The sequence below is a fragment of the Oratosquilla oratoria genome, chromosome 2 (genome assembly GCF_046742065.1).
Source record: "Oratosquilla oratoria isolate Oo_2021 chromosome 2, ASM4674206v1, whole genome shotgun sequence".
Classification (NCBI taxonomy): Eukaryota; Metazoa; Arthropoda; class Malacostraca; order Stomatopoda; family Squillidae; genus Oratosquilla; species Oratosquilla oratoria.
In genome coordinates this window covers 37,987,280-38,131,458 of record NC_134778.1, presented here as the reverse complement: position 1 = coordinate 38,131,458, position 144,179 = coordinate 37,987,280, and the positions used below count along the sequence as shown (strand labels likewise).

At 39.3% G+C, this 144,179-nt stretch overlaps 1 protein-coding gene across 1 annotated transcript; it reads left to right on the top strand.

Moving 5' to 3' along the window:
• The first annotated feature begins 113,446 nt into the window (after positions 1 to 113,446).
• Positions 113,447 to 114,157, top strand: LOC143035550 (general transcription factor II-I repeat domain-containing protein 2A-like). The gene has a single exon (XM_076202419.1). It carries the CDS (start codon positions 113,447 to 113,449, stop codon positions 114,155 to 114,157), a length of 711 nt encoding a protein of 236 aa, XP_076058534.1.
• Positions 114,158 to 144,179: the final 30,022 nt, after the last annotated feature.

Here is a 144,179-nt window from a genome sequence, read left to right as displayed (position 1 = left end):
TGCTCTTAAACTCATGCAGCAATGGGTTTAAACTGAACAAATTTAGATTTAAGAAGGAAATAGGCAAGAATTGGTTTACTAATAGGGTGGTCAACAAACGGAATAGACTTAGTATCCATGTAATGAGCGCTGAAACTATCAGTTGTTTTAAGAAACGGTTAGACAACTTTATGGATGGGGATGACAGGTGGTGATGGATATGGAGCTGCCTAGTGTAAGCCTTATGGTCTCTTGCAGTCTCCTTCATTCTGTTCTTATGTTCTCTTTTTCTGCATGAGGGGACGGATAGAGGGGGGCCTCCGATCAAATAAAGCAGCCTTGCTGTAGATGTGCTGTATCTTGCGACATTGCTTCTGACCCAGGGCAGTGGACAGAATGCAAGGATGACCCGTCATCCAGGAGGAGCCAAGATGAAAGAGAGGGAGGGGGGTAAATGGTAGTGGAATGTGTGGGGATGAATGGGTGGGAGTGGATTTTATGCCTTTGTTTTTGGCTAACTCCCTTGTAAGTGGGGAAAAGCCGTTAGTATAAGTGTGTATTATAACTATTGTTATATCATACACACACACATGCATACACACACACGTACATATATATATATATATATGTGTGTGTGTGTGTGTGTGTGTGTGTGTGTGTGTGTGTGTGTGTGTGTGTGTGTGTGTGTCATTTTGACAAATGGAAATAAGCTCCACCGCAAGGACTCGAACCTTTACCGTAGCGACTGCTTATTCTGATTTTTTTTTTTTTTTTTTTTTTTGAGAGAGAGAGAGAGAAAAGAAGGGGAGCCACACAGATGTTGAAAATTCATGAAGGTAGGAGTGAAAAAGGCTGAGAACCACTGGGTTCATTGTAATGATGTGCTCTAAAAAATTTATCCTAACACTTAGATATCTTATTCAAAATGAGGGAATATCAATACCGCGGTGTCGCAGCTATATTCTTCCAATACAGAAACCTCTCCAAAGGTGGTCATAGTGCCTCCGATGAACGTTACTGAATATAACCGAGACGACCACACATTCTTGAATGCTTTGTCTTTACCCATAGGTCAGATGGCGAGGTGAAAGAGGCTGATCGAGGGCTCTGCAAGGACAGGAATAGGGATATAAGCGTCGGCCACGGTGGCGGGCGGTTGATTACATGGGGGCGACTGCTGGGACTGTTCGTGGTTTTGGCTCTGGCCACTCGGTTCTATTGTATCGAGAAACCCTACAATGTTGTGTAAGTATCATAAACATTAATTTATCTCTCTTACAAAACGCATGTTACTATCATCATCAGTAGTAGTAGAACTTCTATAATATATTTTTCCCTTTTCATCCTCAGCAATCTTCTCATCACTGATGGGTTAGGATGCCCCCAGAGACTGAAGGAGTAGGGTGATTAAGACTAACTTCTTCACCACTTGTATAGTTAGGCCAAATATAAACACTTTTCTTCCCTCACCTGTCTTAGTATACATCTCTTTTAGAATTTCCTCACTGTGTCTCTCCTTTGTTTTCTCCACCCATTGGCAAGTTCTTTTCCATCCCCTCTTCCTGTACATCAGTATGTCTGCTTCTTCCATTGCTTTTCCCTTCTTCTACAAGCAAAATTCCCTTTGTTTTAATCTCTTTTTACTGTCTCTCACTCTTGACTTGTATACTACATTTGTTTAACAAACTTGTCCCCACCATTCTTTTTACATGCTTATACTGTCTGAACTGCGTCTTCATATTTTTTCACATTCATCTTCTCCTAACACAAACTTCATTTGTCCCTTGCTGGTATTCTGTCTACTCACCTAACATTACACATACCATGGTTTTCACCTTAATCTTGGTATATCTTTCTAACATCCTGTAGTCTGTACATAATTTCCTGCTCCCTTTCTCCTTTCTCTGCCACATCCATACTTATGTGATTTCAGGAGCCTTTCCCAACCAATTTTATTCCAGCCTGATTTTAAAGGCTTCATTGTTAATTCCCCCCTTTCCGAAAACCAACATAATCATTGATATTTAATGTCCTCAATTTGCATATCCTTCTAAGAGTGAATGTCAGTATATGTAGCTCCTACCTTCGTCTCTTTGAATGTAGCTAATAGTAAAATGATGCAACATTGACATGATAGGGTACAATCTTTATAAGAATGTGGGCGAAACTAATGTTGCAAAAGAAAATACCCACATAAGTAATAACTTATATTAATTTCCCTTCTTTCCACCGCAGATGGGATGAAGCTCATTTTGGCAAGATGCTGAGTTGGTATATAAACCGTACTCTCTTCTTCGACGTCCATCCTGTAGGCGGCAAGGTAGAGTAGTCCTGGGTGGAGTGCAATACAATTTTATTTTCTCTCTCTTTTTTTTTTTTTTTTATATAACTGATTTCATTCAAGGTGAAATTTGTATGAATTAGTCCGTTACTCTCCAACTATGTCTAATTTTTTGTGGCTTCTCTCACTAAGCATTATTTTTGCACAGAATTAAATATGGTCAAGAACTAGTCTAATTTTTTTTTTCTAGGAATGGGGTTAGATTATATCCTATAACACATTCTTCTAGTTCTGATTTTTTTTTTTAATGGGGAGCGACAGTGATGGAGATGAAAGAGTGCACGGAGAGCAATGGAGAAATCAATGCTGGGAATAGCACTGAAAGACAGGTTATACACGGCAATAAACAAAACACATGCCTGGCTAGACATATAAACAAGCACAAGTAAACATAACAGCTTAGCACACAACTAAACATAACAGCTAAGCACACAACTAAACATAACAGCTAAGGACACAACTAAACATAACAGCTAAGCACACAACTAAACATAACAGCTAAGCACACAACTAAACATAACAGCTAAGCACACAATTAAAAAGTTAAAGACATCTAAATAGCTTGACCAGACTTTTTACGGGTTAATAACACAAAAAGCAAAATCTACAATTGATACTGACCTAATCAGTAGGGCTGGGCGGGATCCGAATACTGGACTCGAATCCCACGGATTCGAGAACTGACGAATCCGATTACCGACGCTGGTACTCGAATCCAATGACGAATCCACTCTCTGAGACGAATACTCATACGATTACTCGGGATTTCCCCCCTTTAACTTCGATATTCAATATGAACGCTATTTGTACTGAGCATCATGTTCATAACGAACTCGATTTTACCATTGATGAGTAAAAAACAGTTTTAGTTATACGTATGAAAAATATCTTGGCTAGCGACGTATAGCAGAAATTTAGTGTTGCCATGTGCGTGTCTTTTTTACGAACGCTGATTGGCTGGGTATGTGTGACGTCGGAGCCTATGCAGGGCCCCGATATGGGTAAGTGCCGCCCCGGGCGCACTCACGTCAACCATGAGGCAAACCCGTGTGCGTTTCTCGCTGTGTACGTATTACTGCCAGTCAACAGTTGCCAGATGTCGCTAGCCATTTATAGAATCGTCCTGTTTTCAAAAAAGGATGTGTTTGTTGGATAATCATTTCACTTTGTGTTAAATTAATAATTAACAATTAGACTCTATAGGTAACGTTTATTCTAGTTCTAGTTAGGCGTATCTTATTTGTCAGACATTACGTACACAACCACACACAGAAAGAAATATACACAGAGGCACATTGCTCCTTATTATAGTATATATTAAATACCTCGGCTTCCAACTAAGTGTCCACAAGGGCCTACATTATCTAGCTTCATGCAATGCATCGTACCAACCTTCCAGCACGTGACTATATGTTTGCAGATACACGTACTTCTATTTGCAAATTCCTGCACAGCGCTATATTATGGCATCATTATCATATTTGAAATTATATACCTAACTAGAACTAGAATAAACGTTACCTATAGAGTCTAATTGTTAATTATTAATTTAACACAAAGTGAAATGATTATCCAACAAACACATCCTTTTTTGAAAACAGGACGATTCTATAAATGGCTAGCGACATCTGGCAACTGTTGACTGGCAGTAATACGTACACAGCGAGAAACGCACACGGGTTTGCCTCATGTTTGACGTGAGTGCGCCCCGGGGCGAGTCGAAAAGTGCCGCCCCCCACAGTACGATTCACATGTAACATTCATCCACAAAACAACGTTTATACACATCATCATTCATACACACAACTCATGATAAAGAAATCATGCATTACAAGTACATTTACATTAGGGTGAATTTGCTTTACCTTATTTTCACCAAAAGTGCCGCCCCTCCAAAACGAGCCGCCCCGGGGCATTGCCCCCCCTACCCCTCCCCTTGTCGGGGCCCTGAGCCTATTTGTTATCATTATATTTCACAAATTTATCTTTGTTATGTTTTGAATGATGAATATTAAATTATTAGTTGTGATATTCTAGGTACACTTTGTTTAGAGTATGCAATGCACATTATTCGTGTTGTTATAGGACGAAATATATGTGTGGGTATCAGGAATTATAATTGAAAAATTTTAACAATTTTTTAACTGACAGTTACACGAGAAAAATATTAGGTTAGAGGAAATCCTTCAATGTATTGGAAACAGAAAAATGTTGATTACTAGCTGGGATTCTATTATCGCCGGGACACGAGTACCGGCAGGGATCCGCGGGCGGGCTGGGATTCGATTACCGCCGGGATCCGACTACTGGCAGGATTCGTGAGCGGGATGGGATTTTCTAACAACCGGGGTCCTACCGTCCGAGTACCGCGCGGTAATCTCCCCGGCACCCGCGCGCTGCAGGTACTCGGATCCGGATCCGAATTCCACGGACCCAGTAAGCTCAAGTACTCGGATCCACGAATCCTAAAATGTCGGTTCTTGCCTAGCACTACCAATCAGTCAAGTGAGCTCAACATGTAAACAATCATTGAGAGGGATCATTGATATAAAGAGACACGTCACTTATTGACAGAATAAAAACACATTAGATGAGAGACCAGGCTGATGTAGAAATAGATGCAACAAAAGCGCGGAAATGGAATTGTGCAGGAAAATTAGCCAGAAATCAAGATTGCAGCTGGAAGATAGTAAGTATGGAAGAGAGAGACAAAGCAGATGGTGGTAAGATGGGAGAGAGAAGTATGCAGACATAATATTCAATGTACTGTTTCGGTGCAGATCATGGACATCGAATTGGATGAGGAGGCAGGATGCATGGGTCGTTGACGTTGGTGGATTGCGGCGAGGGGCTATAGTGACATCGATATAAATCCATGACCTAGTCAGTGTGGCGAGAAGAATTGTTCTAGTCTTATGTAGCCGAAGGTGAGGTTATCTTTTCCGCAGATTCATGAAGAGAAGTAAAGTCACGTGTAGACTAAGGAAAATGTGAGTAGAAAGGGTGAGTGAAGCTATAACGGCTCGTAGTGAGGACATGGAACAATTTAATAGTGTATAAGTGACAGAAAGAGTTGGATGATTTAAGGCGACGAATTGTTCCATGAAGGGTCTCTACCAAGAACGAATGGACATAACTGCTGTGAAAGAAATGTGTAATTGTGAAAATAGTAAGGATCTCTTCTCTTGATAGCTGTCTTGGTTTGTGGGAAACGGCATATAATGATATATGTTGAAAAAATGTAAACCGCTGTCTCTAGTTTCATTTACTGGAACATCATAATCATAGTCCCACTGTAACTAGCAAGTCTTCGCTCCCTCGCCTCTCCCCCATAGATGTCTCTTGGAAGAAATTTTGAACTGTGTTGAATTTGTTTTTATGTTACTGCCTAGCAGCAAGAAATATGTATGGATAAGAAATGTTAAGAGACCTCAGTGTGGGGATTTAATGCCCACCTCATGGGGCTTCATCTGCAGATAGATGTGGTGATGGTAGGTTTTGAAGATTGGGAGTAGAGACTAGACATTTCCAAATTTCACCTTGCAGGGCCAACATTGGGAAGTACCCATTGTTAATTTCTTGTAATGATAATACTACAGCAGTGGTAATGATTGTAATGATATAGTATTAATAGTAATGATAATGATTACAGTAGTAATAGTTATATATGATGATTTTTATATTGGAAATAAATACAATTGTAATAAGAACATGAACAAAATGGTAATATCAATAATGATCATGATAATTGGTCTTCAGCTACTCCTGTCCCTGTTTGGGTATCTGGGGGGCTACAATGGCACCTACTCCTTCCATGAACCTAGCATGTCATATGACAACACCTCGGGCATCATGCCCATCCGAATGGTAAGTAGTCTTCAGTTAATACTAACTTTTATCTTTATATATGCTCACTAAGGTTACAGTCAGAAAATCTTTTTCATTTGAGGAAATCATCAAGTTTCAGATATCACTGCGATTGTCACCCTTATATCACATCTTCTGTTGGGTGATTTAATTCAGATTAAGGAAATTCCCTGATAGCAGTTAAATGGCACATCAGTTAGTCACACTGGTGATTTGTACATGGTCTTGCCTCTCTTAAAATCAGATAATTGCCCTTCTTGTGCTTTCATACTAACATCTGTCCCAACACCAATGCAATATACACATTAATTCCAAAAAGTAAATTTGATAATTTTGTTGTGACTATAAACAAAATAAATAATATGGTTAATTACAAGTATTATTTATTTGTCTAACTCTATCAGCAATTAACTACATTATATGGTTATTTTTTCAGTCGTACTAGATATACTTTCCCTAGTTTCCATTTTTTTACATGGCAAAAAAAAAAAAAAAAAGTCAATTGTTAATTCCAAATTCCCTGGAGAATCTGAAAAATGTCAGTGTCAATGACATACCTCTCTTTTTGACAGGGATGTGCATTATTAGGAACGGCACTGGTACCTCTGTCCTTCGTGACGGTCTGGCATCTTACCTATTCCCTCTCAGCAGCTTCCATGGCTGCAGCTCTATTCACATTTGGTAAGACCTTTTCTATAGATAGAATGTATATGCTAAAATATGAGTACAGTATATATATATATATATATACAGGTAGTCGTCGACTTACGACCTATGCGACTTACGACTGATCGACTTTACGACCACGAGATAGTGCAATAATATTTAACATTTAATAGAGTAATAGAATTGCAATGTTATGTCTGGCAGCGCAGAACAATTACTCCGCACGCCGCGAGACGCTAGTACGATAGTTTTGGCAGGCTGCCGACAGCGTCAGCATCCCAGCCAGCTAAATATTCTTTCAATTTTTTGTTTGAAGTAAAATCTTTCCTAATTTTGCATTGCATTTTGTATTTTTGTATTTCTATATGTTTTGCAATTAATAAAATGTAACAATATTTTTTTATGCCTAGGCTAGTTTGTTGATAACAGTATGTTCGGTACAGTACGTAAACGGAAAGAATGTGTTTTGAAAAAAAAAATCCTAATTTTGCCTTGCATTTTGTATTTTTATATGTTTTGCAATTAATAAAATGTAACAGTAAAACTTTTTTATGCCTAGTCTGTTGTCGATAACAATTTGTCCGGTACAGCATTTTGTATTTTTGTTTTGCGATTAATAAAATGTAACAGTAAACTTCGTTTATGCCTAGTCTGTTGTCGATAACAATATTTTCGGTACAGTACGTAAATGAAAAGAATGTGTTTTGAAATAATTGTTTTTCCTAATTTCGCCTTGCAATGATTTTAATGTAACCAACAAAAAAGTATTTGTAGGTCAAAGATGACTACTTTATTCAGTATGCGTAGGCATACGCTACATTTTCTAACGAAAATGATAAAAAAGTTAATGAATATTAAACAACGTAGCTCAAAGATAATAAGATTTTATTCAGTATGCATATGTTTCTTAAAGAAAGTCTGATGGTAAAATAATAAAAAGGTTAGAAAATACTCGTACAGTATTAGATATCATAGGTTAAAGATGATAGGATTTTATTCAGTATGCTTATGCCTAGGCTACGTTTCCCAAAGAAAATCAGATAAAATTATAAAAAGGTTAAGAAATACTATACAACATTGTTCAAAGATGCTAAGATTATTTCAGTATGCTAAATATAATATACAATATATATATACAGTAACAAAAATATTTAAAGGGTAATATATACTGTATATATATATAAAGACCGACTTGCGTCCAGATCGACTTACGACCTGTCTGTCGGAACCGAACTCGGTCGTAAGTCGACGACTACCTGTATATATGCATGATTTCAAGAAGTCTATAGCGACAATGGCGTTATTGAGTTTATATTGAAGCTATCCACAGCACTCCATTGAAACCATCATCAAAAACAAGATGAACTCCTTTACCGCCCAACCAACAACCACAAACACCAATATAACAACAGTGGATCTGTACTACAAAGGACATATGAACACCAGCTACAAAGAAGACGAAAGAACACTCTGCCATATCATCACACGTAACATTTGACCCACCAACCCAGACACTAAGATACGCCTAATCATATACTACAAAACCTCTAAAACACACACCCTGGTAATGAAGAACAACAGCCAGCCCCCCACCCCTCCTCTACAAGAAGTCAACGTCGTGTATAAGTTTGATTGCCCTGTCAGTGATTGTCAGCACTGCACCTCTGCATACATGGGCATGACCTCTATGACCCTCTCCAAAAGACTCACATACCACCTCCAGAATGGCGCCATCAAGAGACACATGATAAACAAACACAAAACCACCATCACCAGACAAACACTAAACGAAAACACTAAAATCATCTACAAATCTCACGACCCCCTTCGCCTTAAGATGGCCAAAGCAGTGAACATTTACATCGGAAAACCCTTCATTAACATACAACTCATGCCCACAACCACACTCCCAAGCAGTAGACACACATAACACAAACAATAACACCCCTTTCCACAATCCACAAGAAAGTTGCTACTTCCACGTACACAATGCTACAGATCACGGCTGTATGAAATTGACCTCTCCCAATGTTCAGCCTGTATATAAACCAATGTATTCAGCAACCATTGTAACTCCCTCCCTGAGGATGACTGAGTAAGGTCAAAATATCTATTGGAGAATTAAAAAAGAGAAAACCATACAAAATGTCTTTTGGACACCTCAGCTATTTGGAACCAGCACAGAAACTTGTTGCACAAGAGAAACTAAAGCTTCAATATAAACTCAACAATGCCATTGTCGCTGTAGACTTCTTGAAATCATGTATACAACATGGCCTCCTACCAAAATATATATATATATGTATATATGTATGTATACATATATATATATATAAATATATATATTGTACTGCATTGATCATGTATTTTCATCCATAGTTATATGTAGTAGGTGTACAGGGTCATCCCCTAGATTTAAAAAAAAAAAATTAACTTCCACATTTTCTGGTAACTTCCCCACCCATTTGGTGGTGCAGTCACAAATGTGAGGTTTTACATCTTCCAGGTTGTGAACAAGGAGAAGGGAAATAGGTAATGAATGTAGTTCAATTGGGGAAAACTAAAATGGCAAGGGAATGTGAAAGAAAAATTAGAGTGAAGTTGGATTGAATGAAAATGTACAGGAAAGGGAGAGGTAATTAAAAGTGATAATGTAAGAGGTGGCTTAGGGTGATTTGTACAGTTTGAGAGGGGCAGTAGGGAAAGGAAATGAACTTGTGGGAGGAGTGAGGAATGAGACCAAATGTAGCACAATGCATAAGTGAGTGATGAAAGAGAAGCAGAGGATATCTGAGAATTTCAAGTAGGTAGAATAAAGAACTTTTCTGGAAGCAGAAGAATGAAGTTAGAAAGCCGGAGTAGGAGACAGAGAACATGAATGAATGGGAAGACAGTTATTAGGGGGAGTCAAAGAGAGAGGTGAGAAGAGTACTTTGAAGAATTGCTATATGCAAGGAAATGGAAGATGAAATATTGATACTGGGGAGAGGTGGAATGAAAAGCAGTGGGAGAGTTGAGTAGGGGCAAAAAGGGGTGGAAGATGTGTTGAAAATGGAATATGACTGAACAAGTGGAACTGGATGATATGGGTGCGGATGTTGTTAATAAGCCAAGTAAGGCAGTAAGAAAGTGATAAGTAAGGTTCGTTTCACATGTAATGACTTTTTGCTGTGTACTGTCCACGACACAACTTCGTGGTTTCACAAAACTATGGGTGTCTATAGACTTTTTCCCATATGGTCATGGTTCTGACGTGTGAAAGCATCCATAGACAATCATGGTTATTTGAGAGCATGACATCATGTCGTGGATGGCATAAGGTGAAAAGCCGATATGTGTGAAACAGGCCTAAGGGTGTCTCGTGCATGTGCTGTAGAAGAAAAGTGCCTGAGGACTGAAAGAAAACATGCATAGTACCAATGTATAAGAAAAGAGATTGCACTCTCAGATGTAAGAACTGCATAGGTATTAGAGGCAGTGTCGCAAGACACAGCACATCCACAGCAAGGCCGCTTCATTAAATTGGCGACCCCCTCCCGCTCCGTCCCTCATGCAGAAAAAGAGAAGACTGGGAGAAATCCTTTCGGGCTGCATCAAATTTTTCTCACACATACTACCTCACCTCCCATCCCCTCACCCATTCCACCCCATGCATCACAACATCATCCATATGCAACCATTCTCCATTCACCCCTGTCTTCTGTCCTCTCCTGTCCTTCCTCAACAGACATTCCCCTCTTCCCCAAAGCTCCTTTCACTCCATCCATCCATCTCATCCTAGGTCGGCCCCTCATGTTCACTCCTTCCACATCTGCCTTCCATACCTCTTTTACTAGTCTTTCTTCACTCATTCTTTCCATGTGTCCAAACCATCCCAATACTCTTTCATCCACCCTATCTCCCAACTCCCTTACCACCCCTGTTCTCCTCCTCACCTCCTCATTTCTCACTCTATCTAGCCTAGTAACCCCCATCATACTTCTCAGGCACCTCATCTCAAACACATTCAAACTCCTTCTCTCTTCCTCTCTTATGTTCCATGTTTCTGCCCCATACAATGCTGTTGGTACAATAACTCCTTCATACAGTCTCCTCTTAGCATCCATTCCCAAATGTCTATTCCTCATTACACTCTTTAATCCACCAAGCCATTTACTCGCTTCTCTTAATCTACATTCTACCTCCACCTTCACTCCACCTTTTTCTGCCACATCTGCACCCAAGTATCTAAAACTGTCCACTTCCTCCAGTCGCTTTCCCTTAATGCTCACTTCCAGTCTACTGCCACTTTCACCCCTTGTACATCTCATCACCTTACTTTTACCCACATTTATCTTTAGCTTTCTTCTATCACATACTCTCCCAAACTCTGCCACCAACTTCCTCAATCTCTCCTCTGATCCTGCGACAAGCGCAGTGTTGTCTGCAAACAACAGCTAGCTCACCTTCCACTTTTCTCCATTTTCTTTAACCATCTCCAATCCTTGACCCACTACCCTTGCATTTACCTCTCACACCACCCCATCCATGTACTAGTTGAACAGCCAGGGCAACATAACACATCCTTGATGAAGTCCCACCTTTACCTCGAACCACTCACTCTCTCCATTTCTAATCCTAACACATGCTCTACTACTCTCGTAAAAACTCTTGACAGCTCCGAGAAGCTTTCATCCTATCCCATATATCTGCAAAACCTCCCACAGTGCCTTCCTGTCTATCGTGTTGTAAGCCTTTTCCAGATCCATAAAAGCCCAAAAAAACACCCTTACTTTTTCCCATAGCTTTCTCACATATCTGTCTTACCACAAAAATCTGATCTACGCAACCTTTACCTGTCCTAAACCCACACTGTTCCTCACCAATTACTCCCTCTGTTCCTCTCCTAATCCTCTCAATCAAGACCCATCTATAAGCCTTCCCAAATACACTTGATAAACTAATCCCTCTGAAATTACTACACTCACACTTGTCACCCTTTCCCTTCTAAAGTGGAACTATAAAGGCACTCCTCCAGTCCTTCGGGACTCTACCTTCTCTTAAGCAAACATTAAATAGCCTCACCAGCCAGTCCACCATCAATATATCTCCTTTTTTCAGACATTCTGCATGACATCCATCCAGACCAGGTGCCTTACCTGCTCTCATCATTTTAATAACTGCCTTCACTTCATCCTTCTTTATTTCTCCTCCATTTTCCTCACTCATCACTCTAATTTTCTTAGTACTTCCCACTGCAACTGTCTTTCCCTCCCTATCCTCCTTCACATTTAGCAACTCCCTAAAATACTCTGCCCATCTTCTCCTTACTGCCTTCTCTTCCATTATTGTCTCTCCACATGCACCTTTTACCTTTTCTTTTCTACTTGATTCGCCTCCTCTTCCTCTCTTAATTTCTTTCCAAAACATCTTTTTATTACTTTCAAAATTTTCTGTCAAACTCTTACCCCATTTCAAATCTGCTCTCCTCTTTGCCTCCTTTACCTTTTGCTTTACTTCTCTTTTCTTTTCTTTGTACCTCTCATATGACTCCCTTGTCCTATTTTGTAACTAATCTGTGAAAGCGCGCTTCTTCTCCACAACCGTCTTTGTTTCCACATTCCACCATTCACTACCCTTCCTTCTGTTTCCTCCTGTCCTTCTTGTTCCACACACCATCTTTGCACACCTTATGACTCCCTCCTTGAACCATCCCCATTCCTCCTCCACTCCTAGCTCTACTCTATCCTTCACTCCCTCCCACTCCTCTCTCAGCTTCTTCTTGTACTCCTCCTTTTCCTTTTCATTTAAACAGTTCACTTTAAGCACCTCCCTATCTTCTGTCCTTTTCCTCATTCTCCACCTATTCTCCACTCCCAACTTACTTTCCACCAAAAAATGATCTGATATTCCCCCCACTCTCTCCCCTTAGAACATATACATCCTTAACTCTTCTTATTATACTCCTATCTACCACCATATAGTCCATTAACGCTCTATCTACCACCCTTCTATCCACCACCCTCTCCCATGTATATTTAAGCTTGACTTTTTTCCAAAACACTGTATTTGCTATCATCAACTCTCTTTCTAGACAGATCTCCACCATCGACTCTCCACTGTGATTCTTCCCTGGAACTCCACATTTCCCAACCACTCCGTGTATTGTTTCATTTCCTACCCTAGCATTAAGGTGTCCCAATACTGCTACATTGATGTTCCTCCCTAATCCCTCTATGCATTCATTTAAATCTATCTAAAAAGCCTCCCTTTCTTCTACACTCTTCTCACTACCAGTCCCATATGCACTTACAAAAACCCACATCTCCTTTCCCAGTTTCACCTTCATCCACATTATCCTTGAAGAAACCTCCTTCCACTCCACTCCACCTATCTCTTCACTTACTAGTATAGCCACCCCTTCTCCTCCTCGCCATCTCTTCACTCCTGAGAACCTCCCAACTACACTCCCAAACTCACATTTGCCCTTCCCTCTCAACTTAGTTAACATGTACATTCCCCCCCCAATCATCCCCCACAGTTCCAAACACCTTCAGGCTTCAATTTAGCCAACTAGCCTCAATCCCCAACCTGATCATGGGTGGTGACTTCAATGCCAAGTCGTCTGCCTGGTATGTCGACAACCCTGACACAGACAGAGGGCTTGATATACGGACTCAGTTTGACTCATTGACTATCATGAACAACACACATAATCATACACATATCCCACACCAAGCCCTCTACACTCCCTCCTCTCCTGATATCACCATCTGCTCCCCCTGCCTAACCCCAACATCATGGAGAGTGGTCGGAACCCTTGGTTCTGACCACCTTCCAATCATCATCACCACCAAAACAAGATGCACCCCAGTTGGCCACAGACACACATACACCAATTACAAGAGAGCTAACTGGGAAGCTTTTACTGAAGAGACAGAACAACATTAGAGACAGAACAACATTTTGAAACACTTAACAGTACCCCAATCACAAACATAAACAATGCTGTGCACACTTTTAATACAATCATACAAAACGCAGACAAGAGATACATCCCTAGAGGCAACAGAAAATCACACAACCCCAACTTCACACCAGAAATCCAAGGCCTCATCAGACAACGAGACACACTTAAACACAATACCCCCACACCTATCCCTCAAAACATAGCAGACCAAATACAAACACTAAACACTGTGATTGCCAGTAAAATACACAAACAAAAAACACAAAATTGGCAAAACTTATCAACACACTTGATCACAAAACAAACACCAGCAAATTGTACAAAACACTCAACAGCATTACACAATCCAACAGTAACACAACACGCTCTCACGCAGCAATAATCACAACAACAGACAATCTACCCTCAAACAGACAACAAGCAAACACACTCATAAATCATTTTGCACAGACAAGCCATCTCACTTCTCACCCTGACGACTGACGCACTATTTGACGTAAAAAAGACTTTCCCACAGACTCAGACTATACACCCTTCATAGACAGTCAGACAAAACACATAATACATAATCTCATGAACTCATCTGCCTGTGGCCCTGATAACATAAGCAACACCCACCTAAAACACATTGGACCACAAGGTATACACTCACTCACAAACATTGCAAACTACAGCTATTCACACAACACTATACCCGACATCTGGAAGCATGGTAAAATAATCACCATTCCAAAACCGAACAAAGACCCAACAATCCCAACATCGCACCGCCCAATCACACTTCTCTGCATCCCCTCTAAAGTCATTGAACGCCTAATACTTCAACTTGTCACACCACATATTCCCCTTGCTGACTCACAACACGGTTTTAGGCCACTACACTCCACAAACACTCTTCTGATAAACCTCACACAAAGAATTTTAGATGGCATCAATTCAGATAGGCCCCACCACAGAACACTTCTTATAACATTAGACATTAGTAAAGCTTTTGATGCTATCCCCCGCCACAACCTAACAAATAAAATATATAACACAGACATGCACAATAACACCAAAAGATGGCTGGCCAATTATCTGGCAGGTAGGAATGCTTACGTGTCATATAATGGCCAATCATCGCACATCAGAAACATTAAGAATGGAGTACCACAGGGCTCAGTTCTATCCCCCACGCTCTTTAATTTATACATGCATGACTTACCCACACCAGACACCTCAGAAATACAAATCTTTTCCTACGCAGACGACATAATCACATGCACACATCGTAACACAGACAAAGCTGCAGAAATAATCCAGCCATACCTTGATACACTCAACACATGGTTCATCACAAACAGACTCAAAATAGCTCCAACCAAATCTACAGCAACACTTCTCACCAACTGGACAAAAGAACACAAATACATACCTCATCTCTACATCAACAACACTAATACCACACACAAACACACCGAAAATTCTTGGTGTAACATACGATACATCCATGTCTTTCAAACAACACATCACAAACATAAAAAACAAATGCACACCTAGACTTAACGCACTTAAGTCAATCACTGGAACAACATTTGGACAAAACAAAGAAACTAATATAACAATATACAAACAATGTATATGCTCAGTGATGAATTATGCGAGTCCTGCATGGGCTCCTAATCTCAGTGAGACACACCACAACACCCTTCAAATCATACAAAACAAAGCCCTAAAAACAATTACAGGCTGCACAAATACAACACCTACAGACCATTTACACCATGAAACAAAAGTCCTCAAAGTCAAGGACCACCTCGACATGAGAGGCACACAAACACTTGCCACAGCCACCACAAACACATCACACCTGCTACACTACATAGCAGAACACCCACACACACCAAGAAACATTAAAACAACACCCAAAGACCTTTATCACACACAGATACTCTCTTCTCTTCCTCCACAACCACCAAATACCAGCCTCCGGAAACAGATTCATAATCATATCACCCACCGCTCCATTAACACACTGAAAGACAATACACTGCTGCATGCCAGACCCCCTGATATCCACCCTTCTGAGTCCTCTCTCCCACGAAAGGACAGAGTCCACCTGGCCAGACTGCGGTGCGGCCACCACCCAGCACTTCTAAGCTACCAGAAGAGACTGGATGACCGCATTGTGAACAGCTTCCCAGGATGTAACACTTCACCCCATACCATACAACACATAATGGAAGACTGCATTATACACAATCATGCACGCAAACAACACAACATACATTCTATAAAGGATTTGTGGGAAAACCCAGTTTCGGCTGTGGCATTCCTTGGGGAGACGGGACTGCTCGGACAGACAGTCTAGGGAACGACAACAACAACAACAACTTAGTTTCACTCAAAGCCAACACATCCATCTTTCTTCTCACAAACATACTACCTATCTCTTCCCTTTTACTCTCATCTGTACCACATCCACACACATTAAAAGACCCTAACCTTAGGGTGCTGGTTGGAAAACTCCTAGACCCTCTTATGCCTTTACATTTTTCAGGAATGTCCCTGTGGGGGTACAGGGAGAAGGATGCCTGGTCCCAATCCCTGTCCCGTTTTTCTCGCTTCTTATGATCCAAGTGGGAATACTTGGTGGCAGCATTCTTTTCCCCACCACAGGGTAGGCAAAACGAGGAAATGAAATTCAGAGAAATGGTACAGTACAGCAACATGGGGTTGGGGGGCAGCATAACGGAGGGACAGTACCAGTATAATAAAAGTTTCATCATTTCTCTGTGAGCAGAGTCCTTCTCTATCACAAACAAAATGATGTGTGGCTCTGGTCCATAGGGGTGGCCCATATAGACCATAAAGTATTAACTGCATGCTACTTTGCCATAACAACATGCAGCCAATACCCCAGATGGGGAAAGTGAGGTACTTGACGTAAATGTTGGCTTGAAGTAGGGGTTTATAATGTCACCACAGCTCTTGACAGTGTCCTTCCAAATTTCTCTTGTTCAGAGATTGGAACAATCACCCTTACCAAGTTCATCCTACTGGATCCACCACTCTTCATGTTTATTATGGCATCTTTCCATGGGTTCGTCCTCTTCCACAATCAACAAATACGGTCAGTGGCATGATGTAGGTGATAAGTATCCAGTATATGTGCTCATGGTACTCACATACTGTATTTTATGGCTAACAAGACGCAGTTTTTTTTTTCCTAAAAAATACCCTGAAAAATACTAGTGCATCTTCCAAGACGAATCTTATATTGTAAGGCAACACCCAGGCTTAAGTGAGCTTGGACACTTGACTGATAGCGACCTGGATTTGTATGTTGAATCATTACACTATGATGTTAGCTTAAGTACTATTTGATACTGAAGTTGTTGTAAAGTCTTTCAAAAAGTGTGGTATAAGTAATGCCATGGATGGTAGTGAGGATCATTTATTGTACATGACTGAAAGTAGTGATAACTCTGCAGATGAGAGTTCAGAACTATTACACGAATCCAGTGGTGACGAGTTCTTGGGATTTGAGGATGAATATATTTCTTTCAAGTTTTATATTTCTACATGCATATTTTTTAAATTTTTAGTTTATTTTTATGAAAATAAAACCACCCTTGGACAATAAAAAATGTATAGTATATTTATTAATCACCAACTAGTATCATCGCCATACAAACAAAATCGGACAAGTGATTTCGTAATGTAAACAATATGTCCAATACGTGTCATCGCCCGCCACTAAAACAAAAAGAAGATATGGACTGCTTAACTGTGTATACGTATTTACCTATGGTATTTTTATTTACATAGTTGTAAATTTGTGGTGAGTGCTCCAGCAAATTTGTAATGAGTGCTGAGACAATAGTGTCTTGTAGACTCCTTGCTTCTTATGTTTTTGTGTTCAGTGGTCGGGTATATGGTGAATGTGTTCTTGTATGAGAATGACTTTTTTTTTTCTTAGAAATTTCTTTCACATATTAGGGTGCATCTTCCAAGATGCAGCGTCTTGCAAGCTGTAAAATACGGTACTCACTTTCCCATTAATGTAATGGGTAGCAATAAAAGAACCACATATAATTGAAATATGTATTACACTAGAAAAATATAAGGGTGCATTTACATGTTGACGGTTGATACAAGACTGGGTCCAAGCCATGCCACCAAACTCAAACTTGGCGGGAAAATTCACAGAAGCGCGCTTAGGCTGAATGCTTGGTTCTCACATTTAATAATACATTGGACATACAGTATAAATACATTATAATCAATTAATAATACAATGAAAAATTCAATTAATGGGGAAAATGTACAAGTCCCAAATGAGCAATACATTAATACAGGAATACCTCATTATACAACTGAGTTGTATTCCCAGCTGAGTAGTCACAATGCAAAAATTTGTATATCAAGGTGGGTTTTACATGTAAATAGGGGGTTGTGTTAATGGACCCTGTCAACCCCTTCCTCAATTTTTGTCTGGGGCTTTCACATACACCCAACATTTGTTTTACCTACTTTATAGCACTTGGTCATATAGTGAGGTATTCCTGTATGCATATGTAAATATGCAGACATAGTACACAATACCTTACCATCACATTGCTTGGCTACCACCACTTGGTGACCCCACCAAGCAAACAGGGGAAAATGAATGACTGAGGGAAGACAAAAATGTACATACATATACCAAGGCTTTTTCCCCCTTACAAGGGAGGTAGCCAAAAAGGAAAAGGTATAAAATCATTTCCATCCATTCCATCCCTGAATACACTCCACACCCCTCCACCCTCCCTCTCATCTTAGTACCTCCTGGATGACGGGTCATCCCTGCACCATGTCCACTGCCCTGAGTCAGAAGCAGTGTCGCAAGACACAGCACATCCATAGCAAGGCTGCTTCATTAAATCGGTGACCCCCCCCCTCCGTCCCCCCATTGCATAAAAGGAGAAGACGGGGAGAAATCCCTTTGGGCTGCGTCAAATTTTGCTCACACATACTACCTCACTCCCCATCCCCCCCACCCATTCCACCTCATGCAATCACAACATCATCCATATACAACCATTCTCCATTTACCCCTGTCTTCTGTCCTCTCCCGTCCTTCCTCAACAGATATTCCCCTCTTCCCCAAAGCGCCCTTCACTCCATCCATCCACCTCATCCTAGGACGTCCCCTCATGTTCACTTCCTCCACATCTGCTTTCCATACCTCTGTTACTAGTCTTTCTTCACTCATTCTTTCCATGTGTCCAAACCATCCTAATATTCTTTCATCAACCCTATCTCCCAGCTCCCTTTCCACCCTGTTCTCCTCCTCACCTCCTCATTTCTCACTCTATCTAGCCTAGTAACCCCCATCATACTTCTCAGACACCTCATCTCAAACACATTCAAACTCCTTCTCTCTTCCTCTCTTATGTTCCACGTTTCTGCCCCATACAGTGCTGTTGGCACAATCACTCCTTCATACAGTCTCCTCTTAGCATCCATTCCCAAATGTATTCCTCATTACACTCTTTAATCCACCAAGCCATTTACTCACTTCTCTCAATCTACATTCTACCTCCACTTTCACTCCACCTTTTCCTGCCACATTTGCACCCAAGTATCTAAACCTATCCACTTCCTCCAGTTGCTCTCCCTTAATGCTCACTTTCAGTCTACTGCCACTTTCACCCCTTGTACATCTCATCACCTTACTTTTACCCACATTTATCTTTAGCTTTCTTCTATCACATACTCTCCCAAACTCTGCCATCAACTTCCTCAATCCCTCCTCCGATCCTGCCACAAGTGCAGTGTCGTCAGCAAACAACAGCTGGCTCACCTCCCACTTTTCTCCATTTTCTTTAACCATCTCCAATCCCTGACCCACTACTCTTGCATTTACCTCTCGCACCACCCCATCCATGTATAAGTTGAACAGCCAGGGCAACATAACGCATCCATGATGAAGTCCCACCTTTACCTCGAACCACTCACTCTCTCCATTCCTAATCCTGACACAAGCTCTACTACTCTCATAAAAACTCTTGACAGCTCCCAGAAGCTTTCCTCCTATCCCGTATATCTGCATAACCTCCCACAGTGCCTTTCTGTCTACCCTATCATAAGCCTTTTCCAGATCCATAAAAGCCCAAAAAACATCCTTCCCCTTTCCTATAGCTTTCTCACATATCTGTCTTACCACAAATATCTGATCTACACAACCTCTACCCATCCTAAATCCACACTGTTCCTCACCAATTACTCCTTCTGTTCCTCTCCTAATCCTCTCAATCAAGATCCTCCCATAAGCCTTCCCAACTACACTTAACAAGCTAATCCCTCTGAAACTACTGCATTCACACTTGTCCCCTTTTCCCTTGTAAAGAGGAACCATACAGGCACTCCTCCAGTCCTCAGGCACTCTATCCTCTCTCCAGCAAACATTAAATAACCTCACCAGCCAGTCCACCATCACTGTACCTCCCTTTTTCAGACATTCTGCATGGCATCCATCCAGACCAGGTGCCTTATCTGCTTTCATCATCTTAACAACTGCCTTCACCTCATCCTTCCTTATTTCTCCTCCATTCTCCTCACTCATCACTCTCATTTTCTTCGCATTTCTCAATGCAGCTATCTTTCCCTCCCTATCCTCCTTCACATTTAGCAACTCCCTAAAATATTCTGCCCAACTTCCCCTTACTGCCTTCTCTTCCATTATCATCTCTCCATCTGCACATTTTACCTTTTCTTCTCTACTTGATTCGCCTCCTCTTCCTCTCTTAATTTCTTTCCAAAACATCTTTTTATTACTTTCAAAATTTTCTGTCATACTCTTACCCCATTTCACATCTCTCCTCTTTGCCTCCTTTACCTTTTGCTTTACTTCTCTTTTCTTTTCTTTGTACCTCTCATATGACTCCCTTGTCCTATTTTGTAACCAATCTGTGAAAGCTCGCTTCTTCTCTTCTACAACCTTCTTTGTTTCCTCATCCCACCATTCACAAAAATGTAAACAAACATAACATACTCCACATACACCACATTATATATATTATGCATACAAAAATGTGGAAAAAATTTACATGAATGTACAGTATACAAGAGAGCAGATATAGTACTGAAGAGAACATATATATATATATATATATATATATATATATATATATGTATATATATATATGTATATATATATATATATATTATATATACAAAAGAATACAAGAATATATAAATATACATAAGTACTGCATACAATTACAAGGAACATACATAAGAAATGTACACATACATAAGGAATACAGAAAAGAACTGGGACCAATTTTCATGAGATAAAAAGACAGCAATTGCCAGACATCCAGGACATAACACTTAATAGCTAAACATTACAAAATACAACCCAAGACATCACACTTAATAGCTAAACATTGCAAAATACAATTCAAGACTACACTTACTAGCTTAACATTACAAAATATAATTCAAGACATTACACTTAATAACTAAACATTACAAAATACAATTCAAGACACCATGGATGACATCATAAGCAATGCCCACATACAGACACTAAGACATTGTATCCATTGAATGGAGATGATATTGGTGTCGAACAGGAGTAGATACAGAGAGCATAATTTGTACCGTGGGCCTTGGGGGAGGTTGGGCGAATGCAGGGACAGGCACTTTTGTTACCAGTTTATCTACGCGCGATGCTTCACTCAGTCCCTGGGAAGGATCAAAGACCCTGAACTAATTGGGATGCAAATTTTCAATCACCAAAAATGGGCCTGTAAATCTACAATTGCGTTTAGATTGGCGGTTAAGCATGCTTTTATATACATGACCACCCATACTGATATCAATAAGCTTAGCCCATAGATGCTGGTGGTGTTTCAACATCTTGACTTTGGAGGCATCAAGTTGATCTCTTACAGAATTATTAATATTATCAATTTATGATATTGGAGTTCACTATAGTCCTTAATATTGAAGAGGGGACAAGCAGGACTATCAAGCACATCATAAGGGAGTCGTTTTTCCACTCCATAGATAACATAATGAGGCGTCTTGGCTATAGAGACATTAATGATGCTGATAATACAAGCATTGACATGTGGAAGGCAATCCTCCCAAAATTCATGAAGGCTACTAGCAACATGAATGAGTATATCCAAAATCTTCCTATTTGTCCTCTTGACAAGACCATTGGACATGGTGGTAAGCAGTCACGAATGTTTGTGTGATGCCGTAACACTCAAATGCTCCCTAGAACCTCATTCGTAAATTTCGACCCAGTGTCACTAAGGAGCACCAAAGGAGTCGTGCATTGGCAAAAAACATGAGAAACTAAAGCATGGGCTACTACTGAAGCAGACTTGCTACCTAAGGGAGCCAATATTACAAAATGACTAAAGTGGTCCACACAAACACTAAGGACATGCACAGAACCTTGAGTACTACAAGGCAGTTGTAAAAGGTCTATAGCCATAGTCTGAAAAGGGCGAGAAGGAGTAGGGTACTATAAGATGGGAGCAGTGTGCATAGAATCTTTGTTTTGGGCGCAAGAGCTACACTGGACTACATGAGAGGTAATGTCCAGTCACATTTTTGGCCAATAATACTTCCTATGTGCCTTAGCCAGAGTTCTGTCACAACCTGGGTGACCAGCTTGAGGGGCATCATGAGCAAGGGACAGAAGAACAGGAACTAGGGACTCAGGGATCACTAGTTGTGCCACATCCTGCTCAAACACTTCCACATTACGAATGAGAACCTTGTCCTGCAAGGAAAATTGGAACAGGGGAACAGGTAAATCTAGTAAAGTGGTATCATCACCAGACTCCAAAGTATAACAGCAGACCATACAGGTTCCTCACACTGAGCTTTGGCCAAATCCTTCTGAGAAAAGTTGTCAATTACTGCAACAGCAGCAACAGGGGTATTACATGAAAGTGCATCAGCAACATTGTTTGCACGCCCTGGAACATGCTTAAGGGTTGGGCTAAATTCTTCAGTTGTGAGAAACCATCTGGCTACGCGACCTGTTAAATTCTTGCTTTGGAAAAGCTTAGTGACAGCAGTGTGGTCTGTGTAGACTAACAGGATATTGTATACGCCACCATATACATGATGAGTAATATCACCCGCTCACTCACTCCCTCACTCACTCACTCACTCAATGTCCGGCCCTTCACCATACATGGAGAGAAGTTGAGAAAGGTCAAACTGAACCTCGACCCAATCTCACCTCCCATCCACAACCCACCTATCACAGACACACACCAATCACCAAAACGCAAGTCTCATCCCATGACTCTGCGTCGACGCAATTAAACATGCACTCTAGCTCTCGCCCCTGAAGATGCAGGACGTCATGTATCTATCAGTGGAGGTTAAAATGGCCCATTTCCAATAAGAACTCTTTTCCACATATCTATCGAAACTTCTCTACTTCCTTCCATCCAATATAACCCTAGCGAGAGTCAGATAAACATATCCTTAGTCACTCAGACACTACCCCTTTTTCCACAGATGAAATCCCTACAACTCCTCCCTCTCATCGTCCACCTCGCCCTCTCCGTCCCAAGGCTTTTGCCCGGCGCCATAGTCCACAGACATGGCACCACAGCATGCGTCGAAGACTCCATCATGGTGAAACTCCGCATCTCACCCACATCCTTGCTAGAACCAATTTCTAAACTACAAAATGACCTACTACAAATAGAGAAAAATATAGGCAGGCAAGTACCAAATAACACTCACCAAAATTATGAGACCTCACAGATACTCTACCACAACGTCAACTCATTACAAAGTAAACTTGACAAGATAAAATACACAATATACCACCTCCCAGACCCAGACAACGACACTACCAAGACCAGAAGAACCAAAAGGGGTCTATTCGATTTCGTTGGCATTATTTCTAAATCCCTATTTGGAACTGCTACTGATCAAGACATCCACACAGTGGATACACACATAGGAAAAATAACAAGAGTACTCCAACAACAAGGGAAACTCATAGACTTAAATTCACAGAACATAGACCTCCTCGCTGATTCTGTAAATTCAGTCATAGACAAATACAATAACCTTGCACACTTCACAAACACCCAGTTGTCTCAAATCACAAATTCCCAAACGGCCCTTTTCTTCCTTTATCACCTAAATAACCTAGACAAAGAACTAGATAGCCTCAAAGACCACACCAATCTCATACAGAAAGACATTTGGAATGCCCACGCAGGTATAGTCGACTCCCAAATGATCACCCCAACCCAGCTTACCCAGACACTACGACGAGCTCACAGTACACTACAACTTACCCCCTTCTTTTCTAAACATGAAATACAACATTATTACCCCATCTTAGCATCAACTATCTTCCAACAATTTATTTTAATCAACATACCGATGGACCCTGTCAAGAGATTCTCCCTTTGGGAAATTTATCCCTTCCCATACCCTTACCAAAACCGCACAATGACCCTCAACCTACCAACCTCTACCATCTTAAAATCAACCGACGGTCAGTGGCTAACACTGACATCACCGGAGACCATAGCAACTTGCAAGACAGCACGACCCAACTTCCACATCTGTCCAGCCTATCCCTTCCATTTCCAACTAACTAAATCCCACCGCTGCCACCAGTGTATACCAGTGTAGGTATGGGGCGTGGGCGAACTGCTGCTGCCGCCAGTGTATACCGTTATGGTATGGTTGAGTAACCGTTAAATATGGTGTGGGTGAGAGCACCGCTGGACACCAGTGTATACCGTTATGGTATGGTTGAGTAACCGTTAAATATGGTGTGGGTGAGAGCACCGCTGGACACCAGTGTATACCGTTATGGTATGGTTGAGTAACCGTTAAATATGGTGTGGGTGAGAGCACCGCTGGACACCAGTGTATACCAGTGTGGTACGTAGTTGTGGCCACCGCGAGCCACCAGTGTTACAACCGGTGTAGGAGCACCGCTGGGCACCAGTGTAACCGTTATGGTAGGTTATATGGTTACATAGGGAAGTCTTAATGTGGCGAGATAGACTCCAAAGCGGGAGTTTTCTTTGTTTATTTAAACAAGAGATTCAGGTTAACTTACAAATCGGATGCCCCTTGGGGCTAAATACAATAAGTGCCAGGCCCTGACCTAGGGCACGATAGCTCTGACCTCCGGCCGGTAGGTTCGTGACCTACCCAGCCTCTGGCAGTAGGTTCTTCACCTACTCCAGCTCTCGCAACATTACATGGATGTCATAGAATATATAGGGTTAGAAGGGTTGCTGTAAGCAAAGGCGTTGGTCTCGTTAATCTATGGATTGGGGACGGTTTAGATATATAAGGGTTAGTTGTATAATTGGTGGATATTGTTAGGTATATTATATCTATGTTAGTTTATGCGTAATACACTAGGGCAGTTATAATATAAGGATTTATGATACGTTAGTCTGGTGACACTAGGCATCTATATCTTGTTTGTCTTCAAATGTGCTGGGTTAGGGGTGCATGTCGTGGGAAACGCAAGGTAAGCAAGAGGAAGTCTCGCTCTGTTGCAAGCATGTGGATCACGTGCGTGGTGGGTGATGGTTAGTAATGGTAATGGATACAATATCCAAACATGTATAAGGATATCCAAACATTATATCACGAAATTGCTTTAAAGCCTATAACACTGCCAGGGCCTCCAAATGAGTAACAGAGTAACAAGACTCAGTCTTGTTAAGAATGTGACTAGCATATGCAAGAACATGGTGTCTACATTCATCTACTTGCTGCATAAGTACAGCTCCAATACTTGTACCTGAAGCATCTGTACAAATAGTAAAGGGAAGGCTATAGTCTTGGAATACCAACACAGGCGCTTCAGTAAGTGCAAGCTTCAAGGAATCAAAAATTTCCTGATGAACATCACGCCACTGGAAAGAAGTGTCCTTCTTGAGGAGACGTGTTAGAGGGGAAGCAATTGAAGCAAAATTCCTAATAAATGCACGATAGTACCCTGTCAGACCAAGGAAGGAATATACATGCTCAGTTGACTTAGGTGTAGGGAAGTCCCTAACAGCCTTGACCTTTGACCTTATCGTCAGTAGTGTGAATACCATGTTTGTCAACAACATGACCTAGGAATTGGATGCTAAACTTAAGAAAAGAACACTTGGCAAATTGAGTTTCAATCCAGCATCAGCAAACCATTGCAAGACCATGGACAACTTAGTGAAGTGGCTCTTCACATCCTTGGAAACTAAGATTAAATTATTCAGGTAAACAAAAAGTCCATTGCCTACTAGGCCATGAAAAATGGAGTTAAGTGCTGCATTCCGCAATCCCATGGGGCAATGAAGCCATTCATAACGTCCACTGGAATTAGAGAAGGTTGTGACCTTACGAGACTTCTCCTCCAGGGTTGCTAAGAACCCGCTTTCAAGTCTAAGGTGGTGAACACCATATTACCAGTGCCAATGGACTGGAGAAGTTCACATAATATAGGCAAAGGGTAAGGGTCTGGAATAGTGACCTCATTAACTCATCTATAATCAATAACAGGACAAAAAGACCCATCCATCTTAGGCACCAGGATGAGTGGTAAGTTCCACTCTGAGTGAGACTCTTGTACAATGCCTTTACGTAACATGTCATCAACCAAGGAGTTTGCTATAAGCCGATGAGAGTGAGGCAACCTGTAAGAGGGAATGTAAATAGGACAAGCACTTGGCTGATGATCAATTCTATGAACCAAATGAAGTCCTAATGGATCACCAGGCAAAGCCAAAGCCTGACAGTGATTCATTAACAGTTCAATGAGACGAGGTATCTCATCAGGAAAATCAGTCTCACCTACAACTGTTGCAAATTTGGAGGCCAAGTGAGCTGTGTCACTTGCTTGTGGAAACTACCACAGAAGCTGGAATGATAGGAGGCAAATCCTGGAAAGCATCAACATCAACTACTTCAATGGAGCCTAAGTGACTGCCAGGAGAGAGAATGATAGGAGCACCTATGACATTGGTTACCATAGCTGTGGTAACATGATCCTTGTGAATAGTGGAGAGAGTCCCTTCCAAAGCACGGCGATGAACACAAACAGTCAGGCTGATATGAAACATCAAACCCAATTGGAGCACCTGAAATGTGCACCGGAACTCAAACTGCACTTGAATGTTCAATATGATGCTTTTCTACAACAACAACAGCACAAGAAAGAATAGGAGAGTTAAAGCAAGGAGGTCCCTTCAAAGGCAACAGAACGACCTGATCAGGCACAGGAGGGGAGTCAAAAATGGAAACTGGCCTATCTGTTGTAGGAATAACAAAATTACAGAAAGTCACTGCATGGCAACTAGGAGATATATCAATGCCATGTGCTTTAAGAGCATCAATACCCAAGAGGCAATAATACATAAGTGCAAGACCAAATATAACAACAAAAGTGACATGGAAAATTAGCATGTGAGGAAAGCCTTAAGGGAATGCGAACAGACCCAAGAATAGGGAAGGGGAAACCTTGTACAGAATGCAAACTATTACAAAAAGGAGATAAAGGAAGATTATACAAATCCCGGAGATCATAATAAGTTTTTCTACTTATGAGAATACATTCTGCACTAGTATTTGCAGTGACTGAAATAGGTGTATTCTCTTTAAGAAATTGTAAGTAACTGAGAAGATTCAGCAGCCACAAAGGGGATAATCTCTGACCTAACATTACCGGTCAAGCCTTTGGACTGTGAAACGGGCGCCTTTGAAAATGGGATGGAGATTGTCTAGGTTCATGAAAAGTCTCAGGTCTAAGTTTCAAAACCTTGAAACACTGATCTGTCGAGTGTTGACAGTGACCATGGATATGACAGTAGCTAAGTTTATCCTTCAGCTCTAGTCTAGAGAGGGCATGCGTCACATTAGGAGAAATATCCGATACATTCCTACGGACAGGGGACTGACTTGACTTGTGTACATGACGCTTACGACAAAAACAAAAATCACTCGAATGGCCTGACTTGTTGCAATAGGTACATGTGAGTACAGGAAGGGTAAATGTAGAGGAAAGGGAGCTGGGGTTAGGAACTGAAGACTGAGGGGGTGGAGGAGGAGAACTAGGAATATTGGCATGTTGCTGAACATTGCCAATATACAAGGAACCAGAAGGCACTACCCTAAGTTTACATGAAAACCTTGTTGCGAAAGATAGTAGATGTCCCATCTGTCTTGAGAGAAGAGGCAGCTCTCCTCTCAAAAGCTGCTAAGAAAATTATATATAAAAGAAACTCTAAAATAAGACGGAACCTATCTAAAGAGATAGTACCATGATCAACCCATTCTGAATGAGAGAGAGAATCTAAGACTTCAACTACCATTTGCTGGCCTGGGCCTGAGCACACCTATAATCGAGAGTGCCCAATCTGGATGTGAGAACACCAACCAGCTTAATACACCATTGGAAGGAATTGCTTACAAGGTTATCAGAAAAATCTTTAAGGAAATTAGACCAAAATAGATTATGATTATAATCCAAGGACTTGGGGTCAAGACATGAAGTAGATAACATCTCAGAACCCAATGAATTAGGCACAAGCTGTAGCCTCATGAAAGAAATTTTCTCAAACCCTGTTGGAACATCGATATATACCGTACAATCTTCACACTAGCGAATAAAATCACTTGCTTTATATTGGGAATCATCACCAAATTTAAGAACAGAAGGATCCTGATGTAATAGTGTGAGAGTATGAACCATTGTCTAAGGTACATACATACATACATATACCAAGGCTTTTTCCCCCTTCCAAGGGAGGTAGCCAAAAAGGGAAAGGCATAAAAACACTCCCACCCATTTCATCCCTAAATACCCTCCACACCCCTCCCACCCATCCTCTCATCTGAGCACCTCCTGGATGACGGGTCATCCCTGCACCCAGCCCACCGCCCAGGGTCAGAAGCAGTGTCGCAAGACACAGTACATCCACAGCAAGGCCGCTTCATTTAATCGGCGACCCCCCCTCTCCGTCCCCCTTTGCATATAAGGCGAGGACGGGGAGAAATCCCTTCGGGCTGCGTCAAAATTTACTCACACATACTACCCCACCCCCCACCCCCCCGCCCATTTCTCCTCATGCAGTCACAACATCAATCATATACAACCATTCTCCACTCACCTCTGTCTTCCGTCCTCTCCCTTCCTTCCTCAACAGACATTCCCCTCTTCCCCAAAGCCCCCTTCACCCCATCCATCCACCTCATCCTAGGACGTCCCCTCATGTTCACTCTCTCCACATCTGCCTTCCATACCTCTTTTACTAGTCTTTCTTCACTCATTCTTTCCATGTGTCCAAACCATCCTAATATTCTTTCATCAACCCTATCTCCCAAATCCTTTTTCACCCCTGTTCTCCTCCTCACCTCCTCATTTCTCACTCTATCCAGCCTAGTAACCCCCACCATACTTCTCAGACACCTCATCTCAAACACATTCAAACTCCTTCTCTCTTCTTCTCTTATGTTCCACGTTTCTGCCCCATACAGTGCTGTTGGCACAATCACTCCTTCATACAGTCTCCTCTTCACATCCATTCCCAAATGTCTGTTCCTCATTACACTCTTTAAACCACCAAGGCATTTACTCGCTTCTCTCAATCTACATTCTACCTCCACCTTCACTCCACCTTTTCCTGCTACACTTGCACCCAAGTATCTAAAACTATCCACTTCCTCCAGTCGCTCTCCCTTAATGCTCACTTCCAGTCTACTGCCACTTTCACCCCTTGTACATCTCATCACCTTACTTTTACCCACATTTATCTTTAGCTTTCTTCTATCACATAGTCTCCCAAACTCTGCCACCAGCTTCCTCAATCCCTCCTCTGACCCTGCCACAAGCGCAGTGTTGTCCGCAAACAACAGCTGGCTCACCTCCCACTTTTCTCCATTTTCTTTAACCATCTCCAATCCCTGACTCACTACCCTAGCATTCACCTCTCGCACCACCCCATCCATGTATAAGTTGAACAGCCAGGGCGACATAACGCATCCCTGACGAAGTCCCACCTTTACTTCAAACCACTCACTCTCTCCATTTCTAATCCTAACACATGCTCTACTACTCTCATAAAAACTCTTGACAGCTCCCAAAAGCTTTCCTATCCCATAAATCTGCATAACCTCCCACAGTGCCTTTCTGTCTACCCTATCATAAGCTTTTTCCAGATCCATAAAAGCCAAAAAAAATCCTTCCCCTTTCCTATAGCTTTCTCACATATCTGTCTTACCACAAATATCTGATCTACACAACCTCTACCCGTCCTAAATCCACACTGTTCCTCACCAATTACTCCTTCTGTTCCTCTCCTAATCCTCTCAATTAAGATCCTCCCATAAGCCTTCCCAACTACACTTAACAAGCTAATCCCTCTGAAACTACTACATTCACACTTGTCTCCTTTTCCCTTGTAAAGAGGAACTATACAGGCACTACTCCAGTCCTCCGGTACTCTACCCTCTCTCCAGCAAACATTAAATAACCTCACCAACCAGTCCACCATCACTGAACCTCCCTTTTTCAGACATTCTGCATGACATCCATCCAGACCAGGTGCCTTACCTGCTTTCATCATCTTTACAACTGCCTTCACCTCATCCTTCCTTATTTCTCCTCCATTCTCCTCACTCATCACTCTCATTTTCTTCGCATTTCCCACTGCAGCTATCTTTCCTTCCCTATCCTCCTTCACATTCAGCAACTCCCTAAAATATTCTGCCCATCTTCCCCTCACTGCCATCTCTTCCATTATCATCTCTCCATCTGTACCTTTTACCTTTTCTTCCCTACTTGATTCGCCTCCTCTTCCTCTCTTAATTTCTTTCCAAAACATCTTTTTATTACTTTCAAAATTTTCTGTCATACTCCTACCCCATTTCACATCTGCTCTCCTCTTTGCCTCCTTTACCTTTTGCTTTACTTCTCTTTTCTTTTCTTTGTATGTCTCATATGACTCCCCTGTCCTCTTTTGTAACCAATCTGTGAAAGCTCGCTTCTTCTCTTCTACAACCTTCTTTGTTTCCTCATCCCACCATTCACTACCCTTTCTTCTATTTCCCCCTGTCCTTCTTGTTCCACACACCATCCTTGCACACTTTAAGACTCCCTCCTTGAACCATCCCCATTCCTCCTCCACACCCATCTCTGCTCTATCCTTCACTCCCTCCCACTCCTCCTTCAGCTTCTTCTTGTACTCCTTCTCCTTTTCCTTTTCATTCAAGGAGTTCACTCTAAGAACCTCCCTACCTTTTGTCCCTTTCCTCCTTCTCCATCTATCCTCCACTCTCGGCTTACCTTCCACCAAAAAATGATCTGATATTCCCCCACCCTCTCCCCTTAGCACATGTACATCCTTAACTCTTCCTATCATAATCCTATTTACCACTACATAATCCATTAGCGCTCTATCTACCACCCTTCCCTCCACCACCCTCTCCCATGTGTACTTATGCTTGACTTTCTTCCGAAACACTGTATTTGCTATCATCAACTCTCTTTCTAGACACATTTCCACCATCAACTCTCCACTACGATTCTTTCCTGGAACTCCACACTTCCCAACCACTCCATCGATTGGACCATTTCCCACCCTAGCATTAAGGTCTCCCAGTACTATTACATTGACATTTCTTCCTAAACCCTCTATGCACTCATTTAAATCTATCCAAAAGGCCTCCCTTTCTTCCACGCTCTTCTCACTGCCAGGCCCATATGCACTTACAAAGACCCACATCTCCTTTCCCAGTTTCACCTTCATCCACATTATCCTTGAGGAAACCTCCTTCCACTCCACTACACGTTTACCTATCTCCTCACTTACTAGAATAGCCACCCCTTCCCTCCCTCGCCCTCTCTTCACTCCTGATACCCTCCCACATACACTCCCAAACTTACACTCACCCTTCCCTTTCAACTTAGTTTCACTCAAAGCCAACACATCCATCCTTCTTCTCACAAACATACTACCTATCTCTTCCCTTTTACTCTCATCTGTACCACATCCACGCACATTAAAAGACCCAAACCTTAGGGTGCTGGCCCGAGGCCCTCCAGCACCCCTTATGCCTTTCCTTTTCTTTTTAGGAATCTGCCCCTTGGGGCTACAGGGAGAAGGATGCCTAGTCCCTCTCCCCGTCCCTTTCTTCTCGCCTCTTACGATCCAAGTGGGAAACTTGGTGGCAGTATTCTTTTCCCCCACCACAGGGAATTCCCCCATCACAGAAAGAGGTGATGATTGTTAATTAATGAGGGCAGTTTATGTTTAGTAGACATCACTAAAGGAGGGCTATGTAATTTGGAACCACTCCGTAGCAACATTAATGTGAAAAAATAAATTCTTTATACATACATTAATTATTGCAACCGCTTACAAAAACACATGCCCCTTTACAAGAATTTAAGAACAAACTTGATGCTGAAAGATACAAAGATGGGCCACTACGAGCATAGCTCCCATCCTGTATTGTACAACTAGGTAAATACAACTAGGAAAGATGAATCAAATAGGCAAAAAAAAAAAAGAGTAAACAATAACACCAAATTTCTTAAAAATAGATAATTAAAGAAAATGACACTGCAAAGGGATAACAGTAACTTAGTGAGAGCAAATTTCTTATAAACAAAGAAAACGTGACTATCATGAAATGACGTCACAGTGGAAACAAACATGGCTGTCAAGGCAACACGCCTGGCTATGGACTATTTGAATTTTATACAAAAAATGGAATCTCAGTATCCCAAAAAGAGATTACATGTAATCTCTTTTTGGGATACTGAGATTCCATGGGGTCAAATATTAGATAGTAGAGGCTGATTTAGGTTTGGGTTTTACTATTAAGTTAGGATTAAGAAATTGATTAATACATTTTACACCCTGCATATGTATTTTATTAAAATCATGCATTAAATAATTCAAGTTACTGGAAGTTAGTAGTTGCATCAAAATCTATGAAATAGGTAATTTTTAACCTCTTTTTTTTTAACTGATAGAAAATAATACAATCATACATTGATAATCATAAAGTGGTCAATCAATAAGCACTGCACTAAGTTCTTTCAATCATTAGCATCCAAAAGCTCATCAACTGGCATGTATAAATCTACATAGATTATGATGCAAGTAAAAATCATAGTTTAATTACTTTATATAAAAAACTGATATACCATAATTATATGAAGTGGAATCCACATCAGCAACTAAGAGTGAATAAGAATCGGCATTGGGAACTAAGAGTGAATAGGAATTGGCATCGGTATCGGCATCAGCAACTAAGAGTGAATAGCAATCGGCAACGGTAAAAAAATTGAATCAGTGCACCCCTAGACATAGCCCAAGCTGAAACAATACATGAGCTCAAATCTAAATATGATAATTGGAGATCAAAGAGATTAAGTTGGAACCATACATGAATTTGAATCTAGGTATATTAGAAAACTAGAGAATAGGAGACAGAACCCAATGAGCATTGCTCCTTTCCTGTATACTACAATTGTGTAAACAATTAGGTAAATACAGGCACATTAGCAAAAAGGAATTCTATATCCATCAATGCCTTAATTCCACACAGTTCGTTTATTTTCACAATGTCAAGGAATTCTTCAGTTGACTTCAGGCTACAGGATGATAGAGTTCAGGGTGAAATCCACTAATATAGCCAATTAATCTGATTTGTAAAAGGCTATACCATTCAGAACAAACATGGTACAAGATTCCTGAAGATATGCTGTGCCATTTACCATTAGCTTGATATATTGGTCAGTGTCTTGTTTATTGGGACTTGTGGTAGCTGATTGATTGCCTCATTATCAATAGAGAAGAGGCGATTTAGCACATTGTTGAAGTGCTCAGCCTTTCTTTCCAGATTTATATATACAAAATATACATACATACATAAAATACATACATATATATATAATATATATATATATGTATATATATATATACATATATATATATAGACAGTATGCGCAGAAAGTAATGATGCCACCCTTAATGAAACCTGTAAACTGAAGGTGAAGGTTAGTTTGCATGTCTTTTCCTTTATTGGTTCACAATTTCTTCTATGGTCCTACACAATGTCAATCACTTCCTGGTTCTATACCACAATGCACTATGTTATTTCTCTGTACGTATCATCGGACCGACTCCTCCGCTCCCTGGTGCATCTACCTTTTTGATCAACGGAAGTGCTGACACAGCAAAAATAGGAGGCGCCAGCAAACTTATTTTTATGGGTTTTACTGGGAATGTTTGGTTTCCCGCAAATAAACTATCATGTTCTTAATTACTAGTTATATGTTGTTTACAGTATATAATATTTCCAGGGGGGGGAAGGGTTCCTTATTATTTGGTTGTCGTGTGTATTGTGAGTTAGAGGTTGACTGCACTTATGAGTGTGTTCGTGTGTGTGTGTGTTGGTGACACATGCAGGAAGTGCTTGGTCGGCAGCTGCTCAGTCAGCGAGAGTGGTGCCTGACAGTCGGCGGACAGTGAGTGAGTGATATTACTCATCATGTATATGGTGGCGTATACAACCCTCGTGTCGGCCATTTTGAATGGGATGCGACTTACGACCAATCCGACTTACGACTGGTTGGTCGGAACCAATCTAGGTCGTAACTCGGATAGTGACTGTACAGCTAGGTAAGAATACACCCACACACACATATACACACAATCGTCGGATTGACGGCGAAGATTGGAACTCCGGAAAAAACGCAATTTTCGTGGATTTCAACTACGAGGAAGTACCTTTTTGTATTAGTAGGGAAGGGGAAAGCTTGTGGCGTAGTAGAAAGGTGATGAAAGGGGAGGGAAATGGAAGGAAATGAGGAGGGAGATGAACGGGCTTCCCCTGACAGCAAAAAATATATAAACGAGGTCTGCTGACCACAGGGGAAATCGAAAATATCAGTAAAAGCATTAAGGTCAGAAATATAGATAAGAACAACACAATGGAAAGTGAAAATAATAATATCCATGGATTTAATGAGGGGGGGATGCCAACCTCCCCCTATTAGCAAGTCTAGAAGAAAAACTAGAGAAAATGACCAAACATTGGGAGAGTAGGTTTGGCAGGGTTCCCACGGTCCTTGAAAATTCTGGAAAGTCCTGGAAAAAAAAAAGTGATCCTGGAAAGTCATGGAAAAAGTCCTGAAATTCTGCCAAAAATCAAGTGGTCCTGGAATTAGGACTACCAGCTAAAAAAGTAATTGAAAGTCCTTGAATTCAGTGTTGCATGGATGTTGGTTGTGCTCAATATTCTACAGTGTGCAGTGTCTGACATAGCAAACATGGGAGTTTCCGCTCTGAGAAGTCACATGAAAAGCAACTTGCATAACAGGATCAGCCAGTCAAGGCAAAACCCATCAGCAATCCGCAACTTCTTTGGAAAGAAGCAAGACGAAAAGGCAGATGATGCTGCAGCCAATGTCACCTCCAGTGCACCAGTTGCTAGTACAAGTACAGCTCCACGAAGATCAGAGGTTGCAGCTGCTGTGTCAGATGCTGCCCTCCACGCAGAGGTTCTCTGGGCTCTGAAGCTTGTTATGAGCAACTACTCATTCAATTCATCATCTGATGTGGGCATGTTGTTCCCAAGAATGTTTCCGGACAGCCAAATTGCTAAAACTTTCTCATGTGGTGCTACAAAGTGTGCTTATCTAGTTTGTTTTGGCCTGTCTCCATATTTCCATGATCTGCTAGTGGAGAAAGTCAGAAGTGTGGAGTGCTATACCATATCCTTTGATGAGTGCATGAACCCTGTTTCACAGAATGAACAAATGGACTTCATAGTCTGTTACTGGGACAATGATTCTGGTCAGGTCAGTGTAAAGTACTTTGGGTCACAGTTCTTGGGGCATGCTCCAGCAAGTGACCTACTCAACAACTTCAAGTAAGGGACACAACAACTAGATCCCAAGCGTCTGCTTCAGGTGTCAATGAATGGACCTAATGTCAATTGGAAAATTTTCAATGACCTGCAACAGGAGCACAAAACACAAGATCTCCCAGAACTTCTGAACATCGGAAGCTGTGGACTCCACACTGTACACGGAAGCTTGCAGAAGGGGCCAACGAGACTGGATGGAAGATTGGAAACCTGCTAAGGTCTCTGTGGCAGCTCTTCCATGATACCCCCGCAAGAAGAGAGGATTTCACCACTATCACAGGGAGCAAGCTGTACCCATTGCAATTTTGCCAGCACAGATGGGTTGAGGATGCAAAGGTTGCAGAGCGTGCGTTGCAGATGTGGCCCAACGTGGAGAAATTTGTGGCATCCTTCAAAGACCCCAAGAAAGCCCCTAGCACTGCCTCATTTGCATCAGTGAAAGCTGCCTGCGAGGACCCACTCTCCGTCGCAAAGCTACAATTCTTCATCTATGTAGCTAAACAACTCCAGCCATTCCTTCAGAGGTTTCAAACAGATGCACCCATGGCATCGTTCTTGGGACAGAAGCTAAAGGAAGTGGTTGTTGTGCTCATGGGACGTTTCATCAAAAAAGGAGTTCTGGACAAAGCAGACACCATGCAGAAACTGGCCAACCTGGACCCCAAGGACCAGAAGAAGCAGATGCTGCCAAAACTTGTAGATCTGGGATTTGCTGCTCGAGAGTCTGTGAAGAAAGCTGCTGAGAAGAAACTGGTCAGTGATTTGAAGGTCCTGGCATTCAAGAATGAGTGTGTGACACTGCTATCAGAGCTCACATCCAAGATGTTGGACAAGAGTCCCTTGAAACTGTCCCTGGTTCGATATCTCTCTGCACTGGCTCCAGATAAACTAGTTGCTCCTTCTACAGATGCGGCGACGAAGTTCCAGAAAATCCTCCAGATGCTTCTGAATGCCAACAGGCTGTCCGGGGAAGAGTGCGATGAGCTCCTTGCTCAGTACAAGGCGTTTGGCAGTGAGATGAGGCAGGAACATGCAGCAGATTTCAAGAACTTCACCCCAGATAGTGAGAGGCTGGACATATTTCTGGGACAGTACTTTAAAGACCACAAGTACAATAAGCTCTGGTCTGTTTTCAAGATGCTTCTCACAGTCTCCCATGGTCAGGCATCAGTAGAAAGGGGTTATTCTGTGAACAAGGACCTCCTGGTTCAGAACATGCAGGAGAAGACTATTGTAACTCTTCGTACAGTCTATGACAGTATCCAAGCCACGGGCCAGCACTTCACTGAGTTACCCTTCACTCCCAGACTGAAAAGGCATGTCAGGGCATCGAGGATGAGATACCAACAGTACCTCGCTGATCAGAAGAAGTCACAGACAGATAATGAGAAATCCTCAAAGAGAAAGGCACTACAAGAGGATATCCAGTCAGCAGGGAAAAAGAGGAAGCTCTTGAAAGATAGTATGGAGTCAATGACCAAGGAAGCAGACCAGCTGGCAAAGAAGGCAGAAACAGAGCATGACTTCACTTTGCTGGCTAAGTACAATGCTTTCAGACTGAAAGTTTCTGAGAAGGCAGATGAAAATCTCAAACTGGAAAAGAAACTACAAGACCTCAAGCAGAAACTGAAATCAATGGAGTGACTATTTTCAAAAAAGAGCAAAGAATGAATTATACCTGATACTCTGATATATATATATATATATATATATTGTAATCTAACAGAGGAAGACTGCATAGTGTAATAAAGTGGGTGGAATCGGCTGGCTGTAAGGGGTGGAGGAGGCCAGAAAGATCAGTTTGTATTTGAAAATTGTTTCAGATATTCCGCTCAAAGTCCTGGAAATTTGATGATTTCTATCCTGGAATATCCTGGAAAAATCCTGGAATTTAGTTTTCAATTTTCTGTGGGAACCCTGGTTTGGTCAACTTACACGGATAGTGCAGAGAGTTGATAAATTGGAAGAGTTAAAGAAGGAGAACCAAACCCTAACTAAAGAAATAGAAGAATTAAAAAGACAGTTAAAAGAAGTAAAAGATGAGAATGAAGAATTAAAGAGGAATAATAAAGAGAATAAAGAGTCCATAGCAAAAGAAGTACAGGGTTGGAAAAAAGTCCAAGAGAATAACAAAATTGTATTTAAGGATATAGTAGCACAACAGATGAAAGATCAAACTAAAGACACAATTATTAAAGTGATGAGGGAGGAAGAGAATATAGTGAGAAACTTAGCAGATAAAAAGAAATGTATAATTATATTGGGAATGGAAGAGAAATATACAAATTGGACTACAAGAATAAAGGAGAAGGAGAAAGTGAATAAGATATTGGAAATAGTTCAAGAAGATGGAACAGAAACAGGGAAACAAAATAGAAGAAATATATAGACTAGGGAAATACAATACAGATAAGACCAGACCAATTAAGATCAAATTCAGGTCACAAACAACAGCAGAGAATATCTTAGCAAAAACAGGGAAACTAGCAAACAGTGAACAATTTAAACAGATATGGATAAAAAGAAAAATGAACAGAGAGGAAAGAGAGGATGAGAAAACAAAAAGACAAGAAGCTAAGAAAAAAAAACGAGAAAAGAACATAGACAGAAAAAGAGAAATCCTATTGGAGAGTAGTGAATATGAAAGTGAGAAAATGGTACATAGCAGAGAACACACGGAAGGGGAACAGAAGTAGCAGAAAATTGAAAATGTCTTACACAAATATAGATGGCTTAATAACAGGCATGAACAAACTGAATGATTACCTGAAAGAAAAAGAACCGAATGTAATGGGAATTGTAGAGACAAAATTGAAAGGTCCACTACCACCCAACAGTGTAGGACATGGTGCATATTATTGTTGGATTAGAAAAAGAGAGGTAAAACAAGGGGGTGGAGTTATGTTCCTGACTAAGAAGGATATAAATGTGAGGAATGTCACATATGGAAAAAATAGAGTAGAGATGATTATGATGGAAGTGGAAGACAAAGATAGGAAGAACAGAAAGTTTGTAATAAATTATGTGCCTCCTAAAACAGCCTCGTGGGAAGAGAGAGAACATAAAAGTATGTTTGAAGACACAAGGATAACATTAAATAAGATAATGGAAGATGGAGGAAGAATAGTTATAATGAGTGACTTTAATTGTAGAGAAGTCTGCTGGGAAGAGATGACAGTAAAGGGTGGAGACGACTCATGGGGAAATGTACTGCTTGATATGATTATTGACCATACAATGACGGAATGGATTCAAGAGAACACTATGTATAGAAATGAAGAACCATCGAGACTGGACCTAATAATCACATCAGAACCTGAAATATTGGAAAAGATTGAATTTAAGACACCAATAAGTAAAATGACCACTTATTGGTTGAAATGGAACTAAATGAGGAAAAATACATAAAAAGAAATGAACAATATAGAAAAGGAAGATTGATGTATGAAAAAAAAAATTGATAAAATAAAAGAAGACTGGGAAAGAATATACAAAGAAGAAACAATAGTGGAAGAGAAATGGAATATTTTGACAAAAATTTATAAAGGAGTGAAAAAGAATGTCCCAAGACAAAAGCAAGAAAAAGAATATGTAAAGTGCTGGTACAACAAAAGTTGTAGGGAGTTAAAAGACAAAAGAGATAAAGCTTGGAGAAAATGGAAAAAGGACAAAAGACCTGAAAAATGGAAAATATATACTAGTTATAGAAATGAATATGTACAAGTGTGCAGAGAAGAAAAATGAAAATACGACAAAGATGTCATAGAAAAACGTAAAGACCAACCAAAACTATTCTACAGATTTGTAAATAACAAAGTGAAAAACAAACAAGATTTAGAGAAACTATGACAAGGAGTTGAATACACAGAGGAAATAGAAATGGCAGAAATTATGAACAAGCATTTTAAATCAGTGTTTACAAGGGAGAACATACAACCTAATGATATCGAATGGGAGGAGAAAGTCCCCCTATGAAAGAAGTAGAAGTAACAAGGAATGAAATAATAAAACACTTGAGTAATTTTGATGTCAGAAAATCGCATGGACCAGATGAAATGGCAAACTGGATTTTGAAAGAATGCAGGAATGAACTGGCAGACAAAATACATAGCCTAATAAACAGTTCATTGAAAGAAGGAAAAGTTCAAAAATATTGGAGAAGAGCAAATATAGTGCCTATATATAAAGGGGGAAACAAAGAAGACCCTACAAGCTATAGACCAGTCTCTCTAACAAGCACGATAGTAAAAATTTGTGAAAGAATTATCAAAAGTAGATGGGTAAGGCATTTAGAAAAAACAATGTACTAAATCCAAGACAATTTGGATTCAGACAAGGACAATCATACGTCACAAACTTAATATGTTTCTATTCAAGGCTAATAGATTTAATACAAGAAAGAGATGGATAGGCTGATTGTGCATTTCTAGACCTAAAAAAAAGCTTTTGACAAGGTGCCACATAAGAAGTTGCTTAAGAAAATGAGGAAGGGGACGAATGGGCCCTGGACATCAGAAAGGTGTCAACAAAAGGTGTGCAGATGACACAGATGACACACAGATGAGGTCAAACAGGTGAGCAGAAGTATTAAAAGTAGAAATATAGATAATAGCAGCTCAATGGAAAGAAGAGATTATTACTTCTATGGATTTAATGAGAGAGGAGATGACAACCTCCCCCGACTAGTAAGTCTAGGAGGGGAAAAAAAACAAAAACAAAAAACAAACAAACATATATATATATGTATATATATATATATATATATATATATAAGAAGCATAGGAGGTTAGGTTCAACCAACAAACACTAGTTACACAAAGAGTTGATAAACTGAAAGAACTAAAGAAGGAGAATCAAAACTTAACTAAATAGAAGAATTAAAAAGACAGTTAAGAGAAGTAAAGGCTGAGAGTGAGGAATTAAAAAGGAATAATAAAAAGAATAAAAAATCCATAGCAAAAGAGGTAAATGGTTGGAAAAAGTCCAAGAGAATAACAAAATTGAATTTAGAGATATAGTGAAACAACAGATGAAAGAAAATAAGGACACAGTTATTAAAGTGGTGAGAGAGAAGAAAATATAATAAGAGACTTAGGAGATAAAAAGAAATATATATATTAGGAATGGAAGAGAAGCATAATCCAAATAGGACTACAAGAGTAAAAGAGGAGAAAGTAAAAGTAAACAAGTTATTAAAATAGTTCAAGAGGAACAAAAAATAGGGAAAGAAATTGAAGAAAGATATAGATTGGGAAAATGCAATATAGACAAGATCAGACCAATTAAAGTTAAATTCAGGTTACAAACGACAACAGAGAATGTCTTATCAAAAACAGGGAAGCTAGCTGAAAGTGATCAGTACAAACAGGTATGGATAAAAAGAGAGATGAATAAAAATGAGAGAGAGGAAGAGAAAACAAAAAGAATAGAAGCTAAGGAAAAAAAACGAGAACATAACAGAGTCAGACAAAGAGAAATTCTATTGGAGAGTAGAAGATATGAAAGCGAGGAAATGGTTCATAGAGAAAAACGGAAGGGGAATAGAAAACAGGATGGAGGTAACAGAAAATTAAAAGTGTCTTTCACAAATATAGATGGCTTAATAACAGGCTTGAATGAACTGAATGATTACCTGAAAAAAAGAACTGGACATAATGGGAATTGTAGAGACAAAATTGAAAGGTCTATTACCACCCAACAGTGTAGGACATGGAGCATGTAACTATTGGATTAGAAACAGAGAAGTAAAACAAGGAGGTGGAGTTATGTTCCTGACTAAGAAGGATATGAATGTGAGGAATGTTACATATGGAAAGAATAGAGTGGAGATGATTATGATGGAAATAGAGGACAGGGACAAGAAGAGCAGAACATTTGTGGTAAATTATGTGCCTCCTAAAACGGCTTCGTGGGAAGAGAGAGAACACAAAAATATGTTAGAAGACACAAGGATAATACTAAATAAGATAATGGAAGATGGAGGAAGACTAGTTATAATAGGCGACTTTAATTGTAAAGAAATCTGCTGGGAAGAGATGACAGTGAAAGGTGGAGACGTCCTATGGGGAAATCTACTACATGATATGATTATAGAACATACAATGACACAATGGATACTAGAGAATACTAGGTATAGAAATGAGGAAGAACCATCGAGACTAGACCTAATAATCACATCAGAACCTAAAATATTGGAAAAGATTGAATATAAGACACCACTAAGTAAAAGTGACCACATACTAATTGAACTGGAACTAAATGAAGAAAAATACATGGGAAAAAAAACAAGCAATATAGAAAGGGAACACTGATGTATGGAAAAACAAATTTTGATAAAATAAGAGGATAAAAAAAAAAAAACAGATTGGGAAAGGATACACAAGAAGGAAACAACAGTAGAGGAGAAATGGAAAATTTTCACAAAAATATATAAAGGAGTGGAAAAGTATGTTTCAAGACAAAAACAAAAAAAGGATATGTAAAATGTTGATACAACAGAAAATGTAGGGAGTTAAAAGACAAAAGGGAAAAGCTTGGACAAAATGGAAGAAAGACAAAAGACCCGAAAAATGGAAAATATATCCTGGTTATAGAAATCAATATGTACAAGTGCCCAGAGAAGAAAAGAGAAAATATGAAAAGGATGTCTTAGAAAAATGTAAAGATCAACCAAAACTATTTTATAGGTTTGTAAACAACAAATTGAAAAACAAGAATTAGTGAAACTATGACAGGGAGGAATTGAATACCCAGAGGAAATGGCAGAAATTATGAACAAGTAGTGTTTACAAGGGAGAACATACAACTTAGAGGTGTCGTGTGGGAGGAGAACGTCCCCCCGATGAAAGAGATAGAAGTAACAAGGAAAGAAATAATGAATCACTTGAGTAATCTCAATGTTAGAAAATCGCATGGTCCAGATGAAATGGCAAACTGGATTTTGAGAGAATGCAGGAACAAACTAACAGACAAAATACATGGTCTAATAAGCAGTTCATTGAAAGAAAGAAAAGTTCCAAAAGATTGGAAAAGAGCAAATGTAGTACCAATATATAAAGGGGGAACAAGGAAGACCTTACTAACCATAGACCAGTCTCTCTTACAAGTACAGTAGCTAAAATTTTTGAAAGAATTATCAAAATTAGATGGGTAAGGCATTTGGGAAAAAAAAAAATGTACTAAATCCAAGGCAATTTGGATTTAGACAAGGAAGATCATGTGTCACAAACGTGATGTGTTTCTATTCAAGACTAATAGATATAATATAAGAAAGAAATGGATGGGCTGATTGTGCATTTCTAGACTTGAAAAAAAAATGATAAGGTGACACTTAAGAAATTGTTAAAGAAATTAGAAACTGCAGGAGGAATACAGGGCAAACTACTAGAGTGGATGGAAGACTTCTTGTATGAAAGAAGAATGAGAGTGGTGATAAGAGACAAACATTCTAATTGGGATGAGGTGATTAGTGGAGTTCCACAAGGAACAGTTTTGGCCCCAATAATGTTTGCTATATATATTAATGATATGGATAAAGGAATTAAAATTTATATGAGCTTCTTTGTGGATGATGCAAAACTGCTGAAAAAAGTGAACACTGAAGAAGATTGTGAGTCACTGCAGAGTGATTTCAATAAAGTATGGGAATGGATTAGGAAGTGGGAGATGGAATTCAATATTAAGAAGTGTATTATAATGGAATTTGGAAGAAACAAAAAAAGAATAGTGGGATCATATAAATTGGGAGAGGAAGAAATTAAAAAAGTGGAAAAAGAGAAGGACCTGGGAGTCATTATTATGAATAATATGACCCCCAAGAAACATATAAACAAGATTTTTGGAGAAACTTATAATTTAATAAGAACAATGAAAGTGGCATTTACACATCTGGACGAAGAAATGGTGAAGAAAATACTAGTCACTTTGATAAGACCAAGATTGGAGTATGCAGCGACAACAACACCAAGTACAAAAAAATGTATAACAAAACTTGAATACAAAGAGCAATTACAAAATTGGCACAACACTCTCAGAACTATTATATGAGGAGAGGCTGGCAAAACTTGAGCTGCAGACATTGGAGCAAAGAAGAGAGAGAGGAGATTTGATGACTATTTATAGAATTATGAAAGGCATGGGAATTATTGATAGAGAGGATATATTAAAATGGGAAAGTAGAGATACAAGAGGACATGAAAATAAAATAAAAAAAGACAATTATAGAAGAGACCTGAATAAGAACAGCTTTCTCCACAGGATAATAGATGTTTGGAACAGGTTGGATGAGAATGTGGTGTGTGCAAAAATGATATATACTCTAGATAAAACGAGATATGGAGATGGGACAACATGATCATAGTTTCCCTTCCTGTAAAATAAATCTAGGTAAATACACTCTTTGGTCATCATAGTGACAACACTTATCACTTGGTGCTGTAGTGAAATATGAATATTTGAGGGACGACACAATAGTGCTTCAATTATAGATTATCTATTGTGTAAATTAATGGAGGGGGAGTGCTCGTGGACACCTGAAATGACTATTCATAACGTAAAAAGTGAGAAATAGAAGAAAAATGGTGGAAAGTGATAACAGGTCAGAAGTTTCCCAAGATGACCGACCGTCGTGAACAAACATAAACAGATATGTGGAATGGCCTGCTAGTGTAAAATTAAAACAGAATATAAATCCTGATTTCAGATCACCAAGAGGTACTAGAAGGTTCTTATTTGACAGTGGTAAGGAAGGTAATTTTTCAGGATTTACAGGACACGACGAAAGAAGGCTTAGTAGAATTTTAGATATAGAGAGGGATGTGAGAAATATGAATGATGCATGGAGAAGATAAACAAATAACTTGAATAATGAAATGGCAGCCTTAAAGAAAGTGAACAATGAAATGAAAGCAGTGTAGCCAAACTTTGTGAGAAAATTATCAAGAATTGATGGGTAAAACGCCTGGAAGAAAACAATATAATAAACCCAAGACAATTATGATTCAGACAGGGAAGATTATGTACTACAAATTAAATCTGTTTTTACTCAAGACTAATAGATATAATACAAGAAAGGGATGGATGGGCTGATTGTGCTTTCCTATACTTAAAAAGCCTTCAACAAAGTACCATACAAGAAATTATTTTAAAAAATTGGATAACATAGGAGGATACAGGGCAACCTAAACTGGATGGAGGATTTCCTGCATGGTAGAAAAATGAGAGTGGTATTCAGAGAAATGTACTCAGGTTGGAAGGAGGTGATTAGTGAAGTTCTATAGGGATCTGTATTGGCTCCAATACTGTTCGCTGTTTATGTGAATGACATGGATGATGATATGGAATGTTACATGAGCTTCTTTGCAGACAATGCTATGAATCACTACAGAGAGACCTGAGTAGGGTTTGGAAATGGAGTCAGAAGTAGGAAGTAGACTTCAACATTAAGAAATTTAGCATAATGGAGTTTGGAAAAAAAAAAAAAAAAAAAATCAGGAGAATATGCAATTGGAACTTAAGATGTAAAGAAAATGGGATCTGAAAAAGACCTGATAGTAATTATCTCAAAAGACTTGTCCCCTGATGCACAAATAAAAAAATTGTTGGAGAAATCTATAACTTGCTAAGATCAATAAAAGTGGCATTTACCTATTTGGACAAAGCAATGATTAGAAAAATATCAGTCACACTAATAAGGCCTAGACTGGAATATGCTGTGACATTATACTCACCCAATACCAAAAACAATGTGAAGAAAATTGAAAGAATCCAGAGAGCAATCACAAAAATGGCTCCAGCATTCTCAAACTTGTCATATGAAAAGAGACTGGTTAGATTGAAATTACCAACTTTGGAGTAAAGAAGAGAGAGAAGCAACCTGACCATCTATAAAATCATGAAAGACAGAAATACTTGATAGAGAGGACTTGTTAAATTGGGACAAGAAAAACACAAGAATACATGAAAAGAAACTCAAAAAGGATAGTTATAAAAAAGATCTGAAGAAGAAAAAATGTCCACAGAGTGGTGGACATTTGGAACAAACTGGATGAAACACTAGTGTGTGCAAAAACTATACACAAATCTAAAAGCAAACTAGACATTGTGAGATGCAAAGAGGGGACACCACAAGCTTAGCTCCCCTTCCCATAAGATACAACTAGGTAAATACAGAAAAGACTTCTTGAACGGAAGAAAAATGAGACGGTACTTAGAGAAAAAACTCAAATTGGGTAAATATGATAAGTGGAGTCCCCCAAGGCTCTGTATTGGCTCCCATAATGTTTGCTGTTTATATAAATGACATGGATGAAGGTATCGAATGTTAACTTCTTTGCAGATGATATGAAACTATTTGTAGGGTTTGTCGGCTAATTGTTGTCTTCTTAGGATACGCAGGGAATAAAATGGAGCTCCGAATTGACGCTGACTGCAGGTCATTCTAAAAATAAATTTTTTATTGTCACAAATTTGTACAAAACTACAAAAAATACACAAATGCCAACAAATACATGTAAATGCCAATTAATAACAGAAAATATACAAGTATTAATCAATACGTTGAGTCGTAACTCTCACATCATAAATTTGACATCAAGTACATAATCACAAAATTTCACATAGAAATGACATCACATCAACTCACCGACTCGTGCGTCTCCCTTGGTCCCCTACGTCCGTTAACTTATGACATTACGATGGTGAGGTGGATGATTGCGACATTACACGTGACTTGTCCCTCCCTCTAACAGCGTATAACCCACATATTGGGCAACTCTTTGACCAATGCCAGTTAGAGAGAAGACGACCTTGACATGTTGGCCCCCACTCACCATCTACCCACAACTTCTCCCACACTCGACCAAGTCGATGCCGGTGACGGGGGGAAATGGCACAACTGATTGTACCGTGACATTATTGACGGACGTACAATACACTGATCGTACCGTGACATTATTGACGGACGTACAATACACAAATTATTTATTCCACTCCCGATTTTTATACAATAAAAGCAGTAATACAAATTTACGTCTATGGACGTAACACTATTGAAGAGAGTAAGTACAGAAGAAAATTGCAAATCTTTTCAAGAAAATCTGGACAGTCTGGAAATGGAGTATAAAGAATGAAATGAATTTCAACATTAAGAAATGTAGAATAATGGAATTTGGTAAAGTAAAAGTAGAATATCCGGTCAATACAAAATTGGTAAAGGAAGTTACAAAAGTAAACTAAGAAAGAGACCTAGGAGTAAATATCTCAAACAGCATGGCATCAGACAAACATATAAACAAAATAGTTGAGGAAACTTACAATTTAATAAGATCAATGAAAGTGGCCTTTGACTACATGGACGAGGAAATGGTAAAGAAAATAGTACAATGATAAGACCAAAATTAGAATATGCAGCATCACTATGGACACCCAGTAAAATAAGAATAAATAAATAAACTAGAAAGAATTCAAAAAGTATTGACAAAGATGGCACCAACACTTAGCAAGTTGACATACGAACAAAGATTGGACAAACTAAACTTATCAACTCTGGAACAAAGAAGAGAAAGAGGTGATTTGATATGATTATGAAAGGGATGGAAATCTTTGATAGGGATGACCTACTTAAATGGGATAGAATAAATACAAGAGGACACGAGAAGAAACTTAAGAAGAACAGTTACAGAAGAGATTTGAAAAAGAACAGCTTTCTACATAGAGTAATAGATACATGGAACAAATTGAAAGAGGAAACAGTGAGTGCTAAAACTATACATGATTTTAAGAAAGATCTGGATGCAAAAAGATACAACTGCGGGTCACTACAAGTATAGCTCTTCTCCCACAAAATACAACTAGGTAAATACACACATGCATACACCCAGTACTAAAAAGAACATAAATAAATTAGAAATAATACAAAGAGCAACGACAAAGATGGCACCAGCACTCTCCAAATTAACATATGAACAAAGATTGTCCAAATGGAACTACCAAATCTGGAATAAAGAAAGAGGAGATCTACTGACTATTTATAGAATAATGAAATGAATGGAAATCCTAGATAGAGATGATTTATTAAAATAGGACAATGGAAAAACAAGAGGACATGAAAAGAAACTCAAAAAGGATAATTATAGAAGAGATCTGAAAAAGAATAGCTTCCTACACAGAGTGGTGAATACCTGGAATAAATTAGATAAAGAAACAGTGTGTGCAAACAATATTCAAGATTTTAAGAACAAACTTGATGCTGGAAGATACAAAGATGGGTCACCATGAGGATAGCTCCCTTCCCGTATAGTACAACTAGGTAAATACAACTCCTTGTCCATGAGTTGGAGTGCTGGCTTGTACTGCAGTGATGCTAATATTTTTTCTTTTCTTTTTTTCTTTTTTCAGCCCTGGCATGACTTATATCACTGTATAAGCAATCAAGAACAGTACTGTCAAGCCATTTTCCCAAAGTAACACTCCACTTTTTGATATCCATAGGCCCTTCACGCTAAAGTGGTGGCTGGCGATGACCTACTGTGGGGCAATGCTGGGATGTGTCATGAGTGTCAAGTTTGTTGGGCTTTTTGTTGTGCTGCTTGTGGGGATCTACACTATACATGACCTATATATCAAATTTGGGCAACTCAGTATTTCTATTGTGAGTATCCATTCATCTTTATTGAGTCTGTTTTGTTTTATTGACCAATCAATTTATACATTTATTTTGTACTTATATATATAATGTTGATAGATATTGATATATTTATACATACATACATATACAAATAGCTTTTTCCCCCCATACAAGAGAGGTAACCAAAGTCAAAGGCATAAATTCGGCCCCCCCCATTTCATCCCCGTATACGCCACTCCCATGCACCACCATCTCCATTCTTTCCTTGGCTCCTCCAGGATGATGGGTCTTGCCCACTACCCTGGGTCATATGCAGTGTAACAAGACACAGCACATCCACAGCAAGGGCGCTTTATTTTAATTGGTGACCTCCCTCTCTGTCCCATCATGCAAAAAAAGAAGACAGGGAGAAATCCCTTCGGGCTGCATCTAAATACCACTCAAACATACTCCCTAACACCTCATCCCCCACCCACTCCCATGCATCACAGTATCATCCATACACAACCATTCTCCATTCACCCTTATCTTCTGTCTTCTCCCTTCCTTCCTCAACAGACATTCCCCTCTTTCCAGATGCCCCTTTTACCCCATCCATCCATCTCACCCTTGGTTGCCCCCTCATGTTCACTCCATCCACCTCTGCCTTCCACACCTCTTTTACTAATCTGTCTACACTCTCTCTTTCCATGTGTCCAGACCATCCCAATAATATTTCATCAACCCTATCTCTCAACTCCCTTTCCACCCCCACTCTCTTCCTCACCTACTTGTTTCTCACTCCATCCAGCCTAGTAACCCTTACCATACTTCTGAAGCATTTCATCTCAAACACATTCAAACCCTTGCTCTCTTATGTTCCATGTTTCTGCTCCATACAGTGCTGTCAGCACAATCACCCCTTCATACAATCTCCTCTTAGCATCCATTCCCAAGTGTCTATTTCTCATTACACTTTTCAATCCCCCATGGCATCCACTTGCTTCCCTCAATCTACATTCTACCTCTACTCCTCCCTTTCTTGCCACATTCACACCCAAGTATCTAAAGGTATCCATTTCCTCCAGTCTGTCTCCCTTAATACTCACTTCCAATTTGCTGCCATCCTCTCCCCTTGTACATCTCATCACCTTACTTTTACCCATATTTATCTTCATCTTCATTCTTTCGCATACCTTCCCAAACTCTGTCACTAACTTCCTTAATCCCTCCTCTGATCCTGCTACAAGCACAGTATCATCAGCAAACAACAATTGGTTTATCTCCCATTTTCCCCTGTTTTATTTAACAATCTCCAAACCCCCGACCCAAAGGCAACATAACACATCCCTGGCTAAGTCCCACATTTAACTCCAACCACTCTCTCCATTTCCAATTCTACCACAGGCTCAATATTTTTGTAAAAAACTCTTGACTGCTCATTCCATATATCTGCAATACCTCCCACAATGCCTGCCTGTCTACCCTGTCAAAAGCCTTTTCCAAATCCATAAAGACCCATAAAACATCCTTACCTTTTCCCAAAGCTTTCTCACATATCTGCCTTACCACAAAAATCTGATCCATGCAACCCCTACCTGTCCTAAACCCACACTGTTCCTCACCAATTACTCCCTCTGTTCCTCTCCTAATTCTCTCATTCAAAACCCTCCCAAAAGCTTTCCCAACTACACTCAACAAACTGATCCCTCTGAAACTACTACACTCACACTTGTCCCCTTTTCCCTTGTAGAGTGGAACTATACAGGCACTCCTCCAGTCCTCTGGCATTTTACCCTCTTTTAAACAAACATTAAACAATCTCACCAGCCAGTCCATCATCATTGTACCTCTCTTTTTTTGACACTCCACATGACATCCATCCAACCCAGGTGCCTTATCTACTCTCATCATTTTAATAACTGCTTTCACCTCATCTTTCCTTATTTCTCCTCCATTTTCCTCATTCATCACTGTCATTTTCTTAGTGCTTCCCACTGCAACTACCTTTCCCTCCCTATCCTCCTTCACATTTAGCAACTCTCTAAAATACTCTACCCATCTTCCTCTTACTGCTATCTCTTCCATTATCATCTCTCCATCTGCACCTTTTACCTTTTCTTCTCTACTTGATTCACTTCCCCTTCCTCTCTTAATTTCCTTCCAAAATATCTTTTTATTACTTTAAAAAATTGTCATACTCTTACCCTATTTCACATCTGCTCTCCATTTTGCCTTCTTTATCTCATGCTTTACTTATCTTCTCTTTCCTTTGTACCTCTCAAATTACTCTCTTTTCCTAGTTTGTAACCAATATGTGAATGCATGTTTCTTCTCTTCTACAATATTCTTTGGTTCCTCATCCCACCACTCACTACCCTTCCTTCTATTTCCTCCCTTCCTCCTTGTTCCACACACTATCTTTGCACACCTTGTGACTCCCTCATTGAAACATCCCATTCCTTCTCCATTTCTAGTGCTATTCTATTCTTCATTCCCTCACACTCCTCTCTCAGCTTCTTCTTGCACTCCTTCTTTTCTTTTTCATTTAAGCAGTTTATTTTAAGCACCTCCCTACTCTCTGTCCTATTCCTCTTTCTCCATGTGTCCTCCACTCTCAACTTACCTTCCACCAAAAAATTATCTGATATTCCCCCATTTTTTTCCCTTAGAACATGTACATCCGTAACTGTTCCTACTCTTCTCCTGGTTTCCACTATATAGTCCATTAAAGCCCTATCTACCACCCTTCCATCAACCACATTCTCCCATGTGTACTTATGCTTGATGTTCTTACTAAACATTGTATTTCTTCATTTCCTACCCAAGCATTGAGATCTCCCAATACCATTACATTGACATTTCTCTTCAAACCCTCTATGCAATCATTTAAATCTATCCAAAATGCCTCCCTTTCCTCTACACTCTTCTCACTGCCAGACCCATATGCACTTACAAAAACCCACATCTCCCAAGTTTCACCTTAATCCACATTATGTATCTATTTTTCTTGATAGTTATGTAATTATATGTATGTATCTATTAATTAATTCATTCATTCATTGGTATATTAACTGCTGCTCATCAAGTATTCAGTAAATATTCATATAATGGCCATCCATACTTGAAAAGAATGGCAGATCCAACATCATATTTCTGATAACAATATCTAGTTGAGCCCAATGGTTACTTCCTCTGTCTCACCTTAGCCACCTTAAGAGGTCAAATGCCATCTGAAATCATCTAGCATAAATCTCGCTTCAAATTATCTACCTGTTTAGCAATTATACACAATAGCTCATGCTCAAACCATGGAGTGGGTTACACTGCAGTCTCCCCATCTGAATCATGTTAAGAACGTAAGAATAAAGGAGAATGCAAGAGACCCTATGGCTTACACTAGGCAGTTGTATACCCATTATTATATTATCATCCCCATCCATAAAGTTATCGAACCTTTTCTTAAAATATCCAATAGTTTCAGCACTCAATACATGGACACTAAGTCTATTCTATTCATTGATCACCCTATTGGTAAACCAGTTCTTGTCTGATTCCTTCTTAAATATAAATTTGTCCAGTTTATATCTATTACTGCGAGTCTTGCCTGTTGTCTTAATGTGGTGACCTTGTCTGCATCACCCTTGTTAAAGCCCTTGACCCATCTAAATACCTCTATTAGATCACTGTGAACTCTACGTCTTTCCAGAGAGTGCAAATAAGGTGCCTAAGCCTGTACTCATAAGGTAGATTTATGAACCCATGTAACATGGATGGTGTGAGGTAAAGGTGGGACTAAGCCAGGAATGAGTTATATCACCTTGACAGTTCAATTTATATACATGGATGGGGTGGTTGGTGCAAAAGGTAAATGCAAGGGTAATGGGTCGGGGATTGGAGATGCTTAAGAAAATGGAGAAAAGTGGGAGACAAACCAGTTGTTGTTTGCTGATGACACTGCGCTTGTAGCAGGATCAGAAGAGGGACTGGGGAAGTTAGTGACAGAGTTTGGGATAGAAGCGCTGGTAAACTACATTCCATAAGAAGAAGAAGAACAATGCACAGTGCTGTTACAAGAACTTATGATGCATAACATTTATCAAAAGAAACCCATGTGAGGATGGAGCCTTTATTAGTACAACTTTTCACTTGTTACAGCTTTATCAAGTACATGTAGACTTGTTAGCAACTGCTAATTGCATACATGTATAACATTTACCCATATTGGTACATCTCACTCATGAGTGACACCAGCCAAAAGATGGTAACCAGAGATGTTTGATCTTTTACTTAGGTGGTGTTCCTGTGTCATCTTCTAGCCCGTATATTGTGCCTTATCATAGTACCCAGCACCATCTATGTGGCCCTTTATGCCATCCATGATAAGGTTCTCTACAAATCGTAAGTAAATGTACATTTTGATGATTGCCTTCTTTGATGTTAAGAAAGGAATAGACAATTTATATACTTATTATTATTGTTAATTTATTTGTTTATTCATTTATTTAATTTGCAAATGCATTTACCTATTTAATGGCTTATTAGATGATTTTATTTTCCACTTATAAAATGGCCACAAAATCCACCCTGCATCCTGTAAGATTAGGATAGTGATGGGAACCAGTCTGTATCTATTTCTGAATGGTCTCAGAAACCATTTTAAAGACCAAACTTTCTAAGTGATTCTTCAAATATGAATCTATTTTAGATGCAAAATTTATTAATCCTCTAAATACCCCTGGATTTACTGAATCGTCTTTTTCATCATATTCGTATTAGGAAGTTTAAAAGCTTCCACAAAAGAAAATACAGTCTTTTATTTTGGATAAGATTTCATGGTTCTTTTTTACCTTTATGTTATGTTCATTAATTCAAAGTATGCCTCAATTAGTTTCTATTTAACATTTATGTTTCCTAAAAGTGATGGTGAAACCATATTTTCATCATGATTCTTTGACTTCTATAGTTTTTCATTTTTTCTTTCATTATGTTTATATCCCTAAAACCATATTATGTCCTCGTTACCTCCCCTCTAAACAGCAAACATGGGAAGCAAACAACACACTTTTTACTTCACAGCTTCAAAGCCAATTTTTCCATTGCTACCATTCAGAATTAAAATGACAAGTATATTTCTTGGTAGTGTTTATTCCAGACTGAGATACTTGAATATCATGTGTTCCATTTTTTTTTCTTCTGTTTTCTAACTGTAAATTTCTCATGGAGAGACATCTGTAAAGTTGTTGAAGTTCATTTACAGTCACAGAACTTATTTCTTGGGGATGTAAGGAGGCCATGGTTAAATTATCAGTAAAATATAGATGCCGAAAAAGAAATAATTGAATATCTGGAAGCATGATGATGACCCAGGGCGGTGGGCAAGGTGCAGGGATGACCCGTCATCCAGGAGGTGCTCAGATGAGAGGGAGGGAGGGAGGGGTGTGGAGTGTATTTAGGGATGAAATGTGTGGGAGTGATTTTATGCCTTTCCCTTTTTGGCTACCTCCCTTGAAAGGGGGAAAAAGCCTTGGTATATGTATGTATGTATGTATGATGATGATATAATTCTACTTTACCACTTTCGATACAATAACGCCTATGTAGGTGTCATGAGGAGCGAGTGGGTATATGAGGATGTCGGCATCGCTATCTTGATTATATTGATTTTGTCACTAGTTGAGTGACCCCCATATTCTGTGAACTGGCCTGATAATTTTTTCTGTAGTTATTAAAATTAAGAGTGAAAGAGAACAAGCAATACAGCTGTAACTTTATATTTTATAATGAGAGTACAGTAATGGATCATTTTACATCAAGCAGCTAATGCTGCCCACGAGAATTTGACTTATATTGAAAAAGTTAAGCACAACACACACCAAGAGAGAAAAACAACAACAAAAAAACATTACCTTACACTCACACAATAGGGCCGGCACTGCATGAACGACAATACAGACGCTCCTCTACTTACATTTATTTGTTTTACGTTTTTCCGATTTTACGTTTGAACCGACTAAAAAAAATTGTAAAAAAAAATTTTGAGTGAATTTTTTAGTTTAGCGCGCTCTCCGTAGTTCAAACGATACTTACGCATGATGCTGTGTCCATTGTTTGTATGGCACAAACGACAGACTGAACGTGCCTTGCCTCCTCCTCCTCCTCCACCATCTCAATTTATGTTGCTTGAATTTAATTTATTTGAAATTAATGTTACAGTAAACTCGCGCTTATCCGAACGCGTTTTAACCGAATAATCGCATTAACCGAACATTTTCTCAATACGGGAGCCATCGCTTCAACCGAATGTATTTGGATCTCAACCGAATATTCAAACACCCCGCCGCCTCTTCCGCCACCCCCGCGCCACACGCGAGCTTCACTAAGTGCTCACACGGTGGCAGTACACTCCATGTTTACACCCGATCGTCTGTTTATACTCTATAGAATATGTTTATGAACTATTATAAGCATTTCCATGTGTATGTTAAGTTTACAGGTACGAATATTGCAGCCGACATTACCGCATAAAACTCCACGGGAACGAAACATACAAAGTAGGATTAACCGAACATTTTGGTTAATCGGACATTTCTAATCCCCCTTGGAGTTCGGATAAGTGGAAGTTTACTGTATTTTACAATGTTATGTGTATAATTAATGATTTAGGGGTGTTTTATAAGATACGGTAATAGAATTTACGGATGTATAGTACAGTATGAACGGTCATACATTACTAGAATGTGCATTAACAACTTACGTTCATTTTCAACTTACGTTCGGCCGTTCGGAACGTAACTAAAACGTAAGTTGAGGAGCGTCTGTACAGTGGTACCTCTATTTACATGTGCCCCTATGTACACAAAATTCTATTTATGCAGTCAAATTATGGGGAAAATCTTGTTGCTATTTACGCAGAAAATTTCTATTTAGGTGGGCACATTGGTGTCTATTACTGCGCCGAAAATCAAATTCCGCGCTGCCATCTTGCTGACGTCATCATTCATGCACTGTGTTGTGTCTCCTCCCACTATCTTTGCTGTGTGCACGACTGGTCCTTCTTTTGACGCCTACCCCTTGGTATTGTACTGTTTTTGCCTTTAAAACGCCTCCAAAACAGGTGAGAAGTCCTAATGAGGCTGGTGCTCGTAAGGAAACAAGTATCATGATTAAGAAAAAGAGGGAAGTGATTGCCAAAGCTGTTCAAGGTTTACGTGTGTGTAAGCTGGTGAGAGAGTTTGGTATGCCTGGGTCAACAATAAGAACCATTAAGTACAGTATAGATAAAATTCTGTCGGCTAATGTGTCTAAGGGTATAAGGTATGTGAGCACACATAAGAGGCCAGCATTGTTGGACGAGGTGGAAAGGTTATTGCTTGTGTAGATACAGGAGAAGCAGCATAAGAGTGACAGCTTGAGTGAGGAAATGATCTGTTACAATGATGTTGTGTGCTAATGCGAGCAGTGACTGCAAGATCACGCCGCTCATAGTGTAACATTCAGAGACGCCACAAGCATTCAAGAGGGGCAACGTCTTGAAGAGCAGTCTTCAAGTGATGTGGCGCTCCAATCTGAAGGCGTGGCCAGGGGTGGTTCGAAGGGGCATGTGGCCCTGAGATCAAGAAATTTCTGCAGGGGAATGGACTGCCACTGAAGTGCCTCCTGCTACATCCACTCAACATGCAGGCATATCTTCCCTAAGACCTGGATTTTATCACAATTAAATTCATGCCTCCGAACATCACTTCCATTCTGCAACCGATGGACCAGCAGGTCATTTCTAATTTCAAGAAACTGTACACACGTGCTCTGTTTGAATGCTGCTTCAACGCTACCACCGACACAGACCTAACCCTGTGAGAATTTTGGAAGTCCCACTTCAACATCTTGCACTGTGTCAAGATGATTAGCTACAGTTGGGAGCAGGTTACCATCAGGACTCTACAGGCAATGTGAAAGAAGCTTTGGGCATCATTTGACAGGGAGCAGGACTTTGAGGGCTTTGAGCCTGCTGGTCCATCAGTCATCTTGGACATCATTACGCTAGGGAGGGACCTGGGCCTGGAGATGGAGGACAGGGATGTCGAGGAGTTAGTAGGGGAGCACAAGGATGAACTGACCACCGAGGAGCTGAAGGAGCTGCATCAGGAGCAGGTCACTGAACTGGCCCGGGAATAGCAAGAGGTTGAGGGAGATGATGATCATGTTCAGGGCCCCACCACAGGGAAGGTGAAGGAGGTCTGTGTAATGTGGAGGAAGCTCTACAATTTCATGGAGGTCAACACACCTGGACCAGACACTAGTGAGCAGTGTTGCAGGCCAGTTCAATGAACTGGTCATGCCCCACTACCACCAAATCCTACACACACGGTGCCAGCAAGCAACCATCACAGTGTTCTTCCAGCCTCGTGCCAAACAACAGGGCCCTGATGAGGGTGCCGCTCCAGCTGAAAGAGCACCTTCAGAGGGGGTCAGTAAGCCCCCACCATTCTACCACCTCCTCACTCCCATCCCCTATGCCAGCTGCAAGCCTTATCATCAGTAGGTACAAAAGATTGCTTATTTTCATTATATTTTTTACCTTGTAAGTGGTCTTTAACATTTATTTTTGGCATTAATGTTGCAGGAACATCATAATCATACCAATTTATGTCCATTTGGTGACAGGTTTCATCATATCAAAAGGAAAAGAGTAGACTTTTTTGAGGTTGAGAATGGATTAATTGAATTAACATTGATTTCAATGGGAAATAGCATTTCCATTTACACAAACTTCTATTTATGCAGAGGTGTACAGAATGGGTTAATCACGTAAATAGAGGTACCATTGTACTCTCTTTAACTTGCAGGTTCTTATTTTGGACATATGCACATAACAAACACCATATCACAGGAACTGTGAAGCACACAGTTCCATACAAGAATTTTTGTAAATTTTCATGACCTAGGGGGTAGCTACTGGCATTAACCTCTTCAATACAAATCAAATTCTTGCACGCAGCATTAGATGCCTGTAGGGCAGTGATTGATGCATCACAATACTCACATAGAATATAAAATTCACTGCTGTATTACTCATTCTCTTTCACTGAGTAATAATAAACACAGAAAACAGGTTTAAAGCCAGTTCACAGAATTCGGGGGTCACTCAGCTACAACTACAAGATAAATATACCGTATTTTCCGGCGTATAGTGAGCGACTTTTTTCCGTTGGAAGAGCCTAAAAATGGGGGGTGCGCGTTATCCGGTGGTGCGCATTATCTACGGCCTACGATAAAAATTCTGTGGCTGTGTGTGTAATTTTTTTCACAACAACGTGACGATGTTGGCCGTCACAAAGTCGGGAGGCACACTTCTCCGTGACGTTCCGTGAGGACAAGAAGAACAGCCATGGTGACATGAAAGAATACGCCAGCATGGGCTACCGTATATAAATATTTGGTATAGGTAGGTATCTATCGAATCTTATTTTTCATGTTTAAATAGGCCTAAACACCATGAAACATGATCAATATTCATATTTGCCCATGTTCACAGCATCCTAGTTTGAATTTTTATGTTGGCTTTGTTGCTTCACTTTAGGTATGGTACAAATTCCGTTGCGGCCGTTCATAAACTCGTGTCAAACACCTGACTACAACACCCTCTTTCGGGAGTTATATTAACTAAACGTCACCTCGATGAGACTGTCCTATTTCACCACTGTCATTGCAGGTTCAAAGCTAAAACGAAACAGTCTGTAGTTTGTTTCAGTATTAAATAAAAAATGGTAAAGACGAATTATTTCCTCAAGATATAAAATGAAAATTTTCTGTAAAAATCCCGAAATTTTTCTGTATATTTTACTTTCAATAAACTTTTTTTAGATCATATTTCCTACAAACTATTTAAGCTACAAAGTAATAAGGGACCAACGCACAACATGAGTCATATACCGGTACATGTAGTTCCGACTTTTTCTTAGTTGTGTCCTGATTGATGCCTAAACTGACACTTAAGTTAGTGACAAATCAACAGATTTCCCAGCGGTGGCTCTAGCCAATGAAAAATACTTCTCCATGTAACCTCGTTCACATGATATAAATACTGAGGTAAAACTGCGTTATAGACAAATGCGATCGGGCATGCGCGTTATACGTCGGTGCTCGCTATCTATGCACTGAGATAATGAAGTGCATGGGTGCGCATTATAACTCGATGCGCATTTTAAGCCGGAAAATACGGTAATTAAGACGCTGTGGTGCTGTCAAGAAAATGCAGCATCGTGAACACTAATTATTATTGTATTTCAACTGAGGAATGGAAGGGCAAGATGTCTATGACGCCTCTATAGAATAGTGTTTAACCAAGAGCACCTCCAATGAGAGAGATCACATTACCTATATAAGAGACTTGGGAATTATGAAATTAAGCTTAACGACTTAAAGGGTATTCGCTGCCACCACACAAGCCGATGATATGTGTATATATAATCTGAAATGGAAACTGCTCCTCGTCAAATCACATTTGATTCCATTCTCCTTCTTTCAGGCCATGAGACTAGTGATGCTTTGGTAGCAGTAGGCCTTTTGTGATATTACAATACCAATGTCCAAGTTGGGTAATGAAAGAATATATAGTTTTCTATCCATTAGTTGTTAAATTGAAGCAAATAAAATGTAAGTTCTATCCAATATTCATTAAGTTATATCAAACATAGCAAGAAAATATATGTGGATCTTAATATTAAAAATATTGTATCAGAGTAGTGAAAAAAAAATATGTGATTCTTCTCCAATAGTCATTAAATTTGTAAAAATTTGTAATAAATACAGTAAGAAAATATATATGGATCTTGTTCAACAGTTATGGTACTCAAAATATGTAGGTCCTGTACAACAACTACAGGGACTCAACTGACTTAGGTTTAATAACCTGAACATTTGAGATAGCTTATGATGCAGTTATAGAGGCTATGGGAATCAGTGCGTATGGGCACCTAGTAGGTCACGGGGTGGGTGCATGGGCGTGGTTCTTACGTTCCAACCTTCTGGCCACCATCTAAGTGTCTACTTCATCTACTTCTATCAGAACCTAACCTCAAATCTACTATGTTCATAATTGAAAACTATGTTGGTCAAAATTTCACGAAACACTTTACCAACAACTTCAACTGATTGATACGTGATTCCTTTAATCACACCCTATGCAACAAGTGGTTATGTGTCTATACTCCCTCAACCCCTTTTCTCCCTGTTAATGGGAATAGTTGGGGTGTGAGACTCACTAAATACTACTAACATCTATTATATTTTCAATGTATGTCCATTTATTTCAGTTATGGTCACATATTTCCATTAATTTTACAGAATGCACTGACATACCTGATAATGGGAATAGTTGGGGTGTGAGACTAATCCAGCTATGCACAAGAAGCAGAGAGATTGGTGTATGTGTTTGCATCCATGTGTAAATCTACCAACTCCCCCTTTGTGTTATATCGTGAAACTCAATTTTGTTTCTCAAGACAACCCCGAGGTCATCATAATCTTTCCCTAAACTATTACTCTAATGGAATCCTAAACTAGAAGTTAGGAGTTTTTCTCATTCTCTTAAAACTAGTGGCCCTAGTTTAGGTCTCCGTCCAAATGCGCCTTAGTAATGTCATGGATGGGCGGAGCTACAGTACACTTGCTTACAGTGCACTCTAGAAAATAAAACACAGTTAAATGAAAATAATATTCCTTTAAGATAATTACTGGCCTTACAATGCCGACACCAGTATCCTTGTATACCCATTCACACCTTATGACACCTACAGAGAAGAGTTTTGGCTTAAATGTTATATACAAGGTAGTTCCAAAAGTAATGCCTCCTATTTTTTCACTCATAACTCAAAAAGTTGAAAAGCCACAAAGATGGGAGTGACACCATTAAAACGATCAGACATTTTTGCTTCAGAATTAATTTCTCCACATAACCTACCCCCATCCCCCACCCCCACTTTCGCCAGCAATTAGCAAGGGCCTGTGCACGGCTGTCCGGAGCGTGGTTTGCCACTCACATCTCTGTCACCACTCTGGAATCAACAAACCCCTCTCTTAACAGTGCTGACGTTAAGTGCCTCGGCTCCGTAAACGTTCACCAAGTGTCCATGAATGTCGAATGGTTCCCCTTCTTCTGCATTGAAGAATTCAATGACACATCTCTGTTTCTGATGTACATCCATGACAGGGATTACTTTATTTGACTGTCACACCGTCAATATTTGCAACAGAAAGATAAAATATTCAGTTTCTGTGCACAAAGGTTCAGTTATTATAACACCATAAATAATCCCTACAGATTCCTTGGTACATAATGATAAAATAGGGGGCATTACTTTTGGAACTACCCTCGTAATGTACAAGTATAAAGAAAGAAGTAAAAAAAAGAAAAAAAAAAGACTCACTATATTAAATGTTGTCGGTAATGAGTGAAAACAGGGTGCTGTAGTCCCACAGTGCCTATACACAAGACACCACTTATTACAGTCGTTGATTGTGCTGTTAATGTTTTTTTATAATAGATAATGGCCATTATCATTACCTTCTATGAATAGGGAGGGCAATTGCTCTGCTGTTACCATTGTAGAATGTATATCGTTCTCGAATTGGGGACTCTGCTTTGTCCAATGAGAAGTATTGCATGTAGGGTGGAGAGGTGAAACAGAAGGACTTTGGTTCTTGGAGGGCCACTGTTGCTCCCTGCCTGTTGTTTGGTTGTTATTATCTTTATTATTATTAATATAATCAATATTTTTATTATCATTGTTGTTATTATTATTATTACTATTATTATATTATCATTATTGTTGTTATTGTTATCATCATTATTGCTATTATATTACTATTGCTATTATTACTACTGTTGGCACTGCTATCATTACTGCTGTTATTATTATTATTGATACTATCACTACAACTATTACTTACTATTACTCCTATTATTATTCTGGTACAAGAGCAAATTTTAGGTAAACATTTTAAAAGAATCTCTATGATGGTGGCAACACTCATACAAAGTCATACAACAGTATTTTATTTCTATCTTTTTATACAGCATAAAATGGATAAAATATTGGCAACCTCTGGCAACCCCATTGCATAAAAAACATTCTTTATATTGAAATAGCAACATTTCTATAGCTGTTTCATTATTTGCTACACAATTGTGTTTATGGAGATATTTGGCAACTCTTCCCACCAGCATACCTCCCCAAAGACAGTGGACAGGGCACCAGTACTCTTGAAAAGGTCAAAGTAAGGTGACGTCACTCCTGGTGCTCTCACTGTACGCAACAATTTTGATTCCTCGCCCTGTGTTGTTGCTGTGATCATGCAAAAATTAACAAGAAACAAGACAGTGAAGCAGCAGAATATAGAGAGAGCCCGTGAGTGCCTGAAATAGAAACAAGAAGAAAAAAAAAGAGGAGAAAAGCAGCACAGCCGCACTCAGCATTCTTTAAGCATTTACTAGCCACGTCCACCTTACACCTCCTCCACCCATGCCACACCACTCACCCTCACCTCACACCTCATCAGCAAAGAAGAGGAAATTGGAGATTTGCTATACATCGCAACCATCAAACAAATGGTCGCAAAAATTTAATTCCCCCATCCTGTAAAGTTTATGTTTTTGTTCTTTCTGTTGTAATATCTTTGGTTGTTCTTTATGGATTTTTGTCATTTTTGTTTTCTTTGAAAAAAAAGAAAATCATGCTCTTTATTTTCTATAGTAAAAAATAAAAGAAATTTTATTTATTTTATTTATTTATGAAACCTGAATTTTGCAGCATTTTTTTAATTGTTCAGAGAAACAAATTAATAAAGAATCAGAGGTATTAGTTTGAAAAAATTTATTCAATAAGATTTGTTCCCCAGACTCTAAGCTTTCATTTCATACCAAGCTGAATGATGTGGAAGGATTTTCTATTAAGTAATTAGAGCTTCACTAGAGCTCACTATATCTTCATTAAATATTCACTATGCCTTATATATTCATGGGAGGAACACAATACCCTGAGGAATTGCACACTAATGTACATACATATACCAAGGCTTTTTCCCCCTTACAAGGGAGGTAGCCAAAAAGAAAAAGGCATAAAATCATTCCCACCCATTCCATCCCTAAATACACTCCACTCCCCTCAACCCCCACTAATGTAAGGGATATTTATACCTATGTTCATTAAACACATATTTGAAAAAAAAAATTCACCTACTCTATAAAGCAATGTGACATTCCCTTAAATACCCTGGATTGTTGAAAAACTACTGTGATCATTGGACTATCTTTAAGAATTGAAATTTTAACCAAGTGCAGAGAATATGGTGACCAACCAAATTAGGGCCCTGGATGCAGATTGAAAAGATGGATGAATGATGGGTTGAGTCCTGTTAGTGCATCATGGGAGTAAGGGCTTACGGTCTTAAATCTACAGGCTCTGACGGGCATTTATGCCTATCCACTTAACAGAATAGGTTCTGACAAGTTGAAAATGCCTGGCTGTCCTATTTTAGATTGAGTTGTTTGGGAAATAGTCTTTGATTTAACCTCTTAAGCATGATACCATGTTATATAGATCTTTGACTTGGCTGACACGAGACTTTAGTTTAGCAGAAAAATTAATTTGAGATAAGCGGAATCTTGATCAATTAAGGCCTCCTTCACTTCCTGTTAACATGACTTCATTTCTCAAGTGAGTCTGGTTGGAGCTCTATAGAATCCAATGTTGAAAATGTTGACGGAAAAATCCATGAACCCTTCCATTATTTACTAATGTTGTCAACCATACTTATTTTGGTATGGGAATCTCATTAGCCTATAAGATACCAAGTTGTTACTTTCATGATTTGGTTTTGACTAATGACAAACTATTTTGTTCAGCTTAGAGAAAATATTTCAAGTAACCTTAATAGTCATAGTTGTTACTCTTATACATTTGATGTATTATCCAGCTATGATTACTTAGTTGTATTATGTAGGAGACGAATTACACATATAGGGTACTTTTTCCAATAATTATCATACCTAGTTTAGCATTCACTAATGGTTTTAGCATGGGCTTTATCATCTAATTTATTTGAGAAGTTGATGCATTGATATGGATTATCTTTTTTATTTCATTGCATCCCTGAATTATGTTTTTTCATGAACTCATGACTCCGTATCTACTCTCTTTAATGATCTGAACACTGGTATGGTTACTTCTTTTTCCTCTTTCTTTGAATATTGACAAGGTTGGGGACCAATTTCATCACTATTCAGTATTGTCTTAATCTTGTTTATATGTTTCATTTTGTGCAGAGACCATACCACCACAGCATATTCTGATCCAGGGCAGATCAGATAGTCTTTGTGTGAAACAGTGATTGATGAAAGCTTAGGTCCTTTTTTCCTCTCCCATTAGGAAGAACATCTATGCAGGGGACGATAGCAACTGGTCAGTGGGATTTCAGATGCAGATTGAGGGCAATCCCATTTACAATGTGACACAGCCCAAAGGTGAGTGACTGACTGCCAAAAGATTGCCTGCTACTTTAAAGAATTTTCTTAGTTGTAAGAGAGAAAAAAATGTTAATAGAAAACACAGTTAAAGAGTTTACCTTGTTGCATGATTTCAGATACAGTAAACATACCCATGTCTTCTCTCTAGGCATGTTTTTATAGACTCACCTACTCAAAACTAGAAATTGTAATAACAGAACTAAGTTATGATAGTCCCATTTAGTATCTCCAGAATTCAGGGAAGTCTGGGCATGAGGTTATGTTCTCTGATACCTGTACTCCTATTGCGGGTTAGACTCTCCTTTCCTCCCATCCAAGAGAAAAATTAACTGCTGCCTCACCATCTCCTCATGGTGTCCCCTGAGAAAGATTCCCACCAAGGAAATTGGTATGAGGTAGCTGTCCTGAAATCCCTGGACAGTGGAAGAAGGAAAGAGGTTGACTGGCATGAGACTTTCTCACACATTGGGAAATTGGGGAAGGGGGATAGCTGCAGTTGGGAGCCAGGATCCAGGAACTTCAGGAACAAGTCAGGACTGTGCCTGTCCCTTCCATTACAAGCACGTAGTTTCGAAAGACCAGAGGAGTGTGTTTCTCAGAAAAAGGGGGAGGGGGTGACAAACTGAAGGTGTAAATCACAGACCTAATATATCATTTGCCCTTGACATTTATTGTATTTAAGGAGTCTCCACAATTCAGACATAGAAAAACATAATTGAGAATTTTTCCCACAAGCACCAATTTTCTTAGTAAATTTGTAATAATTTATGAATCCAAGATAATATACATACACATGGTTGGATGACCTTCCTAACCCTGCACAGTCTGATAACTAAAGCTAAAATTATATCAATGCTTATCGTAACACATTTCCATTCATCCCAGCAGTGTTGTACTAAGTTTGTAATATCCTTTGATAGGGAAACACTCTCAGACATATGGGATGTTGAAGAGACATGATTATAGACAATCCTTTGCCCATGATTTCATGAGGACCTGACCATGTTGAATCATCAAAACATGGCAATGGTAGGCGCCTGGATCCTCGTAACTTTCCCTTCAGGCTGCATCAAAAGAACATAAAGAAATTAGAAAGAATTCAAAGAGCAACAACAAAGATGGCACCAACACTCTCCAAATTGACATATGAACAAAATTGGACAAACTTGAACTACCAACCCTGGAACAGAGAAGAGAAAGAGGAGATCTAAACCATCTACAGAATTATGGAAGGGATGGAAGTCCTTGATAAAGATGATTTACTAAAGTGGGATAAAAGAAAAACAAGAGGACATGAATTTTTTTTTAAAAAGGATAGTTACAGAGGAGATCTGAAAAAGAATAGCCTCCTACACAGAATTGTAGATATCTGGAACAAATTGAATAAAGAAACAGTGAATGCAAAAACTATACAAGAATTTAAGATCAAACTGGATGCTAAAAGTGGGTCACTACGAGCATAGCTCTCTTCCTGTAAAATGCAACTAGGTAAATACATACTCCCTGACCCTTCATCCCCCACCCTCTCCCATCCATGCATCACAGCATCATCCATACATAACCATTCTCCACTCACCCCTATCTTCGGTCTTCTCCCTTCCTTCCTCAACAAACATTACCCTCATGTTCACTCAATCCACCTCTGCCTTCTACACCTCTTTTACTAATCTTTCTACACTCATTCTTTCCATGTGTCCAAACTATCCCAACATTCTTTCATCCATCCTATCTCTCAACTTCCTTTCCACCCCCACTCTCCTCCTCACCTCCTTGTTTCTCACTTTATCCAGCCTAGTAACCCCTACCCTACTTCTCATGCATTTCATCTCAAACCAACATGAAACATAAGAGAGGAAGAGTTTAAATGTATTAACCTAGTTGTAAATACATTTAAACTCTTCCTCTCTTATGTTATATGTTTCTGCCCCTGTATAGGGCAGAAACATGAAACATAAGAGAGAAAGAGCTGTAAATACATTTCAACTCTTTCTCTCTTATGTTTCATGTTTCTACCCCATACAGTGCTGTTGGGACAATCATCCTGGTAATTATAGGCCCAAAAAATGTACTTCAGCTGTAAAGAACTATGTATAAATTGAGTAAAATATGAGAATTCTCAAATAGATCATTCTGTTAATGAAGTATGTTGTCCTGTCTTGCAGAGTGAGCTAAAGATGATTAAAAACATCTTTGAACATATGCAAACCAGATCTGAAATAGGTGGGAGAAATTTGACATTTATTGTTAATTACAGACCACCACATTTGAGACTAGCTGTGTTTGTGGATGAATTTATAATTCATCTCGATATGTTGGATGAAGTGAGTGTGATTTGTGGGTTGATAATTCAAATAGCAGTTATGCTATGGAATTCATGGACTTGATGAATTCTTATGATAAATGCAGTGAATGAAGCAACATCACTGGATGAGCATATTTTAATCTTACTTTTTTCTGTTATTAATAGGAACCTTGTTGAGGAAGGTCAGGTTAAAGAATTATGTGGTATCACTCCTATTCACAAGCTGGTGACTTAGTATATATCTTACACACAAGAGACTGGGCAAACTCAAATAATCAACTTTAGATTGAATAAGAACTTTAACCCAACACTCTTAGTTGATGATGTAACTCAGGTTCTCTGATACATGAAAGCTATAGTCATGATGTGATATATAGAAAGTGTGTTTCTAGTTGTTGTTGTTGTTGTTGTCGTTCCCTAGACTGTCTGTCCGAGCAGTCCCGTCTCCCCAAGGAATGCCATAGCCGAAACTGGGTTTTCCCACAAATCCTTTATAGAGCGTATGTTGTGTTGTTTGCGTGCATGATTGTGTATAATGCAGTCTTCCATTATGTGTTGTATGGTATGGGGTGAAGTGTTACATCCTGGGCAGCTGTTCACAACGTGGTCATCCAGCCTCTTCTGGTAGCTTAGAAGTGCTGGGTGGTGACCGCACCGTAGTCTGGCCAAGTGGACTCTGTCCTTTCGTGGGAGAGAGGATTCAGAAGGGTGGATATCAGGGGGTCTGGCAGGTCCTGGAGCTGCAGCGTCTACGTCGTGGGACCACCCCCCAACCCCAAGAGTTGGGGGCCAAACGGCAGCAATCACCCCTGGCCATCAGCTCTACGCAGGTGTGTTTCTAGTTCTATAAGGTGACTGTATAAGGGATGATTATAGTAAATTATACCCTAGTCTTGAAAAGGATATTGTTAAGGAAAATATAATGAATCTTGGTGTAATATGAATATCTTATGGGTGAAATGAGAGAAAAGGAAGAGAAAATATAATGTAGAACTCAGACAGAGGTAGCTAGGAATGAGGTTGATATTATGATTAAAAGAAAACATGAATTAAAAAAAAAAAAAAAAGACTGCTGAGGCAGGATCAGACATTGATAAGTTGTAGCATATAGATAACTTGCTTAGCCAAAATGAGGAATAGGTTACTTGAGTGTTTTGGTTTTATCTATTTATTTATTTATTTTTTATAGAATTTGAGATGTTTAAGTTCCTGTGGTAATTTTATGACTTTCTAAACATATATGTTTCCAAAAATTGAATATGGAGACAATATGAAGTGTGGTTTTTAATTGAAATAGTAAATGCTCCCATTGACAATGATATTTTTGCTGAGTGAAAAAGCAGCGATGGTGCAACCAATACTTATGCAAGCAAGGTTCCACAGTGCGTGAATTCTTGTAAAGCATAATGTGTTTTCTACAGTCTGTGAAAAATTTGTATTAGACCAACTGCTGGAACATCTGAGACGACTGCAAGATCTTCCCGACATCAGTCTGTCTGTCAGAGGTCGTATTGAACTGAGACAACTTTGGGTTCTGTTGTCAGTGACTTACTTATACGGTACATATGTATTCCTGAAAACCTTATCGCAAATTGAAAGTTTCCTCTTCAAAATATCTAATTTTACCTCCAAAGCATGAGCGGATACCGTATCTGAATTTTTCTTACCGTAAATAGAATCAAGGGTAGTAATTACCAAATACTGTAACTGTGAATTTACCGGATAAAGAATTACCGTATAAGGAGGACTCGCTGTATATATATGTGTATATATATATACAACCACTCCTCGTTTAACAACGGCAATTGGGACCAGCGTCGCCGTCGTTAACCGAATTGGTCATTAAGCGAAAGTGTATACATATACGTACATGTACTGTATGTACAATGTCCAGCAATACATATATCTGTATTTTCGTGTGTTTTCCCTCCTTTATACAGTACATTAAAGCTTTATTTATTGTTTATTTACGGTGGTTAGGTTCCTGAAATTACCGTATATGACCAAATCCGCGTTTGCTGACATTCCATATCAAATACCGGGGTATTTTTTTAGTTTTGACCATGAGCGCAATATTGCAATAGAAAATTAATTATTAATTTTGTAAATTAAAATGTATCAACGTAATATGCAATTTTGTGGGTGGAAATGGAAGTAAAGAATACCTTGCTACAAGCAAATATGCTAATGAACAAAGTCGGTAGCATAGGATCGGGATGCCATCTTGTCGTCTGTCAATTGACGGCCTCGGTACTTCCGACTACCTCGCCAGGTATATTTTCTTGAAGGAATGTTATGGTGCAGAGATACATGCATTCCTTCAAGCTGCAATAACTTTGTATACCCCGCAAGCTGAGAGAGTGGTTGAAAAGCCCGCCAACGTCTCTCACGACAACGAGGAAGAGCTGGATGACATTTTTAATTTGCAGGTGATGATTTATTTAACACAGGTTAGGTTAGTTTATTTTAGGTTAGACGAATTTATCATCCTTTCATTTCTTCAATGTTGGAATCTATCATAACAAACATGGTGTACCATTCGTCCGACATGACTTTGTTACTTACGAAATCTGTTGTCGCACTTTTTTTTATTTCCACTCACAAAATTGTATATTACGTTGATACATTATAATTTACAAAATTAATAATTAATTTTCTATTGCTATATTGCGCTCATGGTCGAAACTAAAAATTTACCAATACCGGTATATACTGTACCTCAGGTAGTTTGTGCAGCTTGCAGGATGGTAATGTAGACCTAAGCTTCAGAACACTTTACCTCACAGCTAATATCCACCGTACAAGTTCATTTATAACATCATACAAATTTGCCTCAGCCAACTTAATTATCATACACGACGTCGTAACTTCGGGAGACATATGTTAAACGAATATTGGTCTGTCATAAAGCCTGTCGTAACTCCGCGTCGTCGCTAACCGAGTAGGTCGTTAAACGAGGAGTGGTTTTATATATATATATATACACACACATATATTTAAGATTTATGTGCTTTTGACATGGTAGTTCTCGGACCAGCACCCTAAGGTTTGGGTCTTTTAATGTGCGTGGATGTGGTACAGATGAGAGTAAAAGGGAAGAGATAGGTAGTATGTTTGTGAGAAGAAAGATGGATGTGTTGGCTTTGAGTGAAACTAAGCTGAAAGGGAAGGGCGATTGTAAGTTTGGGAGTGTAAGTGGGAGGTTATCAGGAGTGAAGGGAGGGAAGGGGTGGCTATACTAGTAAGTGAAGAGATAGGTAAACATGTAGTGGAGTGGAAGGAGGTTTCCTCAAGGATAATGTGGATGAAGGTGAAACTTGGAAAGGAGATGTGGATTTTTGTAAGTGCATATGGGCCTAGCAGTGAGAAGAGCGTAGAAGAAAGGGAGGCCTTTTGGATAGATTTAATGAGTGCATAGAGGGTTTAGGGAGAAGTGTAAATGTAATAGTACTGGGAGACCTTAATGCTAGGGTAGGAAAGGATCCAATTGATGGAGTGGCTGGGAAATGTGGAGTTCCAGGAAAAAATCATAGTGGAGAGTTGATAGTGGAAATGTGTCTAGAAAGAGAGTTGATGATAGCAAATACAGTGTTTCGGAAGAAAGTCAAGCATAAGTACACATGGGAGAGGGTGGTGGAGGGAAGGGTGGTAGATAGAGCTTTAATGGACTATGTAGTGGTAAATAGGATTATGATAGGAAGAGTTAAGGATGTACATGTACTAAGGGGAGAGGGTGGGGGAATATCAGATCATTTTCTGGTGGAAGGTAAGTTGAGAGTGGAGGACAGATGGAGAAGAGGAAAGGGACAAAAGGTAGGGAGGTGCTTAGAGTGAACTCTTTAAATGAAGAGGAAAAAGAGAAGGAGTACAAGAAGAAGCTGAAGGAGGAGTGGGAGGGAGTGAAGGATAGAGTAGAGGTAGGTGTGGAGGAGGAATGGGGATGGTTCAAGGAGGGAGTCATAAAGTGTGCAAAGATGGTGTGTGGAACAAGAAGGACAGGAGGAAATAGAAGAAAGGGTAGTGAATGGTGGGATGAGGAAATGAAGAAGGTTGTAGAAGAGAAGAAGCGAGCTTACACAGATTGGTTACAAAATAGGACGAGGGAGTCATATGAGAGGTACAAAGAAAAGAAAAGAGAAGTAAAGCAAAAAGTAAAGGAGGCAAAGAGGAGAGCAGATGTAAAATGGGGTAAGAGTATGACAGAAAATTTTGAAAGTAATAAAAAGATGTTTTGGAAAGAAATTAAGAGAGGAAGAGGAGGCGAATCAAGTAGAGAAGAAAAGGTAAAAGGTGCAGATGGAGAGATGATAATGGAAGAGAAGGCAGTAAGGGGAAGTTGGGCAGAATATTTTAGGGAGTTGCTAAATGTGAAGGAGGATAGGGAGGGAAAGATAGCTGCAGTGGGAAATGCTAAGAAAATTACCATGATGAGTGAGGAAAATGGAGGAGAAATAAGGAAGGATGAAGTGAAGGCAGCAGTTAAGATGATGAAAGCAGGTAAGGCACCTGGTCTGGATGGATGCCATGCAGAATGTCTTAAAAGAGGAGGTATAGTGATGGTGTACTGGTTGGTGAGGTTATTTAATGTTTGCTGGAGAGAAGGTAGAGTGCCGGAGGACTGGAGGAGTGCTTGTATAGTTCCACTTTACAAGGGAAAGGGGGACAAGTGCGAATGTAGTAGTTTCAGAGGGATTAGCTTGTTAAGTGTAGTTGGGAAGGCTTATGGGAGGATCTTGATTGAGAGGATTAGGAGAGGAACAGAGGGAGTAATTGGTGAGGAACAGTGTGGATTTAGGACAGGTAGAGGTTGTGTAGATCAGATTTTTGTGGTAAGACAGATATGTGAGAAAGCTATAGGAAAGGGGAATGATGTTTTTTGGGCCTTTATGGATCTGGAAAAGGCTTACGACAGGGTAGACAGAAAGGCTCTGTGGGAGGTTATGCAGATATACGGGATAGGAGGAAAGCTTCTGGGAGCTGTCAAGAGTTTTTATGAGAGTAGTAGAGGTTGTGTCAGGATTAGAAATGGAGAGAGTGAGTGGTTTGAGGTAAAGGTGGGACTTCGTCAAAGATGCGTTATGTCACCCTGGCTGTTCAACTTATACATGGATGGGGTAGTGCGAGAGGTAAATGCAAGGGTATTGGGTCAGGGACTGGAGATGGTTAAAGAAAATGGAGAAAAGTGGGAGGTGAGCCAGCTGTTGTTTGCGGACGACACTGCGCTTGTGGCAGGATTGGAGGAGGGATTGAGGAAGTTGGTGACAAAGTTTGGGAGAGTGTGTGATAGAAGAAAGCTGAAGATAAATGTGGGTAAAAGTAAGGTGATGAGATGTACAAGGGGTGAAAGTGGCAGTAATCTGGAAGTGAGCATTAAGGGAGAGCAACTGGAGGAAGTGGATAGTTTTAGATACTTGGGTGCAAATGTGGCAGGAAAAGGTGGAGTAAAAGTGGAGGTAGAATGTAGATTGAGAGAAGCGAGTAATTGCCTAGGTGGATTAAAAAGTGTAATGAGGAATAGACATTTGGGAATGGATGCTAAGAGGAGACGGTATGAAGGAGTGATTGTGCCAACAGCACTGTATGGAGCAGAAACATGGAACATAAGAGAGGAAGAGAGAAGGAGCTTGAATGTGTTTGAGATGAAGTGTCTGAGAAGTATGATGGGGGTTACTAGGCTAGATAGAGTGAGAAATGAGGAGGTGAGGAGGAGAACAGGGGTGGAAAGGGAGTTTGGAGATTGGGTTGATGAAAGAATATTATGATGGTTTGGACACATGGAAAGAATGAGTGAAGAAAGACTAGTAAAAGAGGTATGGAAGGCAGATGTGGAGGGAGTGAACATGAGGGGACGTCCTAGGATGAGATGGATGGATGGGGTGAAGGGGGCTTTGGGGAAGAGGGGAATGTCTGTTGAGGAAGGATGGGAGAGGACAGAAGACAGGGGTGAATGGAGAATGGTTGTATATGGAAGATGTTGTGATGCATGAGGTGGAATGGAATGGGGGGTGAGGTAGTGTGTGGGAGCAAAATTTTGACGCAGCCCGAAGGGATTTCTCCCCGTCCTCTCCTTATATGCAAGGGGGGTCGCCGATTTAATGAAGCGGCCTTGCTGTGGATGTGCTGTGTCTTGCGACACTGCTTCTGACCCAGGGCAGTGGACAGGGTGCAGGGATGACCCGTCATCTAGGAGGTGCTAAGATGGGAGGGAAGGTGGAGAGGTGTGGAGGTTTTCAGGGATGGAATGGGTGGGAATGATTTTATGCCTTTTCCTTTTTGGCTACCTCCCTAGTAAGGGGGAAAAAGCCTTGGTGTATGTATGTATTGTGTAAATATTGTGATTGAAGATGTTGAACTTGAAGAGTTCATGTTGACGAACATTTGAAGAGTGATCTTGAAAACTGAAACTATAGTGTACAAATAGTTGGCTAGATTTCTTCTGTGGAAACTAGAATAATGAGTTCCCTAGGGAAGTGTGTTTGGTCCCTTTCTGTTTTGAATCTATACAAGTGAGTTGTCATCTCTACTTATGACACTTGGTGTAGAATTTAAACTGTTTGCTGATATATACATCAATGGCTTTTCCCCCTTATAATGGAGGTAGTCAAAAACAGACATAAAATCCACTTCCACCATTCCATCCCCACATACTCCATTTACAGCCCTCTCTCTTATCTTGGCTCATCCCTGCATCTCGCCCACTGGCCTAGGTCAGAAGCAATGTAGCAAGACAGCACATCCATAACAAGGCCACTTCATTTGATTTGCGATCCCCCACTTTCCATCCCCTCATGTAGAAAAAGAGAAGATGGGGGATGCCTCAAAATATCATTCACAAACTCCCTCAACCCCATCCCCCAGGTTGGGGATTGAGGTTAGTTGGCTGAGTTGAGGTCTGAAGGTGTTTGGAACTGTGGGGGATGATTGGGGGGGAATGTACATGTTAACTATTGTTAGTGTTGAATTGTTGCCTGTGCGGATACGAATGGATTGGGTTTCTGTTGTGTTATCTGTGGTAGGGAGGAGAATTTTGGTTGTGGCACTTGTGTCCACAAAACAGATGGAATGGTGGATCAGGGTGATGAGTCCACCGCCATTGCCGTCAGTCCGGTCTTGTCTGATGGTGGTGTAATTATGAAATGATGGTGTTTTGTGTGAGTGTCTTAATTTTGTTTCTTGTAAAATTGCAATGTGTATGTTGTGTTGTTTAAGAAAGTGTTCAAGTTCATGTTTTTTAGTGTTAATACCGTCAATGTTGTGTTGTAATATGTTGATGTTGTGTGTTTTGTTTGTTGTATGTTGCCGTTTGGGGTTGAGGTTGGGGTGGTAGTGGGGAAGGTGTAGGATCTGGGTCAGAAGGGGGGAAAGGAGAGATCGGGGACAAAGGAAGGGGAGTACTAATCGGGGGTATGGGCAAAGGGAAATTGGGAGTGGGTAAGGGTGTTGGCTGTGGTTGGGGAGGTGGGATTGGGGTTACTGGAGGGCAGGTAGAACATGTCCAAGTGTTTGTGTATTGGTTTGTGTCAGCAAGTGTTGTACAAGTGAGGTGGGCCCAGTTTTTGCACATATTGCACTGAACTGAGCCCTTTGTCTGTCTGCTCGAAGTAATGGGTTTAGAGCATGTTGGGCATGTGTATTTTGTGGTGGGCCCAGGATTGCTCTCTACATCTCCGGCTAAAAGTAGAAGAAGAGGGGTGATCGCCGGAAAATGACCCCTCAGTGCAGAAAAAACGTAACATTGTGTGTTGGAAAAAAGGATTGTGGTACTCCCCCAGGTAGGCGTAGCTCCTCCTTGGGGATCGGTGCCATCTGCGTAGAGCTGATGGCCAGGGGTGGTTGCTGCTGATTGGCCCCCAACTCTTGGGGTTGATCATGGGTGGTGACTTCAACGCCAAGTCGTCTGCCTGGTTTGTCGACAACCCTGACACAGACAGAGGGCTTGATATACAGACTCAATTCGACTCATTGACTATCATGAACAACACGCATAATCATACACATATCCCATACCAAGCCCTCTACACTCCCTCCTCTCCTGATATCACCTTTTGCTCCCCCTGCCTAACCCCAACAACATCATGGAGAGTGGTCGGAGCCCTTGGCTCTGACCACCTTCCAATCATCATCACCACCAAAACAAGATGCACCCCAGCTGGCCACAGACACACTTACACCAATTACAAGAGAGCTAACTGGGAAGCCTTTACTGAAGAGACAGAACAACATTTTGAAACACTTAACAGTACACCAATCACAAACATAAACAATGCTGTGCACGCTTTTAATACAATCATACAAAACGCAGACAAGAGATACATCCCTAGAGGCAACAGAAAATCACACAACCCCAACTTCACACCAGAAATCCAAGGCCTCATCAGACAACGTGACACACTTAAACACGATACCCCCACACCTATCCCTCAAAACATAGCAGACCAAATACAAACACTAAACACTGTGATTGCCAATAAAATACATGAACAAAAAACACAAAATTGGCAAAACTTTATCAATACACTTGATCACAAAACAAACACCAGCAAATTGTACAAAACACTCAACAGCATCACACTATCCAACACTAACACTACACGCTCTCACGCAGCAATAATCACAACAACAGATAATCTACCCTCAAACAGACAACAAGCAAACGCACTCATACATCATTTTGCACAGACGAGCCATCTTACATCTCACCCTGACGACCGACGCACCATTCGACGTAAGAAAGACTTCCCCACAGACTCAGACTATACACCCTTCATAGACAGTCAGACAAAACTCATAATGCATAATCTCAAGCACTCATCTGCCTGTGGCCCTGATAACATAAGCAACATCCACCTAAAACACATTGGACCACAAGGTATACACGCACTCACAAACATTGCAAACTACAGCTATTCACACAACACTATACCCGACATCTGGAAGCATGGTAAAATAATCACCATTCCAAAACCGAACAAAGACCCAACAATCCCAACATCGCACTGCCCAATCACACTTCTCTGCACCCCCTCTAAAGTCATTGAACGCCTAATACTTAAACTTGTCACACCATATATTCCCCTTGCTGACTCACAACACGGTTTTAGGCCACTACACTCCACAAACACTCTTCTGACAAACCTCACACAAAGAATTTTAGATGGCATCAATTCAGATAGGCCCCACCACAGAACCCTTCTTATAACATTGGACATTAGTAAAGCTTTTGATGCTATCCCCCGCCACAACCTAACAAATAAAATATATAACACAGACATGCACAATAACACCAAAAGATGGCTGGCCAATTATCTGGCAGGCAGGAATGCTCATGTGTCATATAATGGCCAATCATCGCACATCAGAAACATTAAGAACGGAGTACCACAGGGCTCAGTTCTATCCCCCACATTATTTAATCTATACATGCATGACTTACCCACGCCAGACACCTCAGAAATACAAATCTCTTCCTACGCAGACGACATAACAATCACATGCACACATCGTAACACAGACAAAGCTGCAGAAATAATCCAGCCTTACCTTGACACACTCAACACATGGTTCATCACAAACAGACTCAAAATAGCTCCAACCAAATCTACAGCAACACTTCTCACCAACTGGACAAAAGAACACAAATACATACCTCATCTCTACATCAACAACACTCTAATACCACACACAAACACACCGAAAATTCTTGGTGTAACATACGATACATCCATGTCTTTCAAACAACACCTCACAAACATAAAAAACAAATGTACACCTAGACTTAACGCACTTAAGTCAATCACTGGAACAACATTTGGACAAAACAAAGAAACCAATATAACAATATACAAACAATGCATACGCTCAGTGATGAATTATGCGAGTCCTGCATGGGCTCCTAATCTCAGTGAGACACACCACAACACCCTTCAAATCATACAAAACAAAGCCCTAAAAACAATTACAAGCTGCACAAATACATCACCTACAGACTATTTACACCATGAAACAAAAGTCCTCAAAGTCAAGGACCACCTCGACATGAGAGGCACACAAACACTTGCTGCAGCCACCACAAACACATCACACCTGCTACACTACATAGCAGAACACCCACACACACCAAGAAACATTAAAACTACACCCAAAGACCTTTATTACGCACAGATACTCTCTTCTCTTCCTCCACAACCACCAAATACCAGCCTCCGGAAACATATTTATAATCATATCACTCACCGCTCCATTAACACACTGAAAGACAACACACTGCTGCATGCCAGACCCCCTGATATCCACCCTTCTGAATCCTCTCTCCCACGAAAGGACAGAGTCCACTTGGCCAGACTGCGATGCGGTCACCACCCAGCACTTCTAAGCTACCAGAAGAGGCTGGACGACCGTATTGTGAACAGCTGCCCAGGATGTAACACTTCACCCCATACCATACAACACATAATGGAAGACTGCATTATACACAATCATGCACGCAAACAACACAACATACACTCTATAAAGGATTTGTGGGAAAACCCAGTTTCGGATGTGGCCTTCCTTGGGGAGACGGGACTGCTCGGACAGACAGTCTAGGGAACGACAACAACAACAACAACCCCATCCCCCACCCACTCCCATGCATCACATCATCATCCAAACAACCATTCTCCACTCCCCCATATCTTCTATTTTCTCCCTTCCTCAACAGACATTCCCCCTCCTTCCCAATGCCCCTTTTACCCCATCCATCTCATCCTTGGTTGCTCCCTGATGTTCACTTCATCCACTTCTACCTTCCACACCTCTTTTACTAATCTTCACTCATTCTTTCCATGTGTCCAAACCATCCCAATACTCTTTCATCAGTCCTATCTCCTTACTCCCTTTCCAACACACTCTCCTCCTCACCTTCTTATTTCTCATTCTATCCAGCCTAGTAACCCTCACCATACTTCTCAAGTATTTCATCTCAAACACATTTAAACTCTTCCTCTCTTATGTTCCATGTTTCTACCCCATACAGTGCTGTCAGCACAATCACTCCTTGTTGTTTTCAGGATGAAAGGGTTATGTTTTCGAGTGACTGGTAAGGTATAACATCCAGTTTTGGAAAAGTATAGTTTAGCACAAAGAGAGGATTAGATGTGAGTAGAGTGAAATCACCACTGGGGATGATACCAAAGAGAATGTGTATAAGTGTCACTCCGCAGACAACTCAAAGATGGGGAAGCAATGTTATTTGGGGCTTTCAAGGGGAAAGGGGAGCAATAAGAAAAGTTGTGGATACAGAAAGAGAAATTGGGTTTGAGACATCAATGATTTGATGGAAGAGTTAATTGATTTAAAAATAGACTATAGAGCTTTGCGCATAGATGACAAATATACATAGAACTAACAATGAAATAATCAGAGAGTTGAATGATCTAAAACATAAACTATGATTAAAAGAGAAGACAGAAGAAAGGAAAATGAGGATACAAACAAAAACGAGGAACTGAAGAAAGAGGTTAAAGAACAACTACAAGCAGTGACTGAAAAAGTGGGAGAACCAGTCAAAGAGACAGATCTCATTGAAATAAAAAATCAGTGGAAACAGGAACATGAAAATAAAGAAATGTCTTTCAAAGAAATAGTACAACAGCAGGTAGAAGAGAATGCAAAGGAAACAGTGATAAAGGTAATCAAAGAAAAGGAAAACTGGGTGAGAGACACAGTGGATAAAAAGAAATGCATAGTGGTTTATGGTATCAAAGAAAAACATAATGTACATAAATACCAAAGAGAAAAGGAAATTGCAAAGTAAATACTGAAAGCGGTTCAGGACGATGGCCAAGAGTTTGAGAAGGAAATTGATGACGTGCATAGAATGGGCACATACTCTAAAGAAAAACACTATAGGCCAATGAAAATCAAACTAAGGACTCAAATGATAACTGAAGAGGTACTAAAAGGCTAATGAAAATCAAACTAAGGACTCAAATGATAGCTGAAGAGATACTATTAAAAGCGGCAAGACTAGCTAACAGTGAAAATTACAAGAATGTGTTGATAAAGGAAATGAACAATGAAGAAATAGAGAAAGATAAAGCACTAAGAAATGAAGCCAGTGAAAAAAGAAATGAGAGAAGAATGGAGACGGAAAAAGATTTTTTTTGTATTTATTTATTTAATTATTTTTTCTGAGAGAGAGAGTACTGGATCTGAGGCTGAGAAAATGGTACATCAGAAAAAAGGAAACATAAACCAAAAAAGAGAAGAAAAGAAAAAATTAAAAGTGGCATACACAAACATGGACGGTATGATTTCTGGAATAAATGAACTAAACGACTATTTGTTAATAGAGAAACCAGACATAATGGGAATTGTGGAGACAAAATTGAAAGGTCCTATACAATCAAGTATGTTGGGACAAGGTGTATACAACCATGTGGCAAAAAATAGAATGGATAAACAGGGGGGAGGAGTTATGTTATTGACTAGAAAGGGCTTAAATGTGATAAAGATAACAGAAGGAAAAGGTAATGTGGAACATGATCATGATTAAAATTGAAAATAGTATTATGAAAAATAGAAAATTTATAGTAGTATATATGCCCCCCAAAACACAGGCTTAATCTGATAGCAATCATTCCAAATTACACAAAGAATGCATTATCTGAGTTACTGATAGATTGAGGAAACATAGTAATTATGGGTGACTTTACTGCAAAGGAAATAAATTAGGAAGAAATGACAATAAAAGGTAGAGAGGAACTCTGGGGCAACATTCTACTGGATATGACCATTGATTATACATTGACTCAATGAGTCAAGGAAAATACCAGATATAGAAACAATGAAGAAGTCAACTTCAACATTAAGAAATGTAGTATAATGGAATTTGGAAAAAGCAAAAATAGAATATTGTGTCAATATAAAATTGGTACAAAGGAAGTAAAAAAAAGGAAAACTTGGGAAGGGACCTAGGAGTAACTATCTCAAATGATATGACACCGGACAAACATGTTAACAAAGTAGAGAAACTTTCAACTTAAGATCAATGAAAATAGCCTTTGACTACATGGATGAAGAAATGATAAAGAAAATGCTAGTTACACTGATAAGACCAAAATTGGAATATGCAGCATCACTATGGACACCTAGTTAAAAAAAAAAAACATAAAAAACTAGAAAGAATTCAAAGAGCAATGCCAAAGATGGCACCAACACTTTGCAATTGGACATACATAGATTGGATAAACTAAATCTACTAACCCTAGAACAAAGAAGAGAAAGAGGTGATTTGTTAACCATCTACAGAATTATGAAAGGGACGGAAATTCTTGATAGAAATTACTTACTATAATGGGGCAGAAGACATACAAGAGGACATGATAAGAAACTTAAGAAAGACAGTTACAGAAGAGATCTGAAAAAGAATAGCTTTCCACATAGAGTGATAGATATCTGGAACAAACTGAATGAGGAAAGTGATTGCTAAAACTATACATGACTTTATGAAAAAAATGGATGCAGAAAAATACAACAGAGGGTCACTATGAGCATAGCTCTTTTCCCACAAAATACAACTAGGTAAATACAATCTCTTCTTAGCATCCATTCCCAAATGTCTATTTCTCATTACACTTTTTAATTCTCCAAGGCATTTACTTGCTTTCAATCTACATTCTATCTCCACTCCTCCCGTTCCCACCACATTCACACCCAAGTATCTAAAGCTATCCACTTCCTCCAGTCTCTCTCCCTTAATACTCACTTCCAATTTGCTGCTAGTCTCTCCCCTTGTGCATCTCATCATCTTTTACCCACATTTATCTACAATTTCCTTCTTTTGCACACCTTCCCACACTTCCTCAATCCCTCCTCTGATTCTGCCACAAGCGCAGTGTCGTCAGCAAACAACAACTGGCTTATCTCCCATTTTCTCCATTTTCTTTAACCATCTCCAATGCCCAACCCTTGTGCCTCTGGCACCACTCCATCTACATTTTTTGCGTATAAATTGAACAGCCAAAGTGACATAACACATCCCTGGCAAAGTCCCACCTTTGCCTCAAACCACTCACTCTCTTCCTTTTTAATTCTAACACAGCCTCTACTACTCTCATAAAAACTCTTGACTGCTCTTAACAGCTTTTTTCCTATCCCATATGTCTGCAATACCTCCCACAGTGCCTTCATATCTACCCTGTCATAAGCCTTTTCCAAATCCATAAAGGCCCAAAAAACATCCTTACCTTTTCCTAAAGCTTTCTCACATATCTGCCTTACCACAAAAATCTGATCCATGCAACCCCTACCTCTCCTAAACCCACACTGTTCCTCACCAATTACTCCCTCTGTTCCTCTCCTAATCCTCTCAATCAAAACCCTCCCATAAGCCTTCCCAACTACAATCAACAAATTGATCCCTCTGAAACTACTACACTCACACTAGTTCCCTTTTCCTTTGTAATCACTCGATGAGGTGGTGTGAGACAAAACATATTTTTGTAGTTCACAGACAATATGGTTCTTGCAATAAATTGGGGACAGCAAGAATTTTGTGAAAGGAAGCAGACTTAAAAAGACTTGTATGTTTTGAGGTAACTGTAAAAATCTGTTGTAGTACCATACAACAGACCAGTGGATCATAAAATATAGCAAATTTTGTAGTCAAAGAGGAGTTACTGTGTACTGCCTGCAAAGGGCTACTCTGCCATCAGGGAAAGGATGGAGAACCCAGCTTCCCTCTATAATGAACTCCACCCTGATGCAAAAGGATACAATTATCCAACCTCCACAAGGAGTTGCAGTCCCTGAGGGGCCCTTACTTGGTCTCTGGAACAGACCCATAAACTTGCTTTATTCTCTTTATCACTTCCTACCAACATTCCTTCCCTCTTTTATTCTGGTCTTTTTCATAGGACAGGGATAGGACTAGGCATTTTTCTCCCTGTAACCCCAAAGGAGACATTCCTAAAAAATTCAAAGGCATAAAAGAGACTGCGAAGATTTTTCCGACCAGAATCCTAAGGTTTGGGTCTTTTGATGTATGTGAATGTTGTACAGATGAGAGTAAAAGGGAAGAGATAGGTAGTATGTGTGTGGGAAGAAAGGTGGCTGTGTTGGCACTGAGTGAAACAAAGTTGAAGGGGGGACGAGTTTGAGTTTGGGAGTGTAGTTGGGAGAGTGTCAGGAGTGAAGAGAGGATGAAGGAGAGAAGGGGTGGCTATACTAGTAATTGAAGAGCTAGGTAAACATGTGGTGGAGTGGAAAGAGGTTTCTTCAAGGTTAATGTGGGTGAAGGTGAAACTGGGAAGGGAGATGTTGGTCTTTGTAAGCACATATAGGCCTGGTAGTGAGAAGAGTGTAGAGGAAAGGGAGGCTTTTTGGATGCATTTAAATGATTGCATAGAGGGATTAGGGAAAAATGTCAATGTAGTGGTATTGGGAGACCTTAATGCTAGGGTAGGAAATGAACCAATAGATGGAGTGGTTGGGAAGTGTGGAGTGCCAGGGAAAATATCGTAATGGGGAGTTGATGGTGGAGATGTGTCTAGAAAGAGAGCTGATGATAGCAAATACAATATTTAGAAAGAAAAGCATAAGTACACATGGGAGAGGGTGGTGGATGGAAGGGTGGTAGATAGGGCATTACTGGAATATATAGTTGTAACCAGAAGAGTAGGAAGAGTTAAGGATGTACATGTTCTAAAGGGAAAGAGTAGGGAAATATCAGATCATTTTCTGGTGGAAGGTAAGTTGAGAGTGGAGGATAGATGGAGAAAGAAGAAAAGGACAGGTGTGGAGGTGCTTAAAGTAAACTGCTTAAATGAGAAAGAAAAGGAGTACAAAAAGAAGCTGAGTAGTGGGAAGGAGTGAAGAACTAGGAGTGGAGGAGGAATGGGGATGATTCAAGGTGTGGAAAGATGGTGTGTGGAACAAGGAGGAAACAGAAGAAAGGGCAGTGAGTGGTCGAATGATGAAGCAAAGAAGAATGTAGAAGAGACGTGAGCATTCTCAGATTGGTTATAAAATATGATGAGAAAATCATATGAGAGGTACAAAGAAAAGAAAAGAGAAGTAAAGCATAAGATAAAGGAGGCAAAGAAGAGAGCATATGTGAAGTGGGGTAAGAGTATAACAAAATATTTTGAAAGTAATGAAAAGATGTTTTAAAAAGAAATTAAGAGAGTAAGATGAGGCAAATCAAATAAAGAAGAAAAGGTAAAAGGTGTAGATGGAGAGATGATAATGGAAGAGATGGCAGTAAGAGGAACATAGACAGAGTATTTTACAGAGTTGCTAAATGTAAAGGAGGATAGGGAGGGAAAGGTAGTTGCAGTGGGAAGCACTAAGAAAATGACAGTGATGAGTGAGGAAAAAGGAGGAGAAATAAGGAAAGATGAAGTGACGGCAGTTGTTAAGATGATGAGAGCAGGTAAGCACTTGGGTTGGATGGGTGTCATGTAGAATAGCTATAAAAGGAGGTACAGTGATGTTGGACTGGCTGGTGAGGTTATTTAATGTTTGTTTAAGAGAGGGTAGGATGCTGGAGGACTGAGGAGTGCCTGTATAGTTCCACTTTACAAGGGAAAAGAGGACAAGTGTGAGTGTAGTAGTTTCAAAGGGATCAATTTGTTAAGTGTAATTGGGAAGGCTTATTGAAGGGTTTTGATTTAGAGCATTAGGAAAGGAACAGTGTGAGTTTAGGACAGGTAGAGGTTGCATGGATCAGATTTTTGTGGTAAGATAGATAAGTGAGAAAAGGTATGGATATTTTTTGGGCCTTTGTGGATTTGGAAAAGACTTATGACAGGGTAGACAGGAAGGCATTGTGGGAGGTATTGCAGATATATGGGATAGGAGGAAAATTGTTAAGAGCAGTCAAGAGTTCTTACAAGGGTAGTAGAGCTTGTGTTAGAATCAGAAATGGAGAAAGTGAGTGGTTTGAGGTAAAGGTGGGACATCGCTAGGGATGTGCTATGTCGCCTTGGCTGTTCAATTTATATGTGGAGGGGGTGGTGTGAGAGGTAAATGCTAGGGTAATGGGTTGGGGATTGGAGATAGTTAAAGAGAGTGGAGAAAAGTGGGAGTTGTTGTTTGCTGACGACACTGAGCTTGTGGCAGAATCAGAGGGATTAAGGAAGTTAGTGACAGATTTTGGGAAGGTATGTGAAAGAAGGAAGCTAAAGATAAATGTGGATAAAAGTAAGATGATGAGATGTACAAGGGGAAAAAGTGGCAGCAGACTGGAAGTGAGTATTAAGGGAGAGAGACTGGAGAAAGTGGATAGTTTTAGATACTTGTGTGCGAATGTGGTGGGAAAGGGAGGAGTGGAAGTAGAGGTAGAATGTAGATTGAGAGAAGCAAGTAAATGACTTGGGGGGGGGGTTAAAATCTATAATGAGAAAAGGACATTTGGGAATGGATGGTAAGAGGAGATTATGTTTACCTAGTTGTATTATACGGGAAGGGAGCTATGCTTGTGGTGACCCATCTTTGTATTTTTCATCATCAAGTTTGTTCTTAAATTCTTGAATAGTGTTTGCACACACTGTTGCCTTATCTTATTTATTCCAGGTATCCACTACTCTGTGTGGGAAGCTATTCTTTTTCAGATCTCTTCCATAATTGTCCTTTTTGAGTTTCTGATCATGTCTTGTTTTTCTGTTGTCCCATTTTAATAAATCATTTCTATCTAGGATTTCCATTTCTTTCATGATTCCATAGTCGGTAGACCTCTTTCCCTTCTTTGTTCCAGAGTTGGTAGTTCCAATTTGGACAATCTTTGTATGTTAATTTGGAAAGTGTTGGTGCCATCTTTGTCATTGCTCTTTGTATTTTTTCTAATTTCTTTATATTCTTTTTAGTACTGGGTGTCCATATTGTTGCAGTGTACTCCAGTTTTGGTCTTATTAGTGTAATTGATATTTTTTAAATAATTTCCTCATCCAAATAGTCAAATGCCACTTTCATTGACCTTAATAGGTTTAAGGTTTCTCCGACTATTTTATTGACATGTTTGTCTGGTGACACATCTTTGCTGATTAATTATTACTCGTAGTTCTCTTTCCGAGTTCCCTTTTTTGACTTCACCAATTTTATAATTTCTCAATATTCTATTTTTACTTTTTCCAAACTCCATTATACCACACTTCTTTATATTAAAGTTCACTTCCCACTTTTTACTCCATTTCCAGATTTTGTCTAGGTCTGTAATAATTCACAATCCTCCTCTGTTCTTACTTTAGTATTTTTGTGTCATATGCGAAGTTCATATAACATTCCAATCCTTCATCCATGTCATTCATATACATGGCAAACATGATTGGAGCCCATACCAAACCTTGCAGGACACCACTTATCATTTCTTCCCAGGTCGAGTATTTGTCTCTAATTACTACCCTCATTTTTCTCCCAGTCAAGAAGACTTCCATCCATTCCAATAATTTTCCTTTGAAGCAATCTATTAATTCTATTTTTCTTATTGTTTTTTTGTGTGGTGCTTTATCAAATGCTTTTTGTAGGTCTAGAAAAACACAGTCTGCCCATCCATCCCTTTCTTGTATTATTTCTATTAGTCTCGAGTAGAAGCAGATCAAGTTTGATATGCAGGATCTTCCTTGTCTAAATCCAAATTGATTTGGATTCAGTGTATTTTTTGCTTCCAGATGTTTAACCCATCTACTTTTGATAACTTTTTCACATATTTTAGCTATTGTGCTTGTAAGGGAGACTGGTCTGTAGTTGGTTAGATTTTCTTTGTTCTCTCCTTTATATATTGGTACAATATTTGTATTTTTCCAGTTCTGTGGTACCTTTCCTTCTTTGAGTGAGTATTTAATTATCTTTTATATTTTGTCTATCAACTCCTCTATGCATTCTTTTAATCCCTTCAATATGGGCCACATCGCACGTCTGGCAGCATTAGCTGCCAGACGTGCGATGTTGCGTCATAATACTCGTATTATAAAAAATAAAGGCACTGCTCTATTGCTCGTTCTCTTTCACCCGTGAATTTTGATAACCATCTGGATCGTGTGATTTTCTGACATCAAGGTATGAAGGAGTGATTGTGCTGCCAGGACACTGTATGGGCAGAAACATGGAATATAAGAGAGGAAGAAAGGAGTAGTTTGAATGTGTTTGAGATGAAGTGCCTGAGAATTATGATAGGGGTTACTAGGTTGGATACAGTGAAAACAAGGAAGTGAGGAGGAGAATGGGGGTGGATAAGGAGTTGGTAAATAGAGTAGATGAAAGAGTATTGGGATGATTTGAACACGTGGAAAGAATGAGTGAAGAAAGATTAGTAAAAGAGGTGTGGAAGGCAGAAGTAGGAGTGAACATGAGGAGGCAACCAAGGATGAGATGGATGGATGGGGTAAAAGGGGCATTGGAAAAGAGGGGAATGTCTGTAGAGGAAGGAAGGGAGAAGACAGAAGATAGGGGTAAATGGAGAATGGTTGTGTATGGATGATGCTTTGATGCATGTAAGGGAGTGGGTGGGGATAGGGGGGTGAGGGAGTGTGTGTGAAAAAATAATCTGATTCAGCCTGAAGGGATTTCTCCCTGTCTTCTCTTTTTCTGCATGAAGGGATAGAGAGGGGGTGGGGTCACAGATTTAATGAAGCGGCCTTGCTGTGGATATACTGTATCCTACAACACTGCTTCTGACCCAGGGCAGTGGGCAAGATGCAGGGATGACCCATCATCCAGGAGGAGCCAAGATAAGAGGGAGGGAGGGGGTGAATGGGAATGGAGTATGTGGGGACGGAATGGGTAGGTTTGGATTTTTTTTTTTTTTTTTTTTTTTTTTTTTTATCTATTTTTTTTATTATTATTTATATATATATTTGTTTTGCTATTTCCCTTGTAAGGGGGAAAAAGGCTTTGGTATATGTATGAGTATATATGTGCTGTCACATCCAATTTACACAATACCCCAGAACAACCACCTACTTTGTCATCTACTCCCTCGAATGATAATGATTCTCCAGCAAATCCTGGGCAACAAAACACCAGTACCTCAACATGTTGGATATAAAATAGTGCATCACAGTGATGGTGGTGAACAATGTGTCCACAAGAATAGAAGGGCTTGAAAACTACAATCCATAACAACAACACCAATGCCTCTATTTTCTCCACAACTTCTTTCAGAAAAAAAAAAAAAATTATCCATTATCCAAAATATAAATACTTGAGTAAATGAAGTAAAATATGAAATGTAAGAGAACCCACGACAGCAGCTCGAGATTGTCCACAAGGACAAAAGTGCTGGTGAAATTGAGTCTATAAAAATATCAACCATGAAGCTGAACACTTGAGATATGAATGATGGAACTAGGAATGGAAAGAAAGGTAACGTTGATGATCTATAAGGTTGGTAAGTGTCGACTCAACTGATGGAAAAATTCCTCCTTGATTGGGGGTATTTGATGCTGACAGGATTGTTTTTATTGGTTGGTCTTTTACTTTGGCCATATTGTAGGTGATCTTGCTGGGGGCGGCTCCTCGGTTAGGTGGAAGGGTTAGGTTGTGTTTAAGGTATCTCTTCTAGCTACTCTGTGAGGGGGTAGCAAAGTAGATCCAAAATAGGGCTGCTTAAACATGCAGGTGGCAGCCAATCTATACTGTTGCTTTATTCCAGTACAATGATGAATTCTTTGTCAGAAATAAGCAGCACTTCTACCCTTGAAGACCTTAATGCACCAAAGAGGTGTCATCATAGAGGTGATAAAGGAGAGAGTTAAAGATAGCAGAATGGAGGGATAGTAAAGATTAAAAGTAAATAACCTTTTTTTTCCTAAGTGAAGATTAATGTTTTACCATAAAAGAATGATATGTGCATCTGATCTGTAGGTATCTAAAAAAGCCCTTAGAATATTGACTGCATTAAACTTGTGCAGTCAATACCCCTGCAGGATCCAGTACTGAGAAACCCTTATAGTTGTGACTATAGGCTTCTTCAGATCACCCTCTATTGCATTGGGACTTAAAAAAAGATTAGGAATAAATGTTGTAGCCAGTATAATAGTGAAGTCTAGTATGTTATAGTTACTTACAATTGTATTCAGAGCCTTGCTCTATCAAAAGATTCTAGCAGAGCTTCCAAAGTAGATCTTAGCAACTTTATGGACATTTCATTGTCTTGTCAGACTTGGAGACTTGCACTATTCTTGACAAATTCAGGAAGCCTTGAAACAGTACCCTCAAAAGCCTTGAAGTCTATGTCTAAATAACTGCAGTTTTTCAAGTCTGTTATATCTGAGCATCTTGGGTGTATCAAGTTGAAAATTTTCCAATGTAAATCAGTGTTGAGGAAATCCTCTCCTTCATTTATTTTATTAATCTTGCTGCTCTATTCATGTATTGCAAATTCTTTTCCAGAAGATTATTTGGTAATCTAACATACAGCAAATTGCAGTGGTCCAATTTACTGATGACATTGTGGAGTACAAAAATTTCAATGGTCTTTTTTTTTTTTTTTTTTTTTTCCTCCAACAAAAGCATGTTTCTCAAGTCAAAATAAGTTGGATTCGTTATAGGGTTGACCTTTAAATGACAAATTACAATAGATGATAATTCCAAGGTCCTTAATTGCACTTGCAACTTCCATATTAATACTATTGTCATAAAGTCTAACATTAAAAGTCTGCAAGTTAGTATTTTTTCCAACTAATGTGCATTCAAGTTTCTCATCACTCAACTTCAACTGTTAGTTTTCATCAGCAACCCAATATCTTGCAATATATTGCTCTGTATACTCTTAGTATGATCAATTTATCCTAATGACAAATACAAAGAATTTTAAGCATACATATACCAAAGGCTTTTTCCCCCTACACGGGGGGATAGCCAAAAAGAAAAAGGCATAGAAACCACTCTCATCTATTCCATTTCCTATATATTCAACTCCCCTCCACCCTCCTCCCTCCCTCTTATCTTGGCACCTCCTGGATGACGGGTCATCCCTGCATCCTCTCCACTGCCCTGGGTCAGAAGCATTGTCGCAAGACACTGCACATCCACAGCAAGGCTGCTTCATAAATTCGGCGACCCCCCCTCTCCGTCCCCCTATGCAGAAAAGAAGACAGGGAGAAATCCCTCCTGGCTGCGTCAATTTTTTTTTCTCATACATACTTCCTCACCATCCCCCACCCACTCCCCCTCATGCATCACAGCATCATCTATACACAGCCCCTCTCCATTCACCCCTATCTTCATTATATTTATGTCTTCATCGTTTTCCATTTTGTGTGATTCACTAAGTGAATTTACTCTAACTTTTCATTTCGGTCACTCGATAAACATAGCCCCCAATCACATTAAAAAAGCTAGGCGTTTCCTCAAATTTATCGAAAAAGCGCTGTGTTACGGAGCTCGCTTTAGATGTCCATTCCAGTCCGTGTTTCGATCATAGGGCTATGCAATATCATGTTATGTGTTCAGTGAGCACATGGATCGGGCTATATGGTAGGCAGATGTGAGGGTAAGGGGTAGAAGATTGGAGATAGTTAGAGGGAATGTAGGGAAATGAGAAGTGAACAAGTTGTCTCCTAATGACACTGCTTGTGGCTGGTTCACAGGGAGGTCTAAGTTAGTGACAGAGTTTGGAAAAGTATGTGATTGAAAGAAGTTGAAAATAAATGTGGGTTAAAGCAAGGTGGTGAGATGTACAAGGGAAGAGGATGGGCAGTAAGTTGGAGGTAAGTCTTCAATGAGAGAGGTTAGAAGTGGATAGTTTTAGGCATTTAGGGTCACACGTAGCAGGGCATGGAGGAGTTGGTTGGAGTTAAATTGTAGAGCAAGGGAAGCAAGTAAATATCTTGATGGACTGAAAAGTATCATGAGAAATAGGTATCTTGGGATGGATGCATAGGGAAGTTTATGGGAAGTAATGATTATGGCCATGACACTGTATAGGGGAGAGAATTTAAGCGAGGGAGAAGGAGAAATTTAGGTGCACTTGAGATTAAGTGTTTCAGAGGTAAGGTATGGGTTGTGAGGATGTAGAGGGTGTGAAATGAGGAGGTGAGGAGGACAGTGGATATGGAAAAGGGGTTGGCAGATTGGGCTGATGAAATAATATCCAGGTGATTTGGGCATATGGAAAGAATGAGTGAGGAAAGATTAGCAAAAAGAGGGTAGAAGGGTGAATGAAGTGAACTTGAGGGAGAGACTGAGAATAAGATGAATGGATGGGATGAGGGGGCCCTTGAGCAAAAGTGAAATGTCTGCTGAGTAGGGAAGAGAGAAGGTTAGAGATAGGTGTGAGTGAAGCAGTGTTGTGAATGGAATATAAAATGGTGCAGCCTGAAGGGATCTCTCATCGTCTTCACTATTTTCACAAGAAAGAGGGAGGATCCTGATGTAAATGAAGCACTGAGGCTCTTCTATGGATACATTATATCTAACTGCATTGCTTCTGGCGCAGGCAATGGGCGGAAGTCTGGGATGATCTTTCATTCATAAGAAGCTAAGGTAGAAGGGAAAGAAATGGGTGATGAATGGGTGGAAGTTGGTGCATGCCTTGGCTGGCTACCATCCTTATAAGGAGGAAGAGGCCATTTGATATGTAGATAGATGTAATATTTAACCACTTCCATACGGTGACGCCTACGTAGGCGTCATGAGGAGCAAGTGGGTATGTGATGATGCCGACATCGGCGTCTTGATTATATTTATTGTAGTCGTACCTGCGTGACCCTCATTCTCTCTAAACTGGCTTCATCATATTTTCTATGGTTATCAAAATTCACGGGTGAAAGAGAACGAGCAATTGAGCAGTGACTTTATTTTTTATAATGCGATTATTATGACGCAACATCGCACGCCTGGCAGCTAATGCTGCCAGACGTGTGATGTGCCCCGGAGTGAAGAGGTTAACATATAGTTTATAATCATATTTCATTCTGGGGTTACGTGGAGAATAACTGTGTCAGACAGGGGTGATTATCTGTTATTCTAATACTGGTAACTTTGGTACCCAAACATAACTATCAGGGTATAATTTTCAGGGTGTTTTTTGGAAATTTCTTAACCATGCCTTATATATTGGGAAATAAGGTAGCTAAATGAGTAAAAAACAGCTTCGACTGTAACAGCAGTGTAGGAGCCCAAAAGCAAAGTATGGGATCCAGTATATTTAATGTTTAGCCCTGCAGGGCTTCATCTGAAGAAGCCTTGCTGGATGAAATGTTGAATATACTGGATCCCATACTCTGCTTTTGGCCTCTCTCCTACAAGGTAGATAAATACTGTAAATAGATATGTAGAATATAAGGGAATAAATGGGTGATTAGATAAATATGTCATACAATTACAAATACAGTGAATAGATATATGAATGAATGAGTAAATAAGAAGATGAGTAAATAGATGAATAAATGAATGCTGGTGGATGAACGATACTACATATACCAACATATACCAAGGCTTTTTCCCCCTTACAAGGGGGGTAGCCAAAAAGAAAAAGGCATAAAATCATTCCCACCCATTCCATCCCTGAATACACTCCACACCCCTCCACCCTCCCTCTCATCTTAGCACCTCCTGAATGACGGGTCATCCCTGCACCTTGCCCACTGCCCTGGGTCAGAAGCAGTGTCGCAAGGTGAACAATACTAATCAAAGAAAAATTATTTTGTTCTCAGAATTAGCCTATGGAAGCGTGGTGACTCTACGAAATGCTGACCTTTGTGGAGTCTACCTTCACTCCCATCCCTTCATGTATCCCAACACCTCCAAGGCGGCAAATCTCCAGCAGGTGACTGGGCTTCGAGGCAAAGATCCAAACAATCTATTGTGAGTTACTTTCCATTTAAATTTTCCATATTTCCTTTGACTTAGCTATTCTCAATCAGTATGCCTTCCATGGATATGTTATTTTACTCCAAATCTGATAGAGCCATCTCACTCATTATTAGAGACTTTTTTCTGTCTTTGTTTAGACATTCTGTTTTATTCCTACTGGTACTTTACATTTGCCTATTATCTTTCATGTTGGAAGTATTGACACCATTCATCCTGTCCCAGTTGGGTAATCATTTTCAGCTGCCTTGCTACTGAGACTTATTACTCTGACTTGCATGACTACATGTTTTGAAGTGTGACAAAAGAATCATAAATAGATAAATAAGTAAATGAATGAATAAGTAAATACATACATATACCAAAGGCTTTTTTTCCCTTACAAGGGAGATAGCCAAAAAACAAAGGCATAAAATCCACTCCCACCCACTCCATCCCCATATACTCTACTCCCATTCACTCCCCTCCCTCCCTCTTATCTTGACTCCTCCTGGATGACAGGTCATCCCTGCATCTCACCCACTGCCCTAGGTCAGAAGCAATGCAGGAAGACACAGCACATCCACAGCAATGCCATTTCATTTGATCAGTGATCCTCCTCACTCTCTGTCCCCTCATGCAGAAGAAGAGAAGATAGGGAGAAATCTCTTTGGGATGCATCAAAATATCATTCACACATATTCACCTCACCCCCATTCCCATCCATGCATCACAACTTCATCCATACACAACCATTATCCACTTACCCCTGCTTCCATCTTCTCCCTTCCTCAACAGACATTCCCCTCTTTTCCAATGCCCCTTTTACCCCATCCATCCGTCTCATCCTTGGTCGCCCCCTCATGTTCATTCCTTCCACCTCTGCCTTCCACACCTCTTTTAGTAATCTTTCTTCACTCATTCTTTCCATGTGTCCAATCCATTCCAATGTTATTTCATCAACCCTATCTCTCAACTTCTTTTCTACCCCCGTTCTTATCCTCACCTCCTCATTTCTCACTCTATCCAGCCTAGTAACCCCCACCATACTTCTCAGGCATATCATCTCAAACAAAACTCTCAGGAAATACCTAGTTCTGTGTGATAGGAGGCTATGTTTATTGAGTGACCGAAGTGATAGAATAGAGTAAATTTACGTAGTGAATCACACAAAATTAAAAACGATGAAGAAGAAAGACATATAGTGAACCAACAAAAAGACGATTGGATGTAAGCAGAGTGGAATCACCATTAGGAGTCATACTGAAAAAGACTTGCATCATTGAAACACAAAGGATAAACTAAAGGTTAGATAATGCTGCTTTTTCTGAGTTTGCAAAAGAAAGTGGAATACTTTGTAAAGGTATAGAATGGGAGAGAGAATCAAGGTATAGAAATATCCTAAGAAATCAGGAGATTACAGAATTAATAAATGAAATTATAGATGTGAAAGCTGAATACAGGGCAATGTATAAAATAAAAATAACATTAAAAGAAATAGTACAGCAACAAGTGGAAAAGAATGTCAAAGAAACAGTTATTAAAGTAATCATGGAGAAATAGAATTGGGTCAGAGACATATTGGATAAAAAAAAGTGCACAGTAGTTTATGGGATTAAAGAAAAACATAATGTAGCTAGGTACCTAAGAGAAAACGAGAAAGGAATTGTAAAAGAATTTCTAAAAGAGGTACAAGGCGAGGGGCAAGAAACAAAAAAATGGACCACTAAAAATTAAACTAAGATCTCAGATGATAGCTGAAAAAGTACTATTTAAAACAGCAAAGTTTGCAAAAAGTGAAGATTGCAAAAATGTATGGATAAAGAAAGAAATGAGTGATGAGGAAAAAGAGAAGGAAAAGACATAAAATTGAAGCAAATGAAAAAAGAATAGTGACATTTTTTTTTTTTTTTTTTTTTTTTTTTTTTTTTGAGATAGAGAGAGTACTTGACCTGAGGCTGAGAAAATGGTATATAAAAAAAGGGAACATAAAAAGCAAAAAAAGATGAAAGGTAAAAAAATAGAAATAATGTACGCTAACATAGATGGCTTGATTTCAGGATTAAATGAATTAAACATCTATATGGAAGAAGAGAAATTTTATATAATTGGAATTGTAGAGACAAAACTAAAAGACAGAGACAAAACTAAAAGGCCCACTTTCACCTAATACTGTGGGACAGGGAGAATACAACCAATGGATGATAAATAGAAACAGGGTTGAGGAGTCATGTTTTTGACCAGAAAAGGTTTAAAGGTCACAAAGATAACAGAAGGAAATAATGTGGAATTGATTATGATAAAAGATGCAAATAACATGTAAACTAGAAAATTTGCAGTAATATATATGTCCCCAAAAACATACTCTTGGACTGAGAGTAACTCCAAAGAAATATGTTGGGAAAAAATGACAGTAAAAGGTGGTATGAAAACTATGGTCTAATATTTCAGAAATTACATTTGAGAACTTACCGGTCACCTGCGTAGATTCTCTAAATGTAGTTGCTTTAGAAATATGATATCTTGAAGGGCTTCTGAACTGAAGACGTGATCCCTTGGTTAGAGGTTTTCAAAAAAGAAGTCTTTCTTCGTCCTGAGCTCAGAGTAATCTGATGACTGTTCTGATGTTAGTGCGCAAAGTGTACCAAGGGACTCTTACAGGTTCGAAAAGAGCTCAGAAGGCCACAGGTTAATATTTACTTTAAGTAGTTTCTCAAAGTTAATTCCCGATTTATTAAACCAAAATAGTTACATAGATTTAATAAACAAAATAAAGAGAAAGGTAGTTCAATTGTATCTTATTTAAAGTTACAATAGGCATGGTTTGAAGTTTCAGGAAAGGCTCCTGAATCAAAGAAAATAACACTTTAAGGGAAAGTTTCCCAAACTAAGGTAAACACTAAGATTCCCAAAAACAACTACCACAACCTCCCCGAAAACAAAAAGAAAGTGTTTAATGAATACAACACTTTCGGGGAAAATTTACAATAACTTTTTAAGAGCTAGAGACCTTACTTGGTCTCTAGCGGCTAGCGCAGTCTTACGAGAAAGTCTCAAAGAGGTAGGTTTCGGAGCGACAGTCATTTTCCAAAGAAATAACCTCCAAGTTTGAGGCCTTTTCAAAGGGCTCCAACTCGCTAGCCTGCAAAATAGGATCCCCAAGGAATTCATTCTCCTGACAGGAATGTAACTCGGCATGGAGTTCTAGAGGGATTAAAAATCTAACACTGACTTTGATAGAGTTTCCATCGGGCTTAATGACAGAGACTGTACGTATCACATGGTGTTGGTCAGCAAAAGTTTCAACAACACGAACTAAAGGCCAGAAGGGTCTCATCTTTAAGGGCAGTTTCAAAAAAGCAATGTCACCATTTTCCCAGCTTCTAGAACTGTGGTATGCAGCTCTATCTCGTTCCCTTAACCACTTCGGTACGGGACTTAAATCTTGCGGGCAGCAGCCAATGCCAGCCGTATGACGTAACGTAATAATAATCGCATCATAAAATATAGTCACGGCTTATATCGATCGTTCTCTCTTTCACCCGCGAATTTTGAAAACCACAGAGAATGGGATTCAGGGCGCATTTGGAGAATGTAAAAACACAGGGGCGACTACAATAAATATAATCAAGACGCCGATATGGCAGCGTCGCGAATCCACTTGCTCCTCATGACGCCTACGTGTGCGGCACCGTATGGAAGGGGTTAAGCTGACCAAGTCCTCTGTCAGCCATCGTTTCTTAAACTCTTCATAAAGATAATCCCTACAGTCCATGACTAATTTAAGAAGAGAAGGATAGTCTTCTCCTGAGTCCCATTCAGGGACTTGTTCCAAATCGCCAAACATCAAGGAAGGAATGGTCCTTCCTATAAGGAAATGATTAGGGATAATAACATCTACCTCGTTTTCACAGGAACGAGAAGTAAGAGGTCTATTGTTCAAAAATTTTTGAACACCGGACAAAAGAGTGGTAATCTCTGCCAGGGAAGGAACAGACCAGGGGAAAAAAATTCACCAGAGCTATTTTTGATACTTTCAGAGCCATGTTTTTGCAGGTTCGATTTCCTTCAAACTCTTGGAAGGCTAGCTCATTACTCATGTACATCTGATGCCAAATAATCCCCAATAAATAAATAATCATGTACATGATTTTTTTTTTTTTTTTTTTTTTTTTTTTTTTCTAACAAATCAGCCTTTAATTTTGGGGGGAGGGGGATGGGTGAAACTGATCGGCAGACACAGCGCCTCTGGTTCCACTGGCAGTGGTTGGGGATGGAAATGCACAACAAGACTTGCAATACACCGTTAGAGTACCATCACTGCCCCGATCCACTTCAAGCCAATCTAGGTTCTACGAGTGTATAGTAGATTCATGCTTTACTGGTTTTCGTTTTCCTTGGCCCTTGCCCGTAGAGTTTGAATTAGGCTTTGCTGGTCCAGAAGCGGTTCCTGCCGTCAAAACACTCTCCCTCGATTCTGAAAAGACTGAATCTGAGGGCAAACCATCTTCACCCATCTTCACTCGCTTCACTAGAAATCACTCCATGATGTACGATCATCGAAAGTTTGGTATGGACGGGACGTACGAACGTAGACCTAGCTACCATAAACCTAAGCTAGCTAATGAATCATTTTTTTATTTTTTTATTTTTTATTCTCCCTCCAAAGATCCATATTTATGAACTAAATATATAATCAAATGTTCATATTTATACTTGAATTTATTTACTTTCAATTACTAACCAAACATTTGATTCCATTTTGTTTTCTCATAAATACGCGAACGAGGTTATAAATGGGATTTCCCAGTTTCCCTCCAAGGCCTCCAGTGAGTTTGCGTATGTACAGTGTACGTATGCATGCGGTGATGTGGTATTGGGTATGGTGCATTGTACATGTAGTCAGCGCGTTGGTTGGGCAGCTAGCTGCATGCAACCAATGAACTTCCCTGCATACAGGTACCATGCAATTCGCAACTAGTGACATTATGTAGCACAATAGTCGTGTAGAGTCTAGTCAACATGTAATAGTATACGCGCGCATGCAGCTGATACAAAGCTAGGCTAGGTAAGCCATTGAACTCTAGCAGCTATACCGCGTACACATACCTATGTACATCATCAAATTAAAGTTGATTGATGCATTGCATTTATGATATCAATTGATAATGCAATGATTGATCACGGGTAAGTTGTGTTTGCTCTGATCCTTTCATCAATGGTGATGGGATTCAGGGATTGGCAAATGATGGATAATGCATGAAAAATGTTTAATCTTGCCGCGGGAGCGATTTTTTGTGGGGGATTGCTCCTGCTATTGGATTTGCGAGAGCAACATTGGAACATTCCCAAGCGAAATCACTCGTCGCTCCCATGTACTTTTTTCCGCTGGAACAGACCTACCCAATACCTTATAGAGACAGTGTTTCACCGTCTGAATTAACCTTTCCCAAGTGGCACCATACCATGCAGCATAAACAGGGATGGTTCTGTGCTGAACAGGAGAAGTTATAAATTTCTCTTCAAATTCAGAAGATGATAGTTGTCCAATAATACTTCCCGCTTGTACAAAGGATTTGGCATTATCAGAATAAACTACTGAAGGAATTCCTTATCTGTTAGTAAATCTAACGAAAGCCAAAATGAACTCAGCAGTGGACATAGAATCCACAACTTCCAAATAGACAGCTCTAGTATTAAAACAAGTAAATATCAAAATGTAAGCCTTGACCTTATCTCCATTTCTGTCTCTAACCCATAAATGCCCCCTGTAATCCACACCAGTATGGGCAAAAAGCACACTTAAATTTACTCTAGAGGCAGGTAAAGAGGAAGGAGAAGGATAGTTAACAGCACGGGAATTATATTTCTTACAAACTATACATACATACATATACCAAAGGCTTTTTCCCCCTTACACAGGGGGTAGCCAAAAAGAAAAAGGCATAGAAACCACTCCCACCTATTCCATTTCCTATATATTCCACTCCCCTCCACCCTCCTCCCTCCCTCTTATCTTGACACCTCCTGCATGACAGGTCATCCCTGCATCCTGTCCACTGCCCTGGGTCAGAAGCAGTGTTGCAAGACACAGCACATCCACAGCAAGGCTGCTTCATAAATTTGGCAACCCCCCCTCTCCATCCCCCCATGCAGAAAAGGAGAAGACGGGGAGAAATCCCTTTGGGCTGCATCAATTTTTTTTCTCATACATACTTCCTCACCCCCCATCCCCCACCCAATCCCCCTCATGCATCACAGCATCATCCATACACAACCCCTCTCCATTCACCCCTATCTTCTGTCCTCTCCCGTCCTTCCTCCACAGACATTCCTCTCTTTTGTAATGCTCCTTTTTACCCCATCCATCCATCTTATCCTAGGACGCCCCCTCATTTTCACTCCTTCCACCTCTGCCTTCCACATTTTTTTTTACTAATCTTTCCTCACTCATTCTTTCCATGTGTCCAAACCATCCTAATACTCTTTCATCAACCCTATCTCCCAGCTCCCTTTCTACCCCTGTTCTCCTCCTCACCTTCTCATTTCTCACTCTATCTAGCCTAGTAACCCCCATCATACTTCTCAGACATTTCATCTCAAACACCTATATATAAAGGAGGTAATAAAGAAGACCCTACCAACTATAGACCAGTCTCTCTAACAAGTACAATAGCAACAATTTGTGAAAGAATTATCAAAAGTAAATGGGTAAAATATTTAGAAAAAAACAGCATGCTAAATCCAAGGCAATTTGGATTCAGACAAGGACGATCATGCATCACTAATTTACTATGTTTCTATTCAAGGCTAATAGATATAATACAAGAAAGAGATGGATGGGCTGATTGTGCATTTCTAGACCTAAAAAAAGCTTTTGACAAAGTACCACATAAGAAGTTGCTTAAGAAATTAGAAACTGAAGGAGGAATACAGGGCAAACTGCTTAAATGGATGGAAGACTTTTTGCAAGAAAGAAAAATGAGAGTAGTGATAAGAGACAAACACTCAAAATGGGATGACGTAATAAGCGGTGTTCCACAAGGAACAGTTCTGGCCCCAATAATGTTTGCTATATATATTAATGACATGGATGAAGAAATTGAAAGTTATATGAGCTTCTTTGCAGATGATGCAAAACTATTAAAAAAAGTGAACACGGAAGAAGATTGTGAGTCACTACAGAGTGATCTAAATAAAGTATGGGAATGGAGTAGGAAGTGGGAGATGGAGTTCAACACTAAAAAGTGTAGTATAATGGAATTTGGAAAAAAACAACAGAATAACAGGATCATATAAATTGGGAGAAGAAGGAATAAAAAAAAAGTAGAAAATGAGAAGGACCTGGGAGTCATTGTAATGAATAATATGTCACCTGAGGAACATATAAATATGATTTTTGGAGAAACTTATAATTTAATAAGAACAATTTAAAGTGACATTTACATACCTGGATGAAAAAATGGTGAAGAAAATTCTAATCACTCTGATAAGACCAAGATTGGAATATGCTGCAACAATGTGGTCACCAAGTACAAAAAAATGTATAAAAAAAATTGAAAGAATACAAAGAGCAATTACAAAACTGGCACCAACACTCAAAACTATCATATGAAGAGAGACTAGCAAAACTTGAACTACAGACACTAGAGCAAAGAAGAGAGAGAGGAGATTTGATAGCTATTTACAGAATCATGAAAGGCATAGAAATTATTGATAGAGAGAATCTGATAAAATGGGATGATAGAAATACAAGAGGACATGGAAAGAAAATCAAGAAAGACAGCTACAGAAGAGATCTGAAAAAGAACAGCTTTCCTCACAGAGTAATAGACATTTGGAACAAGTTAGATGAGAAAGTGGTGTGTGCAAAAACAATACATGAATTTAGAAATAGTTTAGAAAAAATGAGATATGAAGACTGGACACCACAAACATAGCTCCCCTTCCTGTAAAATACAACTAGGTAAATACATTCAAACTCCTTCTCTCTTCCTCTCTCATGTTCCATGTTTCTGCCCTGTACAGTGCTGTTGGCACAATCACTCCTTCATATAGCCTTCTCTTAGCATCCATTCCCAAATGTCTATTTCTCGTTACACTTTTTAATCCACCAAGGCATTTACTCACTTCTCTCAACCTACATTCTACCCCCACCCCCACTCCCTTACCTGCCACATTCACACCCAAGTATCTAAAACTATCCACTTCCTCCAGTCGTTCACCCTTAATGCTCACTTCCAGTCTGCTGTCACTCTCTCCCTTTGTACATCTCATCACCTTACTCCCACATTTATCTTCAGCTTCCTTCTTACACACACCTTCTCAAACTCTGTCACTAACTTCCTCAATCCCTCCTCTGATCCTGCTACAAGTGCAGTGTCATCAGCAAACAACAACTGGCTCACCTCCCACTTTTCTCCATTTTCTTTAATAATCTCCAACCTCTGACCCAGTACCCTTGCTTTCACGTCTCTCACCACCCCATCCATGTAAAGATTGAACAGCCAGGGTGACATAACACATCCCTGACAAAGTCCCACCTTTACCTCAAACCATTCACTCTCTCCATTTCTAATCCTAACACAAGCTCTACTACTCTCGTAAAAACTCTTGACTGCTCGTAACAGCTTTCCTCCTATCCCATATATCTGCAGTACTTCCCACAGTGCCTTCCTGTCTACCCTGTTGTAAGCCTTTTCCAGATCCATAAAAGCCCAAAAAAACATCCTTACTTTTTCCTATAGCTTTCTTACATATCTGTCTTACCACAAAAATCTGATCTACACAACCCCTGTCCTAAACCCACACTGTTCCTCACCAATTACTCCCTCCGTTCCTGTCCTAATCCTCTCAATCAAGACCCTCCCACAAGCACCCCCAACCACACTCAACAAGCTGATCCCTCTGAAACTACTGCACTCACACTTGTCCCCTTTTCCCTTGCAAAGCAGAACCACACAGGCACTCCTCCAGTCCTCTGGCACTCCACCCTGCCTTAAACAAACATTAACCTCTTCACTCTGGGGCACATCGCATGTCTGGCAGCATTAGGTGCCTGACGTGCGATGTTGCGTTATAATAATCGCATTATAAAAGATAAAGTCAGTGTTCAATCGTTTGTTCTCTTTCACCTGTGTATTTTGATAACCATAGAAAATTGATAAAGCCAGTTTAGAGAAGAATGGAAATGATGTAGGTACGACTACAATAAATATAATCAAGATGGCGACGTCGGCATCATCGAGTACCCACTTGCTCCTCATGCCACCTACATAGGCGTCACCGTATGGAAGTGGTTAAATAACCTCACCAGCCAGTCCACCATAACTGTACCTCCTTTCTTCAGACATTCTGCATGGCATCCATCCAGACCAGGTGCCTTACCTGCTCTCATCATCTTAACAGCTGCTTTCACTTCATCCTTCCCTATTTCTCCTCCATTTTCCTCACTCATCACTCTCATTTTCCCAGCACTTCCCACTGCAACTACCTTTCCCTCCCTATCCTCCCTCACATTTAGCAATTCCCTAAAATATTCTGCCCACCTTCCTCTCACTGCCTTCTCTTCCATTATCATCTCTCCATCTGCACCTTTTACCTTTTCTTCTCTACTTGATTTGCCTACTCTTTCTCTTTTAATTTCCTTTCAACACATCTTTTTATAACTTTCAAAATTTTCTGTCATACTCTTACCCCATTTCACATCTGCTCTCCTCTTTACTTCCTTTATCTTATGCTTAACTTCCCTTCTCTTTACTTTGTACCTCTCATATGATTCCCCCGTCCTAATTCGTAGCCAATCTATGAATGCCTGCTTCTTCTCTTCTACACCTTTCTTTGCTTCCTCATCCCACCACTCACTACCCTTCCTTCTATTTCCTCCCACCCGCCTTGTTCCACACACCATCTTTGCACATCTTATGACTCCCTCCTTGAACCATCCCCGATCCTCTTCCACTCCACTCCTAGTTGTACTCTATCCAGTGGGGCAGACATCAGTCCTTCCTCAAAATTAGTTTTGAGGCATTTCAAAGATAGTAAAGCTGCCATAAGCTCCAAAGAAGGTAATGTTCTTTGTTTAATAGGAACCACCTTGACCTTGGCAAATAGAAGAGAGCCATTAGACTCTTTTAACTCTCTTCTTTCTTGCCCTACATAGATGGCACATCCATAGGCTTCCTTAGAATCATCAGCAAAAAACAAATAATTTAAGGGGAGATTCAGAACAGAAAGTTTTCCTTTTAAAGGATAAGTCATTAACCCCCCTAAAGTTTTCTCATTACTTCTTCCATCTTGTAAGCAACTCGCTATCTAATTTCAAATCCCAATCTACCATTTTTTGGCACATCTCTCTAATAAGAATTTTTCCTTGTAATAGCACAGGAGAAAAAAGACCTAATAGATCAACTATAGAAGCCAAAGAAGACAAAACTTATCTTTTGGTCGAGGTATCTTTGTGTTATGTATTGGCTTTTCCTGATGTGCCAATCAGTTTCCCTGCTCTTAATGGTCACACGGAAGGGTAGAATGGAAACATGTGATTTCGGCACGGTGTATATTTTCATACTGTTTACATCATGGCGCTCCAGGAAGCGCACGAATTCAACATTTAACAAAACAAAAACAAAAGGCGCATATCGCCATCAACCTAAACATTTCTTTAATGTGAATACACTACATATTCTTCCCCTCTTATTTTTGATGGGTTTACACAAAATAGAATGTAACATGGTTTCTATTAACCTTTTACTAGGTTTCACTGACCTATTTGACCTCAATAGAGGCTCAGTAGGAACATAAGGTTCATTAACAGATTTGTCAATGTTATGATTAGGAAGTACTTCAGTGGCACCTGCAGGTTGCAAAATGGTATCACTGCTAACACAGTCATTTACAGTTTCCTTGTTTCCAACATTACTGCGAATAGTTGGTTTAGTAAATGAATTTTCAACTTGATAATTAAACAGAGAAGATGCAGAAACTGGTGATTTTCCATTTTCGATAGTATTATACCTAGCTTTCAATTGATCACAATGTGTACGCCAAATTAAATCTCCACTTTCAGTTAACACTTTTACAACATAATTTCTGGCACCTGTAACCTCAATAATAATGCCTGGTGACCAAGGTTCACCTCTAGAATAGTTTTTTGCAAAAACTGCTTGTCCAACTTCAAATCTGCTTTCTACACAATCAAGAGCATTTTCTTGTTCACTAGCACATTCTCTTCCTCCTTTGTTTTAGTCGTTTTACATATATCCAGAGGAGATTTAAATTTTCTGTGAAACACCATTTCTGCAGGGCTTTCTTTTGTACCTGAATGAATGGTTCTATTGTTATACAGAAACCTACTAACTCTTGTGTTAATTGATCCACTGTGATATGTTAGCATTCCCTGTTTAAAACTTTTAACATATCTCTCCGCTAATCCATTAGATGCTGGGTGAAAGGGAGCTGGATTGATCAGTTTTATTCCATTCCTTTCATAAAACTCTTTGATATAAGCAGAAACAAAATAAGCAGCATTATCCGAAACAATGACTTCAGGAATACCAAAATTAGCAAAGCTTTTTCTTAACAATTCCATAGTATTAGCACTTGTCATGCTTGAAGTATATTGAACATCAATAAACTTAGAATAAGAGTCTACTAAGATCAAAAAATACTTATTTTCTATTGGTCCACAATAATCAATGTGAATCCTACTGCAAGGCTTACTAGCAAAATTCCACATCAATTTGCTAGAAGAAACTTGATTATTTCTAAACCTACATTCATTACAACTCTTGGCAAGCTCTTCAGTATCATCAGAAAGCCTGGGCCACCAAATGTTTTCTCTGGCTTCAGCTTTCATTGCTACAATTCCATTATGACTGGAATGCAGTAGCTCTAACACTTTAGCTCTTAAGGGGTGTTGTTCTATTTTTAGATAGAACAACACCCTTAAGAATTGATAAATCATTTTTAACATGAGACTATTCTCTACAAACATCCGAGTTGTTAGTCCATCCAAATTTTACCTGAGAAATTAATTTACTCAGTACAGGGTCTGCTTTTGTCATTTTCTGCACAGCTTCAAAAGAAAAGTTTAAAGCATTGAAATTTTCTATAAGTTTAACATATTCTGGTGGTGTACCTGAATTGATACAATCATCAATAGGTAACCTACTCAAAGCATCAGCAACCACATTGGTTTTACCACTTTTGTGAACAAGATCATAGATATATTGTGACAACAGAACAGACACCTGATTAATCTTACATTTGAATTTATTGGAATTGCTTTGTTTTTTTTCCAAATAATCCAAGCAGTGGTTTATGATCCGTTCTCAACTCAAAATTCCTACCTAATAGATAGTATTGAAACTTTGTGACACCAAACACTAATGCTAGCCCTTCCCGGTCCGTCTGTGAGTAATTTTTCTCAGCAGAAGTAAGTTTTTTACTAGCAAATGCAATAGCTTTTTCAACATTATTTTCAACCTGTATCAATACACACCCTACACCTACTGGAGAAACATCACATTCTAGAATCAATTTTGACTTTCCAGTAAAGCATGATAAAACATTAGATTGACATAAAGCTTCTTTAATGACATCATAAGCTACTTGGCACTGGTTTGACCATACAAACTTGACATTGTTTTTTGTTAAATCATAGAGTGGTGACAAAATTTCAGAAAACTTAGGGATAAATCTACTATAGTGTGTGACTAATCCAAGAAATGACTGTAGCTCATGCAAGTTTTCTGGTACAGGAGCATCCCGAATAGCTTTAACCTTATTTGGTGATGGAGATAAGCCTTCTCCAGAAATTACATAGCCAAGAAAATCAATGACAGTTTTATTAAACTTGCATTTTTCCAGATTCAACTTGACATTAGCTTCAGCCAATTTATTCAAAACAAGCTTGACTTTATTACTTTGGTCTTCTCTCGACTTGGCGCATATCAGGATGTCATCTAAATAAACAATTAAACCATCAATATCATTTAATAACTGTGATATGTACCTTTGAAAAATTCCCGGCGCTGACGCCAGTCCAAAAGGTAGTCTTTTGTATTTAAACAATCCCTTTTCAGTTGAGATAACAAGGTATTTCTGGTCTCCTTCAGAAACCTTCAATTGCAAATATGCATTACACAAGTCAAGCTTACAGAACACCTTATTATCTCCAACTGTAGCCAACATTTCATCAAGCTTAGGTAGTGGGTATTTCTCAATATTAATTTGACCATTCAAATGCTTAAAATCAGCACAAATTCTCATTTTTCCTGAATCTTTCAAGACGGGTACAATGGGTGAAGCCCAATCACTATAAGCTACAGGTTCTATGACTTCATTTTCTACAAGCTCATGTATAGCAATATCAACTAACTCTTTGTGTGCTAAGGGCACTAGCCTTGCTTTGATGAATTTAGGAGTAGCATCTTTTTTCACATGTATTCTAGCTTCAACTCATTTAATAAGTAAATTATCATTTACTTTATAACTATCCAAAAGTTGTTTAGGATTATCAGAAACATCCATGTCATTTACTAAGTTCACTTTCAAAGCTCCATCTACAGTAAATCAGTGATCTTTATGCCTACTTTGTTCATTAAATCTCTTCCACATAAATCATTACAGTGTGAATCGGTAACAAAAAATATATTTGTACTATAGTTATTAAACCTTACTACAAGATCAACTTGACCTTTTACCTGTATTTGATGACCTCCATAAGCAGCCAATTCTTTGGAAGATGGAGTCATTTTAACATTTAGTACTTTTATCCAATTTTCACCTATCAGTGAAACACATGAACCAGAATCTATCTCTAAAGGTATAGATTTATCATTTAACACAAAATTGTACATTTCTGGTTTAACAGATTTTAGACAATTACAAGAAACTTTCAGCAACATGCTTTTATCAACAACATTATTAGCACTACACTAGTGTTCTTCATGCACTGGTTCCTGTTCAGAAACTGATTTTACGTTTTTATTCTTAAAACTTTTAGAGCTATTTTGCTTGTATGCATCCTTTTGCTTAAATCTACAAATTTTTTCTAAATGACCCTGTCGACCACAATAGTGGCATTCCGAGTCTTTAAACCTACAAGCAGAACTTGGATGCAGGAAACCACAATGCTTACACTTTGACACAGTCTTGCTATGCACTTTTTGTACTGTACTTGATGAACTGGGATTACCCCTCTCTCCTTCCCCCATGTGAGCTTTTTCAAGCAACAGAATGCATTCTAGGAGTGTTGAAGATGTTAATGCTTCTAGTTTCAGGTCTTCGGCAAGTAGATATTTGAAATAGGGTTCATGGTCCACTGCCATAAACAATTGGTCTCTCAGCCTGGCATCAAACATGGTGCCGAAGTTGCAATCCTTTGCCAGTCTCTTCAAGTCTGCATAGAGCTCTTTCACGTATTCTTTTTCAACTTTACACTGTTGTTGAAACGAACACAAGCTTCAGTGATAGGATGGCTTTGTAATGAAATGGTTTTTCATTAATTCTATCAGCTCATCATATGTCTTCGCAGTTGGCATATCTGGTGCTGTCAAATTTGCTAAAATACCAAACATTTTGGTGCCTATGGACACAAATAACTGATTCTTCTTCTTGCCAGCATCAGTTATATCCTGTGTGGCTACATGGGCTTCAAACAAAGCCAAGTAGACATCAAAAGGGAGTTCTTCAGGGTTAAACGGCCCAATCTTGTTTGAAGATGCCATCTTTCACCCTGGTCTAGCTTCGTGGCTAGAAAACTATCAGACACTTTAGGAAATTGTAACCCTTTCTCCTCTCATATAGGAGAAAACAAGTGATGTCCGGTGCTGTGTAACAGGAAGCAATATAAGCAAAGGCACCTACACTCTGTGTGGTCACCTCTAGCATAGCTTACCCCGGCGTTATGACGCGCGTAGGTGAAGAAAGTTTTCCTGCATATTGACCGTTTATCACTGTTTTCCGGCCTAAACCACCAGAAAAAACACTTTGATCCTCGTCGCCATTGTTATGTATTGGCTTTTCCTGATGTGCCAATCAGTTTCCCTGCTCTTCATGGTCACACAGAAGGGTAGAATGGAAACATGTGATTTCGGCAAATCATCAAGAAGAAGGAATGCAGTGTCATAATTAGAATCATCTACAGGTAAATTCTCCACTAAGTGAAAAGCCTCCCCTCTGAGATACCCTTTTAAATAAATTAATTTCTGACTATTAGTCAGACTGGGAATACCAGCATTGGCATTCTGAAAACCCTTTTTAAAATTGAAGTAGGCAAAGGGTTTGTGAGAATTGCTCTCAAAGTGTTGAAGAACAATAGGAGAGAGGGGAAGTTTTACAGAAACAACTCCAGTGAATTTGCTAGAATCACCAACCTTAGAACCTTGGACTCCGCTTAATCTTTGTCTCTGTTCCTTAAGGGCAGCCAACAGCATTTTGGGGTCGAAAAATCGACCGATATGAAAAATTTAGGTAAATGTGTTATAGAATAACCCTAAGTCCTGGCAATCATTCCTTGGAGTTAATTTAAAATACAAGTATATTTTCGCCCTGTACGAGCTGGTATTTAATTAAATGTCCAGCTGATACACGTGGGTGACACGGCAGTGTATACACATGTGCACTTTGATGGTTTTTTTTTTTTGTGTTTTCAGTGTGAGAAAGCTATAGGAAAGGGGAAGGATGTTTTTTGGGCTTTTATGGATCTGGAAAAGGCTTACGATAGGGTAGACAGAAAGGCACTGTGGGAGGTTATGCAGATATATGGGATAGGAGGAAAGCTTCTAGGAGCAGTCACGAGTTTTTATGAGAGTAGTAGAGCTTGTGTCAGGATTAGAAATGGAGAGAGTGAGTGGTTCGAGGTGGGGGTGGGACTTTGTCAAGGATGCGTTATGTTGCCCTGGCTGTTCAACTTATACCTGGATGGGGTAGTGCGAGAGGTAAATGCAAGGGTAGTGGGTCAGGGATTGGAGATGGTTAAAGAAAATGGAGAAAAGTGGGAGGTGAGCCAGCTGTTGTTTGCTGACGACACTGCGCTTGTGGCAGGATCGGAGGAGGGACTGAGGAAGTTGGTGGCAGAGTTTGGGAGAGCATGTGATAGAAGAAATCTAAAGATAAATGTGGGTAAAAGTAAGGTGATGAGATGTACAAGGGGTGAAAGTGGCAGTAGATTGGAAGTGAGCATTAAGGGAGAGAGACTGGAGGAAGTGGATAGTTTTAGATACTTGGGTGCAAATGTGGCAGGACAAGGTGGAGTGAAGGTGGAGGTAGAATGTAGATTGAGAGAATTGAGTAAATGCCTTGGTGGATTGAAGAGAGTAATGAGGAATAGACATTTGGGAATGGATGCTAAGAGGAGACTGTATGAAGGAGTGATTGTGCCAACAGCACTGTATGGGGCAGAAAAATGGAACATAAGAGAGGAAGAGAGAAGGAGTTTGAATGTGTTTGAGATGAGGTGTCTGAGAAGTATGATGGGGGTTACTAGGCTAGATAGAGTGAGAAATGAGGAGGTGAGGAGAAGAACGGAGGTGGAAAGGGAGTTGGGAGATAGGGTTGATGAAAGAGTATTAGGATGGTTTGGACACATGGAAAGAATGAGTGAAGAAAGACTAATAAAAGAGGTATGGAAGGCAGATGTGGGGGGAGTGAACATGAGGGGACGTCCTAGGATGAGATGGATGGATGGGGTGAAGGGGGCTTTGGGGAAGAGGGGAATGTCTGTTGAGGAAGGACGGGAGAGGACAGAAGACAGGGGTGAATGGAGAATGGTTGTATATGGATGATGTTGTGATGCATGAGGTGGAATGGGCAGGTGAAGTAGTATGTGTGAGCAAAATTTGATGCAGCCCGAAGGGATTTCTCCCCGTCTTCTCCTTTTATGCATGGGGGGACGGAGAGGGGGGGTCACTGATTTAATGAAGCGGCCTTGCTGTGGATGTGCTGTGTCTGGCAACACTGCTTCTGACCCAGGGCAGTGGACAAGGTGCGGGGATGACCCATCACCCAGGAGGTGCTAAGATAAGAGGGAGGGTGGAGGGGTGTGGAGTGTATTCATGGATGGAATGGGTGGGAATGATTTTATGCCTTTTCCTTTTTGGCTACCTCCCTTGTAAAGAGGAAAAAGCCTTGGTATATGTATGTATGTTTTCAGTGAATTTTTTGCATTTTTTGTGTGATTTGTTACATGCTATTTGGTAATTCCAAGCTGGCAACACTCTGAGTGGGTGGCCAGTGGCTGGTGAGATCCCAGATTATGCTTTTCAAACAGAGACAGGCGGGATTCAGAGTCGTGAGAGATTCAGGAGTACTTATCTTCTACGTATTTTTTTGTAGTGTCACAACATTGATTATGGGTCGTGTGAAGAAAAAGGTGATGATGTGGAGAGAGAACATCAGAAAAAGACACTCAGAACTACTGTCATCAAGGATACAGGCCACAAAGAGGAAGGGAGAGGAGTAACAAGTGGTCCCTGACACCACCACCACCTCTCCTAGCATTTCATCTCTGGAATCTGTCTCTAGTGCCACCAAAGAAAAAGATTATTTGATAAGCCAATGTCCAGTGCAATGTCTAGTAGTGAGAGTGCAGTATCAAGTGGAAAACTCATAATCAATGCTGTCAGTTCAGTAGTACATTCAGAATGAGGGAAAGATCAATCAGTTTCAGAGATTGTTTAGCAACACTGGTATAGCATGCCCGAACTTTGACGCATGTTTTCTCGAAACTTAACTTTTTATACATTGAAATGGATAAAACTAAGATTACAAATGGTAGTAGAAGACATATTAGAAAAAGCAAGCAAGTTGGCAAGGAGCAAACAATACAACAAGATATGGATAAAAAGAGAAAGTGTTGAGTAATTAGAAAAGATGAAGAGAACCGAGACCTAATGCAGGGAATTCTATTGGAGGTTAATTGACAAAATGCTGAGAAAATGGTACATCAGAATGGGTGAAACAAAAAGAGAAAGATGGAGAAAGAAAAAAAAAGAAAAATGGCCTATACTAACATTGATGGATTAATTTCAGGACTGAATGAACTAAATGATTATCTGTTAGATGAAAAGCCAGACATAATGGGAATTGTGGAGACAAAATTAAGAGGCCCAATACCACCCAATAATGTTGGACAAGGGTTATACATACAATTATTGGATTAAAAACAGAAATGAGAAAAAAGGAGGAGGAATCATGTTCTTGGCCAAGAAAAACTTGAATGTGACAAAGATTACTAAGGGTAAGAACAATGTAAAAACGATCATGCTAAAAGTCAAAGACAGGGACATGAAAAGTAGAAAGTTTGTGGTGATTTATGTGCCCCCAAAAATGAGCTCTTGGAAAGAGAACAAGCATTCAAAAATGCTAGAAGATACAAGGCATTCATTAAACGAGATACTAAAGGGCAGAGGTAACCTGATAGTTATGGGGGATTTTAAATGCAAAGAAATTTGTTGGGAGGAAATGACAGTGAAGGGCAGAGAGGATCTGTGGGGTAATGTATTACTGGACATTACCATGGAATAACACAATGTGTCATTGAAAACACCAGATATAGAAGTAATGGAGAACTGTTTAGACTGGGTTTAATATTTACAACAGAACCTGAAATTATGGATAAAATTGAACACAAGACACCATTTGGAAAGAGTGACCATATACTTGTTAAGACTGAACAAAAAGAAGAAATATATATGGAGAGAAATGAAGAGTACAGAAAAGGAAGATTGATGTACAACAAAATGGACTTTGGAAAACGAGAAATTCTTTCAAAATGCAAATTGGAAGAAATTCTACATGGAAGAGACTAAGGTGGAAGAGAAATGGGAGATCTTGATGGATATCTATAATGAAGGAGTGAATAGGTACATACCAAGACAGAAACATGAGAGGGTGTACATTAAATGGTGGTTCAACAGAAGATGCAGTGAGGCGAAAGATAGAAGAGACAAAACTTGGAAAAGATAGAAAAGATAAAAAAAAAAAAAAAATGGAAAAAGGCAAATATACATAAACTATAGAAATGAGTATGTAAAAGTTTGAAGAGAGTAAAAAAAAAATATGAAAAAGACATTATAGAAAAATGCAAAGAGCAGCCCCAACTATTCTATAGATATGTGAATGGTAAACTTAAAAATAAACAGGAAATGGTGAAACTATGCCAAGGAAATACAAAATACACAAAAGATCCAGATATGTCCAAAGTCATGAATAATCACTTCAAGTCAATTTTCACTAGGGATAAGGTACAGTATTGGGACGAAGGAAGCAAAGTGCAATATCCCCCCATGAGTGAAATAATAATAACACAAAAAGAAGCAATGGAGCTGTTAACAAACCTAGATGGTAGGAAATCACATGGCCCAGACAGAATTGCAAACTGGATATTAAAAGAATGCAAAGAACTAATGGCCAAAATATATAACATAATAAGTTTGCTCACTTAAGGAAAAATACCAAAAGACTGGAAAAATGCCAATATTGTGTCAATATATAAAGGAGGAAACAAGGAAAAACCAACTAATTACAGACCAGTCTCATTTACAAGCACTGTAGCCAAAATTTGTGAGAAAATTATCAAGAATAGATGAGTAAAACACCTGGAAGAAAATTATATAAACTCAAGATGATTTGGGTTCAGACAGGAAAGACCATGTTCCACAAATTTAATCTTTTTTTTTACTCAAGACTAATGGATATAGTACAAGAACAGGATGGCCTGATTGTGCTTTCTTGGACTTACAAAAACCCTTCAACAAGGTACCACACAAAAAAAAAAAAAAAAATGAAAAATTTGGAAAACATAGAAGGGATACAAGGCAACGTACTATATTGGATAGAGGACTTCCTGAATGGTAGAAAGATGAGAGTATTACTCAGAGAAAAATATTCAGGTTGGAAAGAGGTGATTAGTGGAGTTCCACAAGGATCTGTATTGACTCCAATAATGTTTGCTATTCATGTGAATGACATGGATGATGATGTGGAATGTTACTTGAGCTTCTTTGCAGATGATGTTAAATTGCTGAGGAAAGTAAAAACTGAAATGGATTGCAAATCACTACAGGGAGACCTGAACAAGGTTTGGAAATGGAGTAAGAAATGAGAAGTGGACTTCAACATTAAGAATAGTATAATGGAGCTTGAAAAAAAGTAAAAATAGAATATTAGGACAATATGAAATTGGAACTAAGGAGGTAAAGAAAGTGGGATCTGAAAAAGATGTGGGAGTAATTATCTCATACGACTTGTCCTTTGATAAACAAATAAACAAAGTTGTAGGAGAATCCTATAACTTGCCAAAATCTATAAAAGTGGCATTTACCTATTTGGATGAAGAAATGATTAAAAAAAATACTTGTCACATTAATAAGGCCTAAACTGGAATATGCAATGACATTGTGGTCACCCAATACCAAAAAGAATATGAAGAAAATTGAGAGAATCCAGATAGCAACCACAAAAATGGCTCCAGCACTTTCAAACCTGTCATATGAAGAGAGACTGGCTAAATTGAAATTACAGACTTTGGAGCAAAGAAGAGAGAGAAGTGACCTACTGACCATCTATAGCAGGGGCGGGCAACCTCTGGCCCATGAAGGCCTAGCATCTGGCCCGCCACCCTGCTAGGCATTATTATTGCAATCCAGCCCACGGAACTCCCAGCAAAAGGAGAGAGAAAAAAATCCAATAGATATCATGTTTTGAAATAGATAAATTAAATTATTGAATTACTTTGTACTTTGTTAGTAATAGTAGTAGTTGTAGTAGTAGTAGTAGCAGTAATAGTAGTACAAAAATAAAACACTTATGAAAACAGTAATAATATGTAGTAGTAATATGTAGAAATTTAAGCTAGATCAGATAAGAGAAGTACTAGAAAAGCCAAAGTTTACACTAAATTCTGCTCAACTTTTAATGGGGAGTTTCAAAATTGCAAACACAAATTTATTTGAATATGAAATGTTAGAATTTGAATGTTTAATTAAATACAGTCAACAAAATAACTTTATTTATTAAGCGTGATTGTCTTGTCTGACAAAATATTGGTCACACTGATAAGGCCTAGACTAGAATATGCGGTGACATTGTGGTCACCCAGTACCAAAAAGAATATAAAGAAAATAAAAAGAATCCAGAGAGCAGCAACAAAAATGGCACCTGCACTCGCAAACTTGTCATATGAGGAGAGATTGGCTAAACTGGAGTTACCGATTCTGGAACAAAGAAGAGAGAGAGGTGACCTACTGACCATCTACAGAATCATGAAAGGCACAGAAATATTTCATAGAGAGGACTTGTTAAACTGGGACAGGAGAAGCACAAGAGGACACGGAAAGAAAATAAAAAAAACATAGCTACAGAAGAGATCTGAAGAAAAACAGTTTTCCAAATAGAGTGGTAGACACTTGGAACAAACTAGACAATGAAATACTGTGCGCAAAAACCATTCATGAGTTTAAAAACAAACTAGACACTGCAAGATACAAAGGTGGGACACCACGAGCATAGCTCCCCTTCCAAACTGACTTAACTGGAAGAGATCAAAGGTTCGAGAAAAAAAACACTTGGCAGTTGTTGGAAATATTGGATTTATAAAGTCAACTTTCAACATTATCATTCTTGAGAATATTCTGTCGCGCGCGTCAGCAATTGTCAAATTTCATTCTTCAAATCGAGTTCAAATTCAACTGTCATATCCATTGCTCATCAACCATGTATTATTGAATTCAAGCTTCAAATCCAATTCAAGTCATCGTATGTCAACTCAAATTTTCACAAACCTTCTGTGATATATTGGATGGTGTCTTCAGGTCAGAAAATCACGTAATTTAAATTATGTATTTAAAATTTGCCAAACAACATCCACTGGCAGATACTGTTTTGGCAGCTGTGCCCCTCACAGCACAGTCTATGATCCTGCCACTGCCAGAGCAGCCAGACGCCAGCAGTTAGTGTCCATTAGACTTTCCAGTTGATACAAGGTATGTAAGCTTTTTGGTCAGTACAGATCAATTACAGTTATTTCTTATAAGAAATCAGTTACAACTACTAAAATTATGTAGCTACTAATTAATTATATTTAAATTAGATGACGTACATTACAATCAGTGCACCATTATTTCACTTATTCATTGTTGATATACCTCATTTTCTTCCTCTTCAGGTCATTATGTCTGCGACCCAGTGTGTTAATAAGAGGAAAGTGAACCTTGAGCATCGGACCTTCCTCCCTGAGTGGGAGAAGTACTCCTTGATCAAGTGCTTTGGACAGGCCCAGTGCTTCATATGCTTCAAGAGTGTGGCTGCCCTAAAAGAGTACAACGTGCGCCGCCACTGGGAGACATAGCACCTATTGTCAAACTTTGCGTTGATGTCTGCCACTGAGAGGAAGGACACCATCGTTAGACTATCAGGCAACCTGGAGGAAACAAACTTTACTCTTCCGCAAGCAGAATGCTGAGGCCGAAAAGGTGACACGCACCAGTTATGAAGTCTCCTGCATCCTTGCTCGCCGAATGAAGCCATTTACGGATGGGGACTTCATCAAAGAATGCCTCCTCGCTGTAGTGGACTCCATCTGTCCAGAGCAGCATTCTGCCTTTGAGAGCATGAGCCTTTCAATCCGCACCATTCGTCGTCACATCGAGGATATGTCGGACAACGTGCATGACTCCCTCAATACAAGCAGCTCAACTTCGTCACCTTTTCCCTCACTCTGGATGAGAGCATCGACACAAAGGACACGGCCCAGCTGGCCATGTTCATCCACCGCTGACCTCCAGGTGTGTAAGGAATTCCTCCAGCATGTCCTGCTGTGCAGCACAACCACTGGGCAAGACATCTGCGATGCCGTGCTTCAGTGTGTTGATCAGCACTCCCTGGACCTCTCCTGTCTTATGTGTGTGACAACCGATGGTGCCCCAGCAATGGTTGGGGAGAAGAAGGGCGCCGCTTCGCTGCTAGTGTGCCACCGTGATGCTGGTGGATATACTCAGCCCAATAACATGATGCACTGCATCATCCACCAAGAGTCCCTGTGTGCCAAGTCTGCCAACCTCGATGTCATGTCTGTCGTGGTGAAGGTTGTCGACCCCATCCTTTCCCGCAGCCTTAGCCACCATCAGTTGCAGGTACTGATGGACAAGGTGAACGTGCACTACAGTGACCTGCTCTACTTCTGTAAGGTATGCTGGCTAAGTTGTGGGGCCATACTGTATCGTTTGTGAGACCTACAACAGGAGATTGCCACCTTCCTATGTCAGAATAATGTTCCCCATGCTGATCAATTCTCTGATCTGTGGTGGCTAGCTCACCTGGCCCTGGTCATGGATATCACGGCTCACCTGAACACCCTCAACATGATGCTGCAAGGCAAAGATATTATCGTGACAGACAAATACGCGCACATCACTGCCTTCGAGGTTAAGCTGTGCTTGTGGGGACCTCAATGGCTTCTGGTCAGTTTGTGCATTTTCCTCTCCTTGCTGCTTGTGCCCCTGATGACATGGACCTGGACACTTGCGTTAGTGTCGTCACCTTTCTGCGTGAGGAATTTGCTTCCTATTTTGCAGGAGTCAGGGTGCTAGTTGCAGTCTTCAAGCTTTTCACTGCTCCCTTTGACTTCCCTCTGGAAGATGCCCCTGCCTCCTTGCAGATGGAGTTTGTGGAGCTGCAGTGCAATGATGAAATGAAGGCGAAGTTCTGCACCTCTTCTTCATTGTCCTTCTTCCACAACATTGTCCTCACTTCAAACAATTTTCAAAAATACATTGCACATTTTCAACGCATTGTGGCCATGTTTGGCAGCACCTATTGTTGTGAACAGCTCTTCTCCAAAATGAAGTACACGAAATCTCACCTTCGCTCCCAACTCTCAGACCACCACCTCAGTGACATTCTTCTGTTGTCTACCTCATCCATCGAGCCAGACATGGAAATACTTCTTAATGGCAAACAGCACCAGCAGTCTCATTGATTTTTAGGGTGTTCAATGCAATTCATGTATAATTTATTCATTGTATTCAGTGTATTTTACAAAATAGAGTAATTCTGGGGATTTCGTAATTCATTCTGGCCCGCAGCCTCCTTCCAAAAGTCTGGCCCTCACTCTGAAAAGGTTGCCTGCCCCTAATCTATAGAATCATGAAGGGCACGGAAATACTCAATAGAGAGGACTTGTTAAATTGGGACAAGACAAACATGAGGACATGGAAAGAAACTCAAAAAAGATAGTTATAAAAGAGATCTGAAGAAGAGTTTACCACACAGTGTGGTGGACACTTGGAACAAATTGGATGAAACAATAGTGTGTGCAAAAACCATACATGAATTTAAGAGCAAAATAGACACTGCAAGATATAAGGACAGGACACCATGAGCATAGCTCCCCTTCCTGTAAGATACAACTAGGTAAATACACACTGGGTTGACCGGGTGAATTCTCACAAATAGATTCATTATGTTCCTGGTTTGCAGTGAAAATTTTGCACCAGTCAGCTGCCTGGTTTGATCTCCTGGAGAACAATGTGACCAATGGTGTCCAAGGCCTCTCCAGTGGCCAGTGCCTGCCACTCCCCTGCAGTGAAACCAAGTGTCTAGGGAACGCTGTAGAGTGGGAGTGCAATGGTACAGCCTCCATTGGTGACCAGATGTTCAGGTTTAACCAGCATTCCATCAAGCACCTCCATGACCAGAATGCTGCATGGACATTTCCATGTCACATTTCTCCAGGGTTGATGACCAAGAAGGCTGATGGGCTCAACATATACATCTGCACGAGGCCATTTTGGCCAGCCCAACATATACAGCAGTGCATCAAAGAAAAAGAAAGCTATCACTATGGAAAGTGCTTACTTAGGTTGGTTCCAGCCTATAATGAAAATTGGTTTACAATATTGCATAGAAACAGAACTCCATTGTAACTTGAGGACCCCTTGTATAGATCTTTTCCCTTGTCCTTATACTTCTCATATATTTATTCAATGATAAACATCCCTATGTAAAACTCCTTTGCTCATTAATTTTTCTTACTCACTCTAGAATTACTTTTCTTAGCATAATAAATAGATTCTTCCATATTTCTTACATTTTTTTTATATCCTTCCTATATTTCCAGTGTGCTGGTGTTGCAACTGGAAACATGCTGATCTCACATTCACTTAATTGTGGGTTGAATTCTGCACATCTCTCTGATTCCCAGCAGTGACTGTTACCTTCACTAACAGTCCAAGCACATAGGGCAAGGGTGATGGTTTCAGCCACAGTTATGTGTCTCTGGAAGTAGGCTCCTCACCTTACTTTATTTTTACAGTGGCACAACACATTCCTTTCTTCAGTTATCTGAAATTTCTTCCTCCAAATCTTTCAAAACAGTTCTTTATTAATTTTACCACAATCTGTTTTCTTTTTAGTGTATTCATATTTTGTTTTCTTTTTAGTGTATTCAACATAATATCATTCTACACTATCAATTTTCTTCTGTGCCTCACTTTCATTGTTTACTTCCTTGCTAAATGATAGCCTCTGACATGTGGTAACCATTTCAGCATGCTACACTATTATGTTTATTGCTGATTATTGCCCATCCTCATTACAGTCGGATCTTGTACCCAGAGGATGATCCAGACCTGGAAGGTGACTTCTACAAAGGAGCAGAAGAATATGTGACCCATGGGGACATGGTGCGCCTCTACCACCTTCACACCAATGCTGTTGTCTCATGTAGTGAGACCCGAGCCCTCATCACTGAGAAACACAGACTTATATATGCACAATCCTATGTAAGTGTGACATAATTCAAAGCTCATAAATTTGTCAATCCAGGCTGTGGAGATCCTTAGCTGTTAACTTATTGTCTTATTTTGGTAGCTGTCATACCATTTCATTAACCTATGTGGCACCCTTTTACTAAGAAAAGGATTAAACATAATCTAATTATGGTAACTAATAACACAGTCCATAACAGATATACATATTCTTTAACTCTGGTTGCCACCATACTATATTATTTATCTGTCAGTTGAATGCTTACTTCAAGTGAGACTGACATAAGAATTTCATCATTTGTAGATAATGTTACACGTACAAGTACCTACAAACGTATATACACACAGGACACTGAAATGAAAGGAAGTGCAGCAATTGAGCTATGATCTAGTGGTTTTGTTGCTGATACGAAGGAAACGCCTAGTTGTTATTGTGCGGAATGTTTGGGCTATGTTTCTTGAGTGATTGATAAGGTTAAACACAATTCTTAAAAAAGTATACAGTAGAAGCCCGATTTAACGAACTAATTCAGCCAAGGTCCAGTCCGCTAAATTGAATTTTCCGTTAAATTGAGCGAGTGAGCGTTGGTGTAACAGTGTTGCCAGAGTGGATTATAAAAATGATACGTACCTAAAAATTCCCTTGTGTACACACACACACATACAGTATATATATTATTGTAAGTGAATTATTGGCAGCACAATCGTGAATTGCAAACAAGCAGCAACGTGCAGTAATTTGTTGCAACGTGTGTATTTACCTAGTTGTATTTTACGGGAAGGGGAGCTATGCTCGTGGTGTCCCGTCTTAACCACTTCACTACGGGACTTAAATCTCGCGGGCAGCAGCCAATGCCAGCCGTACGACGTGTCGTAATAATACTCGCATCATAAAATATAGTCACGGCTTATATTGATCGTTCTCTCTTTCACCCGTGAATTTTGAAAACCACAGAGAATGGGATTAAGAGCAGATTAGAGAGAATGTAAAAACACAGGGGCGACTACAATAAATATAATCAAGACGCCGATATGGCAGCGTCGTGAATCCACTTGCTCCTCATGACGCCTACGTGTGCGGCACCATATAGAAGGGGTTAATATCTCATTTCATCTAAACTATTTTTAAATTGATGTATTGTTTTTGCACACACCACTTTCTCATCTAACTTGTTCCAACTGTCTATTACTCTGTGAGGAAAGCTGCTCTTTTTGAGATCTCTTCTATAGCTGTCTTTCTTGATTTTCTTTCAGTGTCCTCTTGTATTTCTATCATCCCATTTTATCAGATTCTCTCTATCAGTAATTTCTATGCCTTTCATGATTCTGTAAATAGCTATCAAATCTCCTCTCTCTCTTCTTTGCTCTAGTGTCTGTAGTTTAAGTTTTTGTAGTCTCTCTTCATATGATAGTTTTGAGAGTGTTGGTGCCAATTTTGTAATTGCTCTTTGTATTCTTTCAAGTTTTTTTTATACATTTTTTTGTACTTGGTGACCATATCGTTGCTGCATATTCAAATCTTGGTCTTATCAGAGTGATTAGAATTTTCTTCACCATTTCTTCATCCAGGTATGTAAATGCCACTTTGATTGTTCTTATTAAGTTATAAGTTTCTCCAAAAATCTTATTTATATGTTTCTCAGGTGACATATTGTTCATAACAATGACTCCCAGGTCCTTCTCATTTTCTACTTTTTTTATTCCTTCTCCCAATTTATATGATCCTGTTATTCTGTTTTTGCTTTCTCCAAATTCCATTATACTACACTTTTTAGTGTTGAACTCCATCTCCCACTTCCTACTCCATTCCTGTACTTTATTTAGGTCACTCTGTAGTGACTCACAATCTTCTTCCGTGTTCACTTTTTTTTTAACAGTTTTGCATCATCTGCAAAGAAGCTCATATAACTTTCAATTCCGTTATCCATATCATTAATATATATAGCAAACATTATCAGGGCCAGAACTGTTCCTTGCAGAACACCGCTTATTACTTCATCCCATTTTGAGTGTCTCTTATCACTACTCTCGTTTTTCTTTCTTGCAAAAAGTCTTCCATCCATTTAAGCAGTTTGCCCTGTATTCCTCCTTCAGTTTCTAATTTCTTAATCAATTTCTTATGTGGTACTTTGTCAAAAATTTTTTTAGGTCTAGAAATGCACAATCAGCCCATCCATCTCTTTCTTGTATTATATCTATTAGCCTTGAATAGAAACATATTAAATTGGTGACGCATGATTGTCCTTGTCTGAATCCAAATTGCCTTGGATTGAGCACGTTGTTTTTTTTTTCTAAATATTTTACCCATCTACTTTTGATACTTCTTTCACATATTTTTGCTATTGTACTTGTTAGAGACTGGTCTGTAGTTTAGGGTCTTCTTTATTTCCCCCTTTATATAAAGGTACTATATTTGCTTTTTTCCAATCTTCTGGGACTTTTCTTCTTTCAAGGAACTGTTTATTATGCCATGTATTTTGTCTGCCAGTTCATTCCTGCATTCTTTCAAAATCCAGTTTGCTATTTCATCTGGTCCATGCGATTTTCTGACATCAAGATTACTTAAGTGTTTTAATATTTCATTCTTTGTTACTTCTATTTCTTTCATGGGAGGGACTTTCTCTTTCCATTCGATCTCTTCAGGTTGTATGTTCTCTCTTGTAAACACTGATTTAAAATGCTTGTTCATAATTTCTGCCATTTCAATTTCCTCTGTGTATTCAACTCCCCCTTGTCTTAATTTCTCCAAATCTTGTTTGTTTTTCAGTTTGCTGTTTACAAATCTGTAAAATAGTTTTGGTTGATCTTTACATTTTTCTATGACATCTTTTTCATATTTTCTCTTTTCCTCTCTGCACACTTGTACATATTCATTTCTATAACAAGTATATATTTTCCATTTTTCAGGTCTTTTGTATTTTTTCAATTTGGTCCAAGCTTTGTCTCTTTTGTCTTTTAACTCCCTACAACTTTTGTTGTACCAGCACTTTACATATTCTTTTTCTTGTTTTTGTCTTGGGACATACTTTTCCACTCCTTTTTTTTATAAATTTTTGTCAAAATATTCCATTTCTCTTCCACTGTTGTTTCTTCTTTGTATATTCCTTCCCAGTTTTCATTTTGAAAGAATTCTCTTATATTATCAAAGTTTGTTGTTTCATACATCATTCTTCCTTTTCTATATTGTTCATTTCTTTTCATGTATTTTTCCTCATTTAGTTCCAGTTCAATCAGTATATGGTCACTTTTACTTATTGGTGTTTTATATTCAATCTTTTCTACTATTCTAGGTTCAGATGTGATTATTAGGTCTAGTCTTGATGGTTCTTCATTTCTATACCTAGTGTTCTCCTGTATCCATTGCGTCATTGTATGGTCAGTAATCATCTCGAGTAGAACATTTCCCCATGAGCCGTCGCCACCCTTTACTGTCATCTCTTTCCAGTAGACTTCTTTGCAATTAAAGTCACCCATCATAACTATTCTTCCTCCATCTTCCATTATCTTATTTAATGTTATCTTTGTGTCCTCTAACATACTTTTATGTTCACTCTCTTCCCACGAGGCTGTTTTTGGAGGCACATAATTTATCACAAACTTTCTGCTCTTCTTATCTCTGTCTTCCACTTCGATCATAATCATCTCTACTGTATTCTTTCCATATGTGACACTCTTCATGTTTATATCCTTCTTAGTCAGGAACATAACTCCACCCCCTTGCTTTGTCTCTCTGTTTCTAATCCAATAATTATATGCGTCATTTCCTACACTGTTGGGTGGTAGTGGACCTTTTAATTTCGTTTCTACAATTCCCATTATGTCCGGTTCTTTTTCCTTCAGATAATCATTCAGCTCATTCAATCCTGTAATTAATCCATCTATATTTGTGTAAGACATTCTTAGTTTTCTGCCACTTCCATTGTATTCTCCGTTTCCCTTTTGTTTTTCTCTAGTATTTCGAATTTCCTTAATTTCATATTCACTACTCTTCAATAGAATTTCTCTTTTTCTGACTCTGTTCTGTTCTCGTTTTTTTCCTTAGCTTGTCTTTTCATTTTTTCCTCCTCTCTTTCCTCTTTATTCATTTCCCTTTTTATCCATACCTTTTTATATTGTTCACTTTCTGCTAGTTTCCCTGTTTTTGATAAGATATTCTCTGCCGTCGTTTGTGACCTGAATTTAATCTTGATTGGTCTGGTCTTATCTGTACTATACTTTCCGAGTCTAAACTTCTCTTCAATTTGTTTCATAATTTCAGGTTCATCTTCCTGAACTAATTCTAGTAATCTGCTTACATTTTCATTTTCCTCTTTGATTCTTGTAGTTCTATGTGGGTTGTGTTTCTCTTCCATTCCTAATATAATTATACATTTCCTTTTATCTGCTAAGTCTCTTGCTATATTCTCCTTTTGTCTCATCACTTTAATAACTGAAGTCTTCAGTTTGTTCTTTCATTTGCTGTTTAATTATGTCAGTAAATGCAACTTTACTGTTTTCTTGGATTGTCTTCCAACCCTTAGCTTCTTTAGCTATGGCCTCTTTGTTTTCTTTAACATTCCTCTTTAATGCTTCATTCTCCTCTTTTACTTCTTTTAACTGTCTTTTTAGTTCTTCTATTTCCTTAGTTAAGTTTTTGTTTGCCTTCTCTAGTGCTTCCAATCTTTCAACCCTTTCAGCCATTTTTGACATTCTACCGAACCTACTCTCCCAATGTTCAGTCATTTGTTCAAGTTTTTCTTTGAGTCTTGCCAGTCGGGGGAGGATGGTATCCTCCCCCCCTCCTTAAATCCCTGGAAATTATTATCCTCACCTTCTATTGTGCTACTCATATCTATGTTTCTAATCTTTACATTTTTGTTAGACCCTTCGTCGTCACTAAATTGGTCCGGCCCTCTTTTGTTGACATGGCATCTGCCTGCCTGGACCAAGTCCTCTCCTTCCTCATTTCCTTCCATTTCCCTCAGTAATCCCTCCCCTTCTCCTTTTTCCTTTTCCACTACACGAGCAATTCCCCCCCCCCTGTAAATACAATAGGTACTTCCTTTGCTTTGGGATCCACGAAAATTTCACTTTTTCTTCAGAACGTCCTCTACGCCGTCCATCCGATGGAGGGTGTGTGTGTGTGTCGTGTAACAATGATATGAGCTGTCTGTGAATTTCGCGGAATATTAGTAATAGCTTCGTGTTTGGTTCGATTTACATAATTCTAGCAATTAATAGGACTGGGCATTTGGTTTTTGGATAGTGAGCGTTATTGTTGTGTTGTTGCAGAAAACGTAGTTCATTGTTATAGAAGTGTTTTTCGTGGTGATTACTCTCGCGTACTGATTTTGAATTTTCCCATCAACTTACTGTTTCATTATTTTGTTTTCCTATTATACCGTCTATTTCTACTTGAATATATTTCGGCTACAATTATACTTTATACATATACTGATTTATATATTATTGTATATATATCATAGTACGTATATATATATGTATGTATATATATATATATATATATATATATATATATATATATTTATATACCTCCAAAGTACTAAATTATAAATTTTTCCTTGACTCCACCACCACAATCTGGTAACATTGGACTCTGAGACACGCATGTGGCCAATTGACGGAAAATGCTCAACTTAGCTTACCGTTCCCGCTAAATTGAGTTATTTCCGTAGACGCGCATCTGGCCAGCTAGCGGAAAATGGTCAACTTAGCGGATCATTTCCGCTAAGTTGAGCATTTTCGTTATTGCTATTTGCAGTTCGCTTATTTGAGCTTCCGCTAAATTGAGATTCGTTAAATCGGGCTTCCACTGTAGTTGGCACAATGGAGAAAGAAAAAGAAGAAAAAATATTGAATGAACCAACGAAGAGAGGGCTGGATGTAAGTAGAGTTGAGTCTCCAAGAGGAGTTATACCGAAGAGGACATGCTTAATTGATACACCAAGAATAAATCAAAGGTGGGAGAACAACAGTTTTCCAGGTTTTCAAAAGAGAAAGGAGAAATAGGCAAAGGCATAGATACAGATAGAGAAGTTAGATATAGCAATGTATTAAGAAATCATGAAGTAAACGAATTATTGGAAGACATTATAGATTTAAAATTAGACTACCGAGCTTTACTGAGGGAATTGACAACTTTGCATAAGAGTAACGAGCAAACAATTAGAGAATTAAGTGACCTAAAGAGCAAAAATTATATGCTTAAAAGAGAAAATGAAAGAATAAAAAATAAGGATAAGAACAAAAATAAAGAACTGAAAAAGGAGGTCAAAGAGCAATTATAGGCAGTGACCGGAAAGGTGGAAGAATCAATCAAGAATACAGATTTCCTTTAAATGAAAAATCAATGGAAGCAGGAAAGGAAAATGAAAAAATATCCTTTAGAGAAATAGTATGAAAGCAGATGGAGGAAAATACAAAAGAAACAGTTATGAAAGTAATTAAAGAAAAGAAAAATTGGGTGAGAGATACAGTAGACAAAGGCATACATTGTGGTCCATGGTATCCAAGAAGAACATGGTGTATATAAATACCAGAGAGAAAAAGAAGGAAAAGGAAATACCTAAGGAAATTCTGAAAGAAATTCAAGACAAAGGGCAAATTTTTGACACAGAAATTGATGAGATTCACAGGATGGGCAAATACTCAAAAGAAAAACAACATAGACCTCTGAAAATCAAACTAAAAACTCAAATGATAGCGGAGGAGATACTATCGAAAGCGGTTAAACTAGCAGACAGGGAGAACTTCAGACATATATGGATAAAAAAGGAAATGAGTGATGAGGAAAAAGAGAAAGACAAGGTTCTCAGAATTAAAGCCAACTATAGAAATGAGAAAAGAACGGAGACAGAAAAAAAAAAAATTGAGAGAATTGGATCTGAGACTGGAAAAATGGTACATGAGGAAAATGGAAACTTAAAAAAAAAAAAAAAAGAGAAGAAAATATGAAACTAAAAGAGGCATACACAAATATCAATGGTATGATCTCTGGAATTAACGAATTAAACAACTATCTAGAAATAGAGAAACCTGACATTATGGGAATTGTGGAGACAAAACTGAAAGGGCCCCTATAAACAAGTATGATGGGACAAGGTCTATACAACCACTGGGCAAAAAATAGAACGGGTAAACAGGGGGGAGGAGTCATGATATTGACCAAAAAGGGTCTAAATGTGACAAAGATAAATGAAGGCAAATATAATATGGAACTAATTATGATTGAAGTTGTAAATAAAAATATGAAAAGTAGAAAATTTATAGTAGTATATGTGCCACCAAAAACACAGGCTCGGTCTGATAGTGATAATTTTAAATTACTGGAATACACAATGAATGTTCTAAATGAGTTACTGAAAAAGGGTGGTAACATAGTAATTATGGGTGACTTTAACGCAAAGGATATAATCTAGGAAGAAATGATAGTAAAAGGGGGAGAAGAACTTTAGAGCAACATTCTGCTGGATATAACCATTGAATATACCTTAACACAATGGGTTAAGGATAATACTAGATATAGAAACAATGAGGAACCGTTGAAACTGGATTTAGTATTCACTTCTGAACCTGATATCATGAAAAAAATGGAGTATAAGACACCATTTGGGAACAGTGACCGCATACTAATAGATTTTGAATTAAAAGAACAAAACAATGTGAGAAGGAATGAAAAACATAGAGAAGGAAGGTTAATGTACAAAACGGATTTTGTAAAACTTAGAATTTTTTTCCAAAACACAAACTGGGATAAATTTTCCAAAGAGGAAACAAAGATGGAAGGCAAATGGAACATATTTAAAGAAAAGTACAAGGAAAGAATTGATGAATATGTACCAAAGAAGAAGCAAAAAGAGATTTATACAAAGTGTTGGTATAACAAAAGGTGCAATGAGGCTAAAGACAGAAGAGACAAAGCCTGGAAAAGATGGGATAAAAAAAAAACATCCAAATGGCAAACATATATAAAACTTAGGAATGAATATGTGAATTTATGTAGGAAAGAAAAAAGAAACTATGAAAAGATATCATAGACAAATACAAGGATCAACCTAAACTCTTTTACATATATGTAAATGATAAAAGACAAATACAAAATTGTAAAACTGCGTGAAGGAGATAAAGAATATATAGATGACATAGAAATGGCTGAAGTTATGATCAGACATTTCAGGACTGTTTTTACAATTGAGAGCTCACAAATTTGGGAAGATGGACAATGAGAAAGATCCCCTAAAATGAAAGAAATAAAGGTAACACAGAAAGAAATAAGAGACCAAATAAAAAACCTAGATGTTAGGAAATCACATTGACTGGATGGAATTGCAAATTGGATACTGAAAGAGTGAATAGATAAAATAACGGACAAATTATACAAGATTATAGACTTCTCACTCAAAGAAGGAAAGGAACCGCAAGATTGGGAAGATGCAAATATCATACCAGTATATAAAGGAGGAAACAAAGAAGATCCTACAAACTTCAGACCAGTATCCCTTATAACCCCAGTAGCAAAAATATGCGAAAAGGTTATCAGGAGCAAATGGATCAAACACTTGGAAGAGAATAAGATATTAAACCCTAAACAATTTGGCTTTAGAAGTGGAAGATCGTGTACCACAAACTTAATATGTTTTTACTCAAGATTAATAGAGATAATACAAGAAAGAGATGGCTGGGTACATTGTGCCTTCTTGGACTTGCAGAAGGCTTTTGACAAAGTACCACATAAAAAGCTAATAAGAAAAATTGAAATAATAGGAGGAATACAAGGAATGGATGAAAATTTTCTTAAGTGGGTGAAAAATGAGTGGAGACAAAATCAAACGGGGAAGATGTGATAAGTGGTATCCCGCAAGGCTCCGTATTGACTCCTTTCATGTTTGCCATATATATAAATGATATGGATGAAGGAGTGAAGTGTTACATGAACTTCTTTGCTGATGATGCAAAATTACTCAAGAGAGTAAGCACAGAAGAAGACTGCAGATCACTGCAAGAAGACCTAGACAAAATATGGGAATAGAGTTAGAAGTGTGAAAAGAACTTTAAGAAATGTAGTATAATGAAAATTGGAAAAAGCAAAAATAGAATATCGGGTCAATATAAAATTGGTACCAAGGAAGTCAAAAAATTCAACTCAGAAAGGGACCTGGGAGTGATTATCTCAAGTGACTTGACACCTGATAAACATGTCAGTAAATTAATTAGAGTGACTTTTAACTTATTAAGATCAATGAAAGTGGCCTTCAACTACATGGATGAAGAAATGGTAAAGAAAATAGTGGTTGCACTGATAAGACCTAAATTGGAGTATGCTGCAACACTATGGCCACCTAGCACAAAAAAACATAAGGAAATTAGACAGAATTCAAAGAGCAGTGACAAAAATGGCACCTACTGTATTTTACAGCTTACAAGACGCACTTTTTTCCTAAAAAATACCCTGAAAAATACTAGTGTGTCTTCCAAGACGAATGTTGTATTGTAAGGCAACACCCAGGCTCAAGTGAGCTTGGACTTTTGACTGATAGCGACCTGGATTTGTATTTGCTATTAATACTGAAGTTATTGTAAAGTCTTTCAAAAAGTGTGGTATAAGTAATGCCATGGATGGTAGTGAGGAGCATTTATTGTACATGACTGACAGTAGTGATAACTCTACAGATGAGAGTTCAGAACTTTTACACGAATCCAGTTGTGACGAGTTCTTGGGATTTGAGGATGAATAAATTTCAAGTTTTATATTTCTACATGCATACTTTTGAAATTTTTACTTTATTTTTATGAAAATAAAACCACCATTGGACAATGAAAAATGTATAGTATATTTACTAATCACCAACTAGTATCATCGCCATACAAACAAAATCGGACAAGTGATTTCGTAATGTAAACAATGTGTCCCATACGTGTCGTCGCCCCCCACTAAAACAAGAAGAAGAGATGGACTGCTTCACTGCGTGTATGTATTTACCTATGGTATTTTTATTTACATAGTTGTAAATTTGTGGTGAGTGCTCCAGCAAATTTGTAATGAGTGCTGAGACAGTAGTGTCTTGTAGACCCCTTGCTTCTTCTGTTTTTGTGTTCAATGGTCAGGTATATGGTGAATGTGTTCTTGTATGAGAATGACTTTTTTTTTCTTAGAAATTTCTTTCAAATATTAGGGTGCGTCTTGCAAGTCATAAAATACAGTACACTCTCAAATTTGACATATGAACAAAGATTAGATAAATTACATCTATCAACACTGGAACAGAGAAGAGAAAGAGATGGTTTGTTGACCATTTGCAGAATTATGAAAGTGATGGAAGTTCTTGATAGAGATGACTTATTAAAATGGGACAGAAGAGAAACAAGAGGACATGAGAAGAAGCTAAAGAAGGACAGTTACAGAAGAGTGCCAAAAGTATACAAGATTATAAGAACAAACTGGATGCAGAGAGATACAAAAACAGTTCACTATGAGCATAGCTCTCATCCCACAAAATACAACTAGGTAAATATACAGGTTGGAGCAACAGCTAACCACAAACAGAATGAAGGTAGTGCCAACCAAATCCAGTCACTTACCATGAGCAACGACCATGAACACATAAGTGAACTGTGCTTCACACCAAACAACACTATATATCCCATTCAATCAGTAATCCCATTGTCCCAGATCTCTCTTATAAAATACCCACAGCTCTCAGGTAACCAGCAACAGCCACTTGATTTATTCATTTGTCAATGGAGGAAGATATATTGTGTTGCCTGGTTTGACTAGGGTAGAGCATTGTAAGATGAAGTGTTTGGAGTCTCCTATGTAATGATTGTATCTGGGGCAGTTTATTTCTATAACCAGGCCTGTTCTGCATTGGTACTTTTAGTGCTCGATGGTGACCTGAACAGTCATGCTATTGCAGATTTTTGCTTCTCTTGGGATGGATTGTGATGTGGGACTAATGTCTAGAGGGGTTGATGGAGTAAGGAGTTTGTTGGTTGTTGTTGTTGTCGTTCCCTAGACTGTCTGTCCGAGCAGTCCCGTCTCCCCAAGGAAGGCCACAGCCGAAACTGGGTTTTCCCACAAATCCTTTATAGAGTGTATGTTGTGTTGTTTGCGTGCATGATTGTGTATAATGCAGTCTTCCATTATGTGTTGTATGGTATGGGGTGAAGTGTTACATCCTGGGCAGCTGTTCACAACACGGTCGTCCAGCCTCTTCTGGTAGCTTAGAAGTGCTGGGTGGTGACCGCATCGCAGTCTTGCCAAGTGGACTCTGTCCTTTCGTGGGAGAGAGGATTCAGAAGGGTGGATATCAGGGGGTCTGGCATGCAGCAGTGTGTTGTCTTTCAGTGTGTTAATGGAGCGGTGAGTGATATGATTATGAATATGTTTCCGGAGGCTGGTATTTGGTGGTTGTGGAGGAAGAGAAGAGAGTATCTGTGCGTAATAAAGGTCTTTGGGTGTAGTTTTAATGTTTCTTGGTGTGTGTGGGTGTTCTGCTATGTAGTGTAGCGGGTGTGATGTGTTTGTGGTGGCTGCAGCAAGTGTTTGTGTGCCTCTTATGTCGAGGTGGTCCTTGACTTTGAGGACTTTTGTTTCATGGTGTAAATGGTCTGTAGGTGTTGTATTTGTGCAGCCTGTAATTGTTTTTAGGGCTTTGTTTTGTATGATTTGAAGGGTGTTGTGGTGTGTCTCACTGAGATTAGGAGCCCATGCAGGACTCGCATAATTCATCACTGAGCGTATGCATTGTTTGTATATTGTTATATTAGTTTCTTTGTTTTGTCCAAATGTTGTTCCAGTGATTAACTTAAGTGCGTTAAGTCAAGGTGTGCATTTGTTTTTTATGTTTGTGAGGTGTTGTTTGAAAGACATGGATGTATCGTATGTTACACCAAGAATTTTCGGTGTGTTTGTGTGTGGTATTAGAGTGTTGTTGATGTAGAGATGAGGTATGTATTTGTGTTCTTTTGTCCAGTTGGTGAGAAGTGTTGCTGTAGATTTGGTTGGAGCTATTTTGAGTCTGTTTGTAATGAACCATGTGTTGAGTGTGCCAAGGTAAGGCTGGATTATTTCTGCAGCTTTGTCTGTGTTACGATGTGTGCATGTGATTGTTATGTCATCTGCGTAGGAAGAGATTTGTATTTCTGAGGTGTCTGGTGTGGGTAAGTCATGCATGTATAGATTAAATAATGTGGGGGATAGAACTGAGCCCTGTGGTACTCCATTCTTAATGTTTCTGATGTGCGATGATTGGCCATTATATGACACATGAGCATTCCTGCCTGCCAGATAATTGGCCAGCCATCTTTTGGTGTTATTGTGCATGTCTGTGTTATATATTTTATTTGTTAGGTTGTGGCGGGGGATAGCATCAAAAGCTTTACTAATGTCCAATGTTATAAGAAGTGTTCTGTGGTGGGGCCTATCTGAATTGATGCCATCTAAAATTCTTTGTGTGAGGTTTGTCAGAAGAGTGTTTGTGGAGTGTAGTGGCCTAAAACCCGTGTTGTGAGTCAGCAAGGGGAATATATGGTGTGACAAGTTTAAGTATTAGGCGTTCAATGACTTTAGAGGGGGTGCAGAGAAGTGTGATTGGGCGGTGCGATGTTGGGATTGTTGGGTCTTTGTTCGGTTTTGGAATGGTGATTATTTTACCATGCTTCCAGATGTCGGGTATAGTGTTGTGTGAATAGCTGTAGTTTGCAATGTTTGTGAGTGCGTGTATACCTTGTGGTCCAATGTGTTTTAGGTGGATGTTGCTTATGTTATCAGGGCCACAGGCAGATGAGTGCTTGAGATTATGCATTATGAGTTTTGTCTGACTGTCTATGAAGGGTGTATAGTCTGAGTCTGTGGGGAAGTCTTTCTTACGTCGAATGGTGCGTCGGTCGTCAGGGTGAGAAGCAAGATGGCTCGTCTGTGCAAAATGACGTATGAGTGCGTTTGCTTGTTGTCTGTTTGAGGGTAGATTATCTGTTGTTGTGATTATTGCTGCGTGAGAGCGTGTAGTGTTAGTGTTGGATAGTGTGATGCTGTTGAGTGTTTTGTACAATTTGCTGGTGTTTGTTTTGTGATCAAGTGTATTGATAAAGTTTTGCCAATTTTGTGTTTTTTGTTCATGTATTTTATTGGCAATCACAGTGTTTAGTGTTTGTATTTGGTCTGCTATGTTTTGAGGGATAGGTGTGGGGGTATCGTGTTTAAGTGTGTCACGTTGTCTGATGAGGCCTTGGATTTCTGGTGTGAAGTTGGGGTTGTGTGATTTTCTGTTGCCTCTAGGGATGTATCTCTTGTCTGCGTTTTGTATGATTGTATTAAAAGCGTGCACAGCATTGTTTATGTTTGTGATTGGTGTACTGTTAAGTGTTTCAAAATGTTGTTCTGTCTCTTCAGTAAAAGCTTCCCAGTTAGCTCTCTTGTAATTGGTGTAAGTGTGTCTGTGGCCAGCTGGGGTGCATCTTGTTTTGGTGGTGATGATGATTGGAAGGTGGTCAGAGCCAAGGGCTCCGACCACTCTCCATGATGTTGTTGGGGTTAGGCAGGGGGAGCAAAAGGTGATATCAGGAGAGGAGGGAGTGTAGAGGGCTTGGTGTGGGATATGTGTATGATTATGCGTGTTGTTCATGATAGTCAATGAGTCGAACTGAGTCTGTATATCAAGCCCTCTGTCTGTGTCAGGGTTGTCGACATACCAGGCAGATGACTTGGCGTTGAAGTCACCACCCATGATCAGGTTGGGGATTGAGGTTAGTTGGCTAAGTTGAGGTCTGAAGGTGTTTGGAACTGTGTGGGATGATTGGGGGGGAATGTACATGTTAACTATTGTCAGTGTTGAATTGTTGCCTGTGCGGATTCGAATGGATTGGGTTTCTGTTGTGTTATCTGTGGTAGGGAGGAGAATTTTGGTTGTGGCACTTGTGTCCACAAAACAGATGGAGTGGTGGATCAGGGTGATGAGTCCACCGCCATTGCCGTCAGTCCGGTCTTGTCTGATGGTGGTGTAATTATGAAATGATGGTGTTTTGTGTGAGTGTCTTAGTTTTGTTTCTTGTAAAATCGCAATGTGTATGTTGTGTTGTTTAAGAAAGTGTTCAAGTTCATGTTTTTTAGTGTTAATACCATCAATGTTGTGTTGTAGTATGTTGATGTTGTGTGTTTTGTATGTGTTGTATGTTGCCGTTTGGGGTTGAGGTTGGGGTGGTAGTGGGGAAGGTGTAGGATCTGGGTCAGAGGGGGGGAAAGGAGAGATCGGGGACAAAGGAAGGGGAGTACTAATCGGGGGTAAGGGCAAAGGGAAATTGGGAGTGGGTAAGGGTGTTGGCTGTGGTTGGGGAGGTGGGAGTGGGGTTACTGGAGGGCAGGTAGAACATGTCCAAGTGTTTGTGTATTGGTTTGTGTCAGCAAGTGTTGTACAAGTGAGGTGGGCCCAGGTTTTGCACATATTGCACTGAACTGAGCCCTTTGTCTGTCTGCTCAAAGTAATGGGTTTAGAGCATGTTGGACATGTGTATTTTGTGGTGGGCCCAGGATTGCTCTCTACATCTCCGGCTAAAAGTAGAAGAAGAGGGGTGATCGCCGGAAAATCACCCCTCAGTGCAGAAAAAACGTAACATTGTATGTTGGAAAAAAGGATTGTGGTACTCCCCCAGGTAGGCGTAGCTCCTCCTTGGGGATCGGTGCCATCTGCGTAGAGCTGATGGCCAGGGGTGGTTGCTGCTGATTGGCCCCCAACTCTTGGGGTTGGGGGGTGGTCCCACGACGTAGACGTTGCAGCTCCAGGACCGGAGTTTGTTGGTTGGTCTTTAAGCTTGCTTTGTGATCTGAGTGTGAATGTAATTTTGCATGGATGTGTTATGTGGTGCTGGTTGTTGGTAATTCTAGATGTTTGAATAGTATGCTGTTGGTATAGTTCCCTTGTTGCATTCAGTTGGTTGTGCTTGTGTTATGTAATGTGATGGATGAGTATGGTAGAGGGTTCTTACATAAAATGTGTATAATTCATTTTCATCTGATGTTCTGTGAGAATTATTTTGGTGTCTGTGTAGGGTTTTTTAGATTGGTTTTGGTGCACCTTGTTATTATTCTCAAATTTTTATTTTGTAGTTTGTATGGTATATATCTAGTTATATTTACCTAGTTGTATTATACAGGAAGGGAGCTATGCTCATGGTGACCCATCTTTGTATCTTTCAGCATCAAGTTTTTTCTTAAAATCTTGAATAGAGTTTCCACACTGTTTCCTTATTTAAGTTATTCTAGGTATCCACCACTCTATGTGGGAAGCTTTTTTTTTCAGATCTCTTCTATAGTTTCCTTTTTGAGTTTCTTTTCATGTCCTCTTGTTTTTCTGTTGTCCCATTTTAATAAATCATCTATATATAGGATTTCCATTCCTTTCATTATTCTATAGTCAGTAGATGTCCTCTTTCTCTTCTTTGTTCCAAATCAGTAGTTCCAATTTGGACAATCTTTGTATGTTAATTTGGAGAGAGTTGGTGCCAACTTTGTTGTTGCTCTGTATTCTTTCTAATTTCTTTACATTCTTTTTAGTACTGGGTGTTTACTTTTTTCAGGAATGTTCCCTGTGGGGCTACATGGAGAAGGATGCCTAGTCCCAATCCCCGTCCCGTTTTTCTTACCTTTTATGATCCAAGTGGGACTTGGTGGCAGCATTCTTTTCTCCCACCACAGGGTAGGCAAAACAAGGAAATGAATATTCAGAGAAATGGTACAGGACAGCAACAAGGGGGTGGGGGACAGCATAACGGAGAGATAGTAGCAGTATAATAAAAGTGTCGTCATTTCTCTTTGAGCAGAGTCCTCCTCTATCACAGACAAAATTATGTGTGGCTCTGGTCCATAGGGGTGTCCCATAGAGACCCTAAAGTATCAACTGTATGCTACTTTGCCACAACAACATGCAGCAACATGCAGCCAATACCCCAGATGAGGGTATTCGCTGCATTTGGGAATGGATGCTAATAGGAGATTGTACGAAGAAGTGATTGTGCCGACAGCACTGTGTGGGGCAGAAACATGAAACATAAGAGAGGAAGAGAGAAGTGTTTGAGATGAGGAACTTACATTCCTTTTAAGGACAGACGTCCCCCAAATCAGGCCCGCCCAAAGTGGCTCGACAAAGAAACTGAAAAAAGTATTGCTAAAAAGAGACAGGCTTATAAGAAATATAAGTGCTCGGGTGCATCTAATGGCTATGAAAGTTATGTATCAATACAGAGAGATTTAAAAAAAAGACAATAAGAAAAAGAAAACGACAATATGAAATGAACATTGCTGATAAATCCAAAGAGAATCCCAAAGAATTCTATAGTTACATTAGAGATAAAAAGGTTGTTAGGAATCACATTGGTCCACTATTATCTGCTGACGGTCAACTTAAATATTCAAATGAAGGAATGTGTAATATCTGAAACAATTATTTTAGCTCCGTATTCATAAACGAAACACCTCAAAGTGAATTCCAAACTGAAACCTGTGAAAAGTCTAGGGTAAACTTACTCACTACGGTAAAATAACAAAAGAAAAAATTAAAAGGTGTATAGACAAACTCAAAGTTAATAAAACACCAGGGCCTGACGGTTGGCATCCAAGAATCTTAAAGGAAATAAGATTGTTGTTCCATTAGAAATTATTTTCAAGAAATCCATCATATCCGGAGATGTCCCAATTGAATGGAAGCTAGCTAACATTACTCCCATATTTAAAAAAGGTGACAAAAAGAAACCAAATAACTATAGGCCTATAAGTTTGACTTCAATCGTAGGAAAAATAATGGAAACTATCATCAGAGATGCTATAGAACATCATTTAGAAAGTAACCGTTTGATAAATGATAGCCAGCATGGTTTCAGACGGAAACGTTCTTGCGTGACTAACTTAGTTGAATTCTACAACACAGTTATCTCGAATTATGACAAAAGAAACAATATAGATTTAATATATCTAGACTTTGCAAAAGCTTTTGATACCGTCCCACACGAAAGACTACTTACTAAATTAGCTTTGCATGGAATAAGTGGTAGCCTATTAGGTTGGACTAGTAATTGGTTGAATGGTCGAAAACAGAGAGTTGTTGTAAATGGAAAAACTTCTGGATGGAAAAGTGTTGCAAGTGGAGTTCCTCAGGGTTCCGTTCTTGGATCACTTCTATTCATAGTATATATAAATGATATAGACCATGGACTAAAATCTACTGTTTCCAAATTTGCTGATGATACAAAACTGTGCGGAGTGGCAAATGATCACTCAAACCAATTAGATATTCAAGAAGATTTAGATAAATTACAGCAATGGTCTGAAAAGTGGCTAATGAAATTTAACACAAATGCAAGGTAATGCACATAGGTAAAAATAACAGTAAGTACGATAACAAGTTATTAGGAAATTCATTAACAAAAGTGGATAGTGAAAAGGATCTCGGCGTAATTATCAGTAACGACCTCAAATCATCCAAGCAGTGTATTTCAGCCTCTGAGAAAGCAAATAAGATTCTGGGACTGATTGCGCAATCTTTTGATTTCAAAAGTCCATCACTCATTAAAAGGCTATATAAATCGTTAGTTCGTCCACATTTGGAATGTGCTGTTTCTGTATGGTCACCGAATCTTATTAAAGACATTGACAGACTGGAAAAAGAACAACGGCGAGCCACAAAACTGATTCCAAATATAAAAGATAAATCATACGAAAATTGAACAAAGCACATGAATCTGTTTTCCCTAAAAAAGCGTAGACTCAGAGGTGACTTGATACAGGTCTTTAACCCCTTCCATATGGTGCCGCACACGTAGGCGTCATGAGGAGCAAGTGGATTCGCGACGCTGCCATATCGGCGTCTTGATTATATTTATTGTAGTCGCCCCTGTGTTTTTACATTCTCCCAAATGCGCCCTGAATCCCATTCTCTGTGGTTTTCAAAATTCGCGGGTGAAAGAGAGAACGATCGATATAAGCGGTGACTATATTTTATGATGCGAGTATTATTACGACACGTCATATGGCTGGCATTGGCTGCTGCCCGCGAGATTTAAGTCCCGTACTGAAGTGGTTAAGAATCATTTAGATAAATACCTAAGTAAGATGCTGTAATGATTATAATTTATCTTATATTATTTGTTTTTGTTTTGTTATCATTTGGCTGTCTGATTTTCATTTATTATTAGTTATATGTCAATTTATTATTATTTACTATTTACCTGTTTGTTTATTATTTAACTATACCTAGGATGAGGTGGATGGATGGGGTGAAGGGGGCTTTGGGGAAGAGGGGAATGTCTGTTGAGGAAGGAAGGGAGAGGACAGAAGACAGAGGTGAGTGGAGAATGGTTGTATATGGATGATGTTGTGACTGCATGAGGAGGAATAGGCGGGGGGGGTGGGGGCCGGGGTAGTATGTGTGAGTAAATTTTGACGCAGCCCGAAGGGATTTCTCCCCGTCCTCGCCTTATATGCAGAGGGGGACGGAGAGGGGGGGTCGCCGATTAAATGAAGCGGCCTTGCTGTGGATGTACTGTGTCTTGCGACACTGCTTCTGACCCAGGGCGGTGGGCAGGGTGCAGGGATGACCCGTCATCCAGGAGGTGCTCAGATGAGAGGGAGGGTGGGAGGGGTGTGGAGTGTATCTAGGGATGAAATGGGTGGGAGTGTTTTTATGCCTTTCCCTTTTTGGCTACCTCCCTTGGAAGGGGGAAAAAGCCTTGGTATATGTATGTATGTACATTATTATAGTTTTTATTTATTATTTTATTATTAATATGATTTTTTTTTTCGCATCCGACCTAGATATGGATCAAAAGGTCTCCTGTCGGCATGCTCCGCCTTTGTAATCCTTTGTAAATATGAAAGGGGTTACTAGGCTAGATAGAGTGAGAAATGAGGAGGTGATGAGAAGAACGGGGGTGGTAAGGGAGTTGGGAAATAGGGTGGATGAAAGAGAGTTGGGATGGTTTGGACACATGGAAAGAATGAGTGAAGAAAAACTAGTAAAAGAGGTGTGGAAGGCAGAAGTGGAGTGAGTGAGCATGAGGGGACGACCTAGGATGAGATGGATGGATGGGGTAAAAGGGGCTTTAGGGAAGAGGGGAATGTCTGTTGAGGAAGGACAGGAGAGGACAGAAGACAGGGGTGAATGGAGAATGGTTGTATATGGATGATGTGATGCATGAGGTGGAATGGGTGTGGGATGGGGGATGAGGTAGTAAATGTGAGAAAATTTTGACGCAGCCCGAAGGGATTTCTGCATGGGGGGATGGAGAGGGGGGGTCACCGATTTAATGAAGCAGCCTTGCTGTGAATGTGCTGTGTCTTGCAACACTGCTTCTGACCCAGGGCAGTGGACAAGATCCAGGGATGACCCATCATCCAGGAGGTGCTAAGATTAAAGTGAGGGTGGAGGGGAGTGGAGTGTATTAGGGATGGAATGGGAGGGAATGGATTTATGTCTTTGTTTTTTGGCTACCTCCCTATTAGCCTTGAATAGAAACATATTAAATTGTTGACACATGATCGTCCTTGTCTGAATCCAAATTTGCCTTGGATTTAGCACTTTTTTTTTTTTTTTTTTTTTTTTTTCAATTGTTAGAGAGACTGGTCTATAGTTGGTAGGGTCTTCTTTATTTCCCCCTTTATATATAGGTACTATATTTGCTTTTTTCCAATCTTCTGGAACTTTTCCTTCTTTCAAGGAACTGTTTATTATGCTATGTATTTTGTCTGCCAGTTCATTCCTGCATTCTTTCAAAATCCAGTTTGCTGTTTCATCTGGTCCATGCGATTTTCTGACATCAAGATTACTCAAGTGTTTCATTATTTGATTCTTTGTTACTTCTATTTCTTTCATAGGGGGGACTTTCTCTTTGCATTCAATCTCTTCCGGTTGTATGTTCTCCCTTGCAAACACTGATTTAAAATGCTTGTTCATAATTTCTGCCATTTCTATTTCCTCTGTGTATTCAACTCCTCCTTGTCTTAATTTCTCCAAATCTTGTTTGTTTTTCAGTTTGTTGTTTACAAATCTGTAGAATAGTTTTGGTTTATCTTTACATTTTTCTATGACATCTTTTTCACATTTTCTCTTTTCCTCTCTGCACGCTTGTACATATTCATTACTATAACAAGTATATATTTTCCATTTTTCAGGTCTTTTGTCTTTTTTCAATTTGGTCCAAGCTTTGTCTCTTTTGTCTTTTAACTCCTTACAACTTTTGTTGTACCAGTACCTTACATATTCTTTTTTTTTTTTTTTTTTTTTTTTGTCTTGGGACACTTTTCCAATCCTTTTTTTATAAATTTTTGTCAAAATATTCCATTTCTCTTCTACTGTTGTATCTCCTTTGTGTATTCTTTCCCAGTTTTCATTTTGAAAGAATTCTCTTATTTTATCAAAATTTGTTTTTTCATACATCAATCTTCCTTTTCTATATTGTTCATTTCTTTTCATGTATTTTTTCTCATTTAGTTCTAGTTCTATCAATATGTTGTCACTTTTACTTATTGGTGCCTGGTATTCTATCTTTTCCACTATTTCAGGTTCTGATGTGATTACTAGGTCTAGTCTCAATGGTTCTTCTTCATTTCTATACCTAGTGTTCTCTTGAATCCATTGAGTCATTGTGTGGTCATTAATCATCTCAAGTAGAACATTTCCCCATGAGTCTTCTCCACCCTTTACAGTCATCTCTTCCCAGCAGACTTCTTTGCAATTAAAGTCGCCCATCATAACTATTCTTCCTCCATCTTCCATTATCTTGTTTAATGTTATTCTTGTGTCTTCTAACATACTTTTATTTTCACTCTCTTCCCACGAGGCTGTTTTTGGGGGCACGTAGTTTATTACAGACTTTCTGCTCTTCTTATCTCTGTCTTCTACTTCTTTCATAATCATCTCTACTCTATTCTTTCCATATGTGATACTCTTCACGTTTATATCCTTCTTAGTCAGGAACATAACTCCACCCCCTTGTTTTATCTCTCTGTTTCTAATCCAATGATTATATGCATTGTGTCCTATGCTGTTGGGTGGTAGTGGACCTTTTAATTTTGTCTCTACAATTCCCATTATGTCCGGTTCTTTTTCCTTCAGATACTCGTTCAGTTCATTCAGTCCTGTTATTAATCCATCTATATTTGTGTAGGACACTCTTAACTTTCTGTTATTTCCATTGTATTCTCAGTTTCTTTTTTGTTTCTGTTATGGTCCATTTCCTCAATTTCATATTCACTACTCTCCAGTACAATTCTTTTTTTTCTGACTCCGTTCTGTTCTTGTTTTTTTCTTTAGCTTCTTTCCTTTTCATTTTTTCTTCCTCTCTTTCCTCTTTATTCATTTCTCTTTTTATCCATACCTTTGTACTGGGTGTCCATAATGTCATGCTATACTCCAGTCTTGGGTCTTATCAGTGTGACTGATATTTTCTTTACCATATCCTCATCCAAGAAGTTAAAGGCCACTTTAATTGATCTTAGTAAATTCAAGGTTTCTCCAACTATTTTGTTAATATGCTTGTCTGGTGACATGTCGTTGCTGATGATTACTCTTAGGTCACTTTCTAAGGTAACTTTTTTTTTTACTTCCTTTGTACCAGTTTTATATTGCTGTGATATTCTGTTTTTACTTTTTCCAAACTCCATTATACTACATATCTTGACAAAGTTTACTTCCCACTTTTGATTCCATTCCCAGACCTTATCTAGGTCTCTCTGTAGTGACTCAGTCTTCCTCTGTACTTACTTTCTTTAGTAGTTTTGCATCATCTACAAAGAAGTTCACATAACATTCCACACCTTCATCCATGTCATTTATATATGGCAAACATTATCAGTGCTAATATAGGACCTTGTGGGACTCCACTTATCATTTCTTCCCAGGTCGAGTATTTGTGTCTAAGTACCACCCTCATTTTTCTCCCATTCAAGAAATCTTCCATCCATTTCAATAACTTTTCTTGTACACCACCTATTATTTCTTAGTAGCTTTTTGTGTGGTACTTTATCAAACATTTTTTGTAAATCTAGGAAAGCACAGTCAGCCCATCCATCCCTCTCTTGCATTATTTCTATTAATGTCAAGTAAAAGCAAATCAAGTTAGTGGCATAAGATCATCTGTGTCTAAAGCCAAATTGTTTTGGATTCAGTATATTATTTTCTTCTAGATGCTTAATCCATCTACTTTTGATAACTTTTTCACATATTTTAGCTATTGTGCTTCTAAAGGAGTGGTCTATAGTGTGTTGGGTTTTCCTTTTCCTGCCCTTTATATATTGGTATGATATTTGCATTTTTTCAATCTTGTGGTACTTTTCCTTCTTTGAGTGAGTTATATTTTGTCTGATTTTCTGACATCAAGGCTCATTACTTTGTTCCTTAATTCCTTCTGTGTCACAGTTATTTCTTTCTTTGGGGAGGCTATTTCTCTCTGTCCTTCATCCCAATTTTGTGTATAGTCCATACGAATAGTAAGCATGTATTTAGCGTGAGATTCACTTTGTGCACGAGCAACCAAAAATATATATATATATATACAGTCGCCGTAAAAAAAATCTATACATTTTTTCCGCAAAAAAATCGATACATGGGATTTTATGAATAGATTTCACTTGATTTCCTGCCATAATAAAAAGTGGGCGGAGTTACTGATGACATGGGTGTGTAGAGCGCGCCTTTTTACACAGTTCGCCAACACATTACGCTTCAGTGCACTGCCAGCGCTAGATGAGAGAGGAGTCTATGCATACTGCTCTTTAGTGCCCTTTTGTTCACTTTTTCACTGACTTTGGTGCCCTCTAACTCTCCTTCTGGTGATCAAAATGGGTCATTCCAAGCTTTCAATGCAAGAAAAGGCCCATGCCCTAGCTCTGTTAGAGCAGGGAATGTCTGTGATACGTGTTGCCACAGACCTGCAGGTGACAAGAATGGTCATTTACAGCATGAAGAAAGCAGCCGCCACACACCCTCCTGGTACGGTACCACTAAGAAAGCCAGGCTCTGGAGCCCCAAAGAAAACATCTACTCGCACTGACAAGATCCTAAAACGAGAAGTGATGTCAGATCCATGTATAACAGCTGTTAGTCTGAAGCAAAAACATCCTGCTCTCTTTAAAAACGTTGCTGTAAGAACGATCCAACATCGGCTGCAGAAGGACCTCAAAATGCCAGCTTTACGTGCCGCCAAGAAGCCCCTGCTCACAGAGGCCATGAAGAAGAAACGGATTGATTTCTGTAAGAAATACAAGGACTGGACATCAGAGCAGTGGCAGAAGGTGATGTTCAGTGATGAAAGTACCTTCAGGCTGATCAGGGGCAGCTCCAAGATCGTTCGTCGCCCCAGTGATGTGTCCAGATTCGACCCGCGGTACACAGTTACAACAGTGAAACACCCAGACAGTGTGATGGTGTGGGGTGCCTTTAGTGGTAACAAGGGCAGGGGTGGACTATATTTCCTCCCCAAGAATGTGACCATGAAAGGGAGCAATTATATCAATGTTTTGAGGGATCACATGCTCGAATTTTGGGACATCCATGAGTGTGATCATTTCATGCATGACGGTGCCCCTGCCCATAGGCCTAAGGAAGTGATAAAGTTCCTTAACCCATTTCAGCTCCAATTATTTTTTTTGTAGTAATTTCATATCTTATCATATTTTTGGTGTTGGTTCTACCTAATTGATTAGGAAAACGTCTCGGTTTACTTTTCTCTACAATATTTTTGCTAGAATACGATGTGCCATATATGTACCACTGAGCATATCCAAGTACATATTTTTATGTTGAAAGAAAAAACGACCGTATCCGAAATGCACTTATTTATTTGTAAATTGACAAGTTATATTACAGTTTTAGGATATTACAAATCTAAAATTAACAATGAAATATAACCTCTATGAATTTCTTTATTAGATGTCTTAAGAATGGACGAACTTTGGCATATTTGTCAGTTGTATCCAATGAAGAATTATCGGAAAAATGAATGAACTGCATAATTTTTTCAAATCTTCTTCTCATAGCTTGATAGACAGCTTCATTTCTTGTCACAGATGAATTTCTCCAAAACATCCTCCGAGAAGATACAGGAACGATGCCAGATACTATCAAAATTCCAAGGAACACCTTCATTTCATCTTTGCTTACCAAGAAATCTGTTTCACCTTTCAAAGTTGCATAGACAATTGTCTGATCCACATATCATCATCAAAAAATAGTTCAAAAAGTTCAACTGGAGTAAAATCTCTATATTTTGCATAATTTGCCTCAGGAAATATGCAGTCACCAGGTGTGAGTGAAGTGCCAAGACTCCATTTGGGAGTCTTATAGCTATTGATAGGCGAAGAATTATGAGCCTCACCATTATCTTCAGTAGTACGACGTTCGTCGTGGAAAATAGCTTCATCATTACCACTCAGTTGAGCTTCACAATCATCTTCAGTTGTACGTCGTCCGTCATGGAAAACAGCTTCAGCATTACCAGTCAGTTGTCTGCCGGACAAATTATCTATCAATCCACTATCGTCTTCATCAGCAGAGTCTTCATCAGTCAATAGGCCGGGATCATTAGGCTCAATATAAACTTCTGCATGGCTCTCATCTTCTTCTAATACAGCTAATAATTCATGCATAGTCAGGGATCTGAAATATGAAACATAAAATGGACTTAGAACATGCTAGAAATTCGATATTCATAAAATATGTGTACACAGAAAAAATGTATCTGCATTAGCTCAGCGAACCATATATGGCACAGCAAATATAAAATGATATGCAGAAAAAAGAATGGATTAGACAAATATGAAAGTTAACTAGAGAGGTCAGTTTATTACTTGTTCAACATGTGCAGTTGTCAAAAGAACCTAGTTATCAAAGAAATGTGCAAAATATACTTACTTTTTTCTGGAAGCCATTGTTTTTGGCAGAGAACAGCGACACTTTTTTTCAACGTGACAGCAGAGCACAGACTGGCAGGTTTAAGGGGCTGTACTCATATGAACATGTTGTAGCAGGTTTGGTGTGCATTCCCAGTACACTTGTTCAGGCTTGTCTCAACCCAGAGCGATGTATGATGCAATATTGCATCATGCTTTTAATGTGCCGTATATGTACCACTGAGCTGAAATGGGTTAATGACAACAATATCAGTGTTATGGAGTGGCCAGGCAATTCCCCAAACTTGAACCCAATAGAAAATGCCTGGAATCTGATGAAAAACGAACTGGAGAAATCGCGACCCACCAGTATTCCAGACCTGAAGGAGGTCCTGAAGAAGATCTGGGTCACTATGGACAGCGCCTACTTCACCAAACTCGCCTCTTCAATGCCCAGAAGGATCCAGATGGTACTCAAGAACAAGGGGAACATGACAAAATACTAAATGTAACTCTAAAGTGGAAATAAAGCATATGTTAGTTGTACTTTTGAGTTTTATTGTCCAAAAGTCCTTAGTGTATAGATTTTTTTTGCAGTGACTGTATATATATATATATATATATATATATATATATATATATATATATATATATATGTATAGATTAAAAGAAGTGTGGAAGGCAGAGATAGAAGGAATGAACCTGAGGGAACTAAGGATGAGATGGATGGATGGGGTAAAAGGGGCATTGGGAAAGAAGGGAATGTCTGTTGAGGAAGGAAGGGAAAAGACAGAAGATAGGGGTGAATGGAGAATGGTTGTGTATGGGTGATTTTGTGATGCATGGAAAGGTGTGGGTGGGGGATAGAGGTGGTGAGTGAGTATGTGTGAATATTTTGATGCAGCCCAAAGGGATTTCTCCCCATCTTCTCTTTTTCTGCTTGAGGGGAGTTGCCGATTAAATGAAGTGGCCTTGCTGTGGATGTGCTGTGTCTTGCTACATTGCTTTTGATCCAGGGCAGTAAGCGAGATGCAGGGATGACTTGTCATCCAAGAGGAGGCAAGATAAGAGGGAGGGTGGAGTGGTAAATGGGAATGGAGTAAGTGGGGATGAAATGTGTGGGAGTGGATTTATGCCTTTGACTTTGGCTACCTCCCTTATAAAGGGGGGAAAGCCATTGGTGTGTGTATACATATATATATATGTAGTAATTATGATAATATTTACATTATAAAAATAACAATGGAATTGATGATAATGGCAGTAATAATTATATTGATCTGATAATTACACTAATAAGAGCAACAAGCTTGAATTTTCCCCATTATTTATTCCAGAACCTGACAAAAACTAATGCATCTTCAAGTACTGAGTCTGTGGATAACATTGCTGTAAGGCCATCATTGAAGACTTTGTTTGAAGTCCAAATTGAGGGTGGTGTGCCTGGTCAGGTTGTGAATGTACTAGATACCCGCATCAAACTCCTCTCCATCAGATGGAAGTGTGCTCTTGACTGGACAAAGGAAACACTGCCTGTCAACTGGTATGTAAATGTTTCTTAGAGGTTTCTAAATAAAGAATTAACCATCTCCTAGTATTCTGGATGTGGGTGAAGTTTTGCATGCTAGTATATTTGGAACATTCTATATACAAGGAATGTATTATTCAGGTCTGTAACTGATATATGATTATGTCAAGGTTTCTGGAATATTTCTGGATAAAGTTAAGTCATTGATAGTGGTATGGATACAGGAGAATTTTTATATCCAGTTGTTTGGAATGTTTTCAGATAAAGGAGGGTTGTTATCTGAAGTTTTCCTGATAGGTGTTTTACAGGCCAGAGGAGAGCTGTATACCTTTAGTTCTGTTGGTGATGGATTTATTTGACTTTCCCATACTGGAGTATTGACTGCATGGTAACATGCACCCAATACTTTAAGGACTGATTTAGGGAGTCATTATGGATCAGAGCTGCAGATCATTCATCTATGTTGGAGTTTAAAATTCCTTACTCATGAAGTAGTGACACTTTTGTACCCCAACTGTCTCTTTTTTTTTTTACTGTTACCTTTAAATTGTCTTTTAACCACCTCTATGACTGTAAGTCTTCTGGATCCTCTTGTGAAAAATTCTGACACTATATTTCCCAGGCAGTTAAATAGGAGGGAGTGATGGGAATAGGATAATATGGGTGAAGATGGGATGGGAGATATTTTCTTGTGAGTGCATATGGTTCTGGTAGCAAGAAAATTGAAAAGGAAAAAGAGTCTTTTTGGTTTGATTTCAGTGAGTGTATAGAGAGTTTTAGGAGAAATTTAAATGTAGTGGTATTAGGGGATCTCAATGCTAGAGTTGGAGATGAACTGGTAGATGGAGTAGTAGGAAGCTTTGGGGTATTATGTAAGAATTATAGTGGAAAGATGATGGAGATGTGTTTAGAAAGGAGAAGGGTGATAGAGAGAAGGAAAGTTGATAGGGCATTAATGGACTATGTAGTGGTACTCAAAGGGACAATTGGAAGAGTTCTGGACTTAAATATTTTCATGGGAGAGAGAGGGCCATTGCTAGTTAATTTGTTGGTAAAAGGGAAATTGAGAGTGGAGAAAAGGGGAG

Bases quoted from the DNA above. Each gene is read 5' to 3' on its own strand.
- LOC143035550 (XM_076202419.1), top strand. From the start codon at position 113,447: ATGAAGCCATTTACGGATGGGGACTTCATCAAAGAATGCCTCCTCGCT.